A 144,179-nucleotide genomic window follows, 5' to 3' on the forward strand; every position below is an offset into this window, starting at 1 on the left:
TCCAAAAGGAATTGACAACATATCAATGAAGTAAGAAAAAAAAAAAAAAAAGAAGAAAATTGAGGCAATTGAAGCAAAAGAGAAATTTGTAGTGAGTAAGGGATGAGTGGAACTCCCTTAACCTGTCTATGGTGCAGTTAAATTTATTCTAAGGTAAAAGTTTAAAATACATCTGATGGAACAAAGGAAGAAGTGACAACTTCCCTCTGTTGATTAGATGAGATGGCCAAAATCTGTCTTAGGTCTAAGAGTGTAAGATGTAGATTCATAAAATTAAGTTAGAAGAATTTCCCTGTAACTATTTAAAGATCTTTTATTCTTATCCAAAAAGAAAATAAACAAAAAATGTACTTGAAAACTTAAGGAATTAAAATTTCAAATGAATCTACGGGACAAATAACCTATTCTATATTGTTGATCTAGATTTCTCAGAAAATTGAGGTGAGGAACTTAAGAACTTTCAACAGAATATTTGAAGGATAAAATATGATTATGGTGTAAAGTCATAATGGGCAGCACCAGTTACTTACAGTGATCAACTAAGATGACTTCAGTAGGTAGTCACACTGAAAAGATAGTTTTGTTCTCACTTTGTAGCAAGAATTTGGAACACACAGACTTAAAAGGCAAGAGTGTGTAGCTTTTCCTTACAGCCTTATTATTTTATGTTTTTAAAACCTCATTTGGTACTGGCTCTGGAACTGGAAAATAATTTTATTCAATTTCAGTATAATGGCTCAATTAGTCCAACAATGGAAGTACACAGTTCAGAAGATACAAAATAATAATGCAAAGAAAAATAGGAACGGATGATTGAACTAAGAATAATATAGCTATGATAAATAAATATAAGAAAAAGGTATAAAGCATCTGGGGCACACACTGAGTTATCAAATAGGGCTGAAAAGCCATAGAACAATAAAGAGTATGCCAGAATAGCAAATATATAGATGTTGGGGTTTGACCTTTTTTTAAATTTTTAAATTAAAGAAAGAAAATCCTGGAAGAGTTTTAATTTTGCTCATATTCAACTTCCAGAAAAATTCACATCATTATACTGATATTGGGTATCTCCATAGATGACTTATTATTGTCATCACTAATACTCTTACCTTTGTGCAGTCTAGTTTTGAGTTGATGATCACAGGACATCACAGAAAAAAATGGAAAATTAAAGTCATATATGGGGATACTTCCCAGGAAATACTAAGAGAAACATATAACAAAGCCTCATTTACATATGAACTTTCTACCAAAACCATGGGCAATTCAGCTGGTCTACAAGATTTGAAATTGCAAAATAAAACTCCTGCCAGCATTTCCCCTTTCCTCAAACTACCAAACAAATATTCTTTTTAGTTTTTTTTCTTTAGAATGTAAACCTATGGTTTTTCTACTGCTGTATAGTCAAGCATGAAAGCAAAAAATTGATCAAAATTTTCACATTTTTTTTCACATAATCCCTTCTATAATACTGTCTTTGAATATTTCATATCTTCAGTGATCTATTAAATTCAGCAATGGTAAGATTTAGCCTTTGAAATTTAAACATTGAATTTATTAAAGTTTTCAGAATGGAGAACTTTTAAAATAAGGGAACAAATCCTAAGCAATTCTGAAAAATGACACACTTCATATTTTATATACACAAAAAAAGTTCCCTCTTTCATCTCCACCTCTGCCTTATGTAAGTAGGTTGGTCTGAGACACCAGCTCTATTAAAGCACTCTTCCAAGGCCATAGTCATAAAACCATGACAGTGGAATATATGCCCTCTTTCATATTCTTGCTAGATTACTTTCCTTCCACATCCTCATTCCACTTCCAGAATTGATAGTCTCATTTCTTTGACATGGTATGGTATTAGCAAGGGTGTAGAATTGTGGGATAGAGAAGAACTATTCCTTTATTTTTGCTTCTAGACTCTGCATTGTTTAAATTTATTTTTAAACTGCACAGAATAGGTCTGCATAAAAAGACATATGAGATGTAGATATCAGTCCTATGTAGACTCAAAATAATATGAAGATGAGGAGTTATGGCTTGTAAATTTACAAGTAACAGCAAAGCAAAGTGAAGAACATCTTGGCTTTCTCACATTCATGTCATATTTTAAGAAGACAGACACCCTAGATTATTCTGAGAAAGTGAAGTCCCACAGAACACGGTCTATCGGAGTTCTCTGTTTTAAATCCGAATAAAACTCCCAAATAATAATCTTAAATCCTTGCCTCACCACATCCATTTCTTTACTTGTGGGAGAAGGGGAAGAAGAATTGCTTTAAGGGTGCTTTCTTTATGTTTGTAGTCACTCTGATGTCACTGTCACGTCTAAAATGACTCATGCTCGGGAAGCCATCTCTGATGTGATTGTAATTCCACAACATTTTGATTCTCCTGTAGACATAACACAGTAATATTTTCCTGACCATACCTGCTGCACTGTCGGGGGGGAGGAGTGAGGTGGGAGAGAGACACTGCAGGGTTCTTTCTCAATCTCAATGAGAAAGGCCTGAAAACAAATGGCTTAATAAAATAGTTGGTTTAATAAGACAGAATAGGAGGAATACAGATAGTAAATATTTTGTCTTCAGTTCCTGGGAACCTTGCATTCATGCAGCATCAGATGGTGTCCAGATGGATTTTTCCCAAGGTGTGAGGCACAGATTCTGTCCATGGAGAGAGGTTCCTCCGTTTTGTTCATTTAAGCTATTATATACAATTTCTTAAAAAAACACAGCTCTATTCAAAAAGGATGTTCATGTGAGAACTTTTTGCTGCAGCTCCATGCACAAGCAGAAGCTGCCTGCAGGCTCCTCTGGTAAGGTGAGCTGAGTTTATCCTGTGGCCAAGGAGTCTGTGCAGCACAATGCAGCCTGAAGGTCACGCTGGACACACAGCACAATACATGCCTGTGCCTGCTCAGGTTAACTGTTGTGTGGGTCACTGACTTACTGATGTACAGTGGTCTCCTGATAAGGACCACTACATTCCACACCTCCATACACATACAGTTCACCTTTCCTTAAAATATGATAAGCTACAGGTTATATTACTAACATACTGGCTTCTCAAGCCCTGAGTACAAGGCCCAAAAGAGCAGGCATGACCTGTTCAAGATAACTGACTCCTCAAATACAATGTGTTCTGCAAGGCTCCCAATGCACCATATTACTACACTGTACAATTAATGTAGATAGAAAGAATTACTATTCTAAGATACACAGATGTATGTAATACACACACACATAGAAATTCTCCTGATATACAGTAGAAAATATAGCAAAGAAAATGTCCAATCATTACAAAAAAATACATCTGCTAAGATTTATTAATTTTTCCTAAGTTTCCAATCATACCTTCCCAACTTCAGCAGGAGGTACGTTTCTTTTTAACTGTCTGTGAGTTGTGAGCGTATGGTAAAGAATGTCTATCTCTAGCAAGGTAACTTCCTATGCATTCCTCTATTTCTCACTAGTATGGCTTGAGAGTCTTTTTAATTGAAAGTGTTATCCTCCCATAGATTTCTGATATGGACACTATCAATCAGAATAAGTCAGTAATATAAAAATGATACAAGCATCTCAAGGTCAGACCATGCAGAGGGCAGGGCAAGAAGACGTGAGATTCAATCTGTTCTTAGCAGTTGTTTATCCACCAGAATCTCAGAGGCATAAGGACAGTTTTATGCTAGCAGCTAAAACTATACTTATAGGTCAAAACCTCCCTGGGAGCAGGAGAGTTCTTGTGAATCATTTACATGGGATCTCCTGAGTATAAGGTATATAATAAAAGCAAGTTTTTTGTATCTGGGTACAGAGCTCCATGTGAAAGCTGTTCTGTAACTAAAGAGAGAAGCTTGGATATACTCAGATTCAAATAAAGGTTTGAGGCAAGGAGAACTTTGCATAGTCTGAACATGTTTGTCAAGAAATAAGAAGAGCTGTGTAGCATGATCCAGAGTGACAGGAAGAAGGTGAGGTTTTAAGCAGTGCAATGAGGGAGGATAAGAATTGGCTATAAAAGGTGGGGGTTTATTAAGGTTAAACTGAAGTCAGGAACATCTAAAAGGCAATATCTGGGAGAGAGGATAACATACAAGAAGGAACGGAAGAAGATGAGGCAGTACTAGAACCCTTAATTCTTAAAAAGAAAAATATTGTCTTTCCTCAGAAGAAATAAGAATAGTTAAGCTTTTCCTCATTTCAGGTATTAGTTATTAAAATTCAGCAGAACTCTTGCTTCTGAAGCCACTTAGGTTTTCAGCTTGTATTTATCTGCTTGCAATCTGGGCCATTTTTTCTTTTGACATATTTATGCATTTTTCATGACAAGTAAATAATATTTATTTTTATTTAATACTGAAGCAATTATGTAATATGGGATGATAAATTCTAGAAGAATATTAATCAAAACAGGAATGAAAGTTAATAGGTTTGGTTTTGTGTCAGCACAAATTATTTTTTCTCTTTACAGTAAATGTATTTGTCCCAGTCACCTGGGAAATCAGACCCAGCCACACATCAATAGTCTGAATAGCAGTTCTAAGAAAGAAAAACCTCTTTCTCTCTCTCTGATTAATATTTGTCAAACAGAAAATAGATCATTTTGGACAATATTAAAATCTTTCTTTGGAGAAATTAAATATGTGTAGATACTACTTTATCATTTAGAAAAATTGTTTAATAATTCTAGTTTACATCTTAAGCAACATGGATCTTGCTTCTCTTACAAATTCGACTAAACATCATTTGTCACATAAAGATGACAGAAGATCAGACACAGAAATGGATATACCACTTACTTATTTTTCTTAAATTGTGAATCGGCTGATATCAGTTGTAATTTCTGACTGGCCTTGGCAAAATTCTGTGGATTTCTGTAATAACTTCTCTTTTAATTAGGTTTTGAAGTTTTCATATCAACTGATATGAAGACATAGCTGATTTTTACCAGAGTAATTAACTCTGATTTAGGTAGATTAGGAGTAGTGACAAAGTACATGATGCAAGTAAATCAGTCATGAATACTTAATACACAAAGCCACCATGACATTCCATTAAGGCATAAGGAAGAGGTGGAACAGTCTTACTTGCTATGAAGATTTATTTGCCAGATAAGTGCAATAACTGCTATTTAGTAAGCAGATAACATTAAAATATTTTTCTAAACTTGTTTTTAGGGGGAAAAAAACCTGCCAGACAAAACAGCTCTTTCTTTGGTTTTCACAAATCCAAGAGAAAGGACTTAAACTTTGCTGCATTGGAGGACAAAAGAAGCTGATCTCTACCATGCTTTCAGGTTTTCACTCCATTAATTTGCTGTTTCAGGAGTGTGGTAGCATTTAGAAATATTTTCCTTTTTTTAAATTGAAATGCAAAGTACTATCTTATGTACTCTTAGGATTAAAGGGTTCATCATTCCCTCCTGCCTAGCTGGATAATTGTATGTATGTTAATTAGCTGTGTCAGTGTTTGTGTCTTCCGCAGGTTCTGCTTTGTTTACTTGGCTGGGTAGTCTATGTTTTGAGGGTGGACACACTGGTTCACATGAAGTAATCAGTTTTTACTGTAAGCCTGTTTAAAACTATGTCACTTCAACTTCCGAACATTTTCCTCAAATCAGTAATTCCATGCAACTATATATTGTTTTTTGTTTCATTGTTGTATCTATGATGGTATAAGCACTATGAGTTAGTCTGTTAAAGCAGATCACTCTCCCATTTTTAGGGCTTTCTTTTTATATATACTGTTCTTAATGACTTAAGTTTGGACAAAGGCAACTGAAGAGATGAATATAGGAATGGCCTTAATCTCACAATATATCCTTTCTTTAAAAGTAACCATAAACAGGTATAAAAGGAAGGCTAATAAGAAACTGAATATATGCCATAATTTCCCTTTGTATCTCTAGGCTCCATATAGTTTCAGCTTAAAGGAGGTACTGAGCTAGGCTTATTTCAGTTGGCATTGAAATTTAAATTTCAGTGACAACTCAGTATCAGGTTTCAGAATCAGACCAAAACCCAAATACTCATTAAACACACTTCCCATTTTTTTCTAAAGTTGCTGTTTGGATGCCTTATTTTGTATGTACTTAATACATGACCATTTAAAATGCGGGCTGATGACAGAAAGTGCTAAGCAACATGGCCACATTTCTGAAAATAATATGGTAACTCTCTATAAATAAAAATAAGCATATTCTTACTTATCTTTTTATTTGAGAATAGGTTACAGATGGAGTGCATAGAGTTCATCTCTTGAAGGAATTCATTATTTACTACTAAAACAATACAATTTATACCTAGAATTTTAAGGTAAATTTCAGCTAGTTTATGTATTTGTTGTGTTTGATAATACTGAAGGATTTGGTGAGAAAGAAAGAAATTAACCATTGGCAGTTATTTTGTATAGCTTTAGAAATCTCTACTTCAGAAATCGTCCCTCAAAAGACTGGAATCAATGAGGATGAAATACTTCTTGAAAACTAGTCACATACTTCCCATTTGTGCTTTTCCCTATTTGTTTTCCCCATTTTCATTATCTGCTTTTGTCTCCTATTTTTCCCTGAGGTTTTTATTGTTGTATTTCTACTCCATTCAGCTCACTCCCATCCATAACCAGTGCTCAACATTTCTGTTCACTTTCCTACTCTGGTATGGTTGGAGTTATATGTTTCACTTTACCCATGGTGAGCAACCCCTTTGAAGACAATGCTCATAAAATTAAGCATCAGTTTGGATCTATGCAAGCCTTTTGGGATTACAAAAAAATTGCAGGAGACTAGCCTGTCCTTGGCAGGAGATTTATATCTGTTCAGCCTAATCCTACAATTGGGAACATTTTTGTCCTAATGAGAAATTATTTTTCAAGTATTTATAATTACCTGCTATCAGTTGTGCAGGTTGGCAGTGATGAGATTGCAGGGAGAAATCCAAAGGCAATCAAAAGGGACTTCAGGGCACTGGGACAATTAGTGGAAGGATCAGGAGCACAGGCAGTGTTTTCCTCAATCCCTTCAGTGGCAGGGAAATACACTGAAAGGAACAGGAAAACACACCTGGTTAATACGTGGCTCAGAGGCTGGTGCCATCAGTGAAATTTGGGTTTTTTTGATCATGGGGAGGTTTACACGGCACGGAGCTTGCTAGTGACAGATGGTTTCCAGCTCTCTTAATGAGGTAAAAGAATCCTCGCTTGTGAGATGGTGGGGCTCATAGAAAGGGCTTTAAACTAGGTTTGAAGGGGATAAGGGATAAAAGTAGGTGCACCAGAGGTGAGCCTGCGGGCAGCATGCCGATGTTAGGGGTGGATTCCATAGGCCATCTCAAATGCATCTATGCCAATGCACGCAGCATGGGCAATAAACAGGAGGAGCTAGAAGCCATCGTGCAGGAGGACAGATATGACTTAGTCGCCATCACGGAAACATGGTGGGACAACTCCCATGACTGGAGTGCTGCAATGGATGGCTACAAGCTCTTCAGAAGGGACAGGCAAGGTAGAAGAAGTGGTGGGGTGGGTCTCTATGTTAGGGAAAGTTTTGACTCTACAGAGCTACACAGTTCAGATGACAAGGTGGAGTGCTTATGGGTGAGTATGAGAGGGAAAGCCGATAAGGCAGATATTGTGCTGGGAGTCTGTTATAGACTAGCCGACCAGGTTGAAGAGACATATGAATCATTCTACAAGCGGCTGGCAGTAGTCTCAGAATCATGTTCCCTTGTCCTCATGGTGGACTTCAACTTTCCAGACATATGCTTGAAATACAACTGATATGGGTTGACCCTGGCTGAACACCAGGTGCCCACCAAAGCCGCTCTATCACTCCCCCATCCTCAGCTGGACAGGGGAGAAAAAATTATAACAAAAAGCTTTCAGGTTGAGAAAAGGACAGGAGAGATCATTCACTAATTACCGTCATGGGCAAAAAAGACTCAATTTGGGAAAGTTAACTCAATTTATTACAAATCAACCAGAGCAAGGTAATAGGAAATAAAACGAAATCTCAGAACACCTTCCCACCACCCCTCCCTTCTTCCCGGGTACAACTTCACTCCCGGATTTCACCACCAAGCCCTCGCAGCGGCACAGGGGGACAGGGATGGGGTTTATGGTCATCACACATTATTTTCTGCCGCTTCACCTCTTCAGGGCGAGGGCTCATCATACTCTTCCCCTGCTCCAGTGTGGGTCCCACCCACGGGAGACAGTCCTCCACAAACTCCTCCAATGTGGGCCATTCCCACGGGCTGCAGTTCTTCACGAACTGCTCCAGCACGGGTCCTTTCCACGGTGTGCAGTCCTTCAGGAGCACACTGCTCCAGCATGAGTCCCCCATGGGTCACAAGTCCTGCCAGAAAAACTGCTCCAGAGTGGGCTCCTCTCTCCACAGATCCTCAGGTCCTGCCAGGCACCTGCTCCAGCGCAGGATTCCCACGGGGTCACAGCATCCTTCGGGAACCCACCTGCTCCGGCGTGGGGTCCTCCAGGGGCTGCAGGTGGATATCTGCTCCACTGTGGACCTCCCTGGACTGCAGGGGGACAGCCTGCCTCACCAGGGTCTTCCCCACGGGCTGCAGGGGAGTCTCTGCTCTGGCACCTGGAGCATCTCCTCCCCCTCCTTCTTCAGTGACCTTGGTGTCCGCAGGCTTGTTTCTCTTACATGTTCTCACTCCTCACTCCGGCGGCTGTTTCTCCCTGTCCCAACTATTTTCCTTCTTAAAAATGTTATCACAGAGACGTTACCACTATCACTGATTGGCTCGGCCTTGGCCGGTGGCGGGTCCATCTTAGAGCCGGCTGGTATGGGCTCGCTCTCTCTCGAATACAGGGGAAGCTTCCAGCAGCTTCTTACAGAAGCCACCCCTGTAACCTCCCACCCCCACCCCGCTACCAAAACCTTGCCACACAAAACCAATACAACAACACAGCAGTGAGTAAACAATCTAGGAGCTTCCTGGAGTGTGTGGAAGGTAACTTCCTGACACAGCTGGTCGGTGAGCCAACCAGGGGAGGAGCCTTGCTAGATCTATTGTTTACAAACAGAGAAGGACTGCTGGGAGGTGTGATGGTCAGAGGCCATCTTGGGCTTAGCGACCATGAAATGATAGAATTTTCAATTCTTGGTGAAGCAAGGAAGGTGGTCAGCAAAACCACCACTATGGACTTCCAGAGGGCAAACTTTGGCCTGTTCAGGACACTGGTTGAGAGAGTCCCTTGGGAGATGGTCCTGAAGGGCAAAGGGGTCCAGGAGGGATGGACATTCTTTAAGAAGGAAATCTTAATGGCTCAGGACCAGGCTATTCCCATGTGCTGCAAGTTGAACCGCCAAGGAAAATGACCAGCCTGGCAGAACAGGGAGTTTTTACTAGGACTCAAGAAAAAAAGGAGAATTTATTATCTCTGGAAGAAAGGGCAGGCAACTTGGGAGGACTACAGGGATCTTATTATATCATACAGATAGAAAATTAGAAAGGCAAAAGCTCAGCTAGAACTCAATCTGGCCACTACTGTAAGGGACAACAAAAAAATGTTTTTTACAAATATGTTAACAGTAAAAAGAATCCCAAGGAGACGATCTATCCTTTAATGAATACAGAAGGGAATGTAGCCACCAGAGATGAGGAAAAGGGCAAGGTACTTAATGCCTTCTTTGCTTCAGCCTTTAATAGGGACACCAGTTATCCTCAGGGTACTCTGGCCCCTGAGCTGGAAGGCAAGGGCAGAGAGCAAAAAATACCCCCCATAATCCAGGAGGAAATAGTTAGTGACCTACTACGCCATCTGGTCACTCACAAATCTATGGGACCCAATGGGATCCATTCAGGAGTAGTTGCCTGAGGAGCTTGCCAAGTCACTCTCCATCATTTATCATCAGTCCTGGTCAACAGGGGAGGTCCCAGAGGACTGGAGGCTTGCCAATGTGACTCTCATTTACAAGAAGGGTCAGAGGGAGGATCCAGGGAACAACAGGCTTGTCCGCTTGACCTGGTTTCAGGGGAAGATTATGGAACGGTTCTTCTCATCTCACACTCATGTGAGTGCGCTCACATTGTGTGTGCAGGACAAGCAAGTGATTGGGTCCAGTCAGCACAAGTTCATTAAAGTCAGGTCCTGCTTGACCAAGCTGATCTCCTTCTATGACCAGCTGACCTACCTAATGGATGTGGGAAAGGTTGTGGATGTTGTCTTCCTTGACTTCAGCAAGGCCTTTGACACTTTCTGTCACAGCATACTCCTTGAGAAGCTGGTTTCTCATGGCTTAGACACGTGTACTCTTTGCTGGGTGAAAAAGTGGCTGGCTGGCTGAGCCCAGAGGGTAGTGGTGAATGGAGTTAAATCCAGTTGGTGGTGGGTCACAAGTCATGTTCCCCAGGGCTCAGTATTGGCACCAGGTCTGTTTAATGTCTTTATTAATGATCTGGATGAGGGGATCTAGTGCACCCTTAGCAAATCTGAAGCCATCACCAACTTGGGTGGGAGTGTTGACCAGCTTGAAGATAGGAAGGCTCTACAGAGGCATCTGGACTGGCTGGATCGTTGGGCTGAGGCTAACTGTAAGACGTTCAACAAGGCAAGTGCCGTGTCCTGCACTTGCGTCACAACAACCCCATGCATCGTTACAGGCTTGGGGAAGAGTGGCTGGAAAGCTGCCCTGCAGAAAAAGACCTGAACATGGTGGTTGACAGCTGGCTGAATATGAGCCTGCAGTGTGCCCATGTGGCCAAGAAGGCCAATGGCATCCTGGCCTGCATCAGAAATAGTGTGGCCAGCAGGAGCAGGGAAGTGATTGTCTCCCTGTACTTGGCAGTGTGTTCAGTTTTGGGTCCCTCACTACAGGGCAGACATTGAGGTGCTGGAGCATGTCCAGAGAAGGGCAACAAAGCTGGTGAAGGGCCTGGAGCACAAGTATTAGGAGAAGCGGCTGAGTGAACTGGGGCTGTTTAGTCTGGAGAAGAGGAGGCTGAGGGAAGACCTTATTGCTGTCTACAACTACCTGAAAGGAGGTTATATTGAGGTGGGGGTTGTAGTGAGGTGGATGCTGGTGTCTTCTGTCAGGTGGCTGGAGATAGGATGGGAGGAAATGGCTTCAAGTTGAGGCAGGGAAGGTTTAGATTGGGTATGAGGAAAAAATTCTTTACTGAAAGGGTTGTCAGGCATTGGAACAGGCTGTCTAGAGAAGTGGTTGAGTCACCATCCCTGGAGGTATTCAAAAAGCGTGTAGACAAGGCACTTCAGGACATGGTTTAGTGGGCATGGTTGATGGTTGGACTCTATGATCTTGAAGGTCTTTTCCAACCTAAATGGTTCTATGATTCTCCTTACAAGTAACTCAAAAGAAAAGAAAACAAAGCAACTTATAAAAAGGATGATTAAAACTATATTAATTCACATACGCATAACTTGAATTCAGAATGGAACTGTTCTTTACCTAGTGTAGTTTAGTTAATTCAGGAATGAACAATGATACTAGTACTAAATCATTTCTCCTTGAAGAGGCAGAAAGTCTGAGTTATTCCAACCCTACTCCAAATTCACATGAATTACTACTGTTAGAAACAGTCACTATTGGTCAGTCAGTTGGACTAGATGATTCTTGTAGGTCCCTTCCAACTGAAATAGTCTATTCTAAACTGTGTTGTCACATTAGTGTGATATTATGACTGAGCCTTTTCTATCTGTCCCACCTCTGACTAATTCAACATGTAGAGAAAAGAACTTAAAATATTCTAAAAAGTAAAGGACAGTGAAGGTTTTCCAATGGCGTGAGTATATATGGCATTTATATTCATGGTGTCAAAAAGGAAAGACATTTATAAATAAAGTGCAGGGAAAACACAAAACAGCATTAAGGTGTTGGAATCTAATAGTAATACCCACTCAAATGTTACCTATAGCTTTATTCATTTGAATCAAATAACAGCTTGATGAAACAGGCCAACTTCAGTATGTAGTATTGAAATGCTATACAGCTGAAGAGAAAAATTCATAAGCAGGGGGACTTCTATTTGCCAAAACCCTAAAATATTTCTTGAAGAGCATAATAAGTAGGACTACTAAGGACAGAGGTATACACTATTCACAACAGCAAGATCAAAATTTCTCACTGAAAATGAAAAACGTCTTATTTTTATCAGTATATGTGAAAAAAAGCAACCAAAATATGAAGAACAGCTGAAAGGTGCTGATTTGTTTTGTTACAAGTGCTAACCTCATCAAAATAGTTGTCTGACCAGAGGAAAGCAGTTGCTTTCAGTTATTCTGTCTCACAGATCTACTGAGGAGAGGGAAATTTCATCAAAATAGTTTTCTTTGGCAGAAGGATTCTATGGTATAGAAACACACAAGGTGCACAATGTAGCTTCAGTTTCACTGCTGTAAACGAGGATGTAAATTAGAAGGCTGAAGAGCTGATGATGACGAAGCAATGGCAGCACAGAGCTCAGTCCAGGAAGCCAGCTTGCCCTGGTTGTTTTTGCAGCCTACAAGAAACCTGTATTCTATGACTACACACTTATCTCTACACAAGCTGGCTTAAAGCTTATACACATGTATGTACTGCAGCCATAGTGCATGGAAAGCAGTCTTTACACTTAAATGAGATAATTACTGGGGAAAGACCGGTTTGCTGTGGTCAGTTTATCAAATGTTTAAAATCACACATACATATATTCACACAGCTTAGTATATTAGTAATACTTTATTTAGAAAGACAAGAATATCAAAGTAAATGTATTCAAATATTTAAAGGAGGAATTTATTTGAGTCAGGATTAAAAGAGTTTTCCTTTCACTTTCTACATTAATGTCTGAATTGACTTTTGAAGAATTGGTTCTTACTCCATGTCCTGAACAAGACAAGACGACCTTTGGAAAAGACAGTCAGTGTATACTGCAGCATTACATGATAAATGGTATGATGTATGGGCTGGGGCCACTGAGGCCTGCTAGTGTCCGCAGGGCCCTGGCAGCATGATGTATCAGTGAATTTCCCATGTGCTTACTTTAATGTGCTGGCTTAGTGCTAAAAGACAGTTGGACAGTTTAAAAATAGTATTTTCAATTACTCATTGGTTCCTTTCAGATACAGTCCTAATCCTGTTTAATTTTTGTAGTTTACTAACTATATCTCCAAGCAATTTTTCTAATCTGAACATTAAATTTCTCACACGTACAGTTACAGACATGCAGGTCTCAACAGGATCAAAGCCCATGGCTAATTCATGAAATAGAGCTATATTTCAAGAAGATTTCTTATTTTGGCTTCTTCTTTGACAAAATTGCTTTCACCTTGAATTCTACAAACAAAAGTGCTTAATGAGTGTATACAAATGCATCCATTACTTGTATTAGTTTGTTATATTAAAAGTTCACATTGGATTCCTATCTCTCTCTAACATTCTAGTTTTTTTAATTACTAGTGTCTTTTCAGTCTTTCCCTCTCTTACCTGTCTATATTGTTTCTAGCTAGACTGGCATCAGTTTTATTTAAGATAAATGGAGAGAGGTTTAACCCTCCCTTCCGAAGGGTAGTCTCTGTATATATTGTAAAAACTAGACAGTGGCTGAAGAAAGCAAAATTGGAAAAGTACACCACTTCACTTAGCTTAATGTTATCTCTCTATAAAATTGAACTTATGTCAAAATAAGATATCGAAGAGAATGAATGTGACAAAGAAAGGATTATAAAAAAAAATGAAAACAACAACAAAGCAAAAATGTTGCCATTGAAACACTAATGCCTGAATTTGACTACTTGTGAGTATATTGCCAGCATATGATGATTATATTATATGTACATAACAATAATAGCTTAATTCACACACACATTCTTCTGCAAACATGTCCATTCATACCAGAAATGATACGAATCATTGCCAAAGTTCAGTAGTTGCATCTTAAGTGTAGTGATTCACATGAAGGATCACTTTATTTTCCTTTGCTTCATAAAACTGTCAATCACATCTAAATTAAGCTTCCACATGTATAAATTAGATTGTGCTCAAACTTTTTCAACTCTTTTACCAGTGCTTTATATCACAATAAAATCTGACAACACAGTTTATGGTGATAAATGGTAAAGGAAATTCTTCTAACTCTATTTGGCAGAAAAATTCCTGGAATAAGACAGAAGCAGAGGTAGCCACAAGAACTGTGTTGCCTCCTCACAGAAAAACAGCATGGAAACAAGTTTGAAATGCACTTTATTTTTTACATTACTGGAATTTTTTGCAACATTTTCTAAAGTTCCCAATGTTATTCACACTTTCCCTGAAGACTGCAATACAAACATATAACCTTGCAACTTACAGCCTTGTAATAAATAGAAAATAAGAAAGAAAAATGGAATAGGTCTAAAACCATAAGACCCTGATGAGAGGAAAAGGAGAAGAAGCACGAAAGGAAGGAAAGGTAGATCTAACAGAAATGTACTATTTTTTAAGGTGAGGAGTGTAGTATGAATAACATTATGCCCCAAAAAGAAAGAAAAAGATAGATAAATGAAAATAAACCTGTGAAGGTGATTTAACTTGAATGATTTGTCAATCAAAGAAGTATGAAAAGGATAGAAACAATGCATTAAACAAGCAAGCTACACACAAAAGCTGGAACCAATGAAATAGGCTTCTAATTTGCTTTATCATGTCTGAAGAAATAACACATGATCTAAAGGAAATTACTTATTCCATAGCAAACCAAATCATAACAGACATTAATATGAATTTTTTTCATCCAGTTCCATGTTTTGCTTTCACTTATGTTTTGTACAGAAGCTAAATATATTTCTCTTATTCAGAATAATAATCGATCACTTTCTTAGTATCCATATAAGAAATATTAATAATAATAATAGATCACTTTTTAGTATTAATATAAAATTTTTAATTCTATAAAATTATAATTTGTGGTCAAGAAATTAACAGATTAATAATGCTTACTGTAATAATCCTTTTTGAATTTTTAGTGTCTTGATTTTTAGTTTTACTAAGGATCGTCTTGGATCTTCTTGTTCTACAGGTGAGAAAGGCTACTAGGAGTAAGCAAATGAAATACACTATACTCTTCTGAGCACCAGCCATTTGCCATCTCATTCTTTCATGGCATTATTTTTTTTACAAAAAGCTAAATAACTTTGTCAGAGTATTTTCCATGCTTCACACACACACTCCCCAATGTTAATTGCCTGAATCAGTTCCAATACTATTTGTTTTGGAAAGGGTCATTTAGAATTCAGATAGCATTATGTAATAGAATTTTTTTATTTTTTTTTTCTGTAACAATATAACAGTATTTCTTCCTTCTTCTTCTTCACTGAAGAGAAACTAGCAACTTCACTCTTTGATCATGAACAACCTACTGAATTAAGAACAATCCTGTTTTTATAGAACAACCTATTATGCCACTGAGTGCTTTTTCCTGAGCAGTTACTGTTAATTTACATTCAATATGTTGTATGAGTTGTTGAAATTGTCTTGCAGTGTGGATTACCTTGTACTTGACTAGTACTGAATTTCATCTGCCTTCATGTTGACAAATAATAAGTAATGCAAGTAAATATGTCTCAGAGTACACAAAGAGATTTACAGTGTAAGAATACGGCATGAGTACAGCCACTTTTCTGGTAATAACCATACTCTAAAGACTACTTTACAAGTGTTTGCATCTATTGAGCTATAAATGCATTGTAGAAAACTGTAATATTTTAAAATTATTATTGGCCACATAAGTGAAAATTCATTGGAATTGAAAGACAAGAAAAGTAAACAACTGTTTGTAAGAATGAACTGTCTGACTAAGCACATAAAACTCTTCTGTTTTCCTAGAATCAATGGTATTTTTTTATTCAGAAAGTTTTGCTTATCTAAGTAATAGCAATACACACACATGCACAAACACCTATTAGTATATAATGCATGAGATTCATGTATACTCTTACAGATGTATCTAGATATATGTTGCTGGGAGAGGCAGAATTAGGATGAGTACCACCTGAGACATCTGGGCAGAATCTCTTTATCTATTTGTAGAGAAGTGTAATTATTTTAGACAAAATTGCATATGATCTGCATTTCTGAACTGAAAGATGACACTAGTAGAGGTAAGTACCATTTATATGCTGTAACATTTTAGAAGCTCATAAAACTAATGTACTTTTTTTTCAGATGAAGAGAAAAAGCAATTTTTGCCTTTACAGTTAAAAAGACAAATATTCTCAATAGGCAGAAAAAGCTTTAATACCAATTAATAGCAATTTGTTTTGAGCATCTGGATTCCATGGAAATAGAGCTAATGGACTTACAACATGCAAGTTTATTGATAAGTTTCTAAAAGTCAAGAGCTGCTTTTGTGTTTATGTCTGTGCTGCAAACGGATGTTAGACTCCTCCTGAATAGAAATAACTATTAATCATCAATATCATCTTACAGAATGTACATTTTCTAGTCCAAAAGTAATGGTTCAGTGTCATGTAATTCAAGCAAAACTGAATAGCATACTGTCATAGCATACCACTGACAGGTGTTCTCTTTGCTTATCCCATTTACTTGATATATTTATAAATCTCTATCTTAGTCATCTAGGCAACTTGGCAAGAGATTAAATATGTCTTTTTCTTATAGGAACAGTAACCCATTATAAAGTATTTAGAGATAAAATTATACTTATTTGATACAGACTCATAACAAGTAAGAAAATTGGCTACCAACACCAGCTATGTTTAGTCTAGAACAGAACAGAACAGAACAGAATAGAGTAGTTCAGCTGAAAGGGACCTACAACAATCATCTAGTTCAAATGCTTGACCACTTCAGGGATGGCCAAAAGTTAAAGCATGTTATCAAGGGCATTGTTCAAATGCCTCTTAAACACTGGCAGGCATGGGGCATCGACCACCTCTCTAGGAAGCCTGTTCCAGGCTGCAATTATTTCCTCTACAGTTGATAGTATTTCTTTAAGTTATTAAATACAGTAATAGTGTACTTCATATAGAATCACATCCTTATGTTAGAAAGTAATGTTCAGTAGTTTGCAAAATATAATTATTAAGAAGTACATTTTCTCCAAATACATGGATCTGCATTTTGTTTTAGTTTGTATGCCTGTCTGAAAAATGTGGATACACATATTATGAAGCTGTTTGTTTAAATACAACGAAGTAAAAAAAAACAAACCACCATAATTTTTCAATGACCTTCTAATTACCTACTTTGAATATACAACATGATCATTTAAGCCATACTATAGTGATAGGACAGAGAAATTATTGAAGCTATTGAACATGAATGTCCATTATGTGTCATGTCTGTTCACTTACAGGGTCATACTAGATTGTCTTAAGAAACATTTCATTCAAAGAGAGTGCATTGTCTATGAGCAAAAAAGAAAATCATGACACATCTAAACTATAATTTACTGCATAAGTATGATGGCATCACAATGACTTTCCTGAATCAAAATGTGTGTTTTCAAAGTATACAGGTTTGAATTTCCATTTTCCATTTGATGAAAACTATTGTTTGTGTTTGCTTGTTTTCTTGAGGTCTGCTATGGAAGCCCCAGCCCATTAATTCTGATCAGCTATAGCTAGACCTAAAGACCAGATCCTCAAATTATAATGATGAACGTACCTGAGTGCATGCAAATCATTAATTATCAGAGTTTTTCCCTACCAAAACATCTCTGAGAATAATCTCCTAATTACTTCTCAAACCTTATACCATGCATTTTCCCCTTAAGCTCTATTTACAGTTAGATAACAACTTTTGAAGCTTCAGTTAGAGCTGAAGTGTGTACAATAATGATTTCCAGAGCTAATTCTTTAGTTAAACAAGTAACTCAGATGTGAAAATTATAGAATTTTAGTCCTACTCTACCTCAGGCATTATTTGGCTTCATAACTTACTGAAGCTTTCTGGTTAAAAAAGTCAAGCTGCCACTGAAGCAATCTATCATCACAGAGAACTACATATAGAAAGAGTGATGAATACAGAAATTACTACATGATTGACATGTTAATCTGAATGTTTTAAGGACTAAAATTATTTTTAAAAGCTGAACTGTTGTTATAAGACAAGAAAATAAAAATATTATATATTTCTATAAATTTCTAATAGATTGGTATATGTTTCCAAGGGAAATAAGGAGGCCCAGTGACTCACTTGGGCTGAAAAATTTGGGGTGTGATCTTATGCTACATGGGATAATTCCAGCTTTACAACAAAAGGATATGTGCATAGATTTTTAAAAAATATGTTTCTGGAATGCAAGAGTTGACTGTAGGTTTTTTTGAATCAAGGCCTCAGTATTTTTTTTTTATTTTCTTCCTCCAAGCATTTTTTAATGAAACGATATGTTTTGATTACAGAGAGTGGATACAGAAGTAACAACTGTCATTAGTTATTAACTCAGTACTGAGGAATTTGCCATCTATTCTTTGCCTGAATTATACCTGGAACAACTAAAGAACCACATTCAGCACACATTGTAGAATTTTTCTTTAGACTGTATGAATATCCTGCAGACCTAGTGTAAGGGACACAGTGCAGCAACTCTGAGTGCATCAGAAAGAGGCCTGGATTGTTCACTGAAATTAACAGAGAAGACTAAGGAACTACAGGGGGTGGTGAAGGTAAGCCAAAAGATGAGACAGTGCAACTAACAGTTTGAACTGGGGGAGCATTCCTTCTCCACAGTCTACCTGGTGATATTTTTATGCCCCATGAGAATTACCAGGTTCTCACCAGCTGAGCACCTAGGAGAGTTACATCCTATAGCTGAGCCGAATTTTCAGTGCTTCAGAGGATAATGATTGCTCTCCCACCCTCCTTCCTCTTGAAGTTATATATCAAGAAGGAAGAAGAAACTTTCTGAAGCATAGAACTGGTATAATATAGGTATGATGCAAATGAGTATGATTAACAAACACAGATAGATAGAAGGTTTTTCATTAATTGCAGGATCACAGTCAAATGGATCATGGTACAGGGAAATTCAGTAAAAAACTTTTGTATTAAAATTATCCTCCTTTGCTGTGTTTATATTCAAGTACATTTTACTGGTGTTGCAGAGAATCTGGTTACCACACAGAATGATATTCACCTATGATTTCTATAGCCACAATGAACACCTTAGTGCAATGTCATTCTTTCTCTAAATCACCATTAATTCAGAAAATCTTATTAATTTTTCCTGCCTAGAAATAGTATCTTATGCAAAAAAAGTAAGCAAGAGTTTACAAAATTCCTTAAGGAATATACATTTTTGATCATACACATATTTTACAATGCGTATGTTTTACAAAATAAGAGTGTCTAGCAAATTATATACTCAATAATAACTGTCAAATGGCCCTAGTTCTTATTTAAAGGCTAAAGGGACATACTGATGTTAAATGTGCTTTTTCTTCTGAGCAAATCATTCCTCTCTTCTGACAGAGTAATACTATTAGAGTAATATGCCCCTGATGCCTAAGCTGCATCTAACTGAATGCTGCTTATTACTGTCAAGCAAAGCAGAAGTCAAATATATTTGTTTCAGCTCTGCCATCTAGCAGAGTATGGAATACAAAGTTAGCGTCTAATGTGGAAAATGTAAATCAGACTATAAATAACTTTTAAAAAAGCAAGTGTAATAAAAGTAATTTATGTATTGAACAAGTACAGAACTTGCATTAATAACACAGTACTGTTGAGCAAATAAAAGAGAATCTGATTACATGGAAATATACCATTTGCACATAGCTTTCGCCAGCTTTTTTATCTGAAGTTTGTAAAGGGACATAGAAAGCTGACATAGACACTTTATGTGTCACCTTGCCATTATCTGTTTGTGTGTTGGTACAATCATCAAAGTCCTAGCATCAAAAAAATACAAATCACATTTCCATTGATTTTCTTTGAGGTAAGATTCCGCCTGTGAAAATTCATTCTATCTGAACACAGTTATTATATAAACTATTCCTGAAGAGGAAACCTGGCTTATGTAGTTACTGGTTTATCACCTGTGGTTACAGGCTTTTCACAGAGTCACAGAATGTTTGAGGTTGGAAGGGACCTCTGGAGGTCTTCTGGTACAAGTCCCCTGCTGAAGCAGGACCACTGACAGCCAGTTGCCTAGGACCATGTCTAGAGAGTTTTTGAATACCTCTAAGAAGGGAGAGTCTGCAACCTCCTTGGGCAAGCTGTGCCAGTGTTCAGTCACCCTCACAGTGAAAAAATATTTTATGATATTCAGATGGAAACTCTCATGCTTCAGTTTGTGCCCATTCCCCTTGTCACTGAGCACCACTGAAAAGACCCTGGCTGTGTTCTCTTTGGACCATCCCTTCAGGTGTTTATATACATCTATAAGATCCCCTCTGAGCCTTCTCTTCTCCAGGCTGAACAGTCCAAGCTCTGTCAGCCTTTCATCACAAGTGAGATTCTCTAGCTCCTTCATCATCTCAATGGCCCTTAGTTGGATTGTTGCCAGTATGTCCATGTTTGTCTTGTACTGGGAAGCCCAGAACTGGACACAGCACACCAGATGTGGGCTCACTGGAGCAGAGCAGAGGGGAAGAACCACCTCCCTCCACCTGCTGGCACTACTCTTAATGCAGCCCAGAATGCCATTAGCCTTCTTTGCAGCAAGGGCACATCACTGGCTCATGCTCAACCTGGTGTCCACCAGGACACCCAGGTCCTTTTCTATCAAGCTGCTTTCTATCTGGGTGACCCTAGCATGAGGTGCGTGAACCTCTTCAGTTCTGTCAGAGAAAGTATTAGCTAACCTGGCCATAGCCTGCAGATCTGAAACTATCAGGATCAAAAGAGACAGCAGTTGCAGTGATGAGGAAATGAACGCCTTTTTCCAACTCCTGAGGACTGAAGAACATGACTGGAAATCCTTAGAGTTGGAGAAGACCCTGGGGGAAGAGAAGCCACATCTGCAGCACAGGGCCATGAGCTCCTCAACACTTACTTTGAGATAAAAGTACCTACCTGGCCTTTAGGTATTCTGTAATGTCTGCTTTAAAAACCTGGAGAGTGTGGGGCTGCCATACAGGTTCTCAGGTGTCCAGGTTGGAAGCCAGACTTTAGTCCCAAAGTAGCCAGATTGCAAGCTAGCCTTAGTAATAAAGTTCCAGTGTACACCCAGTTTTAGACTGCAGATGCTCTGAGTCCCTGCCAATCAATGAAAGTTCACCGGCCCTTTGGAAAACTGATGTGTTTCTATGAATGATTTCAGCTTTTGTTTTGTCACAGTATTCTTGACCAGCTCCCATTATTCTTGTAAAATTTGCCCATCCGCTGTTGACATTTAAACAAGTTTGATATTCAACTTTAAATACTAGCTTCTGAATATTCACACACTATACATTTAAGAAGTTTAATAGATATTCCATTATGACATGACCCATCACAGTTATTGCATTACACTTTCTAATTATGTCTTATAAATATGATTGCATGTATTTACACTAATTACACAATTACAGATAATTTCATGAATTATGGAAACAGACAAAGAGTGACTAAGCTTTACTGAAAGAAAAGAAATAAGTAAATCTGCAAAATAAAACTGGCCTTAAGAAAGCATTGAGAAAGTGAAAGGATTCTACCCAAAGTTTCTCAAATTAAGCATTTGTTTCCAAAGTACCTTAGTATAAGCCAAACATTATATTAGCTGAATTCATGGTTAATTTGCTAAACATGAAACTACTACACTTACTACTACTCTACAGCAAGTTCTTCTAGACAGAGTCTTTTTCCAGTCATATGCTCTGTTATGAAGATATATAAATTTATGGTCAGGCACACTGTTTAATTCTGTAAAAATTTCATTGAAACTCATAATGTATCAATGTTCTAAGCACATATACAGTGATACTAAGTATGGAAATCTACTACTTCAAACCTTTAAAAGGAACTGAATATATAGTTGGAAAGCATAGAGCTTATTATCACATAATGCAAATTCTCTATCCACTTGCATCTCCTGTAGTCAATTGAATCTTTTCTGCCGTGCTTTCCCGTCACGACAATCTAGGAGAAACAACACATCACCAGGGACTTGCCCTGGGTAGAAACGGACCAACATAGATACTGTGGATCAAGCGATTTCTCCGTTTATTTGCTGCGTAACACTCGGTTATATACCATAACCATGTGCAAGCCATCTACTGATTGGTTAACATGCGCTGTTCACGCTCCTAAAGCAACAGTTTGATTGGATAAGGTCTCTGATCACGCGAATGATTCCTCCTGTCTTTGTCTTGCCTGGTGTCCTGCTTTCAGTCACGTAGGCCCATCTTGTTCAGCTTCTTGTGCTTATTTCATCAAACTTTGTAGCAACAGTTAGCCTTCACTGCGTCCTTGTGGCCTGCTGCTTGCAGAGGCCTCTGGCTCACAGATTGAACAGTCCCATTGTGTCTCTCATTCAGTATGTGTCTATTCTTCTAATTATCCCACACTTTTCATAACAAACCAGAAGAGGGTGAAAAATATGACCAAAATTATCATGGTAATATATCCTATACAGTAAAAGTGACAGCAATGTCTATAGGTATGTCCGGGTTTCAGCTGGGATAGAGCTAACTGTCTTCCTAGTAGCTGGTACAGTGCTATGTTTTGAGTTCAGTATGTGAAGAATGTTGATAACACACTGATGTTTTCAGTTGTTGCTCAGTAGTGTTTACAATAAAGTCAAGGATTTTTCAGCTTCTCATGCCCAGCCAGCGAGAAAGCTGGAGGGGCACAAGAAGTTGGCACAGGACACAGCCAGGGCACCTGACCCAAACTGGCCAACAGTGTATTCCATACCATGGGATGTCCCATCTGGTATAGGAACTGGGGGGAATGGGGGCAAGGGATCACCACTCGGGGACTAGCTGGGTGTTGGTGGGCGGGTGGTGAGCAACTGCGCTGCACATCATTTGTACATTCCCATTCTTCTATTACTACTGTTGTCATTTTATTAGTGTTATCATTATCATTATTAGTTTCTTCTTTTCTGTTCTATTAAACCATTCTTATCTCAACCCACGAGTTTTACTTCTTTTCCCGATTTTCTCCCCCATCCCACTGGGTGGAGGGGGAGTGAGTGAGCAGCTGTGTCGTGCTTGGTTGCTGGCTGGGGTTAAACCATGACAAGGTACAAATACTGTCATGAAAGTTTTTAAATTGGAAAAGAATGTGTTCATTGTAAGAACAAGAAAACACCAAATAATCAAGTCATTGGTTTCTTTTCTGAAACTGATTAAGAAAATAGCATGATGAATATTAGAGAACACCCTTCTCTGAATTTCCAGTATTTCTTGTCATGTACTCATCTTACACCAAGAAATGAGTTGATTAAAGCTAAAAGACCACATCATGGCAAAAGTATAGTATATTTACTTACTGTCCTCCAAATGTATTTAAGTAAATTGAGCCCAAGTTTTGCAAATATTTATGAATATGCCTAATGTTTATTTCTTGATATTTATATTATTGTATTTATACTGCGAGATGTCCAAGAGATATGCTTAAATCTACTCCTGATAATATAGTCTTCTTTTTATGATATTGTAACATTAATTTCTGTAAGTTTATTTAATAATACAGATTTCTCACGTAAGTGTAACATAAATCATTAGGTTTTCCACACTTTGCAAATGGGTTAAGTAAGCATGAACATAGACATTACAGAAGCTTAGCAGATAGATAATAATTAATGAAGCTATTAGAGATAGTTCATATTTGATAATGTGCTCAGCCTCTAACTGCATCAAAAGAAGGTGGTTTAATTTCATATTTAAGTTTTATGTGCCGCACTTGCAATGACTTTGATAGGGAGCAAATGTAGAGTAACAGACTAGTGAGCCAGATTCTATGTGTATAACATACATTTTTTATATAACTAATGGATTTTTATGGTGATGCAAAGCCAAAACAATAATAACAACATACTCCATATGCATGGGGCTACACAGTGTGCAGAAAACAAAATTTTGAATACTTTTAAAGATATTAGAGCACTGGGTGGTATGCTTACAGAAAAACAAACAATTGAAAACTTGTCTTTTAGCATTTTAACAAGTTGTCACCACACTTCACTGCTTTCTGCATAGGAGAAGCAAGGACAGGTCAGGAAAAGTATTACAGATGTATTGAAAAGCATACAAATAACACCTGTAGGGAGTAGTACAAATGGTGCCGTGAAAGATTTGAAACTGCAAGAAAGAAAAAAAGTCATCATTGAAGCAACAAGGAAACTTACAAGTGATGCAATATATTAGCAAAGAAAAAATCCAATGTGCAACAAGAGTGAATAGAAATTCATTGAAAGAAATTGTCCAGAGACACTAATCCAGAAACAGAAAAGTTTTTTGGTGCTGCCAGTTCATCTGCTAATGCATATCAAGTCTACTAATGAATAGTCTTGAAGGACTCACAAGTAATTAGCTGTACCAAATAATCAAGTCACCAAGCATGACATCAACTTCTATTCCTTCACTCTATGCAATATTGCAGTTCTTTAAGATCACAGCTTTGTAGCTTAATTTAAATTGCCACTGCAGTCCCCCCACGCTGATTTATCATTTCAAGAACCCTTGTTTCTCTGTGATTCATTAACAACTTCAGTCAATTCAGTAGTAAGACTTAAGCAAAATACATATATGGCCTACTTTAAATAAGTCAACTTAATGGATTATGTCAAATGGTTGGCAATAATTGCCTTCTAAAGAAATGTTTATTTAATTGTTAGAGATTAATAATAGTCTTTAATTCATATCTGATCTTTGATTTGTATCTTCCCTGTATTGTCTTGAGTCAGAGGACTACAAAATGTGACCCTGCAATAGGAGTCCAAGAAGGCATAGCATAAGATTACTCTGTAAGGCTTTAGACATATTACAGTTAGTCAGTGGAAAGCATAATTTCCTTATCTCATACTGAAATAAACAGGAATCTTGCTATCAACGATCAAGTAAGGTTAATCAGACTTATAATTTCTGTGGCCAACAGAGTCTAGCTGTGAAGAAGAATCCAACTCATTCAGTATTGAAAAATAACAGATAGAAGTTTCCATATGTGCTGAGCCAGTAGGAATTTACAAATAGAGGCTAAGGAGATGAAGGTGGTGAACAAACAGAAAGGCATTACAAAAGGGTTTAAGATCATCACAGGCAACAGGCTCTAGTTGGCTCTCAGAAGAGGTTGTGCAGAAGCAGAATACTGTGTTCATCACCAGAATATCATGGCATTCTCTTCAAGTGGAAATGTCCTACTGCAGAAAACAGAAAAATAAAATATCGCTCAGTTCAAATTTAGCCTAACTTTAATAAATCATGAACATTTTTGGCTGGGAATTCTCTAATGAAACAGTTTTATCCCTTAAAGTGCCTCTATTCTCTAAAGAAGTCTTTCACTATAATGTATTGGCTTAAATTATCTTCTGTCAGAGCAAAGAGCATTTTGAGACAACACTGCTTATTAGATTTCTGCCCCAAACACTCTTGCTTACCTCCCAGCTCCCATCCCTGACACTTCTGCCTATATGACTGCTCCTGAATTAGGATCCCTGGGTCTTCACAAGTCCATGACTTGAGTCAACCACATACTGAAGTCAGCTCTAGGCCAACAGTCATATATAGGCTCTTGACTGATACATAGATAAATAAATAAAGTCCAGTTCAACAGTCACCCCAGGGGTATAGTGGGACTGCCTCAGGGTTGCCCTTGTTTCACTTCAGCTAATGAGCTAATTGTGACTGTTCATAAGTCTTTTCAGTACTAGGCAGCAATGGGAGGGTAGAACCAAACAAGTCTCCATAGAAGCCACTAAGTAGTCCTAGAGAGAATATTTCATTTTGGAAGTGCTCAAAATACTGTATAGGTTCAGCTGACAAAGATTTAAGATTTTGCTGTTCCTTCCCATATTCAGTAAAAAAGAAAGTTTGAAAACATTAAAAATACTGTGCAATAGACTCTTAGTTTCCTGGAAATGTCTAAGTGTTATTCCAGTGTAATAGATGAAACACACAGACAAAAAAAAAGATAGCAAAGAATATCCAACTACCCACCACCCCACCATACATAAACAGGATTCCAAGCCTGAAATACAAATAGAAAATGTAGCCAAGTCTTAATATCACACTGAAATGCGAGCACTGGGGAAAGGAACTAGAAATAATACTGCCAGACTCCAAAACCAGCAAAAACATGTGCTTAAGACTAGTCATTTTTCAATTACCAGGACATTGATAGCTAAAATGTCTAGACCACTCCTGCTACAGAATAGAGATCCTCACTGAGTTGGGAATTTGGTTACCTACCACCACAAGTTTCAAAATACTACTACCTGAATAAAGAAGCTCAACACAAAGAATGAACACCTTTGCTCCTAGTGATTCTCTTGCTAAATATTCCATGCTTCAGGTACAGAAATGTAAACTGTCTAATGTTGCATTCATGTTATGTTTGCAGTCAGCTAACTACTGTTGCAACTTACAATCTTTTTAAGAAAATGCCTTTTGAAAGAGTTCATTCATGTGTACAAGAAGGGAGGACTGATAAAATGCCTTCACTTCCCTAGTATAAATGGGGAACAGATAGCATTTAGCATTACTCCTTTGTAAAGACACAAACAAATGAATCATAGTGTTTTACTAGAATAACATGATAGGGCTGGAGGACCAACTAATGTTGTGATATAAGGCTTGCTGGATGAAGAACTGACTGAAGGGCAGAGCTCAAAGGGTTGTAGTGAATGGGGCTACATTTGGCTGGCAACTGGTCACCAGTGGTGTTCCTCAGAGCTCAATTCTAGGGCCAGTTCTGTTCAATACATTTATCAACGATGTGGATGCAGGAGTTGAATGCATCAATAGCAAGTTTGTTGATGATACCTGTTGGGAAGTGGCTTGCTGAAAAAGGACATGGGCCTGTGGAAAAGTTGTGCGAGCAGAGTTCTGTGTGAAAGAATGTCAGTTTGAGCAACAAGACTAGGCCTTGGCTGAAAATAGCTGGCTTTACTGATATTGGGAGAAAAACAACAGCTGGTCTCGCTGTTATCAGGAGAAAGACAGGGACGGTGTGACCTTGGCATAACTTCACAAGTAACTTTTGAAGAAGTTCTCATGAGAAAGTTACTGAACACGCGTAGCTGCCAACCACAAGTGGGTGTGTTTTAGTAATGAATAAACATTAGCAATGTACCAATCATATTAGGACTAGTAGGCATAATTATCGCAAACTGTATAAATATGAGCTATCCGTGCAAATAAAGTTGAATCACTTCTATCACTCATATTGGGTCGACTTATGTGCATTCCTCCGCCGCTCCAACAGATACCAAACTGGGAGGTGCTGTTGTCTCTCTCGAGGGAAAAGAGGCCTTGCAGAGGGATCTAAATAGATAGGAGCATTGGGCTACAAATTTAACAGGTCCAAATTGCCGGATTCTGCTCCTAGCACGGAGTAACGCTGGGCACAAGTAGAAATTGGCAGAGGAGTGGCTGGAGAGCTGCCCTGCAGAAAGGGATCTGGGGTGCTGGTCGACAGCCAGCTCAACAGGAGGCAGCAGAGTGCCCTGACAGCAAAGAGGGCAAACTGCATCCTGGGGTGCATCAAACCCCGAAAAATCAGCCAGGCAAAACAGGTGATTTTTCTGCTGTTTTCAGCGTTGGTGCAGACTCACCTTGAAGACTGTGTGCAGTTCTGAGTCCTGCAATTTAAGAAGGTTGTCAAGGTCCTTGAATGTGTCCAGAGGAGGGCAACAAAGCTGGTGAAAGGGCTGAAAGGCATGTCCTATGAGAAGCAGCTAAGGACTTTGGGCTTGTCTAGTTCCGAGAAAAGAAGGCTGAGGGGTGACTGCATTGCTCTCTACAGCTTCCTGAGGAGGGGAAGTGGAGAGGGAGGTGCTGACCCCTTCTCCGTGGTATCCAGTGACAGGATGCCTGGGAATGGTTCAAAACTGTGCCAGAAGAGGTTTAGACTGGACATTAGGAATCATTTCTTTACCAAAAGAGTGGTCAAACGCTGGAACAGGCTTCCTGGAGAGGTGGTCAATGCCCTAAGCCTGTCAGTGTTTAAGAGGAAATGATTGTCCCCCTGTACTTGGCACTGGTGGGGCTGCACCTCTAATACTATGTTCAGTTCTTGGCCCCTGACTACAACACAGACATTGAGGTGCTGGACTATGTGCAAAGAAGAGGTGAAGGGTCTAGAGCACAAGTCCTATGAGGAGCAGCTAAGGGAACTGGGGTTGTTTAGCCTGAAGAAAAGAAGGCTGAGGGGAGACCTTATTGCTCTCTACAACTACCTGAAAGGAGGTTGTAGCGAGGTGGGTGTCAGTCTCTTCTCCCAAGTAACAAGTGATAGGACAAGAGGAAATGGCCTCAGGTTGCACCAGGGACGGTTTAGATTGTATATTAGGAAAAATTTCTTCACCAAAAGGGTTGTCAAGCATTGGAACAGGCTGCCCAGGGAAGTGGTTGAGTCACCATCCCTGGAGGTATTTAAAAGATGTGTAGATATGATGCTTAGGGACATGGTTTAGTGGTGGATTTGGCAGTGTTAGGTTAACAGTTGCACTCGATGATCTTAAAAGTCTTTACCAACCTAAATTATTCTATGATTCTCTGAATAAGAAATTGAATGAAAGTTCAAATATAAAATTTTAATCAGGAAGGAGATTACCAATAAATGGCTATTTCTCCCCTTTAATTTAAAGTATTATTTCTCAGTGTTTTTATTCCAGCTGAATGAAAGATTGGTAATTCTGAAAATACTCTCACTATATATTTTAATGCTTTCTAGTGCTAAAAGAATGGAGGATTAATGACCTGATTACTGTTTAATCCCCAGTGTCTCTATCAAGAAAGTTATTTGATGCTGCTAAATGTAGCAGGTATACATGAACATAACAAGGATTTAGCATAAGAATTAAAGAGGAGAAGATAAGAAGAGTATTTCTTAATAATGCCATATTTTCAGAGGGTCAACTCCTGAATTCTGGGGCAGGTTGGTATCATATAGTACACATTATAGAACCCTGACACAAAAGGCACAGGTCAGGGAAATAATCTGGCTAAAGCATAGGTGTGGGATCACTGGTAGTTAATGGAAAATCAGTCCTTTTGTCCTTTCTATTACAAGAAAGACAACAACATATAAAATGAAACTGGATACACCTGAAGCAGTACATCCTAAATATAAAAAGCAGGTCACAACATACACCAGAGAATTGAAAATATGATCCTCACCATCTTAACCTTTTCCTACTAACAGTAAAAGATTAGAGGAGTGAATGAAAGATATTCCTCCATCTAATATCCACTGACAGAAACAAGAACAAAACACTGCTCAGCTGTGAAGTATGATTTGTAGCAAACACAAAAAGAAGGGAAAAAAAGGTATGTGAAAGGCTTGGCTACAGATATTAGTAATGTTACAGATTATATTGCAGTAAACTAGGATAGCATTGCTTTGGCCATGACAGTCTAGCACCACAGGCAAGACAAGCTTTATCGGAAGAGGTAATAGCTTTTATTAGACCAGCTGGTATAACTGCAAAAAAAAAGCATACAGGCCTGAGAAGTTCTGTGCTCTTTATAGTTATACCAGTTGGAGTCTGATGAAAGAACCCGTCTCTCTCTCTAGTCTTTTCTTGGGAAACTATTAGTCCACCAACTACAGACACATGGAGAATTGTTTCTGAAACCTATCTCCTCCCATATGATCTTAGAGCTTGAGCTTATTTAAAAAATATTCCTGGTAGTTATTGAATTACCATGTACCTGTATAGATCTGAAGCATGATAACCAGCTTTTTAGAAATGGGATTCCAGTATCTTTTGACACAGGTTCTAAAAGTACAAAGTATATAAACAATGCATTTTTGATGAAAGCATGCATGAGGCAGGTTTTATCTGAATGTACAGGTAGAAGTTCTCTCTGCTCTTTGCAAAGATCTTCAAACTCAAATGGAGAACAAATTTTGCTGCTGACCTGCTTTAACTGTTTTATCACACATATTCAGAAGCAAGCATATTTAATACCAGAGGTATTTGCTGCCACAGAAGCATAAGAGGTCCTTGAAGCTGCTCTGAAGCAGAAGCTGTAGAAAATATTAGTAGATAAAGCAGCTAAATGAAGCCTCAAGAAATAATCTCAAGTTATGCAAATTAGTAGTGAAATTACTTTTAAAACCTGATTGCATGCTCTGGAACTATGCAAAAGTGATTATATACTATTTTACAGGTTGAAAAAAATAAAATAAAAATGCATATATAATCCTAATAATAGTCAGCTATGGGCCATAAACAGTATTTATGTAATATTAACTGAAGGAGAACTAGGTCACTAAATTAAAAATTATCGAGCAAGCACAGAAATGGTTGCCTTGAAACAGACATCATGTAAAAGCAGACTGTCAGGAGACAAATCTATGATAGCATTTAGGGACATGGCAATGAAGTGATAGCATAGCCAAAGTTCACTTATAATTGCCAAATTGAATTATTCAATTATTGATGCAACGACGGTCACTGTCAGCTTATTTTTCCCTCAGCTGTCACTCTCTTAACAGAAGTAAGGACAGGGGAGATTGACCTCTGCTATCTTTTTGACTCTTCATGTGGCAGGAAGACATTAGCAAAGAACAATTACAATGCTTTGCATAAATCACTGAAGTAAGGAATCAAATATTCCTGTTTGTTCTCCATAGAAAAAGATACATACAGGAGAAGAAGATTGCCAAGGAATTCCAGCACCTTTCCTTATTGAGACAGAAAATAATGTTGTAACTGAAAACTTTTTACTATATTTTTCTGTTTTCTGAAATCCAGTCATTGGTTAAGTGTGGACACATATTTAGCTAAAAGTCGCAAGAGTATTCCAGACGCCTTTAGAAGGCCTTGAACAGAATAAACAATACAAAAAAAGAAAGATGCCAATTAGAAGAACACAGGTGCACATTCCACAATAAAGGGAACTTGGCACAAAGAACCTGAATTCGGGAGTTTATCTTGACCAATTAGACTGAGACAAGTTTCACATGTTTTAGTATAACCAATTATGTGTTATGTTTATGTGTGTGTACAGTTTTGATATAACCAATCATTAAGTGTAACTAGGCACATGGACAGCATATGAATAATGTGTGTAACCAATAGTAAAATAGCTAAACGCATGTACAGATGTAACCAATGTATAAAATTATGTCCAATGCTCTAGTAAAGGGTCTTCAACTATGATCATATTGATATGTCGTTGAGTCCATGATTATGCTCCCGCAGTTAAGTATTTTCAGTGTTGTTTATATATTGTTTATGTCCAGTATTTATATATTGTTTATGGTATCAGTGCCATAAAATATATATTGAACATCAATCACATATATATTTCTGTAAACTTCAATTTGAAATGCCAGCTTCATGTTAAGTGTGCATAAAAAAAATCACTTGATCAGAAATCTAGTGTTTATCACTTTATTTTTATCACTGTGGTAGCTGTATTTCAGATATTCAAGGGAAATAGGGGGGGGGGGGGGGTTGTCCACTTACTTAGAGTAGGTATCTACCTCATTCTCTATAATTCCTCATTTTAATCAATACTTAAATATTTTCACATGTTGTTCAAATAATGTTAATTAATCAAATTCTGTCCCATTCAGGCAAACTTATCTTTGCATGATTAAGACATGAAAGTCAGGCCCATTGTTACCGAAAATTTACATACACTTATGACTTGGACATTGTCTCATAAAGCTTTTGAAATTAATTGAAGATTTAAAAGATGAAACACTGATTCCAATGAATTATGTTCAGAACGGTACTGATCAATGACCCAATCAGTGTAGAAAGGTGTCGCACCTTCCCGTCGTGACAATCTAGGAGAAGCAACGCATCACCAGGGACTCACCCTGGGGAGAAACGGACTGACACAGATACTGTGGATCAAGCGATTTCTCTGTTTAATTGCTACGTAACACTTGGTTATATACCATAGCCATGCGCAAGCCATCTACTGATTGGTGAGCATGTGCTGTTCACACACCTAAAGCAATAGTTTGATTGGATAAGGCCTTCTGATCATGCGAATGGTTCCTCCTGTCTTTGTCTTGCCTGGTGTCCTGCTTTCAGTCACGTAGACCCATCTTGTTCAGCTTCTTGTGCATATTTCATCAAACTTTGTAGCAACAGTTAGCCTTCACTGCGTCCTTGTGGCCTGCTGCTTGCAGGTGCCTCTGGGTCAGATTGAACAGCCCTATTGTGTCTCTAGTTCAGTTTGTGTCTATTCTAATAATCCCACAGAAAGGATTCAGCAGAAAGGAACCAGTGCCTAAGATATTCATTGCCTTGCTGGATCAATATCTGAACTGTCCATTAAAGTTCAGTACTGGTAGGTAGAAATTGCAAGTTATTATAATCTGAAGCCTGATGAATGATATGGTGCTGATAGAAAATATCAATGCCCAGTAGCTGTGTTACAAGTATCTGTGTAACAAAAGTCATCATCACAATTGCCATTTCTATGGATATTCCAAAACAGACATTAGCTAGGAATGAAATACACTGATGCTGGAGGCTTTTAGCTGCAGCAGATAGTTTTTCCTTTAAAATTCCCATGTCACTGTGATTAACATGGCTTCATCCCCAATCAATCTAGTATAAAATAATTGATGCTACATCAGCTACTAAAATGTCTATATCTACTTGTTCTTAATACTTTACTCTCACAAGGTGATCTTTATGTGAACAAAAAGAAAAATCAATCAGCATGGAAAATCACTAGTCATTTCTATCCATGGTGTAACTTCCTAGGGAGACACAAACCCAATAATTTTCAGTCATTTCTGAACATGAAATTCACTCACACAAGCTATATAATGCTTTCTTATGAAGAGTCTTCAAAAGCACATATGGAACCGACACTAACATCAACTATTGACTATCAGATTCTAGAACGTGCATCAGGTTTGTAACTTAAAAATATTTATTCCATGTGATTTTATTACACAGTGAATCATTGCCTGATTTCCACAAAGTTAAAATATTGCAGCACAAAAGCATTCATGCTTTTCCCTACAAATTCAGGGAAAGGATAACAGTGATGGCAGCCAACATGGCCAACACCATATGAATATTATTTACCTAGACTGAAGACTGTATGAATTTCAGCTGTTTGATGTTTAGTACATTAAAAATTTATGAGAATGTATGTGTGATTATATAGTCCATCAGAAACTATTTCATCCATGACCTGTGGTAGCTTATACTGTCTTCTGACGCTCAGGTTTTCTGAAAACTGAAAATACCAAAAGCAGTTGCAGAAAGATTAGTTGTGCATTAGCTGATGGAATAGGTTTCAAGTCACCATAGGAAAACATGATGCTTTTACACTGGGGTACAAAGATTATAGCTGTGTACAATTAAAAAAAAAAAAAAACAAAATAAAAAAAAAACAAAATAAAAAAAAATAAAGAAGTGGTAAGGGTATTTAAAAAACACTGTATACGTTGTGCATTTCATACAAATCTGCTTTTTTAGTAGTTAAGAAAGGAGGGGAAATAAAGTGGAACTAGAGCACCTTGCACTCAGAAAAAAACTTCACCAGAATTTGGATAACAATAAGATATCTGTAGATTTTAACAGTTAAATAGTTAACAGTAGGCCATGTAATACAGATTGTATGAGGAATTTTGATAAAAAATGTACAGATATATGGAACACACATTTGTCTTTTGTTTTTATGAGATTAGGTGGATGGGAGGGTGCAACACAGTCCAGGTAATACCAAAATATACAACTAAACTGAGAATACAAAATAAGATAACACAGAAGAAAAGACTTTGAATTATAGAAGACTGAAGATATATGGACATCTAATATATTGCCAGGCACTAGAAGTGTCAGATGTGGTGATTCAACAGCCTGTATGGTTATTGCACATTTTTGGAGAGGTGTTCCTTAATATTTTATATTTCAAAAGGTAACACGATTCATGTATGATCTTATTAAACCACGTAGTTCTAGTATAACTTCTACCCTTAAAAAGGAAATCACAAAGGAAAAGCTCCCTTTTGTCATTGTAAATCTCAGGCACACTGAGCATATCAATCCAGAATTACTCAACTAGAGGCTCTGCTGAGAACTTAAAAAAAATATAAAAGTTTTCAGATCATAGAATCATAGAATCATTTAGGTTGGAAAAGACCTTCAGGATCATCGAGTCCAACCATCAAGCATGCCCGCTAAACCATGTTCTGGAGTGCCTTGTCTACACGCTTTTTGAATACCTCCAGGGATGGTGACTCAACCACTTCTCTGGGCAGCATATTGCAATGTCTGACAACCCTCTCAGTAAAAAATTTTTTCCTAATATCTAACCTAAATCTCCCTTGCCACAGCTTGAGGCCATTTCCTCTCGCCCTATCTCCAGCCACCTGACAGAAGACACCAGCACCCACCTCACTACAACCCAACTTCAGGTGGTCGTAGAGAGCTATGAGGTCTCCCTTCAGCCTCCTCTTCTCCAGACTAAAAAGACTCAGCTCCTTCAGCCATCCTGATAAGACTTGTGCTCCAGGCCCTTCACCAGCTTTGTTGCCCTTCTCTGGACACGTTCCAGCACCTCAATGTCTGTCCTGTAGTGAGGGACCCAAAACTGAACACATTATTCAAGGTGTGGCCTCGCCACTGCCAAGTACAGGGGAACAATCACTTCCCTGCTCCTGCTGGCCACACTATTTCTGATGCAGGCCAGGATGCCATTGGCCTGGGCACACTGCTGGCTCATATTCAGCCAGCTGTCAACCACCATGTTCAGGTCTTTCTCTGGCAGGCAGCTTTCCAGCCACTCTTCCCCAAGCCTGTAACGATGCATGGGGTTGTTGTGACGCAAGTGCAGGACACGGCACTTGCCTTGTTGAACTTCATACAATTGCCCTCAGCCCATCGATCCAGCCTGTCCAGATCTCTTTGTAGAGCCTCCCTGCCCTCAAGCAGATCGACCCTGCCTCCCAACTTGGTGTCGCCTGCAAACTTGCTGAGGGTGCGCTGAATCTCCTCGTCCAAATCATTGATAAAACTATTAAACAGAATGGGGCCCAACACCTAGCCCTGGGGAACACCACTTGTGACCCGCCGCCAACTGGATTTCACCCCATTCACCATAACCCTCTGGACTTGTCCATCCAGCAAGTTTTTCAACCAGCAAAGAGTACATTTGTCCAAGCCATGAGACTCCAGCTTCTCAAGGAGTATGCTGTGACAGAAAGTGTCAAAGGCCTTGCTGAAGTGAAGGAAGATAACATCCACAGCTTTTCCTTTATCCATTAGGCGGGTTACTTGGTCATAGAAGGACATCAGGTTGGTCAAGCAGGACCTGCCTTTTGTAAACCCATGCTGACCAGGCCTGATCCCCTCCTTATCCTGGACTTTCCATGTGAGTGCTCTCAAGACAAACTGTTCCATAATCTTCCTCCAAACCGAGGTCAAGCTGACAAGCCTGTTGTTCCCCAAATCCTCCCTCCAACCCTACTTGTAAATATGAGTCACATTGGCAAGCCTCCAGTCCTCTGGGACCTCCCCTGTTGACCAGGATCACTGACAGATGATAGAGAGTGGCATGGAAAGGACCTCTGCCAGTTCCCTCAGTACACTTGGATGGATCCCATCAGGTCCCATAGATTTGTGAGTGACTAGATGGCGTAGTAGGTCACTAACTATTTCCTCCTGGATTATGGGGGGTATTTTTTGCTCTCTGCCCTTGCCTTCCAGCTCAGGGGCCAGAGTACCCTGAGGATAACCGGTGTCCCTATTAAAGACTGAAGCAAAGAAGGCATTAAGTACCTTGCCCTTTTCCTCATCTCTGGTGGCTACATTCCCTTCTGTATCCATTAAAGGATAGATCGTCTCCTTGGGATTCTTTTTACTGTTAACATATTTGTAAAAACATTTTTTTGTTGTCCCTTACAGTAGTGGCCAGATTGAGTTCTAGCTGAGCTTTTGCCTTTCTAATTTTCTCTCTGTATGATATAATAAGATCCCTGTAGTCCTCCCAAGTTGCCTGCCCTTTCTTCCAGAGATAATAAATTCTCCTTTTTTTCTTGAGTCCTAGTAAAAACTCCCTGTTCTGCCAGGCTGGTCATTTTCCTTGGCGGTTCAACTTGCAGCACATGGGAATAGCCTGGTCCTGAGCCATTAAGATTTCCTTCTTAAAGAATGTCCATCCCTCCTGGACCCCTTTGCCCTTCAGGACCATCTCCCAAGGGACTCTCTCAACCAGTGTCCTGAACAGGCCAAAGTTTGCCCTCTGGAAGTCCATAGTGGTGGTTTTGCTGACCACCTTCCTTGCTTCACCAAGAATTGAAAATTCTATCATTTCATGGTCGCTAAGCCCAAGATGGCCTCCGACCATCACACCTCCCAGCAGTCCTTCTCTGTTTGTAAACAATAGATCTAGCAAGGCTCCTCCCCTGGTTGGCTCACCGACCAGCTGTGTCGGGAAGTTACCTTCCACACACTCCAGGAAGCTCCTAGATTGTTTACTCACTGCTGTGTTGTATTTCGAGCAGATGTCTGGAAAGTTAAAGTCCCCCATGAGAACAAGGGAACATGATTCTGAGACTACTGCCAGCCTCTTGTAGAATGATTCCTCTGTCACTTCAACCTGGTCGGCTGGTCTATAACAGACTCCCAGCACAATATCTGCCTTATCGGCTTTCCCTCTCATCCTCACCCATAAGCACTCCACCTTGTCATCTGAACTGTGTAGCTCTGTAGAGTCAAAACTTACCCTAACATAGAGAGCCACCCCACCACTTCTTCTACCTTGCCTGTCCCTTCTGAAGAGCTTGTAGCCATCCATTGCAGCACTCCAGTCATGGGAGTCGTCCCACCAAGTTTCCGTGATGGCGACTAGGTCATATCTGTCCTGCTGCACGATGGCTTCTAGCTCCTCCTGTTTATTGTCCATGCTGCGTGCATTGGCATAGATGCATTTGAGCTGGGTTATCGAATCCATCCCTAACATCGGCATGCTGCCCGCAGGCTCACCTCTGGTGCACCTAGTTTTATCCCTTACTTCCTTCAAACCTAGTTTAAAGCCCTCTCTGTGAGCCCCACCATCTCACGAGCGAGGATTCTTTTACCCCTTTGAGATAGCTGGAAACCATCTGTCACTAGCAAGCTCCGTGCCGTGTAAACGTCCCCATGATCAAAAAAACCAAATTTCACTGATGGCACCAGCCTCTGAGCCACGTATTAACCAGGTGTGTTTTCCTGTTCCTTTCAGTGTATTTCCCTGCCACTGAAGGGATTGAGGAAAACACTACCTGTGCTCCCGATCCTTCCACTAATTGTCCCAGTGCCCTGAAGTCCCTTTTGATTGCCTTTGGATTTCTCCCTGCAATCTCATCACTGACAACCTGCACAACTAGCAATCGGTAATAATCAGAGGTCCAAACCAGACCAGGGAGTTCCCTGGTAATGTCTTTTACCCGGGCCCCAGGGAGGCAGCAGACTTCCCTGTGGGATGGGTCAGGCCTGCATATTGGGCCCTCTGTCCCCCTCAAAAGGGAGTTGCCTGCGATAATTACCCTCCTTTTTCTTTTTTCAGAGGATGTGAGAATGCATGGGGCTGCCCAACTGAGCCTAGGCACCTCCCTAGGTAGGACTTCATCTACACCCTGATCTTCACTGACCTGGTCCTTAAGTTCCAGAGCCCCATACCTGTTGTGTAGGGGCAACTGGGAAGGTGAGGGAGCCTGGGAGTGGATTCGCGTGCCTCCCTGAGCAGGGACCTTTATCCATTCCCCTCCATCTCCTAGGTCCCCTCTTGCCTCGTGTCAAGAGGGCAGGAGAACCTCCGCTTCTTGCGGAGCCTCCATCTGCTGCCTCTGCCTCAGGGATGGCAGGGTGTGTGCCCACCAATCTATTTCCCTCTCACACTCCCTGATACTCCTCAACCTTTCCACTTCCTCCTTCAGCTCTGCCACCAGGCTGAGCAGGTCATTCACCTGGTCACACCTTATACAAGAGGAGTCCCCGCTGCCATCCGTCATCAGTGATAGACTCAGGCACTCCCCACAGCCAGAGACCTGGACAGCTGCATGTTTACACGGGAACTCTGTCTGCATTGCCACATTTTTCCTAACAATGGCTTTCACCTGAGTGGCCACCATACCTGGATCGCCCTCTGGGCTGACACCTACCACTTGAGTAGCCTTCTCAAGCTTGGAAGAGGAAGAGGGGTGCTGCGCCCTACCTGCACGCCTGTCGCGGTAGAGACCGACACGACAAGTAATAGATCACGCAAAATGGCTACTTTATTGTTCTAACACACCTTTTTATCCCCTTCTTCAGAGTATGTGTTAGTATATGATTGGTTTAGTTAGTAACTAACAATTCATGATTGGAGAGTTTGTCAGGACGGTTCTTATCACTATCTTGTTTTCGTACTGGTCTTCTCGGATCTTTCCAGACTTCTCAAGGATATACTACAAGCTGCTCAAGGTAGCGCTGTTCTCGAACTGTCAGGAATTCTGTAGACTTGTTGCATCCCCCGACAATTCCCCCTTTTTGTATTTGTGCTAAAAATATCATCCCGGCTGCCCTCTTCAGGGCCCTTTGCAGAAGGCTGAAAAGACAGGGCAACATTAGAAGCATAGTTATCACAATCAAGATCACTACCCCCACAGTCTTGAGCAGAGATATCAACCATCCAGACAATCCCCAACCCTCAAATATCTTTGTCCTTGTGCTAAAAGCAAGAAATCAATTGCAGCTCTATTTTATAGCATAGCATGTCTGACACTATCAATGTCTAGCAGTAAATCTGATAATACTACACCAGTCTGTATTCAGGGACCCCAGAATTTGTGATTCCTGGGGTAGCAATGAGGGTTAATGCCTGATCCGTGAAAACCAGGCATTCCCATCCATTGAGTCCATGACCTGCTGCACAGGGGTCTCCATCAATAAGTTCTTAAACTTTGTTGATGTCAGTGTAACCCCCTATTAAACTTGTGAAAAAGGGATTGCTTGCTGTTGCTGTACTAGGGTATAAGAAATCTTGTCTGGTCACGTCAGCCAGGGTCATCCAGATGTTTTCTTTGGCTTGCGGTGGTAACCATGGCTACGTCCATCCGAGGACTGTGAGGTAGATGAACCATCTGTACATTCTTGTGCTGTCTTGCTCCTCAAATTCAGCCCAGCAATCGGTAGGTGCCAGCTTTATGTGGGCATCCCCACGGAGGCAACGATGGCCTTGCCGTACAACAGTCCGATGCTCTTCGGAAAATCCCGGTATTTATACATTTGTAGAGGAACGGATTTCAGCACAAGTGGCCAGCGGGTGCCAAAAATCCGCCTCATTTGCAACCTATGACGCATGCGCTCGCTGGCCAGGCGCACTGCATGAGTCATAGTCATCCTGTCTATTGGTTCATGGACTTTGTGATGCGGTTGCAATGCACAGAGAATCTTGACCTGTTATATTGGTCAAGGTGACCTACACTTATTTTTTGGTTGAGGTGGTATTCATATTGCTGCACCCTCTGGGATGTTCCAGATGATGATGGTCGTACAAATCAAGCAGGAGTCCATTGTGGGCCTGTATCTGTAGAAACACAAGCATAACCTCGCCCCCAGGTTAATAGCTCACATGGTGCACTCCACTGACCAGTAACTAAATCTTTAACATGTACTTTGATGCCTCTTTGTAAATTCTGTGTTGAAAAAAGAGAAGTGTTGAAAAAAGGAGGTAGAGAAGAATTATCCCCATAATGGAGAAAGCTAAAAACATAAACCATGTTATCTAAACATGCCTGTGGTGGCTCCCCAATCATTCCCCCTTTTTGTTTTTGAAGCTGCTGCTTCTGTGTGCCATGTGCATGCAGCTCTACTATTTGTGGAGAACCATTTTGATACACTACTTTGCTGTTCCAGTTGTTGTTTTCATACCATACTACTGCTGCTTTACCTGTTTTTCCAGAACCATCTGTGAAGACAGTAGGGCCTTTCACAGGTTCCGGCTGGCTTAAGCTTTTCTGACCAAATGGTATTTCTCAAGCAAATTTCAGGAGCGGGTGCGACAGTAGATGATACGAGATCTGTCCTTGAAAACCCGCCATAGCCACTTGCAGCTTGTAATTGTTTGCCAGACACCATTCAAAGTACCAATTTTGAACAGGTAAAACAATCGTAGCTGGATCACGTCCTGTTAGTTCTACACATCGTTTTCTGGCTTTTATGATTACATCAGTAATAAGTTCAAACAAGCCAGGAGCAGTTTTTCGTGGCCAGAAATGACAAAAACATCCATTCTAAAATATGTAATGGGTCATCCCACTCAGAATTCCACTGCACCAAAGCACTAAATGGCACAGTTTTGTCAATTATTACAAAGAATTGTACCAATTGAGACAGTTCAATTTGAGAAACAAATTTCTTGTGTATACATTGTTCCACCCTGTGAATTACATTTAACGCTTCCTTATTCAATATTCTGGGTTCTGTTGGATCATTGGAATTTTTTAATAAGTCCAATAGAGGTTGTAACTGCAAATTGGTCAGTTCAAGATAGGGCCTGATCCAGTTCAAGGATCCCATTAATTTCTGTACATCACTGAGTGTCTTAACTGCAGGGTTAAGTTTCACAGGTTGGAGCACAACCTGCTTATTTGTAATTGTCATTCCCAAATATTTCCAGGATGCTATTTTTTGCTCTTTTTCAGGGGCAATAACTAACTCATATTGTTGTAGCAAATTTGTGGCCAAATTTTTCGTGCCATTCAACTGCTCCTTGTTGTCTGATGCTAACAGAATGTCATCCATATAGTGATAACTATAACTAGTAAGGAATTTTTCCCTTACAGGTGACAGAGCTTGTGCAACAAAGGATTGACAAGTGGTTGGTGAATTTTTCATGCCCTGTGGCAGAACTCTCCATTGATATCTTTTTGCTGTTTCTGCATGATTGACAGAAGGCACAGAGAATACAAAAATTATTTTTTTTTTTTTTTTTTTTTTTTTTTTTTTTTTGTCTTGGGAAGCTAATGGAATTGTAAAAAAACCCCCAATCCTTAAGGTCCATGACAATGATTTCCCAAACTTGAGGGATCATGTCAGGTGAAGGCATGCCTGGTTGCAGAGCTCCCATCGTGGCCATGACAGCATTGACTTGCCACAGGTCATGCAAAAATCACCATTTTCCTGATTTTTTTTTTTTTTTTTTTTTTTCCCACAAACACTGGAGTATTCCACAGACTGTGAGATGGTTCAATGTGTCTGGCAGCTAGTTGTTCTGCTACCAATTCTTGCAGGGCCTTTAATTTTTTCAATTGGTAGGGGCCACTGATCCACCCACAGAGGGTTATTTGTTAACCAAGTTAAAACAAGCATGGGCTGTCTAACACCCTGCAGCACAGTGGCCCCCGTTAAAAATCTGTGATAATTCTCACCCCCCATTGCGACAAGCAATCCTTCCCCCCTAAATTGAGGGGACCTGCCATCACATATGGTTTAATAACTGCTTGTTGGCCCTCAGGATTGGCAATCGGAACTGGAGTGGCTGCCATCTTTGCTCGTGTGGATCCTCCCAGCCCCACCACTCCCATACCACCCTCCTCTGTTGGCCAGGTAGATAGCTACAGATAATCGGCAATAATAGTCACATCAGCTCCGGTGTCCAGAAGCCCTGCAAGCCTTACTGTAGTCAGAGAGCTTCCGTGATTTGACAGTGTGCACGTCATATGTGGTCAGGATGATGAGACAGTCTGAGACCAGCAGACCTGAGGGGGTCCCGTGGAGCCGAAGCCTCCATCGCATCGCAGTCGCTGTTTTGCTTTTGAAATAGAACTCGAAAAAGGAACAAGTTGAGCAATGCAAGTACCTTTAGGGATTGTTACTGGTGGGTAGGGGGTCGAAATCATTGTGCAAATTTGACCTGTAAAATCAGCATCAATAACTCCCACATGCACGATTATTCCATTCAACGTGCTAACTGATCTTTCCGGTAGCAATGAACTCAGTCCCCGTCCTATAGGACCCCTTGCATTAAGAGGGACCTTAACAATGTCTTTCGTGACTAGAGTTACTGTGTCGGTGGTGGATACATCCAACCCTGCTGAGCCAGCTGTTGCAGCTGACAATTGTTCACAGAGAGGAATTGGCCGGCTGTTGGGAGGGGATTTGTTCTCCTCGCGTGCCCTCTCGCACTCTTTTTGTGGTTTCCCTGTAATGGCTGTCCATTAGCATGAAATTTGGAATGACATTGTTTTGCAAAATGTCCTAATTTTCCACATTTCTTGCAAGTAATCTCCGGTGAGTGGTGCACCGGTTGTTTACCCGGTGATGTTTTGTGTGGAGAAGTTACTGTGATGTGCCCTTCACTGCCACACCCAAAGCACTTTCCAGAATTTCTCATAGCATTAGCTAGGGTGGCCACCGTGTGTTCCAGTGTCCCAACTTTAGAACACGCAGCTACCATGTCGGGAACAGAAGGATCCCCTGGTAAAGCCTGTATGATCTTTTGACAGTCCTCATTAGCATTATCTTTTGCTAACTGTTTGCATAGCATTTGTCTTAAGACCTCATCTTCTACCTGTTTTTCCAGGGCAGCAGATATTTTTTCTACAAATTGTAAAAAGGGTTCTGTGGGGCCTTGGTGGATAGTGATGTATTTTTGCTTCGGAGCTGCCATATCCATGGTTCGCTTTATTGCCATAAGGCCTATATTTTGTGCTTGTTCGAGAGCCAGCGGAGGCCATGCAGCCTGTAGCTGAGGGTTACTATACTGCCCTTCACCAAGAAAAGCATCCTCTCCAAGGCCTAATCTCGGGTCACCCTGTGGCAGTCGTGAATTATGCAGTGCCGCCGCGCGTGCCATCTGCCTCCAGGTGGATTGAAATACTTGCAATTGTACGGGCTGAAACAGCACTTGTGCTAGATGCATAATATCATATGGACGCAGCAGATCTGTGCTAATTATACGAATAAGTTGCATTACCTCGGGAGAATTGATTCCAAATTTTTGTACTTTATTCTGCAAATCCTGCACTACTCTCCAGCCTATGGGATTGTGCTCATCGTGCCAGTTTGTGCCTGCAGCAGCTTTGAAAACAGGAAATGTAACAGGAGCCTCTGCTGCGTTATCTAGAGGCTTTAGAAATGCAGGTGTTAGAGAGCACGGGCTGAGGCGTTCTACTAGATCCCAGTTGCCAGAGTTGGCAGCATATCTTCTAACTCACTCCCAAAATTGATCAGGGGATCTCGGGACCACAGTTACTGTGGACGGAGGGAGAGTCCATGGTCAGGGGTTCTTTTGGTATGGTTTTATCTGCGAGCTGCAGAGATCGCATAGCGTCAGTTAGAGCTTTTTCTGCCTCAGTTTCATTTTGGCTCTCACTTTCCATTCGGCCCTCATATTCAGTTTGACTCTCACCGTCCTTTCGGCCCTCAATTTCATTACGGCCCGCACTTTCTGGCTCGGTGTTAGTCACCACATTTTTCTCCTCGCGGGGGGGCTGATGGACTCACCCCTTCTGCTGTCGCACCAGTAGGTGAGGAGGGCCCCTCTGGATTTCTTTTGCCGGTTATGTCACTACAAGAAATTGATTCTGCTAATTAACTTTCAAATGTCTTTAAAAGATGCAAATACTGAGTTTGAAAGCAATAGTGTGTGCTGCAACAACAAATGCAATTACAGGATATATAAATAGGACTGCAAAAAAAGGAGAATGCTTTTGAAGTTCGAGGTAATGCAACATATAAAGCACTATGTATGCTAGCATGCATACATATACACACACTGAATTTTTAGACACTCAGTTTACTTAAAATTCCTTTTTCTCTAAAACTGAGGCTGTCAGGGAGAATAATTATAAAATTCCCTCCAGAGCATATGGTGTCTTGGTGTTGTTGCTATCAGTCACTGAATGGGACCACTGAGATAAACTATCTTTTGAAATTACTCTCTATACAGTGAAACCAAATCAAAGTTTCATTTTCCAACTATTGTCAATGAATTTGTATATATGCTATAAGAATCTCAGATTTCATTGTGTAATGATTGTAGAAAAATGCTAGTTTTATCCCCACTTCAAGACTATGTGCTTTAAGGTATGAATTTTCAATAGAGTGGTACTTCTTTCTTAAGTTTAGCTGCCAAGAATTATTGCTGTTGTACTAGCTTCTGCAGTAGAAATCACATTAAATTTTAAACAAAGATTAAGCTGGATGACAAGGATATTTGAATTTGCATTGGCTTTAATGTTACGATCACATATGCTCAGCAGTTGTCAGTGGAAAAAAATAAAATCATAAATAGAAAAATTATCTCTAGCAAAAGTGTCTCCAGCAAAATTAATCAAAAAGTTTCCATTAACGGGTAATGATAGTAATTCTTAATTAGACAGTTTGGCCTTATTTAGATAGCATCTTATAAAGCATGTAACATAGTTTCTTCCAATTCAATAAAAAGTTAAATGTGATTTCATTATTGTTATAATTATTATTATATTATTATAGTTATCAAATGGGGAGTTTTAATGAAAATCTTGTAAAATCTCTCTTTTATTTATAAATAAAATATATAAATTTCTCCTTTTTATACCTGAGGACACTGCTCCTAGACCCTTTGTTGAAGACTGTAATGGTTTGAAAACTGAAATTACGATTGTAGTCCAGAAAAGAAAGACCAACTATTTCAGTGTCGAAAAGAGCTTGTAGATAGAGAAAAATAAAGTACTTGTCCACACAGAGGAACTCTGCTTTAAGAAAAAGGGACATGACTTCTGACTACCTTGAAAATATGTACACAGTCCAACAAGAATTGCTTTCATGTAAAAAAAAATAAAATTATCATCTGTAGACTTTTCTTGGAAAACCTAACACAGTTACACTAAACCCAGACAAATTACTAAACAGTAATGTACAGGACATTTTCATCTGAAGATAAACTAATGACATACTTTGGAACTCACTTTTTTTAATCATTCCGAAAGCAAGTATTTCACTGACTACCAATTTTTTTTTTTTTTTTTTTTTTTTAGGGTGGTAGATATTGTATGTTCCTTTATAATTTAATTTGAAAGAAACACTTCCCTAATGAAGAACAGACTTTTATACAGTATTTTGTTTACTTACTGTTTAACATTAATTCCACTCTTTTTCTTCTATTTCCTTTCTTCTAATTAATTTTGTAAAGAAATATGCAAAATACTGTTATCTTGCTCCTAGAAAATTGTGTTGGGTTTGTGTGGTGGTGTTTTGGTAGTGGGGGAGGGGCTGCAGCGGTGGCTTCTGTGAGAAGCTGCTAGAAGCTTCCCTGGATGCAAGTCAGACTCACCTCTGGCCAAGGCCAAGCCCATCAGTGATGGTGGTAGGGCCTCTGGGAGAACAGATTTAAGAGGTGAAACCTGAAGCAGGGGAGGAGATTGGAATGTGAGAGAAACCCCTATGCAGATACCGAGGTCAGTGAAGAAGGTGGGGGAGGAGGTGCGCTGGAGGAGGGGATGCCCCTGCAGCCCGTGGTGAGACGGCAGGCTGTCTGGCCCCAGCCCATGGAGGTGAACGGTGGAGCGGAGGCCCCCGAAGATGGCCGTGACTCCATGAGAAAGCGCACGCTGGAGCAGTCTGTGCCTGAAGGACTGCAGCCCACAGAAGGGACCCACACTGGAGCACTTTGTGGAGAACTGTCTCCTGTGGGAGGGACCCTACACTGGAGCAGGGGAAGAGTGTAAGGAGTCCTCCCTGTGAGGAGGAAGGAGCGGCAGGGACAATGTGTCATGAACTGATTGTAACCCCCATTCCCTGTTCCCCTGTACCACTGGGGGGAGGAGGTAGAAACAAACAGGGGGAGAGAAGAAGGTCCAAGGAGATGTCAGGGTGAGAAGGGATGGCTGTGCCCCACACCAGGCATCCCCCAAGTACCTAGGACGATGCTCCCTGGGCTGGGGTCTCTCGCTGCTGGAAAAGAAAATCCTCCAAGAAAGGGAGCAAGTGGAGACTTAGTGCTGCCTTGTGCTGCCTTGCAGAGCCATGCCCATTGCCACTCTGGGCCAGGTTGGAGGGCCAGGTGGGCAGAAAACCATTGCTGTCACCTGCAGGCTTAGTCCCTGCAATGGTCTGCTGACGGGGCAGGGCTTGGCACTGCTCGCTAATTTGTGACCAGTCTCTGCCTGACTTCTTCCTCTATAATCAGATAATTCTTCCTCTATAATAAAAAAAAAAAAGGGGGGGGGGGAAGGGCGTGGGTGTGTTACAGAAGGAAATCATGGCTAAAGTGGAAGTTGTGAAGAGAAGCCCAAGCTGAGTTTTCCTCAGTTCTCCTACAGCAAATTATGTAGCTTTTTCAAGGCAGCACTTCCTTTCAGTGCTGCACAACATATACTGAAATGCAAAACTGCTCAAGCAATTTATTTTACTTTCCAACAAAAACCCACCGAGTCTAAGAATGAACATATTATTTTGGCAACTTCAGTGTCTTTTTCCCTGGAGTGAAACAAGAGAGCATTTTTAAATGCACTGAACTCAGGTTAGCTGATTTTTAATTTCATGGAGCACAGAAAAAGTAATTCTATGTCAGAGTTGTGTTTCTGACATATCAGGCAATAATACAAACCAGGTGATAATATTCCTTTAACAACATAATTCAAATAATTCTAAATAAGGTGAAGTTGTAGTAAAACTACATATTACAAGTAAATACTAGCTTTTTCTACATCACTTTGCCACCAAGATTGCTTAAGTGTAGAATTATTTTAAAGAGATGAATTAAGTCAGGCAAACTTACATTGGTTTGAAATTTCTTTTCAAATTATTTACAAATGTCTAACAACTACAGGTTAAAGTTATGCTAGTATAATTTCTATCTTATTCATGCAGAAGACAATTATTATTAATGACTTCCATTTTCGTAGTTAAAATGCATAAAGTCAATCTTATTTATGAATTTGAAAGTACTCATTTTCCAGGTTTAAGTTATCACCTATAAAAGTGAAGGGATGATTTAAAATTTGTTAAGAGAAATATGTTTAAGAGTATTAATATTTAAAATTGCAGGAGGATTATAATATTGCAGAGACAACAGATGCTTTCTAAACCCCTGTTTATTAGATTTTTATTGTTATCTCATTAATCCAAACATGGGAGCAGTGTTAAAAATTTATTTTACAATAGATGTTTGGTTACTCTATGTGATCTTTCCTAGTTTTTCATCTTGAACATTATGTCCATCACCTGAAGCATGTGTTTCCATACTTCATCAGAAGCTTCAACATCACATATTCAACCATCACTCTAACAGCACCTGATCAAAGTATTTTTTTCCAAAACAGCGGAAAACTGTATATAGCTTTCTCAATTTAACTCCATCCAGTTTAAGTGAAGCTTTCAAATCTGAAAGAAGACAACCTTGCCGAGTTTCTGAAGTCAATAAGCCTTTTTTGTTCTCCCAATATCTCACAAAGAGAATTGATTTTGCTCTGTATTTGTCTGTAACTGATTTTAACGTTGACTTTAATGGGTCAATACTTTTTCTGAAAAACTTTTGGATTCTTGGATCATTGAACTCTGAATCATTGAACTTTGGGCCCCAATGTCTAGCTCATGCTAGATTACATATACCTAGAAATGGTGCAAAATGAACACAAACAATCTGAGGTGTTTTCTTTAGTAGCTCTGTCATTTAGGTATTTCAATAAATTTTGCAGGAAGAAGAATTGACACATTTCTACACAACTGTGAAAACTGAAATCAAAGTGGACACTGAGAAAGGCTTTTTTTCTCATTAAAGAGACTGATTTTTAAGAAAACATGTATGCATATATGGACTTTCCTAAGTTTAACTCAATGGCTATTGTTTCGTGTAGTCAATTAAAATCATACATAACTCATATCTCATGGCTCCTAAAAAAACCTGAAGAAAAATAAAAGGAAGACTTTTAACTGAATCTACTTTCAGAAAGAAATGTTGCTAAGTTTAGTTTTGATTGTCCCAGGGTGGCTAAATTCATTGCTATCAAATGGACAACTTTTAATTCCAGTGTTTAAAGTAAATTCAGTCCTCTGTGTGGAACATGCCAAATACATAGCAGGGGTTTTTATATAACTGTTCTTCCTTCTAAGTATGACCTTTCAGTATTAAGCATATATGACTGGTTTTTAAGTTTACTTTCAGAAAATATTATTTTCAAGAATGATCTATGTGAACCTTATTCATATACTTAAAATTGGCACTTAGCCTTATTTAGTGTTGAACACCAAATAATCTGAGAGATATGTGACTTTGGAGCTTGGTTCTCCATTTATTGCCCATTTGAAACTGCTTTCCTCACTCTGAAAAATCAGGACAGCATAGTGGCAAATACTGCACATAACATTTGACTTTCTACATTGTTATTGAACCGTCTGCCATGTGTTTTGCAGACAGAAAGAACTGCTTTTACAGAGAAGATCCTGGAGTAGAGGTTCAGACCTTGAAAAAATTTCTTTGTGTGAATCCTTTAGCATCTTTTCCTCTCATTTGCAAATAATCATGTCTGGTTCCATGCTTAAAGAGAAAAATAAAAATGAAGTTGTTGTCTTAAAAGAGCTAATAACTTTAAATATTATATAGCTACTTACTAATAAATAAAAGAATGGTAGAGTCAAATATGTTGCATAAATTATGATTTTGAGGAATGCTTTTAATTAAAAACTGTATTACATGCATTTTACTGCTGTTCTTGTTCTTCAAGGTTATTTGAAAATGACTAGTTGCCATAGCAACTCAACTGTCATAAACTCTGGCCTAAGTTTCCATTATAAGTATTAAGAGCCTAGCAAGGAATCAGGGCAAACTAAGAGCAGTATCAGGGAATGACTGAGGTTCAACATTTCCAAACACAAAGGTCTGAATTCTCAGCAAACCTTTGAATTTTACGAAATTCAAAATGTGAGCTAAAGATAGGATTGCATTGTCTTTCATTTGACTTTGGTATTATCACAGGCTGTTCTGAGTCTTATTTCAGGAAGTCTTGTTTTTTCTGCAACTAAAAATGCTGAATCAAGAACCCAAACCTTAAACGGAAAGAAGGAACATTTACAAATCAAAGAAGGCTTTATCCAAGCAAAACTTGCATGTGTTTAACATGTAAGGGGACTAAAACAGACACCACAGCACTGAAAACTTACAGAGGAAGCCACAGCTGGTTATTATACCAAGTGTTGTCATAACCCTGACTACATATCAGTACCTTTCTTCAGAGAAAATAAAAATCCAAAATCTTAGAAAATGCCTTTTCTACTGCCCGCAACTTCTCCCTCTATTTTTAATGGCATAAGGCCACTTTTAAAGGAAATTTTGTTATGTAGCTATTTCATTGTTTGGACTTTATAAAGTAGCACCTTTTCAACATAGGAACAGAGAGTTGCTTCTGATAAAAGATGGAATTTTGCTTTCCCATAATACACTGTTATTTCTCTGAAAATGTAACTTGGTCTCAATTTTCTTCATCTATATAATTTTCATCAACAATTTACTTATTTCCCTCTGTTTTAGGGTGTTTTCGAGGATTCCTGAGAAGGTAAACACACACACACTGACTATAAGGGAAAAAGCAAGCATTTTGTTAACTACACACATGCGTTATGCTAAGGGTATTTTACAAAGCAAAAAAACCTATTAACATACAGACCCAAGGACTGTGAAGAAGAAGATGAACCATCCATACATTCCATACATTCTTGTGCCATCTTGCGCACCCAGTCCAGCAGTCGGTAGGTGCCAGGTTTATGTGGGCATCCCCACGGAGGCAACAGTGACCTTGCCATATACATTTGTGGAGAAACAGGTGTCAGTACTCACGGCCAATGAGTGCTGAAACACGCCTCGATTGCAACCTAGAAAGCCTATGGCACATGCGCCCACTGGTCAGGTGCGCTGCACATGCCATAGACATCCGTTCTATTGGTTCATGGGCTCTGTGTATGCGGCAAATTACCATAATCCATCAGTCACGTCCACTATGCTCTAACCAATAGCAAGACTTTTGCAAGGTAAGCAAAATTATGTGTGGTGCCTTGTATTCCTCCATTACTGCACGTACTATCTCCCTTAACCTTGCTCTGCTTTCTTATCCCTATGGTCAGCATTTCAAACAATAGACAACAAACTATCTGTTCCCTGTGCTGACTATGTTTTTAGTTATATATTTCTCACTCAGTGTTCATCCATGGACCAAAATTCCATATTTTAACCCTTCTGTACACACCGTCATTTACATTCACTCCTTTGTGCTAGCCAGCAAGATTGTTGGGTGAATTCTTCTTAAATGAGCAGTTGTTTGATTTTACATTTGAGCATTTTGCTGCAATTTTCCTGCTCCAAAGCAGATTCAGGCGAGCTATATATCTTGTAAGTTCAACTCAAAACAACAGAGAAAAAAAATATTTAGATCAATATTGTAATAGGTAATATCATGCTGCGTTAAACTAAAAGAAACCTTAGAAACAATTAATGAAAGTCACAAGATTAAGTGCACAAAGAATCATAAGTTTGTTTACATGTTGCTTATTTTTATGAGAAGCACTGCATGAGTGGTTGCATTGTACAACTGGTATCATAACTGGAAAAGGTATCATAACAGGGATCCCAGGAAAGAGTGATTGTCACTCTGCTCGCCAGCCCACCCATCCAGACAACATCTTCTGAAAATGGACAGCTGAGAGAGTGGTAGGGCAAAAAGCAGTCTCTGTCTCTGGTTATGCTTCCACCACATTCATTTGAAACAGTGTGAGAGGCTCCAACAAGTGGTAAGATTTTAACATTCTCTTGATGATTTATAATGAAACACTGACATCTTTCCTATCTAAACAAAAGCTCTGAATTGCTGTATACTTTTTTAAACAAGCCTCTGAGATAATCCTTTATGAGAAAAAAATTGACTCCAAATCACTGGATAACTGAAGTGAAGGCACCACTTCAGTTACCTTATGTCTACTACGCTGTCAGTTGCTTTTTCTTTGGATCAGCACAAAAAACAGGGCTTTGACAAGAACTGAGTAAACATTTCAATTAATTTCATATTAGTAAAAAAAATATTGCTGTATTTTAGGTGCCTGGTAAATTACTAAAGGCAAAAAAACCCCCAGAGGTATTACATGTGCTGGGATAAATACACTGGTTTTGATGAACAGCCAAATTTAGAAAACCATGTGTTCTGGTGCACAGAACTGAACTCTACCAGTTTTTAAATTTAAAAGTCAAACACTTAAATAAACAGCGTATTGCATGTGATCCAAAATCTACAGTAACATAATCTAGGTAGGACTCTTCTGCTTAAATTAAGCTTACCTGTAATATTCCTGGAGTTGACAAACAGCGCACATTCCCAAATACTGTAATATGTGTGGGTTTCCTTCTGAGTGTGTAAGGGCCATCCATTATAAGACAAGGCAACAATAAACATGGGAATAGCCAATGGCCCTTAGTGACCTTAGGAGCAAGGTACTCAGGTGAGCATATACCTTGTCCTTAACTAGATGTATTCCTTGAGTAATACAGCTACATGGAAACATTACTTATTTATTGCAGAATGTAACTACAAGGCAATAAGGTGATATAGAGAAGCAAGAAGACAAAAGATGGCAAAGAGACAAACTTTTAAGGTAAGCTTTAAAGAGAGCACATCAGCTCATCAGGAGGGAAGAATTTTGGATAGATCAGGGACATCAGATGAAGGGATCAAAATATATTAAAAATATAAAGACAGAAAAAAATTATATTTCCAAACTTTTTTCCAGTCAGGTGTTTTCAGAGACAGAGTTCTTTCCAAACAAGACAAGTTAAATGCCTGAATTAAACAATCGCATAATGTACATAGCAAATTAGAAATATAAATTTTTAAAACACTTCTGATAAGCCACAACTCTCAAGCCAGGATCTCAAATCTATACATTTAATTATATTTTCAGAAACTTCAAAGAGAAGCTTGAATGTTAGGAGTGTTGAAATATAGACACAGCAGTAGAATTTAGCAAATGCATTTTAGGAAACAGACCCATCAAATATTATGCTAAACACCTACCAGTACAAAACACTTGCATAAACTATTGAACAAATACAATTGTATAACAAACAATTCATTAAAAATAACAGACTTGTCTGCAACTAAAATGTTGAATGTATAACATTTGAGTACCTCTTTTTAGAAAATTACTGTGAAAATCATTAACTTCCTTAAGCAACAACATCTGTTGATTGAATGATGGCATATGGAACAGTTAATATGTTAAGTATGTGTATTGGGTTTGTGTGGCAAGGTTTTAGTAGCTGGGAGGCTACAGGGGTGGCTTCTGTGAGAAGCTGCTAGAAGCTTCCCCTATATCCAACAGAGCTCCAAGACGGACCTGTCACTGGTCAAGGCAGAGCCCATCAGTGACAGTGATAGCGCCTCTGGGAGAACAGATTTAAGAAGGGGGAAGAAAACCCTGCACAACAGAAACTGCAGCTGGAGAGAGGAATGAGAATATGTGAGAGAAACAACCCTGCAGACACCCAGGTCAGTGCAGAAGAAGGGGGAGGAGATGCTCCAGGCTCTGAAGCACAGATTCCCTGCAGCCCGTGGGGAAGACCCTGGTGAGGCAGGCTGTCCCCCTGCAGCCCATGGAGGTCCACGGTGGAGCAGATATCCACCTGCAGCCCATGGAGGACCCCACTCCGGAGCAGGTGGATGCCCAAGGGAGGCTGTGACCCCATGGGAACTCCGTGCTGGAGCAGGCTCCTGGCAGGACCTGTGGACCCCTGGAGAGAGGAGCCCATGCTGGAGAAGGTTTGCTGGCAGGACTTGTGACCCCATGGGGGAGTGACACTGGAGCAGTTCATTCCTGAAGGACTGCACCCCATGGAAGGACCTACACTGGAGCAGTTCGTGAAGAACTGCAGCCCATGGGAAGGACTTAGAGAAGTTTGTGGAGGACTGTCTCCCATGGGAGGGACCCTACACTGGAGCAGGGGAAGAGTGTGAGGAGTCCTTCCTGTCCTGATCCAATGTCAGGGAGGTTTTCGATATGATCCCAAGAGCAAGATTAAGACACAAACGAGGTCAAATGCCATATACCCAAAAGAGCTTTTATTATCAAAAGTAGAAAATAGTAGCAATAGGATAGAATGGAAGAAAAAGGTAGATATCAAGCAAGCAGTCAGGATAGAGTTGCAAGGAAGTCACCACCATGGATCCAGCAGCGTCCCGTTGGTCCTCAGCCTTCAATTCTTTGGTGATGGGTGCACACCACAGCTTGTCTCCACGTTTTTTAATAGGGCATAGTCCAATGATGCATGCACACACATACTGTTCAGTGTCTCACACTCCCCCAAGGAGGAAGGAGCGGCAGAAACATGTGATGAACTGACCATAACCCCCATTCCCCATCCCCCTGCACTGCTGAAGGGGGAGAAAGTAGAAAAATTGGGAGTGAAGTTGAGCCCAGGAAGAAGGGACAGGTGGGGGGAATGTTTTTTATAATTTAGTTTTTATTTCCCATTACCCTACTCTGATTTGATTAGTAATAAATTATATTAATTTCCCCAATTCAAGTCTATCTTGCCCATGATGGTAATTGCTGAGTGTTCTTTCCCTGTCCTTATCTCAACCTACAACCCTTTCCTTATATTTTCTCTCCCCTGTCCAGCTGAGGAGGTGAGTGATAGAGCGGCTTTGGTGGGCACCTGACCTCTATCCAGGGTTAACCCACCACAATATGTAACAAAGTAAACATAATAATGATTCATAGAAAGAAAATTAAACAAAATTTCCCAGATTATATTAAAAAAAAATTGAAAATATCACTTGACTATGTACTTGCTGGGAATATTTCACATGGATTTCCTTGGACTAACAAATTAATACTCTCCAGCACTGCAGTTTGGGGTTTTTTTTCCATTTAGGAACAGATAATTTTTGGCAATGACCTGATATATGATCTTATTATATAATACATAGAATAAGCATATATTAATTTTCAAAACATTGGACTAATGTAAAACTAGGATTGGATTAATATTAAATTAATGTTTTTCCCTCAATCTTTTTCTCTAAGTCTTTTTGACAAGTTAGGTAGTTCAGATTGCTGTAGATTTGAACACTTATTCAGATGTTCATTCATCACTGACGTGATATATTTCCACCCAATATTCTCCCAGTGACAAGTGGATAAAAAAATGTTTATGAGTATCTTTATGTTCAATCAACTAAACATAAGGAGTGTAATCTTATTCCCAAGAACTTCACTGACTCCAGGTTTGACATTTCACAATGCAACTATTGTACTCATGAATTCAGCATGCTCATGCATGTGTGTAGCTATTTAATCCTGAAGTTAGGCCGAATGTACTTGTGCAGCTTTATATTCTTTTATGTTGCACTAAGATAGCATTTACACTCACTTTTCTTAGTTATCCTAACATTTTCTCATCATTTCTTAAAAAGGCTGCCACCCCATCCCTCCTTTTTTTTTTTTTTTTTTTTTTTTTGATAATACATCAATGTACCATATTGTATTTTTCATTTACTGGAATGGCTATATGGAAATATTGGGAAGCAAAACAGAGGGTTTTAAATTGGCACAGCAAAGCAAAGAACAAGCTGTTAGATATTCCCTCATATTCATGGAAGAAAAAGACAGATCCCTTGGTACATCCAGTCTAAATGTGAGAACTCATTAAATCTTCAATGAGCAATTGTTATGGTAAGAACTTTGCATCAGTAATTAAATCAATTTGTGATTTAAGAGAAAAAAAGCAACTGAATTAATGTATTGTGTATATATTTAACAACAGCTAATGGAGACAGATGTTAGTAGATAACATAACAGATGCTAAATGATTCTCTTTTTTTATAAGACATTTATAAGAGACAAACAAAATTAAGTGTCAAAATGATAGAGATACTCTCAGTTCAGAGATACAAGCCTCCCTAAACTCATTAAACTGGAAACAACAGCCAGAACAGGTGTTCATATAAGTGGGATTTAAGTTTACATTATTGGAAAAAATAGTACTTTTTCACATACTCAGATATTCCAGTATGTCTGTTGTTTTCATCTTAAAACTCCAATGTGTATTACATTCCATGGGATATTTATACTAGACCATTTAGCTCAATCTGTAAGTAGTTGCAGTTCCAGCTTCTTATCCACCTTTTATCTAGACACCAAGTTCAAAATTATAAATGTGCCATCAGTAATAACACCATCCTCACCCCAATGGTGGGTAAGAAAATTATAAATAATATTGAGGAGAGAAAACTAAAGTAATGCAGCTACAGTTACTCCTGATCTATATATTAGTACTGTAATCATACTGATTGCATAGGTTGAACACAAATATGTCTAGGGTAGACAAATTAGAAACTAAGTAATTAAAAAGGTGGGGGAAGACCAAATAATTAATGGTAAGACTAACTTGTTTTATAATGTTTTTTGTTGTTGTTTTGTGGTGGGGTTTTTTTCCCACTACAAGAGAGTTAGAAGTATGGTGTCATCATAGATTCAGATAGGTCTTCAGTTTCTGCTCTGTTCCATAGATCTCATTCTGTAGTTTTAGGCCCAAATATCTGATAACATCAAAGAACTCTAGGCTAGGGAATACATCAAAGCATCATCTGCCCCTACATTGAGCCACAGACAGATGTAACTTGGTAACTGATTAACTTCTGTTTATAGCAAAGGAAAATCTTCTTAATAGTATGTGGATTATATATGTCAACAGCTCAGCTGGATCTAACACCAAAAGATTTATTTTTTATTAAATAAAACATTTTTTTAAATTACTCATGACAAGTTAAGATTAGAACACAAAATAGGTATTTTAGTGCATGAGAACTAAAAAAGAACAGTGTAATAAGCAAAAGATGAACTGAAAAAGTTGATTACACAAAAGAGTTTATATTTACTCTAGCTAATAAATATATATTGACAATTCAATTTTTAGTTGATTAATAGTATAACAGTTTAAATTTGCCTTAAGTTAAATAAAATAAGGAAAAATCTTTAAAACCTTTATTGGCTGCTTGAAACTATGAAATTTTGTTTACACATTACAGTAAACCCCCTGCAATTTCTGGTTCACAAAACTTAATATTTTTCCTGACCAAAAGTGTAGTTTTGATCAGAAATATTTTTCAGGTGTCATATAAAATTTCAGAAGAGAAAAAGTCTTTCTGTTATCTAGACAGTTATGACAAGCACCTATACTTACCAAAGTAATTTTAAAAATTATATTTTGAAAATATTTTTTAAAATATTAAGTCATATTTCCCATATCCCAGTAAGCCATCAGATGAACACTTGGGAGTAAGCTTCTCTTTTATTCTTGAACTGTTCTATTTTGTTGAAATAATGTAATATTAACTGGTCCTTAGATTGGGCAGTTCACAATGTGATTTAAAATTCATTTGTAATAGAGGAAACTTGATTTCAAGATATGGCTTTAATGAGTCTCTCCCACACATACATACAGAGCATATACTCACCCACTGAACAGTCTTATGCTCTTCCTTGTACAAAACAAGATTTCCTTAACCTACTATATTGTTTAAAAAAACCCTTCTCTACAGCTTGTTTTCTATAAAGTCTAAGCGTTCATTTGAACAATGATGGATCCATTTATAATACTTACCTTTAGGGTGAAGGTTGTAAGTTAGAGTACAGAAATCTGTAAATCTGTTATTAATACTTGTATGGTATGTGGATAAAACAGAGGACCGTAAGTTCAAATTTTCAAAAGCTCTCAAAGCACTTAAATGTCTGTGCTGGGTTTAAGGTTCATGGGACTTGGAACTTTGAAAAATGGGAGACCACTTATGTCTTTGAAGAATGTATGGTCAATAAAGAGACCTGTTGTGTGAATACAGGCCAAGGACAATAGATTTTGAATTTTTCCACTCAGAACTCATTGCTCACTTAGCACCTAGAAGAATTTATTTCAGTTTTGAAGACCAAGTCAAGGCTCTTCAACTCGTGATACAAGGATTTTGAGCAGAGCTACAGGAACCTTATGTAAATGATACAAGATCAGACAAAGAAAGCTATCGAACGATTAATAAACACTTCAGTACATATCATAAAGCCACTGACTATATATAGTAAAATAGAAAGCAATTAATATGAGCTAAAACACATCTTAAATAAATCAATTATGTATTTAAGAACAGTTGAAGACATATTATAAAATGCATGTGAAAAGTGTCAAGCTGACTGCCTGACCACTCGTTTAAAAATCTCTAGAAAGGAAGATGTGTGTATGGAGAAGGTAGTGAAATACTGTTTCCTTTAAAATTTTGCTTTTCAGAAGGCATAAAAGTATTTCAATTCCCTTGATTTTTTTATTCCCTCCTCTTTCATTGTAAATGGTTTTAAAGTTTAACACTCCACAACAGTAAGAATTATACACTAGACTGAGGAAATGTGTAAATAAAAAAATATTTACAAGTGTGCTGCTTTAAAATGCTGCTTCTTGTGATTTTGAGATTGGAGTGGTTTTTTTGGTCATAGCCTTTTTTTCAAAATCAAAAATTGCTAACAAAATGAGAACAAGCAAGGTCAAATATTCAATACCTCTTTTTTTTTTTATGGACAGAAAGAAAATATCACAACCTTTTTTACAGGCTTGGCAGGAAGCCACAACACTCAGAAATACACTTAACTATTTTAAAGCTTTTAGGTTAAACCTGCTTGAGTGAATTAAACCATTCCCCTCCACACCTTTTTTTCCTTTGTACATGTGCATGTGTGTCAATAGAAGCCAAAATGTCATCTGTGAAGCTACATATATTCCAAGACAAAGGATATGCCATTTGTCTCAGACACTAAGACTGTGGCATAAGACATTTTCCTATTACCTTCCAAATAATGCACTTCCTTTTTTTGTGACTTCTCTTTCTTTGATCTTTCCTTTTAATACTAAGCTCCTTTAGGAAAGGGTATGTGACTCCCACTGCAGTTTGTACAGGGATCCCAGCTCAGTCAGATCTGGCTAATAGTCAGGCATTTTATGATGATAAATAACAATTTTAAAACTCTGGTATTCCAAAAGAATTTATAGTGTAATCAGTAATTTTAATTACTTTTACTCAGCTGACAGTCTGTGTTCTTGCATGAGTGCAAAGGATATATGGAGCTCATTCCCGTCCATCTGCAAATTGCAAAGAAACCACATTAAAAGATCGGTCAAAATAGTAGCCAACTGGGCAAGTGGATCATTCCATCTATGATTCTTCTGAAAAATTAGTAATTTGTGGAATAGTTTTATTTTTTATTCTTCAAGTCATGAAATACTGGGCCACAGCCTTGACCTTCCACCAATCTTTCAGTTTTGGTAACACAACTGAAGTACTGTATGGGAAAGAGAGTAGTGAACGGATCTAGCCTAAAAGACTCCTACTTTTTTGCATTTTTACTCTGGATTAGTTCAGTGATAGAGTTACCACATGACCTTGCAAACAGGAGTGGCCAGAAATACTTGTGTCTGCCTCTGTGGACATGGAGAGAGCAGTAGTTACTGACTAGCTGTGGATGAGGAATGTACAGTTCATATGACATACCTTGAATTTAGTAAGGCTTCATGTCCTGTAGTGTTCTCCTTTGGACTATGAAGAAGTACAGACTAGCAGTTGCACTAGAATCCAGCTGGACCCCTGGGCTCAATAGTCTTAACCAAAACCTTAACGTTCATCTTGCAGATGGCAATGAGCAGAGGATGATACTGGGACCCACCTTGCTCAATATCTTCATCAATGACCTGGATGATGGCAGTGCACCCTGAGACACTAAATTATGGGGAATGATTGAGAATAAACAGCTGAACTTCAATTCACAAGGACCTTGGTAAATTTGAGGACTGAACTAATATGATGAAGCTCAGTAGTGAGAAGTGCAAAAGGCTACACTTGGGACAGAATAACCCAGTGCCTGGGAACTGACTGGATGAGCAGCAGCCCTGATAAAAGGGACCTGGAGATTACAGTGAATGCTAGGCTGAATATGAGCCAGCTGTGTGCTCCTGTCACAAGTAGAGCAGGCTGAATCCTGGGCTACACTACACCACCAGTAGATCTAGGGAAAATATTATTGTGTTCTACTAGGTACTGGTGAATCTGCATCTAGAATACTGCTTTGGGTCAACACCAGTTCAAAATGAATGTTGAGAAACTAACAGGGGTCCTTCAAAGGACTATTGGGATTGCCAGAAGGATTCAGTACATATCCTACTGAGAAAGCTGGGCTTGGACTAAGGGGCAATTTAGTAGCAGCCTACTGCTACTGGTATTACAAAGAAAATGGAGACGAACTCTTCTCAGCAGCAAAAAATAATACAACAAGGAGAAATGGCCACAAGTTGTTGCTGGAGAGGTTCAGACTGGAAATTAGGAAAAACATCTATAATGGAAGAGATAAGTGTAATCCTGGAAGAGGGTACCATGTTGTAGTATGGATGATAGTCCTGCTTCAGGCAGGAGGCAGGACTGGATAGTCTCCAGAAATTCCTTCCAACCAACATTTCTCTGATTCAACAGGTCTAGAATCTTGATCGTTGTTACAGCTTCAAACTTTAATGACTCATAATTTGTTCATTTTGTATGCCTTCTCTCAAGGAAACTTATAGAAAATGTCCAATACTGAAGGAAATGCTCAGCGTTCGTGTGGGAACAAGAGCAAATCTAAAATATCTGCATTGTAAATGTAGTTCCTTGAATGATTCAAACACCAAAGCTTATAAAGCAAAAAAGTAGTTAAGAAAAATGAGAAAGGAAAAGCATTGCCCACAGAGACCATTTCCATTACAAAATGACCAATCATTATTTGGATATATGCTTTAACAAAGACTTTTACTTATATAGCTAACCTAGGATGCTGTAAATATGTAATAGCATTCTCATTCACACACCGCTTTTGTATTTTTCTGAATGTATACGAGATTATGATTTTAGTAATACAATTATCATAAAGAAAAGGAAAGTATGCTACACATTAGTAAGGTTTCAAGATAGACAACTGCACACTTTAGGAGTGTGTACTGACAATTACTTAATAATTGCTGTTGCTTGCTTAATATTTTCTAATTAACTGTATGAACCATTTGTTAAAAGCATAATGTACTAATAGAAATTTAAATCTGAATTTATCACTTATTTAAAATTGAGCTAAGGGTTGAGCAACTATATTAATCTATCACCTGCTTACCTCAGCAAGCGCTCACTAGTACATATGCAGAGTGTGATATTAAACCAAAATAATTGCTTTCTTATACAGTGTAACATTTACCAGATTTATAGAGATATATATACACTGGAAATTTGAAAACTTAGTCACAGGCTATAATTTCCTCATTCATTCTTAGTTTCAGAGTGCCACCAAAGAAGTAAAATGATGCAACATTAAAAATGGTTGCCAAGCTCAAGTTTCGTTATAAGTTCTGTATATATTTTCTCAGATCTTTAAAACATTTCTTTTAGCTAATTAATCCAGTTAAGGATGAGTTACCAACCTTATATAGAGTGCACAGTATTTCAGCAAAATTCAGACAAATCTTTAATAAAACTTTATAGATACACATCTTGATTAATACTTAAAAAAATCATCTAAAATGGAAATAAACACTCCACAAAAACCAAATGCATTTTGTTCATGTGACAACAGATCAAAGGTGTAGAGATTTGTGTCCCTAAACACACAGAAAGCCATGGATAGAATAGTTGCCCACATGGTATAACTAACACATACTCACGGACTCACACTTTCTATTAAACTGTTGTTCCCATTTTGAAGTACCAACAAAGAGGAAAGTGTATGCATTTTGAGAAGTAGAGAACTTATGATATCTCTATTAAAAGCAGTTTACACAGTTTCCATCCTGCATAGGGCCTTCACCTTAAATGTACAAATTATCCTGCCTGCAGGGATTGAAGGAAGACCAGATCCCCTGAGGGGACTGCTGCCCTCCTGCCCTGTCACTGAACCCAGGAGTGAAGAGGAGGATCCCAGCACCCTCACTCACCAGTTACCCCTCCTCATGGGAGCCAGGGTGAACAGCGAGGTTTGGGGGCTCACTGCCTGAGTAATACCATTATGGCTCCCTTATCAACTTCTTAGCTATCTTGGCCCAATGAAACTCCTGTACTTTTCTCTGGTACAGCTTTAACAAAACACACTGGGATTGTCTCACAGCTATCCAGCTGCCAAGGGAGCAATCTAGTCACCCTGTTTTGCATTTCTTCCAATATTAGTTTGGTACAACTAAAAACTGTTAAGTTTTTTTTCTTAATATAGCACAGCACACCTACTTGTGAGAACCTGTTGGTGTGCACCTTCCTCAGAAAGTTTTTTGTAGCCTATGGGGCTCTGTCCCTTGAAAAAAGCACAAGGAACTTGAAGTGGAAGATTGTAGGTGCTGTTCTCCCAGAGGATATTTCTTAGAACTTCAACTCTAAAAAGAATGTAACATTTCCAGCTCACTTTTAGAACAGTTTTAGGTCTTTCACTGTGAAAGATGACAACTCCCACCTTAAGGCACCCAGCAATCCTCATGATTTAAGGGCACCATGGAGAAAGGAATTGCTTGGCCCAAGGCCCCTTTATTGGCCCTAATTCTTTGACCCAGTTAGACCAAATGAACACTTGAGGAAATGCAGGACAGCCCTTTCTGGAACCATGAGCTTTGTACACATTATCAAAGGCTTCTAAATCACTGAGGGTTTTTTTTAAATCACCACCATTCAGAAAGACTTGGCTATACACTTCTTTCTTTCTTTCTTTCTTTCAAAAGTATCATGAAAACACATAGGGGAAGTTACAATTGAAAGCAAATTGTTGAACTGGAATGAGATAATTGTAGATGGTTTAAAACTTCTTTTCATTTTTTATTGAGACTTAAAGTATTTCTTCATGGTTTAAAACAGAAAATTGAGATTTGGCATTGACATAGTCCACAGTGACAGACACTTTCATATAATCTTTAAGACAGAAATCCTGCCAGTCAAAAATCTAAATAAATGATCATGTTATCAAATGCTTATGAGCAACGGAACTATATGAACACCTAATTTTGGATTCAGTGTCTGATTCAGAAAAGAGATATAAGAGTTTCAATTCATGAAAATGGAATATTTTGACATGAAAAGGAATATTTTTCTAGGTCTTGTTTCTAATACATTTAATTTTCATTTTTGTATTTGAATTTCAAAGACCAAATATTATTCTGAAATTAAAAGCCCACGTATTCATTTATGAAACAGTAAAATTCAAAAAGAAATCTTTTCCTTTTTTTTTTTTTTTGTGTCAGACAATACCAGATGGATTTGAACTTGACATATTTTGTTCTATTAAAAATATTTTTTAGAATATAAATTATTGAATATTTTATTTATACTTGCCTAATAATATATAAATGTCATTTAAATCACAAAAGTCTTAATCCTTTACTGTAAACTCAGTACTTTTAAAAGTTACTTCTTTGAAGTGACAGAAATAAATATTTATCTGTAGGAATTCTTCAAATATTTACATGCATATTTTAAAGTATTTATGTATATCCACTTTTGTATACTTTCTTTGAGTTTTAGTTTTGGAGGAAGACCTGGGGGCTGTGTTGGGGTGGGGGGGGAAGCACTCTAAGATTATAATAACCTTAATCTCTCAGTCAGGCAAACTCTCTGTAGAAATACTTCAATGTGTTCAACTGCTATGCCCTCAAATCACTCCTATTTTTGTAAAGAAGTCTTCTCAAAAAATAAGCAAAGCTTCAATATTATTTTAGCACTTAAAATAGATTCAGAGATAAAAAGCTCTGCAGTATCAAGGCAATAAAAAGCAACAAAAGAACAATCAATTCTTGAAGCCTGGCATTTTACCACAAAACACAGACAATGCTTTATTCAAAACCAGAAAGATAACAGTGATAGATAAAAAACTGTTTTAGCATACAGAATATTCAGGCTGATTTTCACTGTGATCCTACTTAGAAAGAAAGCCTGAACTCCAACAGGATGCAAATCATGTTACACCATAAATACATTTATTGGAATTGCATAACAGCTGATTTTTTTTTCTAATTATTTTATCAGGCTTATGCTGGGTTAATTATACAGTTTACAGTGTCTCTGCAGTTATGCATTTTTGAAATATTGTAGAAAGTGTAATAGTTGGTCCATACTGCTTATTTAAAATATCTCACCATCAACACAACTTTGTGTTTTTAAGTGGATCATATTTCGGAACATTTTATTTTTTCTTACTAGTTTTGCTCTATTCTTATCTATTAGTTACATAACTTTTCCATTTCCTGTGTGATTTAATTTGCTATATTATCAGAAACAAAGCACAAGAAAGAAAACTGTACTATTTATGATAAGATTTCTCTCCTAAATACCTCAGAAACTAGAAGTATCACTCCTTATATTAGACAAATGAGAATGAGAAAGATATTTTATTCTTCTAATTGTTATAGAGAATGACTTATACTATTTCATACTTTCTCTCTGTCTTCACTCCACTGAACTCACTCCTAGTTTATGGTAGTTATATTTCTAGTTGCAGCACAAGTCCATTTTGTTATAGAAAGTGAAGTTCTGACCCATAAATGAAACTCTCAATCTTCCAGAATTAAGGGATTTTTTTACATTTGCAGCTCTTATAAATGGCATTCCAACACAATGAACACGGTGGAAATAAACATAAATCTCCAAATGTGGCAAAAGATTCAGAAGAGACATTTGGTTTGTATGATGCTAATCTTCCCACCCACCCCCCCACCCCCCCGCCCCACTATTTTATCTTTGTTACATAACCACAATTACTTTAGAACCATATATTCATCAAATTGCTTAAATGCTTCTGAGATGCTTTAGTTTCCCATTCTGGTCAACAACAGCTAAAAGCATACCTTTTCCAAAGAATATAACTATTACTGCATTTAGATTAAGTTCAAACAAAATTTATTCTGTCTTTTTGATTCTTCCATTGTAGTCTGTCTTTGAAGTGCATAGCATGAGGCATAGGGAGCTTACATCACAAAGATTTAAACCTGTATTTTTGCACTTTGCCAACAGGCTAACTGTTGCAATTGAAAAACACACTCTGAAGCTCGTTGCAAATGAAGACCCTTTATTGAGTCCTTATATCTGCTAGCTGTGTCCAACGCAGCAGCCAGCAATCATGGGCAGATGCTTTCCAAAATTTTCCACTCAGCAGCAGCTTGCGGAGAGTTTCGAGCAGGGAAGACACAGAACACTCAATATGAGATCCTGCAAGCGTCTTCAATCTTTATTTCTAACAGGGTTCTTTTATATGATTTCTGTAACATATGCCTACTAGCCATTCTCTTATTGGTTACATGATAAAAAGGCTACACTTACATACTGCACGTACTCGCAGTCATCAGCTACTTATTTTTACATTTCTTTAACCACAACTTCTCTTCACCAAGTTCCTTACTTTCGTCGCCGTCTTGTCTCAGCAGAAATCTTCTTGCTTGCACAGCACCTACACAGACTTGTGACCCTGTTCCATTAACCATTCCTCAACAATTCCCCCTTTTTCTTTTTGTTGAACAATCCAAACTTGCTTCACAACCGATTCTAAACCCTTCTTCATACAAGAAAAAGCACAACAAATGATAACAAATACAATAATGATGATAACAAAAAACCGAATGCCTTCCTTCATCAAGGTTTTTAACCAACCAGTAATTCCCCATTTCTCAAACCAGTCATCAACAGGATTTGCAACTACAATAAGCTTTTTCATGTTATCTTGCAACTGAGAAAGTTTCTTATGAATAGATTCAGAGTGATCAGAAAGATTCATACAACACATTCCTTCAAACTCTTCACAACCGTGTCCCTGTGCTAACAACAAAAAATCAATGGCAGCTCGATTTTGCAACAAGGTATGCCGTATACTATCAACATCAGTAATGAGTTCATCTATTATTCTAGAGGTAATATTAATTTGTTTTCCTGTCCAACAAGCTAGCCGCTTTAATTGGGTTAGTGCTTTGGCAGAGGCAACTTGATGTGTAAAAAGAGATGCTAAAATAACAGTCGGACGTTCCCACAATTCCACATTATCTTTACATTCAGGTCCCAATTGATATATATCACGTCTGACACATCTAGATTTGTGACTTATATTACTCATATCTAACAATTGATGAATGCTGGGGGCAAACAACGTTAATTTGCCAAGATAACATGGTCCCCCTTGTGCTTTTGCAGGTATGGCTGGCCAAGCACGATCCCCACAAATAAGAAATATCCCTGGTGGTAACATTTTTGCCCTTTTCACTTTGTCATACCCGGTTACGGGCCAGTTCCAACTATTACAATAACCAGTAATGTTATAATACCAAAAAGATTTAGGGGTAATCCATACACTATCATTTCTCGGCTTTTCAGGTTTAAAGTTTTTGATTTTAACCAAGTCTTTACCTTGATAATTTCTGAAAGTTAAACAATATTCTCCAGGTATAGACCCCAAAATATCAAGTTTCTGAGGTTCTATACCAGTAACATTCAATTTTTTAATAATGCTATGTGTCTGGGCTCCTAAAGGATTTATGGAGATATTTAATATGTCACACCAATTGTATCTGATTAATCCAGACCAAATGGTACAGAAATCAGTCTTTGCTTGATTTAGATCATCATAAATTTTGGTTGTCGTTCAAGGCTCAAATCCTTTCATGCTTTTTAAAGGGACCCCAATTAAACACGTACGAAACGGATCAGACGGGGTACCTAATGATAGACAAAATGAATCCTGTCCTGTCTCGTTAGCCCAAGTAATCCACATATTCTGTCGAAGGTCAATCTTGTGAAGGTTTCCCAATCCCTTTCCTAAGACAACAGACAGTATGATTAAAATCTTCATCCCGGTTATAATTCTATCCATTTTCTGTTATAAACAAGTGGAGATTCAAAATTGTTAGTAATGATTAGACAGTCTATAGTTCTATTTACAAACCAGGCGTCTCAGTAGAAATGTCGTTTACAGCTGGTCTAGTCCACCTGGACGGAATCCACTGTAACCCTGTTGGGGTAAGTACACACATGTGACCTCTTCCCTGATAAACAACTTCAGCTGGTTCTTGCCAAATCCCAGTCTTCAAATCTCTATATTTAACCTTAATTTTTGGCAACTCAGCAGACTTTGTTTTTGGTTTTATATCATGAACCCAGGCTGCAGGCTGATCTTGCCCAAAAATGCAAAGATGATTCAAAATAAACAATGTACGAGCTAGGCGTTCTTGTATATCCACAATATCATCATTCTTTTCTAAGTATCGTTTTAATACTTGATGTGTTCTTTCTATAATAGCCTGACCAGTGGGCGAGTGTGGTATACCTGTTACATGTTTCACCCCCCACATTTGCACAAATTTTTGAACTTTCGTACTGGTATATGCTGGACCATTATCAGTTTTAATTTCTTGAGGCACCCCCATAACAGCAAAACACGTAGTAAGATGTCTAACCACATGGAGTGCCTTTTCTCCAGCCTGAGCTGTGGCCCATACATATTTACTGTAGGTGTCAATGGTTACATGGACATATTTTAAACGCCCAAATCCATTTACATGTGTTACATCCATCTGCCATAGTTCATTTGGACCAAGACCCCTGGGGTTTACTCCTATTCCCAAACCTGGACCAAAATGGCTACATTTTGGACAGCTTCGTACAATACCTTTAGCCTCATCTATGGTAATTCTGAATTGTTTGAACAGTCCCTTGGCATTTTGGTGAAAGGCTTCATGTGCCCCACGAGCCTTCACAAACTCACTTAGAGGTACAGTCAAAGATACCAATTGATCAGCCTTCTGATTACCTTCACCTAAACCTTCTGACCATTTATGACTTCTAATATGAATCATGCAATACGGTTCTGACCGTTGATGCACGGCAGATTGAAGTCGCCGTAATAGTTCAAACAATCTAGGATTGTTAACCTCTTTTATCCTTGCTCCTTCTATTCGGTATACTATTCCAGCCACATATAATGAATCAGAAACAGCATTAATTGGTTCATTTATCCACTTAACAAAGGTCCATACGACTGCTGACAATTCTAACAATTGCAGCGAATCTCCTTTTTCTGCTGCGATTATCTGATGACTCCACTGTCCATTCACTTCCCAGGTGACAGCTGCTGTCTGTGATTTTTTACCCGCATCTGTATAAACAGTTAATGCATTTTTGATAGGAGCTTCACTTCTCTTTGGTTTTTCAATCCATTCTGTTCCAGACATCCATTTTAGTACTGGACTTTTTAAAGGGCTCAAATTGATAGGCACACCTTGGGTTAATAAACTTAATTGTAACGTTTCCGAATGTTGTAACCACCAGTCCAAATCTTCTTGCCGAATTGGGAGATAAATTGTTCCTGGTTCTTTACCCAAAATCTGTAACAATCGCATTCTACCTTTACGACTTAACTCTGCCAAATTTTCTTCTTTTTGTTGTATCGTCTTTTTTGGTTGCAAAGACGTAAAGAGCCACTCTAAGACCCGAGGCTCCCTCTTTTTCTTTTTACATTGGGTTAATGTACCTATGAACTGATTTTTGGAGTGTAAGATAGTGAGATCGACAGGTAAATCTGGATCAAAGCGGTCCACCATACGAGATGTAATAACAGTGGAGATGTTTTTTATTGTCTCTTCTTGCAGACTTGATAATTTCACTGGTAAGGACGGATCAGTTCCCTTTAACAAAGGTCATAAAATTTGTAACTCCTCATTGGTAATTCCCACTATTGGTCTCAGCCACTGTAAGTCTCCTAGCAGCTTTTGTGCATCGTTCAAGGTTTTGACATCAGTCTGTATTTCTAGTTTTTGTGTCCGTATCTGGGAATCTGTAATAAGCCATCCCAAATATTTCCACACTGGTTGACGTTGTATCTTTTCTGTTGCAATTTTTAGGTCATGCTTATATAATATTTCTTCAAGATATTGTTCCTGGTTTGTAGAAAATGGTTGTTGTTGGGCCAACAAAATATCATCCATATAGTGATATATTATTGTCTTGTCCCAGGTTGATCGGATTTCTTTCAGGGCATTGTCCACAAAAAGTTGACATAAAGTAGGACTGTTTTTCATGCCTTGTGGAAGTACAATCCATTCAAATCTGTGAGCTGGGGCAGCTCAATTAACCGATGGTAACGTAAAAGCAAAGAGCTCAGTGTCTCTGGGATGTAAGAAGATGGTGAAAAAACAGTCTTTTAAGTCAATTATTAATAAGTGCCAGCCTATCGGTAACATAGCTGGGCTAGGCATTCCCGGTTGAAGTGCTCCCATGGCTTGCATCTGATCATTGACTGCTCTGAGATCATGTAATAGCCGATATTTGCCTGATTTCTTCTTGATAACAAAAATGGGTGTATTCCACGGGCTAGTTGAAGGCTTAATATGTCCCAATGCTAATTGTTCATCTACCAACATTTCTGCTTGTTCCAGACTTTCCTTCTTTAGCGGCCACTGTTCGATCCAGACAGGTTCATCATTTGTCCAAACTAAAGGAATCGGGAAAGTCCAATCAGTGACCGCTCCTAAAAAGGTGACTCAGTTGTCAATCTTACTCCTAACTGGAGAAGAATATCTCGCCCAATCAGGGCTGAAACTCCATGAGGCAAGGGCATTACAGTAATTGTGGCATTGGTTTTTCTTCCATCCAGATAAACTACAATCCTATCCTGACTTTGTTGAATACTAACTGTTCCTCCAACTCCTTCCACGCCTCCAGCAACAGTCCTTGTTGGCCATGATTCTGGCCAAGAATGTCTGCTGACGATAGAAATATCAGCTCCAGTGTCCAACAAAGCTTGTAAAATAACTCTCTCCCCTTTATTTTCCAGAGTGACTGTTGTTATTGGTCTTTCTGTGAGAGGCATGGATAACATCACTAATCCTCCTGTCGAGCCGAATCCTCTGTCACCTCTAGTTTGTTGATTTCCAGTTGTCATTCCCTTAGTTAATTGTAACAATGGCACCAACTGTGCTATCTTGCTTCCCTTCGGTATAACAATTGGAGGAAACAAAGTTTGTGCTACAATATAGATTTCACCTTCAAAGTCACTGTCTACTACTCCAGGTAGCACAAATATTCCTTTTATTCCACTTGATGAACGTCCCAACAGCAATGCCCCTTGTCTTTCACCATTTATAATTATTGGTCCGCATACTCCTGTAGCAATCCTTTGTGGTTTAGTGTCAATAAGTGCAACATCTACTGCTGTTGCCAAGTCCAATCCGAGGCTGCCATGTGTTGCTGGGGATAGTTGTCCTGCTGAGATGAGTTGAGATGTGGCTCTGGAGCTGGTGTAGGGTGGTCCCTCAATGATGCTGGAGCCGCGATTGGTGTCCTCGCGCTGCGACCCCTCGCGCTCGACGTCCCGTTTCCCGATCGACGGCACGCAGTGGTACTGTGGGTGTCTTGCCGGCAGTTCTGGCACCAAACTCCTGGCTCCCTACACTGTTGTCTCTTATGACCCAGCTTCCCACATCTATAACACTTAAACTTTCCACCCCTACTATCACTAAAGCCTCTATTGCCCCCTAATGGTTTTAAAGGTGCAAGGGCGGCTGCAAAGGCTTGCTGTTGTTGTTGCTGACCTTCAATTAACTTTCCCCCTAGTTTCTCTAATGATTCCACTAACATTGCCTGTGGACCTACAGGGACCTTGCTCATACGGTCTAACATTAGTTCAATTGGTGCATCAGCTGGCAAGGTAACCAATACAGCTCTGGTGGCAGCGTTACAGTTTTCCAAGGCACATTGTCGCAACAGTGCAGCTTTTAGAGCCGGAGGCATATTTGCCTTATTCAAGGCTGCTGTGAGCCTATCCACAAAGGCTGCAAAGGGCTCCTGGGTTCCCTGTTTGATTGACATATATGATGGAGTGGCTGGAGCTTCCCTTACGTTTGACAGGGCTTCCCGAGCCAAACGCATGGACTCCAGACATTTCTCGGGACCCATTTCCATCTGCATTGTCACATGTGCAAAGGCTCCTGTGCCCATCAATTGATCCACTGTAACGTCAGCCAACGGGTCCCCGTGTGCCCGTGCTGTCTGAGCCGAGATGTCACACAACCTTTGCCAGTGTGCATGCCACAACAAGAACTGTGAGGGGGTTAATGCCATACAAAATACCCCTTTAACATCTTCTGGTGTTAATACATGTGTATTCCAAATGTAATTTAACAATTGTTGGACTGGTTCACTTTGTACCCCTGATTCATTGACTGTTGCTCGTAACTGCATTAACAGTTTCCAGTCTAAAGCATGATAGGCAGCTTGCTGACCTCCTGGTACAGGTGTAAAAATAACTGGCAAAGCCTGCATACCAGTGGCAGCAGCAACTACTTCAAAATTTCCTTCAGCTGCAGCATGAGTAGCTAATGAGCTCCAGTCTATTCTTGATAGCTGTTTTTTGGCAGCCGCTTTCCCGCTAGAAGATATAGATAACTTTTCTAACTGTGTCATGGGTGGAGGATCAGGAAACTCCATCTCCTCCTCCTCCTCCTCCTCCTCTGCAGCCTCCTCATCACTTAACAAAGGTGCAGCAGGTTCTGGAGGAGTAGGAGACGGTGATCTCACTGGCCCCTTCACCGTAACTGATGCACAGGTATTAGGAATTGCATCATATCTATAATCCATTGTAATTTTCCCAGGTTCTCTATCTGTTACCCCCTTGCTGGGCATTTCTTCCTTTAGGGTTTTTGTTGCCACAGCAGCTACTTTCTTTTCACAATGATATCTCTTTAAAGCATTTACGGTTTCTCTCCATGGTTTCAATAATTTCTTATATTCCTTACTTTCCTTCTTTTCATCTATAATAGCATCCCATAACATATCTCCATATTTTCTCCATTCATCTACAGAAAACAATTGCCCGGGATCCCCAAAGAATCCTTTGGCTGTGCCTAGTGCTACCAGCCCTGCCAACTGTTTAACACAATTGGCTCCTTTCTTTTCTAAAATTCTTTGTAATAATTGTAAAGCTACCTCTTTTTCCATATTTTCTTTCTCCTTTGATGTATGCTGGCCAGCGTTTTCAATGCAGCACTTCCGAAGAGGAGGTAGCGGACGGACGGCGAAGAATTCTTAGAATCTCCAGACGCGGCTTCTCTGTGCCCGCACAAACAAGCTTTCGTCCCCTGCTGGCTGCACGGCAGGACTTTTCCGTCGATCTGCTCCTCTCCGCTGGTTTCCACAGGGAAGGTGTAAGTCCTTGTTGGTCTCTGGTGTTTCTGAGTCCTTGTGGGTCCCTGTTGGTTCCTGCTGTCCCTGTTCGGGCGCCACTTTGCGGAGAGTTTCGAGCAGGGAAGACACAGAACACTCAATATGAGATCCTGCAAGCGTCTTCAATCTTTATTTCTAACAGGGTTCTTTTATATGATTTCTGTAACATATGTCTACTAGCCATTCTCTTATTGGTTACATGATAAAAAGGGTACACTTACATACTGCACGTACTCGCAGTCATCAGCTACTTATTTTTACATTTCTTTAACCACAACTTCTCTTCACCAAGTTCCTTACTTTCGTCACCGTCTTGTCTCAGCAGAAATCTTCTTGCTTGCACAGCACCTACACAGACTTGTGACCCTGTTCCATTAACCATTCCTCAACAGCAGCTATCTTATCTCTCCACTATTCTTGGCTCCCTGTCCTTCCAGCATGATTACTTCGCTGGGAACTTTACTGTTCCCATGGCTTTCTGCCAACCAGAGCAATAATATAATTGTTTCCACAGGTGGTCACTCAGTCAAGTGCTCCCACATCTCCCCCTTCTTTATTTATAATTAACACAGTCTTACTTGATCTATCAATTAATTTTTAAACACATTGCAACATACAAGGCACAAAAAATACATAAAAACTCTCCAAGACAAATCAAAACTGTCTTAACTAATGATTTAAGAGCAACTCTTTTTTGTAAGGTTGCATGTCTAATACTATCTACACCTAACAGTAAATCAGATAATGCTACACCAATCTGTATTCAGGGACCTCAGAATTTGTGATTCCTGGGGTGGCAATGAGGGTGAATGCGCTATCTGTGGAGACCAGGCATTCCCGTCTGTTGAGTTCATGACCTGCTGCACAGGGGTCTCCATCAATAGGTTCTTAAACTTCGTTGATGCCGGCGGAACCCCCTATTAAACCTGTGGAATAGGGATTGTTCAGTGTTGCTGTACTGAGGCATAAGCAATCTTGTCCGGTCGTGTCAGCCAGGGTCATCCAGATGTTTTCTTTGGCTTGTGGTGGTATCCATGACTACGTCCATCCGAGGACTATGAGGATGATGGCCCATCCATACATTCTTGTGCCGTCTTGCTCCGCGAACTCACCCCAGCAATCGGTAGGTGCCAGCTTTGTGTGGGTGTCCCCACAGAGGCAACAGTGGCCTTGCCATACACCAGCCTGATGCTTTTCGGAAAGTCCCAGTATTTATACATTTGCAGAGGAACAGATTTCAGCACACGTGGCCAGTGGGTGCCAAAACCTGCCTCAGTTGCAACATGGGGAGCCTATGACGCATGTGCTCGTTGGCCAGGCGTGCTGCACAAGTCATAGCCATCCTGTCTATTGGTTCATGGGCTTTGTGATGTGGCTGTAATGCACAGAGAATCTTGACCTGTCAGGTTGGCCAAGGTGACCCACACGTTAGTTTTTGGCTGGGTTGGTATCCATATTGCTGCACCATCTAGGATGTTCCAGATGATGATGGACGTACAAATCTAGCGGGAGTCCATCATGGGCCTGTATCTGTGGAAACACAAGCATAACCTAGCCCCCAGGTTATTAATGGAAACAGAGCTTCCCATTGCCCTGTTTCTAGATTCTTAACTAAAACCATGGCCTTACCCCTAATTTCCAGCCACTCCTGATATATGGATAAAAAGTGTCTAAATATTGGTGGACTGCCTGCATCAGACCAGCGATTTAGAAAATTTAAAAAATAAGTGGCAGCTTTAGCTAACTTTTCTTGTGGAAAGAGATTCCCTACTCTCCCTTTTTGTTTTAATAACATCACTTTTAGCGAACCATGAGCACATTCTACAATCGCTTGACCAGTGGGAGAGTGAGGGATACCAGTGCTATGCCGAATACCCCATAGTTGAAAAAATTCTTGTGGTTTTTGTGATACATAACCTGGACCATTGTCCGTTTTTAGTTGCTGTGGAACACCCAAGTTTGCAAAAGCGAGTAAGAGATCCTTACACACATCACAGGATTTTTCACCTGTGTGGGCGGTGGCCACAAGTGCTCCTGAAAAAGTATCAATAGATACATGAACATATTTTAATCTACCAGATTCTGTAATGTGAATAATATCAGTCTGCCAAATCTCTAAAGCTTGCAAGTCTCTTGGATTGAGTCCATATGATAAAGACGGAGTCATCTGTTGGCAATCCGGACAAGCTCTCACAATTTGACGGGTTTGATTCAAAGTGAGTTGAAATGTTTTTTGCAATGCCTTTGCATTTTGGTGAGAAAAGGAGCGTCAAAATCATGCTTGCTCGAATGCATCAGGAAGGACGGTGAGTCCAGCTAACCAATCTGCCATACTATTACCTGCTGTTAATGGTCCAGGCAGTGAAGTGTGTGATCGCACATGCATAATAAAATATTGGTTTTTTCTATGATTTAATGAGGCCAAAAGAGTTTGAAATAACATGAATAACGGTTTATGATCTATTTCTTTCAAATAAGAGGTTTCAAGACGTCTCACAACTCCTGCAACATAAGCAGAGTCAGTTACAATATTAATAGGACAGTCCTACTTCTGAAAGACCCTAACAACTGCAGATAGTTCAACAATTTGTGGTGAACCTTTTACTAACTCAATTTCTGATTGCCATTTGTTCTGATCATTTTTCCAAACTATAACAGCTTGACCCGTTCTTTCTGATCCATCTGTAAAAACTGTCAATGTGTGTAAAGGAACAGAACTACATTTGGGAAGTTCCTGTACATTAAACTGTAACTGTAACAAATTGTGACTTGGTGGATGAATTGAAATGGTTCCAGAAAAATCTTCCAGTGCAGTTTGAAACAAAAAAGAGTTTTGGTACATCCATTGCAACATCTGCATAGAGACAGGCAATATGAGAATTGAAGGTTCCTGGCCACTCAAAGATAGCAGCCTGTGTCGTCCTTTCAAAATCAGAGACACAATCATTTCAATTTTTGTTGTTATTGTTTTGCAGAATTGATGCGACAAAAAAATCCATTCAATTATCAACAGATGATCTCTTTGGTTTTTGTCCTGTTGAAAAATGAGACCATATGGTTCAAAATCAGGATTTAAAATTATCAGTTGAAATGGACAATCAGGATCACACCTCTGAGCCTGTCTCTCAGGCATTGCTCTGGCCACCTTTTGAAGTGTTAACATTGCCTGCTGAGTTAAAGTTCTTTTTGAATTCAATGCTGGATCTCCCTTTAAAAGCTGAAAGAGAGGATGCAGCTCTTCATTTGTTATGCCTAATAACAGTCTGACCCAATTTATTGTTCCAAGTAATTTTTTCATATCATTTAATGTTTGAACCTCTCTGATAATTTTCAACTTCTAAGGCATTATGTGCTGATAAGTTATTCGCCACCCTAAATAATTCCAAGGTGTTGTTTTTTGAACCTTCTCTGGAGCTACCTCCAAATGATGAAGTTTAATGTTGTCTAACACGACAGACATTGCTATTTGCATCTCTGATTCTGTCCGTGTTGCTACAAGAATATCACCCATATAATGATAAATGAGAGCATTAGGCAATTTCTCTCAAGCAGGAAAAAGAGCCCTTGCTACAAACCATTGGCAAATGACAGGGCTGTTTTTCATACCCTGTGGAAACACTGTCCACTGACACTGTTCATTCGGTTCAGAAGCATTCACAGAAGGAATAAAAAAAGCAAATTTGGGGGCATCACGTGGATCTGGAGGAATCGTAAAAAAACAATCCTTCAAATCAATTACTGTTAAACACCAATCTTTTGGAATCATAGTGGGAGATGGGAGTCCTGGTTGTAAAGGACCCATGTCTTCTCATACAGCATTAATACATCTCAAATCATGTAACAATCTCCACTTTCCACTCTTTTTCTGTATCACAAACACAGGCAAATTCCAAGGACTAGTTGTAGGTACAATATGCTTTGCCTTTAACTATTCATCCACCAATGATCGTAAATGTTGCAGCTTTTCAAGTGTCAAGGGCCACTGATCCACCCATACTGGATTCCCAGTTTTCCATGTTAATTTCAGGGTGTGCTGCACCTCAGTGACCACTACAATAAATTTGACACAATGCTTAATCCCCATTGCGCAAGACAGTCCCATCCTCATAAAGTTAGGGGAGTTGGGAGGATAAAAGGACGAATGGTAGCTCTTTTACCCTTAGGACCTATCACTTGCACCAAATACACACTTTGCAATGGAATGGTGTGACCTTTTATGCCTATAATTGCCATGAATACTTTGGAAATTGGCCAATGAGAGGGCCACATGGAGTGCGATATAACTGTCACATCCACCCCGATATCAATAATGCCAGACAACTTAATTGTTTGGTGAGGATTTCCCCATCCCAATCTACAGCTGAGAGTTGGTCTGGAATTAGAGACCCTCTAAGCCCAAAAAATATGTGGAACCCCTGTAGAGCCAAATCCATCAGAGCCCCCTGTTTTTGCTGCTGCCAAGGATAGCTGACTGTTAAAAATAACCAATTGTGCAATACGAGAACCAGCCAGCACAAAACAAGGAGGCATAGGTGTCCACACCATAATTTTGATTTCCCCTTGATAATCAGCCACAATTACACCTGGCAACACAAAAATGTGGTAGATGCAATGTGGTAGATGACCGTCCTATTAACAATGCACTTTTATTGCCCCCTAACGGTCCCCACACACCCATGGCTACCACTTTTACTTCAGGTGTTTCTAAGGTTACTGATTCTGCTGTGGCCAGATCAATTCCAGCACTGCCACTTGTTCTTGCATATAGACTTGAGACTGGGGCCCTGCTTGTTGAATGGGTGCTGCTTGTGTCTGCACGCAGCCCCTCTTCGTGCTCCACTTCCCATTTCCCTGAATTGGCTGTCCTTCCTTATTAAAATGAGATTTGCATTGATTAGCAAAATGTCAACCCTTTCTGCACTTGGGACACGCTCCTGGACTTTTGGTGTGCCCTTGTTTTTCACCTTTATTTCTATTTGGACATTCATGGCGTACATGTCCCTTCTTCCCACAAGAAAAACATGTTTGGGAACTGACATGCATAGCTGCAAATGCTTCAGTCATGAGTTTGATAATAGAAAACTGCAGACCCTCCCATCGGGCTGGTGATTGGCTTCATAGATGACTGGAAAAGCTCGCAGGTTTTGTAAAATGTCAGTATCCCTTTCCTTAGCAGCCTGTTGTTTAATTTTTCCCCATATATCACAGGGGTCAGGAGGATATAAGTCTGGTGCAGCTTCAGGATCAACAGGTTCAGGGTCGAAAGGATCATCATCCTCATGATTACCCTTTTCTGCCCCCCAACTGCTCTTACCAACGGTGGAGCCGAAGGTTCCAATATCGGAGCAGAAACTCCAGGGACTGCAGGACCTGGAGTTTCTGCAGCAGCAGATCTCTGTTCCGGACCAGTCCCAACATGTTTCTTTAAGCATTCAAAAACAATTCTCCAAGCCCCTAATAGGGATTAAGCAATTTTGTCATCTCGAGTTGCTGCTTCCCAGAGTTTAACTTGTATCGTGACCCACTATTCAGGATCAAAGATAGCTATGAAGTCAAGATCAGGGCACTTTGCCTTTGTCCATTTAAGCAGCATTTTCAAATTATGCTCAGCTATATGGGCTTGATATTTTTGCAGGTGCTGCTGCATCATACTATATGTGGCTTTCTCTTCCCGGGACATTTCGCTCCCCATTGTTCCCAGCTGCTCACCTGTTGTCCAGTGAGAGGTGATTGGCTGTGCTGTCTTCTGCTTCCTTTCAGCAGTTTGAGAATTTCAGCTGGGCTTGCAACCGGTGCAGTCGAACCCATTGCGTCTTAGACCCTAGGATGCTCAGCTTGTTCAGGCACCATTTTCTGAAAAACACATTCCAAAGCTGGTTGCAAATGAAGAAGACCCTGTATTGAACAAAACGAGTCCTTATATCTGCTAGCTGTGTCCGACGCAGCAGCCAGCAATCATGGGCAGAAGCTTTCCAAAATTTTCCACTCAGCAGCAACTATCTTATCTCTACACTATTCTTAGCTCCCTGTCCTTCCAGCATGATTACTTCGCTGGGAACTTCACTGTTCCCATGGCTTTCTGCCAACCAGAGCAATAATATCATTGTTTCCACAGATGGTCACTGAGTCAAGTGCTCCCACAGGTAACAAGCTTTTACGTTTACAATTTCTTGCTCCTGCACAATATCACTTGATGGGAGTCTTACTTAGAACTTGTCATATTTTTAATTTTCAACTATTGCATACTTAGATAGTGAAGGGATTTTAGAGGAGATGTTTTTAGATCTTTAACTCCATATCCAAACATACTAGAAAATAGTATGAAATCATCTAATGAAAGCTTTTTGTGTAAAATTAATTTAAATAGGCATTTGAAAATAAGAATTATATATTTAACCAAATGATTAGCATATTGACAATATTAAGGAATATTATAAAATTTAAACAAGTACTTACATTTTAATGGTTAATTAAATGTTCAAAGCATCTATTAGTTTATTTCAAAATAGCATCTAGTATGTTTGGATACAGAGTTAAACAGGTGGAAAGGTTCATTTTTAATATTGCTACAGTTAATTTAAGATTACTACTGTTGTCTTTGTTCTCTCAGCAGCTAAAAATGCTCTCTAAGGACACTAAAAATGCTCTATAGAGGTATGAAATGAACACTAACAAACATTTTTATCTGCAAAATTTACAAGAATGACTTTTTTATTCCAGCTCGTGGACAAAGATTGTCTTGTTTTGTATTAAAAAAAAAAATATTTTCAAAGGGGAAAATAAATCATTTTATTCTAGGTACTAATTACCTCAAACTTGCAGGAAGGTTGTAAACCTCTTTATTTTAAATTAATACTAATCCCACTGAAGGAATCTGAAATGCAAACAGAATAATAAGACAAATTTTCAAGAATTTTATTTTCATTCTCCACAGCTTGATCAACTCTTTTATTTTACATCAAAGATTTTTCATATTACCTAGCAATCATAAAGCAGGGTTACTTCTTTGTTAAGATATTGAGATAAATAATTCCTTTAAATATCTGGGTTTGGCATATTTGTAGAAAGAAGCACAGTCAATTGTCATTAAAAAATATTCTCCAGTAAGAAATCATTGTATTTTTGTTATATACCCTGAATATGGTATCCTGGTTGTCTAGAAGGACCCTTTTATGGGGAATCTGACTGAAATCAGTTACCCTGACCAGGTGGGATAAGAAGATGCATTTCACAGGTGTGGCAGAAGCCATGCAAAGGAAGATGGCATGTTCAGCACAGACCATCTTCTAAAACAGAAGGCACCCCAGAGTCCCAGCAGCATGACAGAAGGTTGGTGCTGGGGAGGGTATGGGCCTGTGCACCTGCAAGCTTGCAGGTTGGCTGCTGCCAAGCATAATCCATGACTGTGTTTTGCCAGTCCTCAGTTTCCACTGTTCACATAAGCCTTGTTTCCTTAGGAAGAAAAAGGATAGTGGTTTTAGTTGGTGTCTCATCATGCCACTTAATGATTTTTCCATGAGTCCTAGGAGACAGACTCCTTCTGCTTCTGCAAACTGGTAAACCAGGCAGGGGGTCACAGTAAGACAATGTGACAAGTAAGACAATTTCTCTTCAGGATACCATTGAAATTAATTTACCAAAGCTCAGAAGGCAGATGGTTACAGACTTCAGTATGGAGAAGAAAAATAGCTCTATTTCAGTGGTGATTCTCCTGTTACTCTTCCAGTGTGTGAGCAGGAACATATGCTGCTTTAAACCCTGCTATCTTTGGATCCATACTATGGCTGCCTCCAAGCAGAAGTCAGGAGGAAGTAGAAAGTTTAAAACAATAGCAGCATTTCTGAATCTCCTCTCCCAATGAGAAGGTATATGGAATATTGAATAATGAGTTTTAATGAGGATTAATTCAGCAAGGGGAAGGTCAATATCCTGCACCTGGGAAGGAACAACCTCATATACCAACATATGCTGGGGGCCATCCATCTGGAAAGCAGCTTGCCAGAGAAGGCCCTGGGGGTCCTGGTGGACCAGGGCATCATGGGTTGCACTAGGAGGAGTGTTGCCAGCAGGTCGAGGCAGGTGATCCTCCTCATCTACTCAGCACTGTTGAGCCCACACCTGGAGTGCTGTGTCCAGTTCTGGGTTCCTCATTGCAAAAGAGACATGGGCATACTGGAGAGAATCCAATGAAGGGCCACGAAAATAAGGGACTGGAGTATCTCTATTGTGAGGAAAGGCTGAGAGAGCTGGGACTCCTTAGCATTGAGTAGAGAAGGCTTGAGAGTGGAGGGTGGTGTGTGGATCTTACCAAGGTATATAAATACCTGAAGGGTGGGTGCAAAAAGAATGCAACCAGGCATTTTCAGTGGTGCCCAGTGGCAGGACAAAAGGCAATGAGCACAAACTGAAGCATGGGAGTTTCCATTTGAACATAGGAAACACTTTTACTGTATGGGTGACTGAACACTGGGACAGGTTGCTCAGGGAGTTTGCAGTGTCTCCATCCCTGAATATATTCAAAAGCCATTTCAATGGTCCTGGGAAACTAGCTGTAGGTGGTGTTGCTTCAGCAGGGGGCTTGTACTAGAAGACCTCCAGAGCTTCCTTCCAACCTCAACCATTCCATGACTCTTCACAGCTGGGCAGTGTTTCGCCCTTTCTTACACAGGCATGTGTGGCTGTGGGGCTCAGCTGTGCCCTGCGGTGGGTCGGTTGGAGCCGGCTGGAACCGGCTGTGTCCAGCTCGGGGCAGCCCCAGCCTCTCCTCACAAAGGCTGCCCTGCAGCACCCCCTGCCAGCACCTGGAATGGTTACGGATTTTTCTTCTACTGTTTGAAATTTTAAAGTATGGATTTATTACCATTTTTTCCTCATCTATTTTCATTAATGAAAAGATTCAGAGTAATTTTTTCTAGATAGAAAATATGGTACAAAGTATTTTGGGAAGTTCTCTATATTATAAATAGTGCTAGCTGAAGAGGAGCTGCTGCTCAAGCTAGTAATCCCATCACAGCCTATCTTTCTTATAACTTTTCCACTTAACAACTTTTCCCTTCACAGCTTCCTGCAAGTCGCTCAACCCTCAGATTTGTTTAACTACAGTAAAGCCACTGGTTCCAAGGTTCTCAAGCTCATCTCTGTATCTATACTTGTAGCAGCCAAATACAAATCACTAGAGATTTAGCAATGAATTCTGCTTTTACACAAGTAAAATTAGATAATTTTCCTAGCAACAAAACCAGCAGGTTCTCATACAGCTGGGTGAAAATTCCATGTTCCCTAAATCTTTCAATCTCCACTTTCTGTGAAGAGAGAAACTCTGGTTACTTGCCCACTTCAGCTTATCTAGGCTGAAGGCTTTCTCAAGAAGAAAAGTGACTGGAAATGGGTTTTTTTCTCTCTAAAGACCTTCTGCAAGCATAGAGTAGCAAAAGATAGTAAAATTTTCATTTTCACAACATCTGTAAGAATATTGACACCTCATTCAGAGACAGAAAACTCAAATTAAAGTCTCTCATTTCATAGGAATTTTTTTTTCAATATTCTGTGTATGAAATTTTTGTGAAAGAAGAAATTTTTCTTACATATCAAACCATGCTTTTAACTTCCAAACATAGGTAGAAGCATATTTACAAAAAAATCTCTGTCTCAGAAAAGATCAGTTATAAATTTAAATACATACCTGTGTATAAAAATCTGTTCACGGTTTTTGTGCAAGACAACTTCACATTGAGGCACAAATTATGTCAGTGATCAAGCTATTGAGGATTTTTTGCAGAGGTGCACACATAATGGCAAGAACATGATTTAAGATATAGACATTTCTATCTAGAGAAAGAGACACCTAAACTTCTCTTTTCTTTGGTCCTAAGGGAATGAAAATTTTTCACTCTCTTAGGAGATGCAAGACAAATACTAAATCCCTTCACTATTACGGGGATCAATAGCAAAGCTGCTAGCATGGATAAAGAAATAGAGGCCACGTATTCAGGCAGTCCCGAATTGGCTCAGTAGCCTGCCTGATGGATTGGGTGCCAGGTCTACTAAATGACCTCAGCAGCACTAAATGAAAATAGAATACAGTTCACCCATTCTGCTGTTCACCCAGTGGTGCCTTTATGTAAGATAAGTATTTCAGAATTAAGATAGTCAGACTCACTAGCTTTCCCTCTTACCATGGTAGCCAGCTTTGGTGGAAATGACAAAGTCCACAGAGAAAGAGGAAGAGCTAGCTTATTGGCTAATTAAGGTTACCATTTTGTTAGGATACCTAGCTCAGTTGCAGTAACTGCCAGTTAGTTTTAGCAGCTGTGTGTACTAGTAATATATTTCAGCCATCTCTCCACTACACAAAGATTAAGATCTATAATTAACATAAATCAGCACTGACATTAAAGGAATAGAATTTATCCATGCAGATAGAGAGAGGCAATAATAAAAACAAACAAAACCCCACAAAACTTTGTGGAATATTATTCAGTCCTCTGAAAGAGTACAGGAAAAAAAATAGATTTTCATTTCACATTCTGAGAACTATGGAAAAAATGATGAATATTTTTATAATTTCATGTCCTATATGGATTTGAATCTTAAATGTAATTGTGATTATAGATGTATTTTTCTTTCAATGCACATCAATATTAATACCCTAGATATACAGAGTGTAAAGTGAGAGGATAATTTGCCCCTTAAATGTGCAAATCCTATTACAATAAACATTGTAAAGGTTGGATTAATATTGAGTTGGTGCTTTTGCCAGCTCGTCATAATTTTATCAGTGCATATACTTGAACTACAAGAATGCAAATGACTCACACAGCAGGCGCTACATGTTATAATGGAGTCCAATTACTTTTGACTATTCAAATATGTTGCAAATTTCAAAGACAGTTCCCATCTGACTACTTTTTCAAGAAAATGACAAGTTACTAAGTCTTCATCTACTTAAAAAGGAAGGTTTTTAAAATACTAAGTAGTAAATCACATTACGTCATTTCATTTGTACCTAACTGGACAACAATCATTATTCTTTAATTTTTTACATCATCCAATTTTCTAAATAAATTTCTTATGGAGAAGGATCCAAAACACCTGTTGTTTATTTTGATAATGCATTCCATATTTTCACCTTTGCTCCATAGTCAATCTTACAAAGGATTAAAAAAGAGATTTCTTATCAAGATACTTTTCTGAAAAGATTCAGGGTATTTGTTAGCACTGACCTACATGTGGTTCTTCTTAAATGACGATATCATAAGTTCACCTTCATCTATTTACATGTTTCAAGAAGTTATCTGTCTATCATGTTTCCTAGAGCAGGTAACAAGTCTGATACCTGTTTTGTGACAGTATCAGATGGCTCAAGAGCTGACAGAGACTCTTAAAGACTCATCCAGTCTGTGGATTTAAATTATCAAATGTAATCCAAGCCTGCAGCTACAAAACTAATGATCATCTATGTCTAGAAGTAAAAAACGATAGGGTTTTTTTCTGATAAAGGTGAGGACAGAGAGGATATGAAAAGTTTAATTCTGGTAACATTTGTGGCCATCTTGACAAAATTGGTGCTATATATGAAATATCAAGGACAAGATTAGCCCAACGTACTTAGAGTTTCAAAACAATAATTTTAGTGAAAAAAATCATAATCAATAGGTGGAGCTAATTCATGTTTCTGAAATTCCCACTTAGTGTAAACAGATTTATTAATGAAAATAGCCCTGATCTACATACACTACCTAAAAGCATCTAAGCATGTAACCCTTTATTTCCTTACTCACACTAGCAATAAAGTTCTGGAATCAGTTTTTAAAACAAAAACTCTTCAATATAGCAGAGCTATATTTTTGGAGATTAGATCTTACATGGTGCTGAATGCTTCTGCATTCTCATTTCTAATGAGCTTGACTTCCTTTGGGAACTTTATTTACTATGTTCCACATATCAGTCAGTGATGCTTAGTTCCTTAATAGTTCTGACACTATTCACCTGAGTAAGGACTATTGATATAGCCCATTTTCTTGAATCTATAAGCCTTCTACAGCCTTGGCTAGTGATTTAGGACCATACTAATCACAACATATCAGATGAATCTGAAGCAAGTTTTTATAACCCCCTACTTAAAAATTCAGCATCCCTTTGTAATAGTTCCTCTGGCAAGTTTCTCAGAGCTTTATTTCTTCATCTCCTCACACTAAAATTGTCACTAACTGACCAGTCTTCTGATATAATTATGATGGGACCAATCCAAGTTTAAAATATTGCTCACTGAACAAAATACTAAAGATGTTATTTTGTATGAGATACATTCAATTTCACTGTAATTTATTTGGAAAAAAAAAGATATCATCTGGCACTGTCAATAATGCAAAAATCCTGGAAGGCAGGGCAGAGGTAGTCCTGGTGCTGGGCAAGCACAGCCATAACAATACAGTACTGTATATGAGCAACTGATCTCAGTCCTTGGACTGAAATTTACAATAGCCTGTAGCAGTATCTTCACTACATTACACTGTACCTCACGACACATATTGAACTACCATTAGTTTAGCTGTATTTTTAAAAAGCTCAGTGGTGTGACACAGAGATGCCTTAGATACTGCATGCCATTTCAATAAACTCAGATGTTTCTAAGCCCCTTTAAGTGTCAAGGTTATATAAGCATCTAGGCATGCCTACACAGGACACAATCACCTGAATCACTTTAACAAGTCTGACACGGTTACTCAAACTGTTGCAGTGTTATACCTATTTGCATCACTTGATGACAAAGCCAAAAAGGCTCACATCTCTTGTCCTAATTCAGTCTGGATGTATAGATAACTGTCCTTCAAGCATTCTCCAATTAACAACTCATTACTAAGCCAGATGGGTCTGCATTGGCTGTTAACTCCCATCTGCTGGAAAGGCTCTTTCGTGTCAATTGTGCCACAGTTTCATATCTTTGTCAGAGTGTGATTGGCATGTAGACAAATTATTCTGAAATATATTCTGAGGGAATATATTTCTTCCCTCACTTTTTATCTTGCCATGTTCAAGATAAGAAATTCTGAACATTATCCTGCAGTATTTTGGACTTGTATATAAAAAAGTTACACAAAAATGACATCCAGATTTTGAAGTCAAGCATTTCAAAACTACGAAGCATCAAGATTAGGATCAGTTTTCCAATTTGATTTCATCTTCTATTTGTTAACATATTGATGTCATCTTTGACTATGTGCATACTACTTTTTGTTGGGTTTTTTTTTTTTCCTCTAAGTGAAATGTATTCTTGACACAGTGCAGGCAGAGGGCCACCCTATGCTCTGACTCAGCTGAAACAACCCTCAGCCTTATGCCTGCTACCTTGCCTTCCACTCCAGCCTCCTCTGTGTCCTTGTCTTCCTTGTACAATCCTGTCAGCCTCATAAGTACGACTTCCTTTCCTGCCAGGATCACTGCTTCTTCCTTTTCAGAGAAGAAATTAGAAATCCAGAAATACAAACAAAATCCTGCATCTATCATCACATGATATACACACAATATATTTTGAACCTGAACACAGACCTACGATTAACCCCAAATTTGCTCTAAATCTAACAGCAGCAAGAGTCATACCTGTGCTTAGGTGACCTGGTAAGTGGTCAACTATCACAGAGAAGGTCTCTATAGGTATATGAGGAAAGGTTGGAGCTTTTTTTGTTTGGTGGTAGTGGTTTTTTGGAGGACAGTTAGTTTGGTTAGATACTCATTGCTGTGTAGGAATGCAAAGAAGTTGCTAAATGGGAGGAATCAGAGTAGATGTATCACAGACTGGAGCGCATGTTGTCTCTCTATACTTCTGGTATTCCTGTTAGTATGCTGTGTTCAACATCTCAGAAAAGAGCCATTAAAATTACTAGGGAAGTGGAATGATCACTATGAGGGAAGTTTCTGAATAGTTATTTTTACTGAGAGGTAGAAGAAATGATAGTATCTGCAAATATTAAGAGGACTTTAATACTGATATGTAAACCAAACACTTCTTCAGTTAAAAAAAAAAAAAAAAAAAAAAAAATCATAATAAAAAGGGAATATCTTTCTATAATTAAAGAATGTAAAAAAAAAAAAAACTGAAACAAAAAGCCCAAACCCCCAACAAATAAAAAAATAACCCCCACTATCAAAACTGGAAAATGTCCTATGGAATGCACCATTTTGGCTCTTTCAGCGAGCCTGACACTATCACTAAAGGCTGAGGATCTCCATGCAAAGTTCATCTTGTTGCTGACTGTGAATCTCTAGCTCCCTATGGCAAGTGGCATGGGAGCACTGCTGAAGCCTCAGGTGGGTCTGCTGCCAATGTCAAGGTCTGCTGGAGCAGAAGGGAAACCAAATTGCACATTGGACTCTACACACAGCTACTCAGGGTAAAGAAGGCCTCTACCAAGAGAAAAAGAGACCATGGTAGCAAGCATGGGGCTGAAGCCCTCCCTACATTTACTTGCAGGGGATCAGATCCTTTCAGGTCCTGCACTATGTTGCCAGACCCGAGAATTAGGTTCTATTAGTCCCATGTTCAGTTTGAAAGGTTAATTATAATTTGATTGGACTGTTTAAGGACTAAATGGATGATCTGAGTGATGAATGAGGATATATTTCTAAAATTAGCTAGGGAAAAATACCCAGAGAAACAGTTCCTTAGTTACACACATATTAGACTGATTAAAATTCTAGTCTGTGAAAAATGAAATCCTAGCATACTTAGATCTGCTTTGTTATTTCTGACAGTATAGAGGATTTCATCTGCCCTTCCCATTTTCCATGTAGAATATAAGCAATGAAATCTTTGGAGACATGAGATGTGATCATTTCCATATTAGATCTGAGTATTAATTCTCTAAAATAGGATTTCAATATCTATTTCCCATCTAAGTAACTGACTGTGTAATTAAAGTATGCCAAATAAACTTCGTACTTTTAAATATCAACTTAATATAAATTTCATTTACTGGCTCTCTACTGAGAAGACTTCCCCCCCCCCCCCCCCCCCAACGCTATTTCAGTTCTTTCTATTACTTTCTCTGGCTTATATTTTCAGTAGTCTTATCAAAGGCAGCCGAAACCAGTGGAGATCTATTCTCTGACTTCAGCATTTTTAGATTATAGAGAAAACCATTTGCTTGTTTACACTATGTAAAAATTAAATGAGAGCAAGGAAATATTAGTCACTGCAATCCTCTGTATCTACTTTCCTTTATAGTGTGCTGAAGTTAGCAGCACTGATGTTTAAAATGTTTTCTCTAGGGATGTCAAAGAACTATGTGCATTAAATAGACATGATACAAATTTAATAAGCATCACAGTGGTAAAATTGGCCTATCTCAGTTCTGTGTTTCTGAAGTTTAAAAAAGAATTAAGAAGATTCAAATCTAACTTATTTACCAATCTAACTATACTGAGATGGGAAGAGAAAACAAGCCTAACTGCACATGCACAGAATTAAGCATGAAGTTATTGCCAGCTATTGATCCATTACTGTTAGCCTTTGTAACTATGTTAAGCAATTATTAATTTAATACTTCAATAATTTCACCAACCTCTGCCATCCTGTCTCCCAACTCATCCTTCAGAGTTCTAATTTCCTCTCTGATTAATTCTTTGCTTTGATAATAATGAAAAATCTTTTGAGTTACAGTTTCCATTTCTATCTATAACGATTCACATTCTTCCTTCTACTTACCTCATGTACCCTTTGATTATGTTCATAGGCAACTTCTAATTCTTAATCATGTTTACTTACTGTTTCAAAGTTGACATTAATTGCTTTTTTCAGATCTATTCCTTATTTATATAGATTATAAATGTAAGTAAGTGCTCAGCTAGGATTTCTACTTTTACTCCCCAAACATTTCCATTTATACAGAAAAATGCATATATGAATTACTGGCATAAAACTATAAATAGATGCACATTTGGCTCTGATTTATATTAAGGGGACAGCATGTTACCATATAGTATTGCAAAAATATCAACAGGTCTTCTTTCACTTTCTAAAGACATTTAAAAATCCAGTTCTTAGTTTTTAACTTGGTACTAAAAACTTCAGGCTAAAGGCTATTCAAGTATAAATTTCTATTTTGAGGCACCCACCTGAATAAATGTGTCAAGTTTTGATTCTTTTATTCATTTTATATAGTAAGGCTTATATTGCATCAGAGTACAAAAGAGTTGGGATTTTTCTTGTTTTGTTCTGCCCCACCCAGGAAGGTTGTTTTTAATAAAAATCAGATTAACGAAGCTATGATTTCAGTGGAAAAGCAGTGACTGACACATTTTTAATGTTTTCACTAAAAACAATTTGCTGCTACCTTTGCTATCTCTACCTCTAAATTCTTGCAATGATCTTACTTTACAGAACATTGTGTAAAATGTAATACTAGAGAGGTAGTAAAGGCGAAACAGATGAAAACATTAATACAGAACTCATCTCACTAAACATATTTTGAACAATAAATCAAATGCTATACAATTGTCAAAACAGATCTTTCTCCTCAGGCAGAGACATCTTTCTGTATCAAAAAGTTATAATATCTGATGATATCATTACAGTTCTGGGCAATTGTGAGACATGCTTGGAAGAAAAGGAATACAAGATCAGTGATTTTATCTTTGGGTTTGGACACTGTTTACAACTCTGGCTCTCCAATTTTTCTTAGCACATTAGCTAGTACAGATACATTAATTGTTTTGAACTACTTGAAGTAGTAACATTATAAAATGAGACTACTTATTTGCCGCAACTTTTTTTTTTTCCATATTTTGTCTCTGGGTAAAGGATTTGAGAATGCTCTGTATATACTTTGACACTTGTATTTGCAGCAATTAGCCCTTCGCTCACTCTAAACTTCTCATGTTAGTTTTTTCTTCATTTTCCTGCTTTTTACATGGCAAGCCCACCTCTCATCCACACATGATGGAAACCAGCTTTGTACAGATTTGTGATTCTTGATTCTAACTCAAGCTCTGATTGAAACTTTTTGCATTATTGGTGCATTTATAAATGCACTTATCCATCTGTGTTCTGACTCTAATAGGAGACGTCCACTTGTCAAAACTTTCAGAGGGAACACCTAAAGGGGTTCCTTCCTCTGCCTGGCTACCTGTTCTCATAAAATGTAGAGGAAATAAGTTATCTCCAAGATTCCTAGCCCTTAGATGTATCTGAAAGAAACTGATCAAAAAGCTACTAGGAGGAGAAGTAGGACAGTGGGGAAGACATGTGTGACCACATGTACTTTATTCCCTAAAAATATAAAAAAATACCAGTAGTGAGAGAAGAAAACGCCTACACATCTGATGCCTCAATTAAGTGTTTTGATTATACTATGTTGAACTTAGTTCAATATGAATGAAGTAATAAATCTTATGTGTGGACTGTATATTAGATATTTTCAGCTTTGCATTTTTTAAAGTAACTACTATAAGACTGGCAGAAATTGCATTTTTTTGTAGTTTTTATTTTCCAGAAGTCCAAAGAATATATTTTGAACAACTTTAGTCCATCTCTAAATGCAGAATTTTTTCCAAAATGTTCTGTTCCATTTGCAAAGAAACTTAATCTGACACCAGAAACAGAGAATAAACTAGATGATTATAAGCAAGCAATCATTACGACATATGTTTTAGCTTTTGAAATATCATCTGGTTAGTGTTCTTGGTAAACATTGCTGAAAAATAATTTATTACACTGTAATAAATGAAATGACCATTGCTTTTCTTAGCAAGACAGATTACTTATGGAGCAGTGACAAGTCCTGGCATATGAAATTACTATAAATTGTAGTGTCTATTGTAGTGGTCAGTAGCCAACAGAACTATTAATAGCTGTAAATCATCCAACACAGCTACCAATACCTACTAACTGCAACAGTCATTTTTTCTTACAGGTCCTTTTTTTGAAACCACATTATACTGCTCAAAGTCAAAGTTCAAAGAAGTATTTTACATAAAATGGTTCAGAAAGATGAGTACAGCCATATTAATGAACTGACCTCTCTGTTTGTACTCTTCACTATGGGTGCAGGACTGGTTCTACTTCTGTCTTCTTTTTTATCTCCCTGAATGCAGAAAAACACGTTGGAAGATTTCTTCCAACTTATATGAGGACTTGAATGCCATTCTCCAGGCCATCCTCCCTGCACAAAATTCTTTGCTTTTTCTGATGAAGCTTTAGCTACATTACCCCTCCTTTCAGGAAAAAGTGTCTAATGACAATGCTCTTTAACATACAATAAGCATAGCATGCAGTTAATTTTAATTTAACAACAGGGGAATACTACTTTCAATTAAAAAGTTCAAAATTTATAAGCATGCTAGGTTTCTTCAAGTAGTTTTCCCACAAAAAAGAAAAAAAAAAAAAAAAAAAAAAGATTTTTTTTTGTTCTCTTCTCACACCTTGGCAGAGAAAACTTACATTTTTAGGATCTAAGGAGCTTAAAATCTATCTTAGCCTATTTTGGTTAGAGATTATTTTACCTTTCCAGAAGTCCTATTGCTCAATGGTCTTACCAAGCTTAACCAAGCAGAAATTCATCTACTGCCTTGTCCAATCCTTCAAACGAGAACCCTTGAGAAATTGTTTCAGTGGTAAACTCATTCAATCCTATTTATCAGGTTCATAACCAGTCTGAGACTGAGCTTGCCAGCTGGGACAGCTTGCTGGAGTTTGCTTCCCTCCCATTGATCAGCTTAAGCTGCAGCAAAATACCCCTTAAACTGAGCTTCTGCAGTCTTGCCCTTTAACTTTGGCATGTGTTCTTGTCCCTCTTACCTCCTGCTGTGCGATGGTCTTGCTCGCATCTACAATGTGACTACAACATGTCTTTCAGTAAAGCTCTTTTATACAAAATGTTAAGATTTGGAGTGAAGTTTTGTATTTCTAGAACAAACAATGTTTACTTATGAAGGGGGAATTTCTAGGAAGAATTGTTTACTTCTGTTTCAGACATGTCAGGAATGCCCCTGCAGTACCTAAATACCACTAAAGCTACCAGTTTTCATTCCTGTATTTTTGCGCCCTTCTCTACTAAGAAAAGGAAGGAGAAATAAGCTCACTGATAGTTATTATCTTGATTAGGAAGACAGTATGCTAGCCTTCCTGTTTTACTCCTATCCATTCTTACTTTACCTTGAGCTTGTCTAAGCTCCACTGATACATTTTAAGGTGAAAATAACCTCCATAAAAAACTCAATAGCATAGTATGCTTCTAATGAATAGAATAATTATAATGCTATCCTTTTGTTACAGGTGCAAGGGCAAATTAGCAACACATTTAAAACCAAATATGACCTTTTCAACATCAGCTTGCCAGGATATGCACTCTGGAACAGTTGTTCCCTTTGTGCTTTAAAGCTTGAGTGCTGAGTGCCCTTTCCCCACGACTTCAAGGGTATGTTTGGACTGCCAGGTAAGGTAAGAAACACCAAAGCCATTTCAGTGAGCTCCAGATACCAAAACTTCTTCTAGTACCTGAGTTAGCTTGTTTGTCATTGTCTCGGGGTTCTTCACCTTGTTACAGAGCCAGCAGTATAGGCAAATCCCTAGTCTCAACTTCTGGGAAGCATATTGTCATCTTGGCATCTGTTTTTATAATAGCCTTTTGTTGTTGTTGTAGTTGTTAAGAACATTATCAAATATATCTTTCTATATATAATACACTATTATATCCCATTGACTGCTTTCTGGGAACCTCAAATGCATCACTTTATATGTAGAGTATAATTTGGTAATTTACTTCAATTAGAACATTCAATAAAATATTCATGAAAGTGGCCTCTTGTTGAGATAGACCGTCCATTTACTTAAAGATAGGACTGCAGCACTCACAGGTATAACCCATTAGGGAAGCTAATTGACATTTTGACCAATATATTTTTCACAACCTCTCCCCATGAATCTTGACAAAGGCTACCGGTCAAAGTATCAATTCTCACACCTACTGCGTGACAACTACAAGTAAATTAAATGTATTTTTAATAGAACACTCTGTCTAAGTGACCCTATCTCAATGAGTAGATGCTGCCATGAATAAATATTTTAGTACTGCCTTTAATGGAACCCACTACTGAGGGACACTTACATTACAAAGAAGTCAAGCCCTATTAATTACTCAAAACCACCACTTATAATAGATTGCTAGGAAAAATAATTTTTCCTACAGTTTAGCGGATTTTTACCTACCACCTGATGATTTATTGCTATTAGTAAAATGAACTACATGCCAATTTTTGTGGTACAAATATAAATTACAGGTATGGCAAATTTATTATCTGAAATTAGATCTTGATTCAGCAAACTTTTCGTCCTGGGCATATCTTTATGCATATGCAGCCTCTGAAACATCATACATGAAAATAGGATAATGTCTATACAGGTGTATAATTGACTGGGGACTTGAACTAGAAAGTACAAATTCTCATTTATATACTTTGGCTGTGCTTTCCTAGGTACTATAAAACAATCCATATATTCAATTAGAGGGACAGTCACCAACATCTAATAGAGTGGATAATCTTACAAAGTAAATTCTGTTAGTCCGAACTGTCTATAGTACCTGTCTTTCTTTGCCAAGAATATGAAGATATCATTATTTCTGGACGTATCTGAGAAAGAGATTGCTGAAATTGTAGTGGCATCTTTTCCTTATTGCTACATATGCCTTCTATACCCAGTCACTCCCTTCATCAAATGCTTATAGGGAATCTGGATAATTCTCCAGGGAATATTCTACAGGAAACTCTCTTGACCTAAATAGAAAACTAACGATTAACTTAAGATTTCTTCCCATAACTTTTTTTTTTTTTTTTAAATGTGGATAGAAGTAAGAGCAAGCATAAAAGAATAGTCTTTCTTAATCCTAAAATACTGGGGGTTGTGCAGTTCTTCAACACTCAGCATCATTGTTCATTTGAAATTATGCTGAAAATATACACTTCCTTGAATTTATACTGACTACTGAAATATTACTACTGCTAGTGCATGCTTTATCAAGACTATCAGAATGTGTCTTTCTACACAGCATTTCATGTCTCTAATTACAGTATATTGATGGTATTTCCACTGGAGATTTATTTCATGTCCATTTAGTTGATATAACGGGGGGTGGGGGGGGTGGGGGGTGGGGGGGGTGTGCGTGCCATTCAAGAAGTGTTTACTTTCCAGAAACAGAAAGAATAAATATGTATGTTATATGCATGGAACAATACTTTTTCCTGTGTTCAATTACATGGACCAACTTCATGTTCAATTACATCAACTATTGAACTACTAATACTACTCCATATTAAGGATAATTTTTTTTTACTTTGATCTCATTTTATTAAGGAACCGTTTAAAACAAACCCAAACAGATCAGCAACCTGAATTTCACTTACATAATGAGATTCTCAAGCATGTGGTAGAAGCATATGCTGGAAACACTACAGCTCCCTTTCCCATGTTACTAAGTGGGAGGGCAAAAAGGGAATGCAGCTCTGAAGGAAGAAGACTCAGAAGTTAGAAAAGGGGTTCACAGCTGGGAAAGGAAGAAAAGCTCTAAATTGCAGGAATGAATAAAGAAGAAAGAAGTTTCTGGGATGCAACAAAAAGGGTTTGAGGGCTCTAGAGAGAAGAGATAAGAGAAAAGTAGACGTAGCTGGAGGAAAAAAAAATGGAGTCCAGTTGATACTAATAGTAATGGAATGATCTCATAGGATCTGTGTAAAAAGCAGCATTTCAGGGAAGACAGGACCAAAAAAAATGTGACCCAGTTATTTGTGTTTTCAAAGCTTATAAAGGTTTTAGGTGTATAGCAAAAGTTTGGGGGATGGGAGGGAAGGGATTTCAACCGTCTTCCAGTATCCTGGGGTTTTGGAAAGAAACTATAGTTGAGCCCTAAGAAAAAACAGTCTTAAAACGTCACAAAATAGTTGATCAAACTTCACAAAAAAGTTAATCATTTGTATGGAGAAATGCAGTCCTAGAATCCTAGATAACATCATCTCCAAAGAGAATGCCAAGATGATGGTATTCTGACAGTCTTTTTGAAAACAAGGTGGGTGCTAATTTACTTGCACACACCAGCTGTGAAACACAGCTGTCAGATGGCAGTGATGAAAGAATAATTTTTGCCTGGCTGCTCTGTGGCTTTCAAAACTACCCACTCAATAGAAAATATTGATTATAAAGCATGTCTTTGGGTCAGCCACTGAAATTTAAAGGATGTTTAAGTCTTTGTATTGCATTACACTGAAGATCCAGAGACAGATTTTTATGTGATTGAAGCCATCTATGGATCCTTCTATCCTGATCACACACTAGCAAATTATTTTGGCAATGAAGCATACTCAGTATTTCACAACTAGACTTGACAGGAAAAGCAAACCAAAAACTTTTCTGATCATAAACTGCAAAAATCTTAAATGTGCAAGTCACTGCTCACTTAAATTCATCTATAATACTTTTGAAGAGACGATGAATATTTGCAAATATGTCTTGATAAAAAGCAGAGGTTAAGGCATACATTCTTTTTTATAGACAACAGCAGTGCATTTTAACTAATTTAAACTTAAAAAGGTATGTAACCTAAACTTTTTTGTCAAGAAAGGTATTAAAGGTAATGCTGTAGAGGAAAGGAAAAACAGAATTTCCAAATTTCAGAAAATTTCATCAACTATTTCCCACTCGCACATTAATGCTAAAATACATTAAACAGCCGGATCCAAGAAGACACCACACTACAGAAGGCAGTCTAGTCAAAGACTGAATTTTATTTAAGATGTGGGACATAACACATAAAAGAATCTTCAGAACTGTCTTCAGAATTCATCTTGTTGAACTGGCTCAGAACAGAAAAGTTTTGTTCAGTCCACTAACCACAAACAGTATGTAGAGTTCAACACAGATCAAATACTTAGTTTTGTTTTTTTCTGTGGAAAATCAAAAAGTGGTAAAATCTTATCTTGTCTTATAAAAAAATCCCATTTTCTATGATCCTTGTTTAACCAAAAAATAATTTTGATGGAAAATTTCTACATAAGAAGTTCAATGTGGGGTGTTTTATATTTCAAAGAAAAATGCTGCTTGTGACAGAAAAAAAAAGGGGGGGTTGTTTTTTATAAAGTGCAAATTGTTTGATTAATTTCAGCTGAGGTGCAGTTGTTTCTGAAGCTTTCACAGCTCTTCAGATAATTTTCAAAAAATTGAAAATAATTTTAAACCCCCAAATTTATAGGACAAATATTTCTCAATACACCGGTATCACATAGACATTTTGGCTAAAGTAGTTAGTCCTTTCCAAGACTAATGAAATATAGCATACACTTTCTCAATTTGTGAGGCATTTAACTGTTCCATTTTCCCATTTACTGCAGATATTTCATGGCGTTTCTCACCTCTTATTGCTGAGACTCTGTCACCATTAAGTTTCAACTGGTGTCTAAGTTCTCCTTGAACAGTATTACTGATCTAATTCTCCACCCAGCACTGCTATTGCCAGCTGGCTCAAATGAGGCTTTTTTAAAAGTATCCCAAAGAGAGACATATCAACAAAGGACAGTCCTAAGTGTTTTTTGCTTATCTTGTCTTTTGTGTGAAGAAAGATCTGCCACTTATCAAATGGGTATATAAGTCAAGTTAGTAGAACTAGATTATGAAGCAAATAGGATTCTAGCAATAGAAGTATTAAAGTGTATGTGAAACTATATAATTAGGATAAAAGGCACCACTCCCATTATTACCTGTCTAGTTTATATGCTTACATACCTTTCATGGCATCTGACTTTGTATTTACATAGGACTTTTTTTTTTTTTTTTTTTTTTGGTAAGGTATCAGCTTATCCTAATAGCTTAAACAGTATGCAGTACAGCTCCCAAATAATGGGATCCTAAAATGCAGATTGTTTAGCTATCTTTTAAAACAGTTTAAAATGCAAACCATCAAAGTGACAGTTCAAATGACAAAACCTTTTCAGAGTATTTTTCACAAGATAACCTTATCTATCCACTTTTAAAAGAAATTTACATGTAAAAAGAATGAAATTGATAAACAGTATGACTCTTATAAAGATAGGAAAATAAGACCAGAATAAAGTATTAATTAACAGAATAGGGTAATGTCTGTGGAAGCATATATGAAGTCCAACATTAATATTACATTAGTTCATCATGACTAACTTTGTTCCACTGGACTCTAGACAGTAATCATCCTCTAAGAGTGAAACCACTTTTAACATTCATGATATTTTAAAACACATATTGAATTTCTGATTACTGTTTTTCCACTCTAACTCTGTAACTGCTGCAGAATAAGGACTTGTTCTCATCAGTTCAGAGTGTAGGTGGGTGCCTATTTTTTTGATGCTGGATCAAGTGGGGATCAGGTATTTCAGCCTGAAAAAAACAACTCCTGCCACTTAATTGCCCAGCCTTCAGCTTCTGACTGTGTTCTGTAGAAGAATTAGGCTTAGGGTAGTTGCAATCACTGCTGCAGTCAACTGCATGTCCTAGTAGCACTTGCCTAAACAATTTCAAAACAGTTTTGTGATCCAAAGACTGTGTCACATTTTTAGGGGACTTTGTTTCCCTGCCCAAAATTTCAAAGAAGAGGTAGTATCATTAATGTTTAGAGATATACACTTTATTTGGGACTGGCCTTTGATTAAATCTGTCCTTTCAAACACTCATTGGAGTCACAACTGTAATGCTTCAGGTATGAGATGAAAATGTTAGTTAACAGAAGTGCTAGCCAGTGGAGTAGCTAGGCATACTTTTGCACCTCTGGCATTAGACTGGAAAACAAGACATTTAATGTATCTATCATTCACAGTAAAAATCACAGATGAAAATCTGTCAAGAGACAAGGACTGTAGACTTCAGTTAGCTCTGTGGATGTGTCAAGTCAGTTGTACGTTAACGAATCTAAATTAGTCATCAGATCTTGTCTTCCCCTTTGCTTTTTTCATTTTAGTCTAATGAGAATGCTTTCACAGTTACTTGTAAGATATTTTAGCTGCTGTTCTTTCATTGTGCAATGCAATGAAGTAACAGCTCATGATGGGATCTTCCATACACTACTGTACTAGAATGGCTGGAATTTATAATCTCAACACATAGATGCTGCAGTAAAAGGAATATTTCATTAGGACTATACATGTCTAATTAGGAATGCAAGATTAAAGTATTCAACTGACACTGATTTCCTTTAAAACAAACAGGGCATCTTCTCTCAGCTGAACTGAAAAGGAGTTTTTTTACAAATTTGTCACTTCATGTCTTTCTTTTTCTAATCTTTTCATATAGTTGATGTTATTTTAGGGCTTTGAAAATGTTAGGATGTTTGGAGAAAAGTTTACCATCATAAATATAGTTTTTAAAATTTAAAAGTTAGGTTTAATTTAAGCTTAAAATTCAAAAGTTAGGCCAATTTTCATATTTGTGTAGAATACTTCTGAAATATTACAAAATATTTTTCAGATTAACAGCAAACAGGAGGTTTCAAGGTGGTGGAGAGTGAAACTTTTCAGAAGAATTCCTGGGATAGGAAAGCTTTTTGTGATCTTAAAAAGAAGGCAAAATATTCTTCTAAATATATAATACACTTTATCATTTCTATATTAAAAAGAAAAAGGCATCTAAGAACATTTTTTAGGAATCAAATGTTTTCCCTTTTAGTAGACACAAAGCATGTGGATAGTAGCCCCTATTGGTATTTGTGTAAATAAATCAACAATTAAATGTAATGATTTTAAATTTTCCTTTTCATTAGATTTAATTATCACTTGCTTTACTAGCATTTTCTATTAAAGTACAATGAAGGCTGTCAAAAATGTATTTTCTGAGACATCCTAAAGATTATTTCAATGAAATTTGCATAATAACAAATGCCTAATATACATTCCAAGTAGACTTATAACATATACCACTTTTATTCTAGAAGCCCAGTATAATTCTGTAGCCAAAAATATATTTAAATGACAAAATTAATTATTATATCTGAATGTTTAAAGATACTTCCAGAAAAATTTACTTTAAAAAAAATCAAGCACTTATTGCTTTAATAAGTACAAAGATTTTAAACACGGTGTGACAACTTTTAGAAAGTATACTTGTCATTAACTTTGAAGATGTGTGTGCTCTAAATACAGTAGATAAAAGTCCATTTTACATTTTTGCTCAAGCATTCTTTCGAAATATGGAGGTTTTTAGTGTCCTAACCTTTTTGCACATTATACCCTGAGATTCCATTGTTTTGGAATTCTTCTTCTGTACTGAATTTGCCTTCTTTTAATGTATAGTCTATTCCTATTGAGTGACAGCTCTGGAAATAGAGTACACATAGAAACACCCATAGTGAGCATATTGAAAAAAACTCTGAAACAATGACAAAACATAAAGCAAGAAAGATCCAAAACTTTACCATATAATTGGAAAAGCATATAAAGAATAGTAGTGAGAAATTATCATCATTACTGTGAACCAGGAGCAAGTTATCTGTCCAAGATCCCATGCAAAATTTGTCTAGAGCCAGAAGTTTAAAAGCCTGATCTTCTGGAGCCTGAGTTCCATAATTAATCATCATTGTCCCTGCAGGGAAAACAAATCACATGACTTGCCAGAGCTATGAAGGCAGTCTAGCAAAGAGCTTGAGACAGCTCAAATTTTCTAAGCCCCAACATGACTCTACCTGTCTTACAGTACTTGGAGAGAAAGCAGAGCTCTCGGATGAAGAACAATACAGTAGGCCTGCACAGTACATGCTGCAGCATCTAAACCCCTAAACTGATTGGAACAGGAGTTTCTATTTCTTGAAAAGATGACTTGCAAGGACTGAATTTTTTGTGTTTAACACCCAGTGAAGCTCTTTGTTCATTCCTAAAGTTACAGTGGCGTTCCAGTCAAGCCTTGAGTCATTCCTTGTTGTTGGAAGTATTATTCTATCCCTTCTCTACCCACCTTTCATCTTGCTCTTTCTGACCTTTCTCAGCATATTATGCAAGTCACACAGCCTTCGTAGATCTAACATTAAATCTTTCTGGCAAGACAGGTTAGTACTTAACCTATTTCAAAAGACAGTAAGGCATACAGTAGCATATGTGATTTGTTCGAGGTGACACAGGAAACCTCAAGGCCAAGATATGAACTGACATTTTCCGAGTACCGAAACATGAGCTTATGTGGAAGATGGTCTTCTTTCAGAAAAACTGCTCAAACTCCAGCAACCCTCAAAAAAGCCTTTACACAACTCATACTAAAAGAAAAAAAAAAAAAAAGAAGAAAATCTGAAGAAGCTAGGAGAAGGTAAGAACCCAATTCCTGGTTTTTAGGAGTTAAATATCTGGAGACAAATTCAGGGAGATTTACATCTACAAGATTTAACATAGTATTTTGGCATCGAATTCATAAAAGCTTTTTATTTATTTATTTATTTATTTTCTCTCTTAAATTTCATTCAAAAAACATTCTTTGCTCCTTTTGCAGTCAATGGAAACTAAATAGATCAGCAGTTCCTCACAAGATATAAATGCTTGGTCCACAGGAACATTTTCCTTTCTTTTCAGGTTTTCCCTATACTTTTCCTTCTTTTCCATGCTCTATCCCTTTTCCATTTCTTCTAGCAAGTCTGAAGAGAAAAATAAAACAAAACAGAAGTCATACCTACTAAGCATTTAAAACACTCATGAAAATAAAGCAATTACAGTATTCTTATAAGAAATATCTGTTTGTCTGGGTTTTTTGATATGAACTGAAGTAAATGAATGTTGGGCATTGAAATTCTGTTGCGGTGTATTGAAATCATCTGAACACATAGGTGCTTAAAAGCAGTTTCCAGGCCTTCATTGTGGTAGATGTTAAAAAAGTAGAAGAGGAAGATAAATTCTGCCTCCAGATATTTAGAGTTTAATTATTTCTGGCATCTATGTTAGTCTCAAGACAGCCACAGTTTTACTGGGGGACACAGTGAGTTTCTCTCTGATCTTTCCCTGCACTGCCCAATGCAGTATGTTGGAGATCATGGAACAGCTGTGTGGTTGTTCTGTCTTTTTATCCATATGCTTTGGGTCCAACCCCTGCAGTCCAGATAATTACAACTTTGATCTCTATAGTACAGAAAATAGCTTAAATTTCTGTGGAACTGAATACAGTTTTACCGCTGAAGAGCACCTTTCTCTTTTTTACATGCAAAAAAATACAAAGCCCAGGAAGAAATACCCTGACTGCTCCTCTTTTCTGGACACATTATCCACGTCCACTAGTTTCAGGGAGCTGTGTGATGGCTAAGATGATGACTGCCTGAGGCAGGACTGTAAGAACACTTTCCACATCAATTGTGTTTTACAGCCTGCTTTTACTCGAGGAAGCAATAGATGTGAAGGAATAAGCTCTGCACAGGAGAACATTGCCAGGATTACTTACTTTGTCATCTCTGAAATGATGGTATTTATATACTCAGGCGCAGCTCTAGATAACACACATACATTCTACTGGAAAACCTCTGTGCTTCCTGCAAAACAAAAAGGAACAGCAAAGATGGATTGAAACACAAAGTGATCTCATTTTGCTTGTAGAGACAGTCTCCACATCTTTTCCAAGGAGAGTAAAAAACAGTTGCAGCCAGACTGCAATGGAGAGGTGCCTTAAAGCATATGCAATCACAAAGCAAATGGTCTATGGATCACATCCTAAGCTGCTTTTGTAAAAGGTAATAGTGCAGAAAGATTTCTGCTTCACGTTGAAATGTACTTAGCCACAGCAGTTTTGTTATATGTGAAAAGGACCACCAACAGAAGAAAAAACAGATGAAGAACAAAGACAATTTGATTGGGAAAATAATTAAGCTATTCAACAAACATAGATTCCCTTTCTCCTAAAACCTTCAAAGTGGGGCATTTCTGGACAGTATGCCTTCAACTAAAATTCAGCTTGCTGTTGGAATAGAATAAAGATTTTTATTAAAAAAACAAAACCCCAAAACAACAACAACAACAAAAAAGCAAAACTACCCAGATAATCAAAAGCTCTCTGTTTACATGAGGAGAAGACATTAAAAACTTAACAATAAAGAAGCTATTTAAAAACTTTTCTATAAACTGAACTACCCAGATTTATTCTTTAAAATTTCAGAAAGCTGGAAAGAGATCAAGTCAAACTCCTTGGAAAACCTATATAGAAGCAGTTGCATATACACAGTAGGTACGGGTAGTTGAAAGCTTAATTACAGTTTTGAATCTGATGCAGATTCATGCTCCTCCCTCAGGACTCTCTCACTTGCCCAAACTCAAGAGCAAGAACAGGGACTTCTGGTCTCTGGTTCAGAGCTACCTGTGTGCTAGTAAGCTGGTGTGCTGGCTTGTACCTCAAGAACAGAACTGGAAAGGTGTTGAGGTGCCCTGCCTTTCACAGGTATGTTATAGTCTAATAGTCTCCCAGCCTGGATGAACGCTCTATCTCTGAGACAAACTTTTTGACAAAGAAGAGACAACTAGCCAGCAAGATCAGCTTACGGCTTTTCTGTAGGTGACATACTGTCATAAACAAATCATAACATAATAAACCAATTTTACCCTGTAACAACTAAGCTACCTTTGATTATTTTTTTCCATTTCAGCTCCAGAAAGCTTTGAAAAATTAAGATGCAGACTGATAAAATAATTGTTAATCTAAGTTTAGAATTTAGCTACATTTAATGATGTCAGAAACTTTAGTTGTCCTGATAAGCATAAAAAAAATCCACTCCCCCTCCCCCCAAAAAATTACCAGCAAACCAGGAAGAGGCTGTAGAAGTCTGAAATTTAGAGGAACACAAAAATACTATATTTATTTACTTTATATATTTACTCACATACTATGTGCATTGGAATTGTTAGGAGAAACACTTTAGTACTTAGGTCCAGTTTTTTGCCTACTCCTAATGAAAAGTAGATTGCTGACATTGTCTATGATGTCAGTTTTCAGACCATAACCATTCAGTAAACTAGATCATTCTTTCAAGCTCAATCAGACTGGTCATTATTATCAATAATATTATTGCTGCCCAGTTAAAAAGCAATACTTTTGAAAACAAATTTTTTTTGTGTGTCACCACAAATTTCATTTTTCTCTTGAATAGTGAAATTAAGCAATGTTCTAGATTTTGATGCACAGACATCCCCATGTTTCTTTACAAATGAATGTTTTTCAAGTATGTCAGTACTACATGAGCTTCTCATCTCACAAGTTACACTTTGAGGTTACCCTGAAGTGAATCCTGTGCATTGATATGCTCTGTACTTCCTCTGTTTCTTGAATTATTTGCATTTGCTGAGACAGCAAGGCTGAGCAGGAGTGCTGCTTTCCAAGGAAGTCTCTGAAAAATAACCAAGGATAATTTTTTTCATGGTTTTGAGTCCTGGAAGTGGCACACTGAGAACTGCAACTGCTATGGTTGGCAGGTCTCTAACATGATTTTTGCCACAAATAGGATTCAAATAAATTTAAATACATCATTCAGGCTAACTCATGGCTTTTCAAAACAAACACCACTGCCTACTGCAGAACTACCAAAACACTTAATGGTTTGACCCAGGACCCTTTGGAGTTGATGGAAACATCCAAAGTAGTGTCAACCAGTGGAAGACCAGGACCATTGATTCACTGTAAAACATTTCAAAATGTTCTAGAGAGATTCAACAGGGAACAGCTTTAAAAGCATACTTTTGTTAATTTATGTGTCCAATTAATCTTGAAAAATCCCACTATTTGAGGAAAAAAGCCCCAACAAGAACTCAGTAAAAAAAAAGTAAAAGTGTTCTTAGGAGGCTCCTTATCATTTCATGCAAATGAAATACTTGACTGAATTCTTTATAGCATGGATACAAATTGTGGAACAGAAGATTGCAACATAAAAATTTCTCACTTAAATTGAATGAGAAATAAACTGGATACAACCACATCATAGCTGGCTCAGACCACAACAGGTTCAACAAAATTAATAATACTACACTTTCCAGATTTGCCATGTATATGTTGATTGATGACCCCTGCATGGCATCATGCAGTTGGCAACTACGCAGATCAATCAAAGCACTGCTCATAAGGCAATACAACTGATGTTGTATTTGACAGCAAACTACACTGCTGACTGTTTCTAGTTCCTGGAGATGCAAAATGCTGTATGTGCCACAGGGCATAGGGCAGATGGGTTCTGGGATGTTGCAGGCTATACATAGTGGAACTGACATACTTCAGCTCTTGAGTAATTTTCCCTTTGACAATTGCGTTTGGACAAAACCAAAAATCTAATGAAAAATACTGGACCACCAGGAAAAAAAAAGAAAAGAAAAAAAAAGGCAAGTAGGTGGCTGAAGAATTTTTCCAATGTAAGAGACTGAATTGTTATCTCGAGCTGTTTGTCTCAAAGATTGTTACCTGTGAGAGACTAGACTGTCATCTCAAGCCATTCATCTCAAGGATTGTTTGATGTGAGAGGCTGAACTGTGAACTATTTATGTCAAGCCATTTGTCTCTGGGATGGCCTGTATAAGCAGAACATTCCTCTGTCCATAAGGAAAATTACCAGGCCACTGAGGCATCCAGGGGAGGAAACGGGCTGGAGCCAATGAAGCATGCAGGAAGGTGAAGACTACCATTGTCATGGAAACTGTAGTCTTTGAGAGAAGATACTGGTTTCTGGTGTTGATCAAGCGAAGGTCATGTGATAGACAAAACCTGTGGTGTGTGAACAGTGCATGAACAGCATGTGTGTGCATGCATCATTGAACAATACCCTATAAAAAGTGTGGAGACAAGCCGTGGTGTGCACTTACCACTGAAGAATTGAAGACTGAGGACCAATGGGATGCTGCTGGATCCATGGTGGTGACTATCCTTGCAACTCTATCCTGACTGCTTGCTTGATTTCTGCCTTTTCTTCCATTCTATCCTATCGCTACTATTTTCTACTTTTGATACTTTTGATAATAAAAGGTCATTGGGGTATACGGCATTTGACCTCTTTGTGCCTTAATCTCACTCTTGTGATCATACAGAAACCTTCCCCAACATTGGATTGGGACATCCAAATAGAGTAAAAATTATCTGGGCAAGAATTACAGCTGGTAAAAATATTCAAATACAGGGTAATATATGACCTAAATAATCGTTGCAATTTTAAGAGACCAGTATTTCAGCATGGGAATTGGTTTTGATATTGTCTAGATTTATAGGTTGCATGAAGAAAAGATTTCTAATTTACAAGGTCAATATCCGTAGAGAGGCTTAAATAGCTTTTAAAGTGTGTCATTATTATTTTTCTGTATCATTATTTGTTATTCATATAGCATCTCACCATCTGCCAGAAGGATCGTAGGCATATAATAAACCAAAGGAAGCGAGGCTAACTGGTACCCTTGTTGACAGGTTCAGCAATAACACAATAGGATGAAGGAATGAAGATACTGAACTATAATTCTATTCTTTTAATTAGTGGAATACCAAAAGCACACCTTTATCAGGAATTATAGCTTTTTAAAGAAATTAATATCATACAAGACTTTTCCTCTTACAAAGCAAAAGAAATAAAAAAAAGAAGTAATACTCCATCATGTGTATAAAACAGTGCAGTAAGAAAGAGTCTTTATTATACAGAAGTTACTTAATCCAAATGAATATTATTCTAATTGTCAACCCTGCATTTTTAAGATCTTTTAAAGCATTATGCAATTATATAGGCTGTGTTAAAAGCTGGACAGTAAAGAATTGGAAAATACTCTTGGCTTGCAAAGATGAGAGGTGAAGATGAAAATTGAAATCGAAGTAACAAAGCAGAGAAAGACAGAGGCTTTTAACAAAGGCAAAATTTTGTTACAATTTTTCGTGAAACATGCAACCTCTCAAAGACTAGTTTTTTGAATCAGAAGTCTTATTTTCCCTGCAAGGAAGTTTGCTTTTCATAAAGAAAATTGTAGTAAGTTATTTCAAATTAGTTGTATGGATTGTTAAACTGTGTTCCTACCTGTATATTGCAAACTCCCACACCCTATACCCATTCCTAAATGCCAATAAATTGTTTGTTATGGAAAGGAATGTAGGCTTGGTTTTGCATTTGTAATAAATAGGATCTCAAAAAATCTCATTAAAACATCACCCCCTAAATCTTCCCTGAAATGTAGTTTATATTTGAAGTTCAGGTCTTGGATTCATTCATGTACCAGATCTATCTTTAGCTGTATCCTTCAGTAAGTGCAGAAAACGCACACACACACATATCCACCACCACCACCACCAGTCTTTCATCTGTTTGGGTTTGTTTGTTTGTTTGTTGAGCTCTTAAGCAAGACATTAACTTGTTTTCTTTCCAAAACTACTTTGTGTTGGTGCTGTGCTTTTTTTCTTACACTACTGATTTGGCTTGATGTATACTCAAAATTATGCTTTATTGAACACTCTTTGGTACACAACTGAAGGATAATTTTGAAATTGACACTGAAATTCATTATACTTGATCTCAGTGCTACAAACATGGATATCAGTTGTTCCACAAAGTTCATTGATCCATTTATTAAATAGTTAAAACATGTAAAGTATTTCCAATAAATAATAATTTAGTTAAAATCCTACCTTTATGTATTCTAACAAAATGCTTGCCTGTAATATACTTTTACTAGAATGCAGGCACTGCTTCATAGACTGCCTTTCTAAGAAGGCTCCTTCACAGGCTTTTGAGCATACAGCTACCAGTACCATTAGTTTTGGGAGACCCCTGAATTTACAGTCTCTCTAGGATTTCAAAGAGTTCAGCAGCTGATCTAGAAAACTCAAAGTCCTGGCCAGACAGCTGCATGATGTTGCTCCTGAGAATTAGAACTGGTTGCATAAGAAATATCAGATAATTTGTAGATTTCAAAAGTGTGAAAACATACTTTGTGAATACTATCAAAACTACATGTACAAAGAAATGTATATGTTTTGAACTAGCACACAAGTTAAAATCAAAGTTTAAAAAAAAGCCGTTGTACATATTGAAAATGTGTTTGTCATGGTTTAACCCCAGCCAGCAACTAAGCACCACACAGCCACTCACGCACTCCCCCCCACCCGCCCAGTGGGATGTGGGAGAAAATCAGGAAAAGAAGTAAAACTCGTGGGTTGAGATAAGAATGGTTTAATAGAATAGAAAAGAAGAAACTAATAATGATAATGATAACGCTAATAAAATGACAACAGTAGTAATAAAAGGATTGGAATGTACAAATGATGCGCAGGGCAATTGCTCACCACCCGCCAATCAACACCCAGCCAGTCCCCAAGCAGCGATTCCCCGCCCCACTTCCCAGTTCTTATACCAGATGGGACGTCCCATGGTATGGAATACACTGTTGGCCAGTTTGGGTCAGGTGCCCTGGCTGTGTCCTGTGCCAGCTTCTTGTGCCCCTCCAGCTTTCTTGCTGGGTCGGCTTGAGAAGCTGAAAAATCCTTGACTTTAGTGTAAACACTACTGAGCAACAACTGAAAACATCAGTGTTATCAACATTCTTCACATACTGAACTCAAAACACAGCACTGTACCAGCTACTAGGAAGACAGTTAACTCTATCCCAGCTGAAACCAGGACAGTGTTGTTTTATTTCTGTAGTTATTACTTAGTTGTAACTGTTTAAGACTTTTTTTTATATTTCTACTCCAGTAAGTGTATTTCGCTTTGTTTCATAAAAAGTAATGAAGCCTAGACATATAAAACCTCATTATAGATCTTTTCCATTAAAAGTTTGCTGAGATGCTAGAAGAAAACAGCCATTTCTGAGTGCAGATTATGATGTCAATGGATAAGACAATGGATAATGGTTTCATTGGATACACCTAAAAAACACTCCCCAGTTGCATCATTTATGCTGAGGAAAAAGATGAAGCTGAAACACTTCAAGAGAAAAAAGGCTAATACCAACAACAGAATATTTTGGTTTTACAGTTTTCTCTTGAAATTCGCCATTATCTTTTGTTTCAGTGGAGTTGTTTTCCTTCCTCCTCCTTTTTCTTTTGGTGTTTAGGATGCTTCTATGGAAGCTTTTAATCCTAATGAATACTTTAAGTATATGTTTTGCTTTAGCAAACATTTATTCATCAGGCAACTTCTCCTATGTGCAGACAGTCTTTTTGTTCTATAAACTTTGTTTGGCTTCTTGAAACAAAAAACCTTCAATAAATTGCTATATTTGCCCGTATCAGAGGCTTAGAGATAGAGGCACTTTGTGGTTTTTAATCTTAAATAATCTTTTAGCTCTAACACCTCTTATGCCCTTTTATCACCCAACATCCCTATTATGGAAATTTAATTTTTAATATGAGACTATGCAATATTAAAAAGAATCACACATTTTCTACTAGTCATTATTACTCAGGATATATAGACACAGTTTGAACAAACATCAATTTGAATGGAACCATACCTAATTAAACTAGAGATGAAGACGATAATACAGTCCTGTTTCTAAGAAACAAGGAAAAAAATCAGAAGCAGTTCTCACCGAAGCTCAGTTTACTTCCCTATGATTATGATAATCTTTAAATACTTATTTTTAATCATTCACATTTATAGAGGAATATAAAATTTTTTTTCTACAACAGAGGGTGCATTACAAGTGCAACTTTTACTTCATTATAGGATGACATTTTGGCATTAGCAATGCCTTCATACCTCATTATGCCTGAAGTGTTTAATTTCTAACAGTTAACTCACAAAGGTTGAACTCCTTATTTTAGAATAGGGCAATGAAAATGCTCTATTGCTCCTACAGCACTATTTCGAAATCATTCAGACTGTAGTGAAGAATTTTAACACATGTTAATCTACCACAGTGTCTTCAAGTAATTGCCAATCAGGTGTTTGGGGTTTTTGTTTCATTAAAGGGCATTTTCTGATCAGAAAGTACAGAAACATCCTTTCAACGCATAATTCTAAATTTTTTTTAGTGTTTGTTTTCCTGATTTTTCTTTCTTTTTGATATATCATAAGAACTTCTTTTTTTTTTTTTTTCTTTTTTTTTTTAAATTCATATTTGGTTGATATAATGCATCTGAATAAGGCAGAAGATCACTTCATAAGAGGTATGAAATAAGTAATCTTTTGCCCTACTTATGCTTCTGAATAGAATCACAATTTTCACTTTTGGTTTCTTTTCTGCTGTAGACCAGGATAACTAAAGCAGAAGTAAGAAGTATTGCTTATCACAAGGAAATTAGTCTGGATGGAAAACCTCATCTACAGATGTGAGTTGTGGAAAAATTGATATTATTTAAGAATTATATTTTTGAACTATAATTACAGTTTAAAATTATATGATTTCATTGTAACATGGGAAAGTTCCATTTTTTGTGTTCTCATGCTCTTTCAAGTTAAGTTTGAGTATTTATTTGTGAGAATTATTAGTCCGAAGCTCTGGAGAGTTAAGACTGTCCTTATCTACACAACTGGCTTAATAGACGTAGCACAAATAATGGCAGTATCACTTTTTCTTTCTGGGTCCTGGAATGGTCTTCTGACTATTTTTCAGAAAATTCAGATTAAAAGACCACCCACACTCTAGTACCCATTTTCTAGTGTGGGCAACGGACCAAATTACATGATGTGATGTTGATCCTGGACTGAAATCCAGTCAAATAAACAAAGGGTATTAACAAACCAACCAACCAACCCTAGTTCAATAGTAATTACTAAGATAATAACTTTTGACCGTAGAATTCAGATACCCCCCCAAAATGCAATTGATATACTAGCTGGCAGATACTGCACATTTTCCTGAAATGGCTTTATGGCTAGTGGCAATTTTTCTCCAGCATTTCCTCATTTCCCTGCTCCAGCTGCTATGTATGTTGTCTACTGCTTAAAGTCAGTCAGTCAAGTTCTTTTAGAATTGAAAAAATAGTTTTATTTTCTTCTCTCTTATAAAACAGCACTCCCGGATTTCCAAGTAGAAACAGCTGAAACTGAAATACTAAGAAACTAATACAAAAACAATAAAATAAAAATCAGAAATCAGTATTTTTCAGGAGATACACACATTTTATGGGCATAAAGCTAAAACATTCAGCTTGAATAAAAATCATCAGCCCATGACTGTTTCATCTTCATCTTTTCTTTTGGTTTTCTTTATAATTAATATGATTTAACACATAACAAACCATAAAATGCACTGAATTACTATTTAACCGTTGTTTTATATCATCATATAAGAGAACTGTTGCTGAATCATCTTACCACCTTCTAAATCAGACACGTTTAATTAACAATTTTGTCATTAACAAACCTTTGAATTTAAGTTATACTTCCGTACTCAATTTTAACTTTGTTCCCTTAGTAATGCAGCTTATAATATAAACTACTAGGAATGCAGACCTCTGTGGGAAACAAGTCTGTTTACAACCATATAGGACACTGTTTTTTCTGACCATAGGTGGACATAATTTCATTTTTCTGTATTATTTGTAAGATTTTGTCTTTTTCTGTAAATGGAGGGGGAAAAAATGTAAACCTGCTACATGTGGTGCTAACAAAATTGTGAAGGGCTAGGTTATCAAAGCGAGTGTCTAATGTGTCAGGAACTAGATGGATGTGACTTGATTTTACTTTGTAAGCTTCTGCAAAGGTGGTTCTGAATGACAGATCAGTCTATATCTCTTGTACTTTATACTTCAATTGTATGTACTAGACACAAGCTTTCCAAAAGGATACAAAACATGAAGGTACATGAGAACAAAGCAAAGGAAATGTTTGACATTTCTGCTGATAATTAACTGCATTTTAAAAGCAGCTGCAAGCATGAAAACATCAACTTTCCATAAGAAATTAAGATTCAGACTTTGTAGCAATCATTTAAAATTTGAAATTTAAAGAAATAATGAAATTAGAGCTTTTCAATAAAGACTCTTTCAAAACTTTCATTTAAGATGTAATCATCATGATATTAAATCCAACAAGTATTTATCACTATCAACTTTTAGAAAAAAACCTTCATTCGTATTATCCATCATAATAGAAGATGTCATGTGCTTAACAAATCAAATCAGAGACCAGTAAATATGACTGGAATGAGAAAGTATTTAACTTCCTGATGCATTCTGAAGGTGCTGTCTTCAAATACTGCTCTGAATAATCCACTACTGATCAGCCTTTGCCTAAAAAACAAACCTACTCTATGACTCTAAATATTGCCTATCTTTTGAGTATACTTGATTGCCATGAGTAACACTTTACTCAATTGCACCTGGACACTTAAAGGGTTTAAAAAAAAGAAAAAAATACCTATCAAATTTGAGGCAAGGGTTCATTGTAGAGAACTTAGAAATATGGCTTTTTTTTTTTTTTTTCAAAATGTAACTTCTTTCTAATCCTTTTCCTGTTTCTGTTTGTGTCACTCTATCTTCTCCCATCTGTTTACTTGTTTTTTGCTGTTCCAGGAAAATTTGCCCTCAAAGACTACTATCTAACAGAAGAATTCCCAATTACCAGTGTAGAGTTACAAATATAGCACAAAAATAGGGGATGCTGCCAGAAAAAAGGATTTGGGTTCCTCTTCTTTTCCCTGAAGAAATCAGTGTGATTTCTCCTCTGGCAGAAGCAATTTAGGATCAACAACTAGATTATTTTTTCCTTGTGAGCTCTGTTTTTGCAAAGAGATGTCAAATAGTAAAGCCTAGCTTTACATGTTATTTGGGAAACACATGGGTAAACCAAACAAAAACAAGCAAGCAAGCAAAAGCCCTAAACAACACAGAAACAAAGCGCCAGCAGCAGTGACAAGATTCACCATGCCTCTGGTGGTTATAATCCTTATTGGTAGGTTCACATCACTAGTCCAGTTCTTCTTCTCATCTATGGCAGTTTTAACTATCTTCCCCAGTGTGTTCTCTCCACCACTTTTCTAAAAGTGCTAATCAAAACAACACAGTAACCCCAGTCTGAATCCTCACACTGCCTTTTTGTAATTTAGCTCCACCTGACTGTTTGAAATAGGACTTAAGGCTGCAGGTGGGCATCTGTTCCCCCACTCACCTCCATGGGCTGGGAGGGACAGCCTGCTGTCTCACCACGGGCTGCAGGGGCATCACCTCCTCCGTTGCACTTCCTCCCCCTCGTTCTTCAACTGACCTTGGTATCTGTACAGGGGTTTCTCTCACATTCCACTCTCCTCCCCCACTGCAGGTTTCCCCTCTTAAATCTGTTCTTCCAGAGACGCTACCACCATCACTGATTGGGTCGGCCTTGGCCAAATATGGGTCCATATTGAAGCTGGGGAATCTTCTAGCAGCTTCTTACAGGAGCCACCGCTGCAGCCCCTCCCCCACTACCAAAACCCTGCAACACAAACCCAAAACACCAGTCATGCCCCCATTGCTTAGTGTTTCCTGAAATGTCGTTAATTTTTCTGAATTTCGTTTCCAAGAATGGTAATTCTTGAAAAAAGATTTTTTAAAAGAGAGACAGTAGTAAATTGCTGAATATCCTGTAGTTATGGGGCTTTGAATATCTCCCTCTCAGAGTACAAAATCAGTTCATCTAAATGTGAAGGAGAGAGAACTTGGGATGAATTTTCCCATACAAGCCATTGAGCTTCATGTCCTAAGACACCAATGGACAGTGTTCTGCTATTGTAGGAATAAAGAAAAAACATTAATTTAGACTGACAGGAAGCCTGTCATCATATATCTAAATGATCCTGTTATATTTATAGTGTTCATAGGAGAAAGTTAAATCACAATGTATGTAGCAAATATCAAATTAAACTATATAAATGAAGATGTCTGCTCCCTAACAGATTCTATATTACATAGCATATCACAACTTCAACACATAAAGAGGTAAAATTTCACCTATACATACACACAATATATTGACAAAACAATAACTTCTGAAAAGAAATTATGAAAACCTTCAATCTTCACTTAGATAACTGTTTAAGAAAAAGAGACACAAATACAAACCAGCTCTGAAACATTCTATTTTATTCTATTCTATTCTATTCTGTTCTAGAAATTGAACAGTGCTGAGTCCATAGTGCCAGGTTACTTTACAGAAGAATTAATTTTTTAGTTATATTTCTAAATTATACAAGGGGAAACAAATAATGCTAAAAGTGACACATTAGCATTGCAATTTAAAACTCATAAGACATGGCTAGACACAAATTAACAGAAGGAAGCAGTATCATGATAAGAACATGTCATGGTTTAACCCCAGCCAGCAACAAAGCACCACACAGCCGCTCACTCACTCCCCCCCCCATCCAGTGGGATGGGGGAGAAAATCGGGGAAAAAAAAGTAAAACTCCTGGGTTGAGATAAGAATGGTTTAATAGAACAGAAAAGAAGAAACTAATAATGATAATGATAACACTAATAAAATGGCAACAGTAATAATTAAAGGATTGGAATGTACAAATGATGCGCAGGGCAATTGCTCACCACCCGCCAACCAACACCCTGCCAGTCCCCGAGCAGTGATTCCCTGCCCCCCACACTTCCCAGTTCCTAAACTAGATGGGACATCCCATGGTATGGAATACACCGTTGGCCAGTTTGGGTCAGGTGCCCTGGCTGTGTCCTGTGCCAACTTCTTGTGCCCTGGCTGGGCATGAGAACCTGAAAAATCCTTGACTATAGTCTAAACACTACTGAGCAACAACTGAAAACATCAGTGCTATCAACATTCTTCACATACTGAACTCAAAACACAGCACTGTACCAGCTAATAGGAAGACAGTTAACTCTATCCCAGCTGAAACCAGGACTTTGTTATCACTTGGAACTGAAGAATTAAAAAGAGATTTGAACATTATCATGGGCTGCCTAGACAGTTGACTGAATGCTGGAAGTCTGCCCATCACATGGTTCTGAGATAAGTGGAGCTCTTTCTCCCCCTGCAATGTAAAAATACATGTATGGGTCTCAGCTGGCATTATAAACTCCTCCTACATCATGAAACACAAAATGCCTACCTACAAAAGCCAAGTTAATACAGTGAAAAACTAGTGAAAAATGGGTCTACAGAATGTGCAACATGGTGTGGTGGGTTGACCTTGGTGCCCACCAAGGTACTGTATCACTCCCCCTCCTCAACAGGACAGAAGGAGAAAATACAATGAAAAGCTCGTTTGTCAATGTAAGAACAAGAAGGTCACTTACCAATTAATATGATGGGCAAAATGGACTTGACTTGGGGAAATTGACTTAATTTATTGCCAATTAGTAACAGAGTAAGATAGTAAGAAATAAAAACAAAACTAAAAACACCTTCCAGGCTCAACTGCAGTCATAACTCTTCTACCTCCTTCCAGTGAGCAGTGCAGGTAGATGGGGAATGGAGGTTGCGGTCAGTTCATAACACATCATCTCTGCTGCTCCTTCCTCCCCATGCTCTTCCCCTGCTTCAGAGTGGGATTCTTCCCACAGGAGACAATCCTGCATGAACTGCTCCAGCATGGGTCCTTTCCAGGGAGGTAAGTCCTTCAGGAATGGACTGCTCCTGCATGTGTTCCCCACAGGCCACAGTTCCTGCCAGAAAACCTGCCCCTGTGTGGGCTCCTCTCCATGGGCCACAGCTCCTGCCAGGAGCCTGCTCCAGCGCAGGCTCTCCACAGGCTGCAGCTTCCTTCAGGGCATGTCCACCTGCTCCAGCATGGGGTCCTCCACAGGCTGCAGGTGGATATCTGCTCCACCGTGGACCTCCCTGGGCTGCAGGGGGACAGCCTGCCTCACCATGGTCTTGCCCACAGCCTGCAGGGGAATCTCTGCTCTGGCACCTGGAGCATCTCCTCCCCCTCTTTCTTCACTGACCTGGGGGTCTGCAGAGTTGTTTCTCTCACATATTCTTACTCCTCTCTCACAGCTGCTGCACAGCATTTTTTACCCTTTCCTAAATATGTTACTGCAGATGTGCCACCAGTGCTGCTGAAGGGCTCAGTCTTGGCCAGTGGTGGGTCTGCCCATATTGTGACTAGCTTTCAGAGTTTAACAGATACCTATTTAAAGCAAGTAAAATCTCCTCTTCCTCATAAATTATTGTTATCTACCCCTGTGTAACCCTACGGTTTTCATGTGCGTATGTATGTATATATATGCAGATATATGAGCGTGTAAATCCCAGTTGTATATGACCTCCACTACTACATCTAGAAAATAGTTTCCACCTTGAAACATAAAAAGGCTCTACTTGAGTAACTCCCATAAAATCAAAGGCTGAACCTTTGGCGTTGTCCCATTAGACTTCTAATCCAAGTGAAGTCATGCATCATGTTTCAGTGATTGAAATGGAAATAAGTCTAATATGTGAACTTTTGGTCCTATAACCATTAGGTGAAAATGCCTATATACAAATTTTATGGTCTTTTAAGTGTGAGACAACAGTCCATTTTATCTCCTAAGCTATAGACTTTTGTCAGATGATTGCTCTTAACCATTAAGCTATGGATTTCTGAATTTGATTCTCTCTAGTATGGTGTATTACTTGCCCAGTGGCCTCTCGCAAAAAGTTAGCTAGTTTTCTGTCAAAGTGAAAGTCACAGTGCCAAAGAAAGTGGAAAATAAATGTTGCTTACTTAAAATCTTTAGTTAAGCCATTTAACTAAGTGACATTTTCTCCAAATTTCTTTTTCCCCTTAAATTAATCTAACATTAAATTCCTAGGAGTCTATGCAGCTATTCATGTGATGATGTATTAGTAATGTTAAAAGTCTTCAAAAAATTAGACTCTATTACTCTATTTACTACTGGTAAGGGCAAGCAGCAAGCAAGATGACATGAAGTTTCAGACCAAAATAGCTTCAAACAGATAAACAACCAATGCGCTTGAATAGTTAACACTTTTATAAAACTCCAATACATTTCCCTGTTGTTTTAGAAGCTCAATGGATCATAGTCCTATTCATTAATCATCATGCCTGTTGAGGATTTGTAAATTCATCAACAGCCTGTAAGAGACTGTGTTGGACTATGTCTCGACATTGCTGCTGCACAGTTACCATTTGCTAGCCTCAACGTACTGTTGCTGTGGGGGAGTATGCGCTGAAGGAGACAAAATGTCCCTGAAGAAACCATCATATCTGCCTGAAGCTAGCAGTGCCTACCAAGCTGTGCTTGCCCACGAGCAAGGTGAAGAAAACCAAATACCACCGTGAACACCTGGGCATGCGCCCATGGAGGAACACAGGGCGGCATGTATGATAATGAGCTCCATGGAAATGGGTGGACTCTTTGGAGAAATCGTGGGGACTGGGACAATAAAAGAACTGCGTACTCCTCTCTCGAAAAAGGGAACTGAAAGGAACTGAAAGGAACTGAAAGGGACTGAAAAGGAACTGAAAGGAACTGAAAGGGATTGAAATCAGCGCTTGGAACTGGGACTTTGGTCATCGTCTGTCTGGTGGAACCTGGAACTTGGACCTCCATCACCTGCACCAAGACCGAGCCAAAGGGACGTTGCTGGCTTCGTGGTGGTGGTAACTAGTCTTGCTGCATCTCTCCCGTTTTCTTGCTTAGGACTGCCTCTTTTTCCATTTTTCTTCCCCCTGTCTTGTTGCTATTATCAGTTGTTATAGGAAATAAAACTTGTAAGGTTGTACGGCATCTGACCTTGTTTGTTTCTTAATCTTGCTCTTGGGATCATTTAAGAACCCTCCCCGATATTGGATCGGGACACAGCCAAAATAAATTTCAAGTATTTTGTATCAAGTTAAACAAGGGGAAAAAGCAAACAATCCTTTACATATATCCTGACACTCAATATTTTACTGAAATTAGTAAAATTGTTTAACATGTACATGGTCCATCATATTTGATCAACACTTTCAGTTCATTCAAAGAAAAGTTTTAGTGGTAAATTGTTATTTTTTTAGCAATTTTTTTTAACAAGATGTGATAAGAATTTAAAATGTAAGCAAGACAGATGGCTATAACTGCACTACTCAGTAATACCACAAAAGTGAGAGGTACATATTCATATACAGGTTTGTCATTTTTTCTTACCTCATTTGAGTGTTTTGATAAGCCAGGGTTTTGACTACTAGGGGATGAATTTATCATTCTTGAATACATTTAGAATTTTTCAAACCCTCAGATATTTTATTTTCTCTTTTTAGAATAAAATTAATTAAAATTAAATTATCTCGTATTTAATTAGCAGCAATTTAGAATGTAAAATAACATTCCTGTTTGCATTAGAAAAAATATTGTTACGTATTCTCAATAAAAAAGATAAATTAGTGTACCAGGGAATCAAAGCTATTAAAGCACGTCAGGATTGTTACATACAGACAACTGATCAATTGAAAGTAGAAGATAATCAGTTATGGTCATATAGGAGTAACTTTTCCTTTTCAGTTTTTTCTTGCAAGGAGCATGAATCTTGATTTGGTTTTTTATGGTCCATTTCCTTGGTGTTACAAATATCATGATCATGACTACTTAATGCCAAGTCTATACAACAATAGGGGGCATATATTGATATATTTACTACAGGGACATTGGCAAGATGTACATTGAATTTCTAAATATCAATAGCATTTTATCTGGTCATTCGGTTATTTACTTTGTGTAATTCTCTCATAATTTATCACTACCACAATATCATTTATGTTTGTAGCATGACACCTTACCAAAAAATTCTGTTGCCATGTACAGGCAGATAGTAAATGCATAGCAGACTAATTACTGAACTGATATTCCTAATGAGGTTGGAAATGATCATAATTAGTTTTCATTAGTCTAATCGACATTGCTTTAGGTTGGAATTTAATCACATACACTATCATTTTAAACAAAGAATAAGTTACTGACAGAACAATTAAATTTTATTTTTTAAGATCCTGTACTCCATATTGGTTAAGAGTAAAATCATTCATTTTACACACATACACTATTTTCCTATAATTTGTAAAATAGAATACTTACAAGATATATGAGGAGCACACTCAATCTGTACTGTATATGTTGATGCAGACACTAAAAGGGATAATATATGAATTACAAGCAAAGTAAGAAACCTCTGGTATCCATTAGGATATGACTTAGTTCATATTGTCTAAAGTATGATAGTATAATATATTTATGAAGCAAATGTGCTCAGAAATCATTATAATGTTGGATAAAACCTTGATAAAACAATTGACATTTCCAGAGTTTATTTTAACATGGCATGACAACTTAAGCTTATTTAAAAAAATAAATCTATTACTTATTATTATTTTTCTATTTTCAAATGTCATTTATCAGTGGAATTTGAGTATAGAGAAATATGAAGGAAAACATAAACTCACAGAACAACCACTTAAGCTAGACTGCTATTCAATTTTCCACATCATTTTTTGAACAATTTTGGTTACTACAAGGTTATATTCACCAGCTATGTGTTCCAAAGCCTTTTTTATAATGAAAAGTAACAAGTTTTTATGTTGTTTCTTTCAGCATTTCTTGGAATTGTTCTAGAAAGATGATTCCAACTGTATTCATTCAGGAACTGAGTGGGTTCCATATTACATGATCACTAAACCTAAATTACAGACTTAATTTTTTTATATCTATTTTACTGACTTTGGGCGCACCTCATAACTTACAGGCTTCACTGAAAGCTAGCAAATAAACAGGCAGAAAAGCATTGGAATGATTGTGTTATACAGTGCACTATGGAGAATATTAAAATAATTCCCACTGATGCAGTTAAAAGTTTATTAATTCTCTTAGAATACACAAAGTAGTTAGTAAGATGAAAAATAAATTTCTCTTCTGGGTAAGAAAATGTCCAAATGAAAGACAGCAGATATTTTTAAAAATAAATAATACAAGAAAATACAAAATGAAAGAATAAACACAGTGTCATTGTTCTTTGTCCAGATTAAAGTGATTTTGAACAGCAGGTTGCTATATGATGGTTGCGTGAAACCACCACCCTCTGGTCTAGGTTTGCCTGAAAACATCTGTGCTTCAAGAAAAGTCAGGAATAGAATTCCTCCTCCTGACCTCCCTACTCATCTGATTGTTACTGGGACAGTGTCACTCTCCAATTCCTCCATGGGCCTAATAACCTCCCACAGCTGAGACTCAGATGCACAACTTTAGAAATTTAAGCCACACTGAGAACAGGGGACTTCTTCAGTGGCAGCATTCCTGTGCCAACAGAATCCATCTCAGCGGAGCCTGATGATTTCAAGAGGTCTGTTTCACTGCATTCAGAATCTTCCTTAAGGCATAATAAACATTCATTAACAGAGCTGTGCACTATACCAGAGTACTGCAGTGAAATGAGTTCTCTGTTTATGCTGAACCTTGTAAGGAAGGGATGACCAAATAACAACTGCCCTAGACCCTGATAAAAATGGATCCCCATCAACATCCTGGGTTTGTGTTTCCAGTATACAAAAATAGTTACTAATATTGGAATTACAGTATTCTAACTTTTAAGGTATCAAGGTATTTTTGAAGTATTAATATATTTTATTTCTTTTCTTTTCAGAAAAGAGATAACTGTACCTCAAATCTACAAGATTTGTGGTGAATGGAGTTAAATTCAGTTGGTGGCTGGTCACAAGTGGTGTTCCCCAGGAGTCAGTTTTGGGGCCAGCTCTGTTTAATATCTTTTTCAATGATTTGGATGAGGGGATCGAGTGCACCCTCAGCAAGTTTGAAGACAACACCAAGTTGAGTGGGAGGGTTGATCTGCCTGAGGGTAGGAAGGGATCTGGACAGGCTGGATCAATGGGCCGAGGCCAACTGTATGAAGTTCAACAAGGCCAAGTGCTGGGTCCTGCATTTGGGTCACAACAACCCCATGCAGTGCTACAGGCTTGGGGAAGAGTGGCTGGAAAGCTGCCCGGCAGAAAAAGACCTGAACATGGTGGTTGACAGCTGGCTGAATGTGAGCCAACAGTGTGTCCAGGTGGCCAAGAAGGCCAACAGCATCCTGGCCTGTATCAGAAACAGTGTGGCCAGCAGGAGCAGGGAGGTGATTGTTCCCCTGTACGTGGCACTGGTGAGGCCACACCTTGATTACTGTGTTCAGTTTTGGGTTCCTCACTACAGGAAAGACATTGAGGTGCTGGAGTGTGTCCAGAGAAGGGTAACCAAATTGGTGAGGGGCCCGGAGCACAAATCTTATAAGGAGTGGCTGAGGGAACTGAGGTTGTTTAGTCTGGAGAAAAGAAGGCTGAGGGGAGAACATATAGCTCTCTACCTTACTCAGCTTACTACCTGAAAGGAGGTTGTAGTGAGGTAGGTGCTGGTCTCTTCTGTCAGGTGGCTGGAGGAGATAGGGCGAGAGGAAATGGCCTCAAGTTGCTCCAGGGGAGGTTTAGATTGTGTATGAGGAAAAATTTCTTTACTGAAAGGGTTGTCAGACATTGGAACAGGCTGCCCAGGAAAGTGGTTGAGTCACCATCCCTGGAGGCATTCAAAAAGCAAGTGGACAAGGCACTTCAAAACATGTTTTAGTGGGCATGGTAGATGGTTGGACTCAATGATCTTGAAGGTCTTTTCCAACCTAAATGATTCTATGATTCTAAGATTGTAAATGAAAAGGAACAAATACTAAAATCTTCAAATCCGCATTTCATTCACCAGGTTCATCAGCTAATTCAATATGTTTGGAAACATAGTTCTCTGTACAAGTGAACTAAAATAGAGATAAGAAGCTGAACTTCAAAGAAGAGAACTAACACCAGGTAAACACAACTGAAAACTAAAATAAAAACCCCTTTCTCTTCTATACTATGTACAGAAAACTTAAATTAGTCATTCATGCTACTTTGTTTTTCAATTCAGTAATTATTCCGAGACCTTCCATTCTTCTATAATAAGTTTCACTTCACTAAATTTCCTTATAAGCAGGATCAGCTGTATTTCTACTGAGTCTTCATTCTGACAAAAGCTAATCTTCAATAACAGGACTTGTACTGAGTCAAAATATATTAGCAGGAATGCTGGCTGTAGGCCAAGTGCACTATTTTTAGATACGCATATTTTTAAAATTCTTCTGTATTATAAATTAATTTTGTGCAGTCTACAAGAAAATGCATTATTTGGGTATAGAATTATATGGGTATAGAATTGTCTTAGCCAATAAGCCAATTTATCTGTAACTATTCACAATGCAAATCCATGTACTCTAGCTGAAGGTTATTATCAGCCAAAATGCATGCATTTATATAAGCATTATATGATCATTAAACACTGATTATGCCATTTGTTATGTTCTGATTGGCCATTGCTCTCAGAACTCCCCACCGATAAGCTCCAAAGTTGTCTCTCTCAGTCCCTGTTACTACCGTATAATCACACTAAAGTCAAGAGGCTAAACAAAACAATATAAATAGACAAGTGCCCATGCATCTTAATACAATTTCCCACCAGTTTTTATTAGAATATCCTGTTTTCAGTGCTAACAACGGTGCCAAACTTAAAATACTAACAGTTTTATATGATAAACTTTCAGCTGGGGTTGAAAATTTTTTACGCTAAATGTTTACTATTTCTAAAGGAAATAATAAAAAAAATTTCTATTTCACATTTGTAGAGGTAGGCAGTGCAAAAATTCACCATTAATGTTTCAAACAAAGTGCCTGCACTGGCTATACATCAGCTGAAATTGAGAGGAACAGAACTTCATGGTCAGTTGTTGTATTGAGTTTGCATGGCAAGGTTTTGGAAGCAGGGGGGCTACAGTGGTGGCTTCTGTGAGAAGCTGCTAGAAGCTTCCCCCATGTCCAACAGAGCCAATGCCAGCCGGCTCAAAGATGGCCTCACTGCCAGCCAAGGCCAAGCCCATCAACAATGGTGGTAGTGCCTCTGGGAGAACATATTTAAGAAGGGGAAACAGTTGTTGTGCAATAGAAACTGCAGCTGGAAAAAGGAGAGAGAATATGTGAGCAAAACAACTCTGCAGACCCCAAGGCCAATGAAGAAGGAGGTGGAGGAGGTGGTCCAGACACCAGAGCAGACACTCCCCTGCAGCCCGTGGAGGACCCCGTGCTGCAGCATGTGGGTGCCCAAAGGAGGCTGTGACCCCATGGGAAGCCCACGCTGGAGCAGGCTCCTGGCAGGTCCTGTGGTCCCATGGAGAGAGGAGTCCATGGTGGAGCAGGTTTTCCGGCAGGACTTGTGACCCCGCAGGGGACCCACGCTGGAGCAGTCTGTGACTGGAGGACTGCACACCATGGAAGGGACCCATAATGGAGCAGTTCATGGATGACTGTCTCCCGTGGAAATGATGAGATGACGTCATCAAGAGTAGAAACAGATTATGAAATGGAGGAAGACGGAAACAGAGGCATAATGAGAAAGTCTGATAAGGACATACTGGATTGAGACTAGGAGCTAGTAGAGAGGAAGAGCTGGGTCTAGTCAAATGTTGTCCCGATCCAATATCGGAGAGGGTTCTTAGATGATCCCAAGAACGAGATTAAGAAACAAACGAGGTCAGATGCCGTACAACCTTACAAGTTTTATTTCCTATAACAACTGATAATAGCAACAAGACAGGGGGAAGAAAAATGGAAAAAGAGGCAGTCCTAAGCAAGAAAACGGGAGAGATGCAGCAAGACTAGTTACCACCACCACGAAGCCAGCAACGTCCCTTTGGCTCGGTCTTGGTGCAGGTGATGGAGGTCCAAGTTCCAGGTTCCACCAGACAGACGATGACCAAAGTCCCAGTTCCAAGCGCTGATTTCAATCCCTTTCAGTTCCTTTCAGTTCCTTTTCAGTCCCTTTCAGTTCCTTTCAGTTCCCTTTTTCGAGAGAGGAGTACGCAGTTCTTTTATTGTCCCAGTCCCCATGATTTCTCCAAAGAGTCCACCCATTTCCACGGAGCTCATTATCATACATGCCGCCCCGTGTTCCTCCATGGGTGCATGCCCAGGTGTTCATGGTGTTATTTGGTTTTCTTCACCTTGCTCGTGGGCAAGCACAGCTTGGTAGGCACTGATAGCTTCAGGCGGATATGGTGGTTTCTTCAGGGACATTTTGTCTCCTTCAGCGCATACTCCCCCACAGCAACAGTACGTTGAGGCTAGCAAATGGTAACTGTGCAGCAGCAATGTCGAGACAAGCATAGTCCAACACAGTGTCTTACAAATGGGAATGGCAAAGAGTGCAAGGACTAGGAGAAAGAGGCACAGTCTGCATTTGCTGGAGCACATACCCTCAGGAACCAAGCCTGGGCCCAGATCCTTTGCCCTCAGCAAGCCACGTCCTGCCAGTGGGGCAGACCTCTATGAGAGCATCCAGAGCCACTGCATGATGATCCACTATAGCGTTACCTTATTGAATTATATCCCCTTCTGGGAATCATTAAAAAACTAAGATGAATTTTCAGTTTTTCAATTTTACTTTTAATTTACACTCAATTACCTAGCAAGGAACTGCATTCATAACCTAATTAATGATTTTATTAGGACTGTTCAATTCCACTCTTAGCTTTCAGCTATGATTGCAATGTGTTCTGTATCAGTCACCTGCTTGCTGCTCTTCCAACAAGCCTCCTCCTACAAAGAATTACAGGAAATGAATGGAAAGTAACAGCTTGTGACAGTGTAATTACTAGGAGAAGGCAGTGTCATGGTTATAGAGACACATTCTAGATAGAGATCAATGGATAATGAAAAAGCTGGATTTTATAGCAGCTAGAAGAATACAGAGAATGCATATTAGAACAGAATAAAATTAATGGGTTCTTCTAACAATTGTGAAACAGATTTATTCCTTTTTATAATTTGAATTGAAAAAAATTATGCAATTTATTTGTTGTGGTTTAACCCCAGCTGGCAACTACACACCACCCAGACGCTCGCTGACTCCCCCACGGTGGGATGGTGGAGAGAATCAGAAGGCTCAAAGGGAGAAAACTCATGAGTAGAGATAAAGACAGTTTAATAGGTAAAGCAAAAGTTGTGCACACAAGCAAAGCAAAACAAGGAATTCATTCACTACTTCCCATCAGCAGGCAGGTGTTCAGCCATCTCCAGGAAAGCAGGACTCCATCACATGTAATGGTTACTTGGGAAGACAAATGCCATCACTCTGAATGTCCTCCCCCACCTTTCCCCTTCTTCCCCCAGCTTTATATGCTGAGAACGACATCATATGGTCTGGAATATGCCTTTGGTCAGTTGGGGTCAGCTGTCCCAGCTGTGTCCCATCCCAGCTTCTTGTGCACCCCCAGCCTACTTGCTAGTGGGGGTGGGGTGAGAAGCAGAAAAGGCCTTGGCTCTGTGTAAGCACTCCTCAGCAATAATGAAAACATCCCTGTGTTATCAACACTGTTTCCAGCACAAATCCCAAACATAACCCCATACTATCTAGTATGAAGAAAATTAACTCTATCCCAGCCAAAACCAGCACAGAAGGCTAAGAAAATCAGGATTTGTCAGAAATCAAAGTGGAATAAAGGCAAATATCCAAAAAGCTTTTTGTTGTGGTTAAGAAAGAAAAAAAATAAAATAATGAATTTTGGAGAGGTACTGAAGCTTGAAGATGCTTTGAAAAGTACAGATAACATTCAGTTCAACAAAATCTGAACTTTATTCAGTATGCTTAGCTAGTTTGCTAGGTTAGAGAAATGGTAATGGTAAGTAGAGGAAGCTACCAGAAATCAAGAGAGGGATAGGGGAAAAGATAAACGAACAAAAAATCATAATCAAATCAACCAGAAAACATTACCTATTTTCATTTCCATGAATCACATGTTATGTTCCTAGAAACATCAAACATACTTGGAAAGGCTTATATTTCTAGCACTATTGGTCACAGCATGAAAACAAAACACCCCAAACAAAAGTGGATCTGAACTACCATTATAGTCAGAATGAATCACTTCAGAATAAATGATTAGCACTAAGCTTGAGAGGGACAGAGCTTTTCATGATTCGAGATGGGGTATATGGAGGGATGGGAGGCAGAGGGCACCAAACTTGATCACCTGAATACTAATTATTTGCAGGTTTCGACAAAGATGATTTACAGATTCGTCTCCTGAAAATGCAGACCCTAAGTACAGATTTCCAGTAAAATTGATTATGAGTTATTTCTTGGATATGCTATTTCTACACCATCATGTAACTGATGTTATAAAAAAATGTAAGTGTCCTATTTCACTTCCTGTAGAATTCAGGAATTTTGCAAGATATTAATACTCATCTAAATTTTTGAGTGAATTCATGCTTAAAGGCATTTCTCATCTTTTCAAATGTCAGTGTCCTAGTCTGAAAAAAAGTACAGTGCTAAGCTTCCACTTAAACACTGCAAAATGCATTGAAGGATAATAATATCCATAGGCAGCATGTGTATGCATATGCAGAAATCCACTAAAGATTATGCCAAAGCATTACAGTACTACTAAGCAGAAACACTGCATATATTAGGAAATTTGTCAAATCAGTCTGAAAACCAAATTTCACTGGTTTCCTACAGTTCACAGGTATATGTAATTATTTAATATACATTACTCTTTCAGTAAACAGAAAAGCAAATAAAAAAATCCTCAGAAGCAGTCATGAAAAAAAATAAAAACACAAAAGATACTGATATTTTCAGATAGAACACTTTTTTTCCCCAATTCAGTCTTATAAATTATTACTTTTCTTAGTTATTTTTTTAAAAATAACTTTTTAATTTGGATAATGATAATTTAGAAACTTCTTTCACCATTTTTGAGATATGAAATTAGCTGAAATTGATTCTTCCCCATGAAGAGTTTCAATGAATCAGAAAATTCCAGTAAGAACTATTAATTCCTTATCAGCTCTCCTGCAAAATATTAACAGTAATTTTTACACTTCCTTTTAAACTATTGATTCCCCTGCATTGAAAGGTTGGTAATGACCACTATAATTATGAAGAAAGAATATCCTAGTTTTTTTGCCAGAAGGAAACATAATAATGGACTTTTAGAGAATAAACTGTCTTCTGTACAAATAATCACTATATTTGTATGTATTCAGAATAATAAATATCTGAAGGTATAACTAATGATGTTTACATTGCAAGAATAGGCCAACTTTTAATTAAACATTACAAACTGTATGTATAATTTTCATTATCTTACTCATTTGAAGATAATTATGCATTCACATACCACACAGGAACTGAAAGGAAGTATCTTATGTTTGTTCAGTTGGTATGGCTGAAGGATATTTTGGGGGAATTTTAAATTTCTTTGGGACAGCAGAATGCAATGCACTATATCATGGGTACAAAAAGACAAATGAACATCAACAGCTCAGTTAGATGACCCTCCGACTCTGAATTAGTAACATAGACACCGATGTCATTAACACTTATGGCCAAGACCCAGTTCTGAGTGGTAATCAGTGGAAAACCAATAGACACTGATTTTGGCTAAGAACCAGCCAGGGTAAATAGGTTTCTGGAATAGGAAGCTTTAAGACTTAAAAAAAGACACTTACAAATTAAGATTAATCTGGTCTCCCTCTAATTAAACCAATAGGATTCTGAATCCTATTGGTAGCAAAGGGAATTAGGTGCAAGTTCTAAAATCCAGCATAGGATACAGATCATACCTGGGGACAAAAAACAAAACAAAACATAGCTTCACCAAAAGCATATCTTGCCACTCAAATTTAGTCCTTTTACTGATTGCCAAAGTCAAATCTTGTTTGTGCATTTTCCCCTTAATAAAATATGTACTTAAATCAGAAGATACAGAAATAAAAAAATGGTATCCATCAGCTTCAGTACCTTTGAGTAAGACCTATACACAATGCATTCTTATTTTGTTATTTCACAAAATTTTCAGTGGAATACAGGGTTGTGTTTTTGTTTTTTTCTTTTTCAGAAAAAGAAAGAATATTATTGTGAAGAGAACACATGAGAGAAAGACAATGACTACAATATACTGTCAAAGGTTTTTTACTGTTGCTGAACAAAAATGTTACAATTGTGGGACTTAGTAAACAGAAACTCAGGTACTAAGAGGTAGTACATATTCTTTTTGATGTAGATATTTTATGCATTTTTATACTCTGTGGATATTTTTGTGCATTTTTTTCTCTCTGTAATACATTTTATAAACTTGTGTTCATAAATATTATTTCAATAGCATTTAGCTTCATGGAAAGCAAGGTGGATGAAAACGTTTAAAAAACATTAACTTGTTTTATGCTTAAAGTAAGGGAAGACCAGAAGATCTTTTGCAAAAAACACTAAGATTCTTTAGATTAAAAAAAGCTTATATAGGTTGTTCATTACAAATTCCCTGAATTTGAAGAGTAAAACATTTATTCAGCATTTTAAGAAATGAAAATCATTATGCAAATTTTCTGCTAATACCTGTTCAGAATCTTATTATTACTTGAAACTCACTATTGCTCTCAGAAGAAAAATAGCAATCAGCAAGAGACAGACTGCCAAAGAAGGAAAAGTACATATAGACATGCTGAGTGTGTATCAAACAGATAAGAAGGGTGCTAATTAAAGTTAGGAGTACTTTTATTTTATTTTATTTTGAAAAAAATGTGAAAAGATTAAGCAGCAGTATGTTCTGAATTTCTGGTGGGGAACAGAGGAGGACAGGAAAATCACCACAATAAGGTGAAGTGGTTTGAGTGAAGGAGTTCAAACACTGACATTTCACTTAGAATAGTTTTGTCAAGCTGGTATTTCCCTTCTTTCATAGCAAAACTATCAGCATTTGAAATAATAAAGGAAATTCAAATATCAGTAAGATGTCAGAAATGCCTATTGTGAGTTGAAGAGTACTATGGATTTCATTCAACAATGGCTCTTGAGGAGACTGAGCTGTTCTGTGACTTTGCTATAAGCAAGATGTACAAAACAGAAGATCTTAGCAATTACAACAATGAAATTAAAAATAATTTTTAAAAGAATACAAAATTTGACCAAACAAGGACCAACTTTAAATAAGTCTCTAAGTTGCTTAGGATGTTATACTACTTATTTCACAAAAAATACTTCAGTGAATAATTTCTCTACAGTGTCTTAGAGTATAATTTGATCTTTTGTTGTTGAAATATGAAAACTCTTATTCACAGTCATCAAATGAAAGCTTATGGAAAAATGAACTAAATGTAAAAAAAAATCCAGTGTACAAGAAGATAGAAGCATTTTAAACACATTTGAAAAATTAGAATGTTGTTTGGGCACCAATTGGCAGCAAAGACGCAAGTGTTTTCAATGCATTAGTGTTCTGGTTTTGGCTGGGATAGAGTTAATTGTCTTCCTAGTAGCTGGTACGGTGCTATGTTTTGAGTTCAGTATTCAAAGAATGTTGATAACACACTCATGTTTTCAACAACTCAGTTGTTGCTAAGTAATGTTTAGTCTAAAGTCAAGGATTTTTCAGGTTCTCATGCCCAGCCAGTGAGAAAGCTGGAGGGACACAAGAAGCTGGCACAGGACATAACCAGGGCACCTGACCCAAACTGGCCAACAGGGTATGGAATACCATGGGACGCCACATCTAGTGTATAAACTGGGGGAAGTGGGGGTGGGGGAATTGCTGCTCAGGGACTTACTGGATGTCGGTTGGTGGGTGGTGAGAAATTGCATTGTGCATCACTTGCATATTCCTATCCTTTTATTATTACTGCTGTCACTTTATTAGTGTTATCATTATCATTATTAGTTTCTTCTTTTCTATTCTAGTAAACCCTTCTTATCTCAACCCATGAGTTTTACTTCTTTTCCTGATTTTCTCCCACATCCCACTGGGGGGGGGGGGGGTGGGGTGGCGGAGTGAGTGAGTGGCTGCATGGTGCTTAGTTGCTGGCTGGGGTTAAACCACAGAAGTTAGAAACCATGGAAGTTCCCGAGAACAGTCACATAGGAATTAGGGTTTCTCCCCCCATAAAGGTGGCAGGATCAGTAGCCCAACTGAAGTGCATCTACACCAGTGCATGCAGCATGGGCAACAAACGGGAGGAGTTGGAAGCCATTGTGCAGCTGGAAAACTATGACACAGTTGCAATCATGGAAACATGGTGGGATGACTCACACAACTAGAGTGCTGCAGTGGATGGCTATAAACTCTTCAGAATGGATAGGCAAGGAAGAGGAGGCGGTGCATGTTAGGGAGTATTTTGACTGTGTAGAGCTAGACAATGGTGATGAAAGGGTCGAGGGTTTGTGGGTAAGAATCAGGGGAAAGGCCAACAAGGCAGTTATCATGGTGGGAGTCTGTTATGGACCACTCAATCAGGATGAGGAGACAGCTGAAATATTCTATAAGTAGCTGGGAGAAGTCTCACTATTGCTAGCCCTTGTTCTCCTGGGGAAGTTCAACTTACCAGATGTCTGCTGGAAATAAAATACAGCAGAGAGAAAACAGTCTAGGAGGTTCTTGGAGTGAATGGAAAATAACTTCTGACACAGCTGGTGAGTGAGCCAACCAGGGAATGCAGCCTGCTGGACCTGATGTTTGCAAACAGAGGGAGTTGTGGGTGATATGATGGGTGCAGGTTGTCTTGGGCACAGCGATCATGAAATGAGAGTTTTCCATTCTCAGAGGAATAAGGAGGGGGCTTAGAAGAACTTCTACCTTGGACTTCCGGAGGGTAGACATTGCCCTGTTTAGAGACCTGGTTGACAGAGTCCCTTGGGAGGCAGTCCTGAAGGGCAAAGAAGTCCAGGAAGGCTGGACATTCTACAAGAAGGAAATCTTCAAGGTGCAGGAGAATGGTTGTTCATGGCTTGGATGGGTGTACTCTTTGCTGGATGAAAAACTGGCAGAATGGCTGGGCCCAAAGAGTTGTGGTGAATGCAGTTAAATCCAGTCAGCATCTGGTCACCGGTGGTGTTCTCCAGGGCTCAATATTGGGGCCAGTTCTGTTTAACATCTTTATCAACGATCTGGATGAGGTGATCAAGGACATGCTCAGTAAATCTGAAGCCAACACCAAGTTGGGTGGGAGCATTGACCAGCTTGAGGGCAGGAAGGCTCTACACAGGCATCTGGACAGGCTGGATCGATGGGCTGAGACCAATTGTATGATGTTCAACAAGGAAGTGCCGAGGCCTGCACTTTGGTCACAACAACCTCATGCAGTACTACAGGCTTGGGGAAGAGCGGCTGGAAAGTTGCCCGGCAGAAAAGGACCTGGGGGTGTTGGTCGACAGCCAGCTGAATATGAGCCAGCAGTGTGCCCAGGTGGCCAAGAAGGCCAATAGCATCTTGGCTTGTATCAGAAACAGTGTGGCCAGCAGGAGCAGGGAAGTGATTGTCCCCCTATACTCAGCAATGGTGAGGCCACACCTTGAGTACTGTGCTCAGGTTTGAGCGCCTCACTACAAGACAGATATTGAGGTGCTGGAGCGTGTCCAGAGAAGGGCAACAAAGCTGGTGAAGGGCCTGGAGCACAAGTCTTATGAGGAACAGCTGAGGGAACTGGGGTGGTTTAGCCAGGAGAAAAGGAGGCTGAGGGGAGACCTTATCACTCTCTACAGCTACCTGAAAGGAGGTTGTAGCGAGGTGGGTGTCAGTCTCTTCCCCCAAGTAACAAGGACAAGAGGAAATGGCCTGAAGTTGTGCCAGGGGAGGTTTAGATTGGGTACTAGGAAAACTTTTGTCACTCAAAGGTTTATCAAGCAGTGGAACAGGCTGCCCAGTGAAGTGTTTGAGTCACCATTCCTGAAGGTATTTAAAAGACATGTAGACATGATGCTTAGGGACATGGTTTAGTGGTGGACTTGGCAGTGTTAGGTTAATGGTTGGACTCAATGACCTTAAGGGTCTTTTCCAACCTAAATGATTCTATGAATAAGAAACAAAACTACATTCTCTTGTTTATATATAGATCTATATCTATAACTCTCCAAGATACCAAAGAAAGTTAAAGAGAGATTTGAATGGAAGCTATGCTGAACAAAGCAGAATTCCAAGGAAAAAAATATTTTTTTCCAAGGCATAGAAATTCCTGGTGCAGTAGTTTGCAAATGATATAGCAAAAAAACCCACAAAGCCCGAAACCCATCACAGCATGAGAAAGACATTCCAGATGACAGTGCAAATAGAAACAAAAATTGTGAGTAAAAGATGGCCACAGTTTTTTTTGTTTTAGCAATGTCCCAATGGAGATTTTACTTCAAGCAGAAGGTTCATGGCAGCAGGCTTCAGGGTTTAATACCCCAGTGTCAATAGGAGAAAAGAAGTTAACCTTTCCTCAGCAATAAAAGCTGGACTAAAATAATGTGCAGGTGCAACTTATTTGTAGATTTAAGATTTTTGTTTTCTGATAGAAAATATCAATAGAATCTTATTCTAGAGCCCAAAACAAAAGGAGGCAAGTACTAGTACTGCATTTCAGATTATCAGCATCTATGCCTTAATATTTTATGTCTGAAAATCAGTCCATTCTTTTCTACCCCGAAAACAGTGCAACAAACCCTTACAGATGGTTACTATACTCTATTCCACAAACCTCCAAAAGCTGTTTTGAAGTCTCTTTACAGGACAGTATCAGATCACAACTGATGAGAAGAAAACAGAATTGCAGAACTCCTTCAGTCTCAGCTTGTTAGTGTTAACACAGCAAGATTATCTTGAACAAAATTGCACAATGTATTATATACTTTCTATTTTAATTGTCAACTACCCTGAAATATTCCTAATAAATAAATCCAGTTATAAACAGCTGCAATTAAAATATGGATGTTACATGTTGTTCGTAGTTTGACATGCAATATTGATAGAGTCAAAGGTATTTTTATTTTATTTGTCATCAAGCAAAGGATAATAGAATCTACAGCCAACAAAACTGGTCGTAAATTCTAGTTCTTTACATTCCAGTTTGTTCAGCTACATAGTATTCAACTTAGTGTGTACAAAAGCTGACATCTTGAAATCTGTTTGAAAGTTTTAACTACTGAATCCTTCATAACTTATGCACTTTTTTTAGATGTGGAAGAAGAACAGTACTGCAATGATTTTTATAAGGCTCAGACCCAGTTTGTAACACACCAGAACTCACTTATGTGGATCCAGATTTCATTTTGGAACTCACAGCAGATGACCTCAACATTAAATTGATTCAGTTAAATGGATGTATGAGATAACGTCATTATGATTGTATCTATACTTTTCAAATTAGTTTTGAGTATATACATTTGGGATTACCATTTCCTGCAGGCTTCCTTATTTTGCACAGTAAACTTCACCTACATAACAATTAATCGTATACAGTAACAATGACAAAACAATATGTAGTTTGGAAAATAATTATAAGAAACAAAAAATGCTAATTCGAGGGAGTACAAGACACCACCTTTTAGGGTTTTTTTTTCCCTATCATTCTCATTCTTTATCTGTCAGATATTGTGTCCCAGACCTAGCCTTTGGCAGGTTGAGAGGAATCCCTAATATTCTTGGGAAAAGGTCAAGGAGGAAAGAAATGTTTTGCAGACAGCATATTCACACTGATATCTGTCAGCCAAATTTCTATAAAATGCTCTCTGTCTACTACAACTGAAATTGTACATATCTACTTCACATTTAGTACCTGGATGAGGCTATCACCAGAAAATATGAAGAGAAAAAAACCCACTATATAAATCTTGACAAAAGAATGAAAAACTTGTTTAATATACCCCCCCCCCCCCCCTTAAAATCAACTCCATAGTTCTAGGAATGCTGGGAAATCTTTAGTCGTTCAAGGAGCTATTGTATTAATGTTTCAAAATTTAATATCCTGGCCAGACTAAATAATTTATTTCAAGTTCTACTTGTCACTGTACTAATTATTTCCTTTAAATCATGAAGAGCAAAAAGTATACAGCTATAAACGTATCTGCATTAAAAAAAAACAACAATGAATGTAATTGAAATCATAAAAACTTTAAAAAAAGGAAGGAAATGCCTGACCTTCCATCTCTTATTTTTTGATAATATAATTCAATTTGTTATCATTACAGCACTTTTCAGCTTCAGTTACAGCAAGGAGTTGAAGACCATGTAACATCTTCAACTTAAGTATAGGACAGGGAAAACCAGTAAATTTTGCACATCCTTTCTTTTTGAGCAAGTTGCTTAAAAAGTAGTGAAATTAGAAGACAAAGAAAAAAGAAGTTAAAGTAGTTGAAAGCACACAGCATCCTAGATTTCAACCTTGTTTAAAAATCTTCACAAAATGTTGTAGTTAAAGGAAAAGGCATTACTGTGTAATTAATGAATTTTTAATTTCTTAGTTAGCAAGAAATCAATCATTTAAAAACAAAAATGTGGTGTTTCAAAAATGTTTCAAGAAAAGCACACTAATGTATTAATCCATAATAGATTTATCTTCTCTGTTAAAAAAATAAACCAACAAGCACCCCCCAACCCATCCTTGGAAAGCTATGATCTCTCTTTCTCTTGAAATCATGACACACAAACTACCCTGAAATCTTATTTTAAATCGGGCTAATTATGTTCTCATGGACATAACATCCTGCCAGAGATTGCCTTCAGAAAGGTGTGTGAGGAGGGCAGTAAAAAAAGGCACACTGAAGGCAACCTATGGCTCATTAAAATACCCATCTTCAGCAACTCATAGGATTGAGGTGACGTACCTTTAATCTGCTGTTAAAACTACAGCCAGTTCAAGACCTTTATCATGTATTTATGTCCTGGTTTCAGCTGGGATAGAGTTAACTCTCTTCCTAGTAGCTGGTACAGTGCTATGTTTTGAATTCAGTATGTGAAGAATGTTGATAACACTGATGTTTTCAGTTGTTGCTCAGTAGTGTTTAGACTATAGTCAAGGATGTTTCAGCTTCTCATGCCCAGCCAGGGCACAAGAAGTTGGCACAGGACACAGCCAGGGCACCTGACCCAAACTGGCCAACGGTGTATTGCATACCATGGGACGTCCCATCTAGTTTAGGAACTGGGAGTGGGGGCGGGGAATCGCCGCTCGGGGACTGGCTGGGTGTCGGTCGGCGGGTGGTGAGCAATTGCCCTGCGCATCATTTGTACATTCCAATCCTTTTATTATTGCTGTTGTCATTTTATTAGTGTTATCATTATCACTATTAGTTTCTTCTTTTCTGTTCTATTAAACCATTCTTATCTCAACCCAGGAGTTTTACTTTTTTTTCCCCCCGATTTTCTCCCCCATCCCACTGGATGGGGGGGAGTGAGTGAGCGGCTGCGTGGTGCTTAGTTGCTGGCTGGGGTTAAACCACGACAACTTATGAAAAGCAGGAGCCAATACTGTGATTTATAAGCATACGTTATGTCATAGGCAAAAAAATATGAAAATAAAAATATTTATCAGAGTCCTGGGAAGATTTTTAATATTTGTAACTATTTTAATATTTCAAGCATTAACATTTCTGTGGTGCTTTAATTAACAATTTAGCTTTATTGTCTGTGATTAAGGTCCATTTTCTGCTTTACAAGGGGTGTCTGCTGGTTATTTCATTAAATATTTTCAAATTGCTTTGTGATTTTTATATGACAAGTGTGATTTTTGTGTAATGCAATCAAATTAATTACATTAGATTTACCTCTGTTCTACCCTCAAGCAGAAATATTTGGAAATGCATTTTTGTTTGCCTTTCATCATCATTTTCCGAGGTAAAGGTTTTCAGGATTGTGAGTATCGGGTGGGCATACAGCAACTGCACAATGTCATAACAGAACACAAAAGCAATGTATTTTTCCAGTTGCTGTCTATTGACAACAGGGTTTATCTAGATCCATATACATATCTATATCAATAACATATCTTTGCCTCAGTCTTACTTCAAGTGTCTTTGTAACAGTTTCTTCCATGTTCATTTAATGATCATTTTGTGTGCAACAAATGAATAGAAAAGGTAGAATTCTGAACTTTCTTCATTCTGCTGTTAACAAACTTGATAGACGTATCCTTAATACTTTGGCATTCAACCAGTGTTTAAATTCTGAATTTATCTTAGGCAAGGACAAATGCAGAATGTGTTAAATAGTTAATAACATGTTTTTAATTCCTTAATATTCAGCCTTCTTCAAAATTTTAGGCTTATTTCACTCTTTTTGCCACTGTGGACAGATTATTTTCCAGTTTTATTCACAAAAATAGAAATTATAAAATTCTTCAAATTAGGCTCATATACAGAAGCAAAGTTAAGATCAGCTTGGATATCAGGCCTAAAAAGCCAAGAATTTTTCTTAAGGAATTCATGGAATAAAAAAAACCAGTAATAATTTTGTAGCTTCATTTCAAAATAACAAATGCAGAATATTGCTAAAACAGTACTTTTCCATTTTAGTTGCACAGTGTATGAAACCAAATAATATGAACAGAAACTACAAAAACCCACCAAGCATAAAGTAAGTACAATCAAAGAATTAAATTACTATAACCAAAGGCCTTATGACTAAGTAAAAGAACACTTTTATTTCCCAAAGCATTCAGAACTGATCACCTGCAGGAATAGCATATCTCTTCTTGTACTTGATCTTGTGTATGCTCAGCATAGGGAGATATCAAATGCCAGTGCTTTAGAATGTTATTCCAAATATGATTAATTATTTAAAAAAAAATGTTTCCCTTTATCGGATCACATTATCTCCTTTCCTGATTTCTTTAATGAGCACTACAGTAACTAAGGATGTTGACATGCGCAGGGTAAGTATCAATCAAAAAACTTGGGGTAGTCTGTATCTCTCAGAAATTTTGCTTTAGGATACATAGACTTAAGGAAAAAGGTTTTTGCTGTGCAGTCTTACTATGAAGAGCCATTTCACACCTATGAAGATCTAAAATGTAACCGCAGTTGCAACAGAAGATATCAGACCATTTAAAGAACAGAGGCCAATCTCTCTCTTCATTGCCTTTGGCAGACTGCTGCCACAGCCCTGACAATTGTGCCAGGCTTTATAAAAGGCTTGTTCAGGCAATAGTCAATAAGATGTGGAGTTTCTCACTTCAGCTCATTGCTTCCCAATGCATTCACATTATTGCTACATAAAATTCACGTCCTACTAAACGTGAGGACTTTTCTGGTAGCTCACATGAACAGGCTTGATAAACTGTCTCCTGTTTGAAGTAAGCCACAGCCTACACCTGGTATTTCTGTGAGCAGCAGAGGAAGAAAAGGCTGAAAATTACAGCAGGGCTTTTTCCCACAGTTGGAACAGACTGACAGACTTTTGTGCCACCACTTTCTGTGCTACTGCTTTTCAGTGAAAATGTGTTCGTATTGTGGAGCCACTTTCCCCAAGCACTGAATTTAATCAAAATTGTTTCGAGAAATAGGCAGAGAAGGAAAGGAAACAGACTTATAAAATGAAAGCAAGAAAAAAGAAGTCACTTTTAAATACTTTTTTCCCTTCCTCAATTCCTTTCCTTTGTTTTTCATTAATAAGTTATTTAATTAAACTTGTTCTTTGTTCTCTACACAGCTATTTTCTTCCTAGGGCTGTTCTATGATTAACATTTACTTTGGACAAGAGGCTAATGAGGCTGGCAGCAATATTAGAAGTCTGTGTGGAAATAAGAGAACACATCACTTCTACCATCGACCGAGTGGACCAAATTTCAATGCTTTTTTACACAATCATTTGCATTAAGCACTGGAGAAACTTGGTTCCCTATGTCCATATGAACAAACCTCATCTTCCTGGATATGGAGTAACTCAGTACTCCCCAAAGAAGAGCTGCCAGGTTCATCCATCCCCTGCTGAATTAAAATGCTCAGAGAACAGGCACAAAGTATTAATATAAGGAAGGAAGAACTTTAGGATGTGATTTTGGTAGGAGGGAGGAAGAAAGGGAGAAACCTGTCCCTGTCTTATATGATTTCAGGCAGAAATAGAGAAAACCACTCAGGGTATAGAAATATGTCAGTCATATAGGCCCAGACTTAACAAACATCCCTATCATAAAAGGCCAATAAAACAAGTACTTAACTTGAAGTCAGCTGGGACTTAGAGCCTTTGAAGTAAAAGATGTGCTTAATTCCCTTATTTCCTTCAAAACTCTGATGGTATTTTTTTAGTTTGCTTGCTTTATAAAGGGTGACACTACAGCAGCATGGACAGACAGCTCCTCAAGTGTGAGACTATCAGTGCTGATTCATATATTGAATTCCTGCAAAGCTATTTTATTGATACTAATATGCTTAATACATTCCATAAAGCAGTAGTATTAGGCTTAATTTTTACCATTTTACCATTTTCAACCTAAGATACTGTGTCATAGATTTAATCTTTGAACATTACAAAAATCAATCATCTATGTAGTATGTTAAAGGTTACATGTTTTTCCCTGGGTCAGTACAATCCAGTGCTGACAACAATTAAGTAACCACAATATCTATTTTTTCATTGCCTGTTATTTTTACTAAGTAGCATATTCAGAGGGCGTTTATTACATTTAAATTCATTGGCTCAAAATACTCTCTAGAGACTGATCTTTAAAATAATATGCATAGTAACCATGCACAGTTGTAAAGAAACACTGCCCTCTTCTGTCAAAATAGAATGTATGTCTGTAGAGGCAGGCTTTTATTTTGGAAAACCAAACTGGATTAGAACAGATTTAAAAATATTATTTTATATAGAAATAAAAGATTATGTGCTGTGTTCAAACAACATATTTGAAAATGTTAATTTTCTTTTTTTTTTTTGTTCTTTCTACTCAGTCAGTACAGTTTCTCTTTTCCCCAATTCAAAGAGACATTTCAGAGCACTCACAAACATGGAGACATACTGCAACAGTTTTGTTTAATAAACAAACACACCAAATTCTTCAGTTATTTTCTTGTGTGAGTAGCTTTACATATGGCAACAATTTCACAAATCCAAGTTCTAATTTTTTTATTCTTTAGAGATTTATGTATTACGATCTCTTATTAATATAGGCATGTTATATTTTGACACCTTTATCCATTTCCCTATATGTTTTAATATTTGGTTTTCTCAGGGCACAGAAGGAGGAATACTTAAAATATTGTGAAAACCTGACAGCTTCATCAACATTCAAAAATGGAGTAGTAACAATTTTTCAATTAAAAAAGCAATATTTCATTTTCAAAACTTGCATCATTATCTTTCATCTATCTTGCCTTGAATATCCACTGTCTAAACTGTGCCACTAATATCAGCAGGTGCTTATATTTAAGACTAAGTGATCTGTTAAGATAGTGATAATACCCTTTTTTAAAAACAAAAAGAAAAACATAGATCCAATTCCATAGAAACATATGCAGCGGCACATACCATGAGAAAGGTGTATACAGCTAATGTAATTGGACAGTCTTACTCTTTAAAACCTACCATTCTAGTCTTTTTTTTACTGGTGGAATTGCCATATGATCACACAAAAAAACAGCAGTTCTTCACTACTGCTCTGCTTTCTGAAAGAAGAAACCAAAAATACCACTGGTATACTTTCTGAGTTTTCAGCGTATTTTTGGTGCGTTGTTTTCTGCAACTCTTAAGAAAATTCTCTCTGTAACAGTAAGAATTGCCTTCACTATTAGAACACCAGTGAGAATTACCCAGTCACAATTTTGTCTTTATTTAAAAAGACAAAGCAACACCCTCACCCCCCAAAAAAAATCCTACACAAAAAACCCGCCAGAACAACTAACACCATGAGCCTATTAGTTCATTTCAGTAACAGTTATCATCACAGTGGTCAACACAAGTAGAAAAAACATTCTCCCTGCTTTTGTTGAGGAAAATAAATAACAAAAATTAGCTATACACATAAAAAATCTGTACCTAAGATGCCTCTTAAAAATTATGGGAAAGCCAAGACAATAAGGAAAAATCTAATGAGGTTTCACAAGCATGTATAAACTAAAAGCTAAATCCATTCCAGGGTATTTTGACATATAAATTTATAATTTTCCATAAGGTAACTTCCCTACATTATTGCATTAAGATATTTTTGATGCAGTTTCTATTCCATTCCTTCAAAGACTTTGTATTTAACTTTATTTAGTAATATCTTTGAGGCATACCTCTTTGGTTCAAGACATTCTAAAAAAGCACCTCGCTTTCTCCAAAAGGGTTGTTTTTATAACCTGTACCTTTCTGCGGATGGGCATAAGTATTACTTGCCAACTTCAGGATCAAATTTTGGAACTTTAAACAGCAGATTGTCACAAACACAAAGTTCTGTACCAAAACACATTTACAAATTATATAAAGATATTGTAATTAAAATTTCACAATAAAAATGTTTGATCAAATTTTCAGTAAAGGTCAATATTCATGCCACCATCATGAATTTAGACACTTTTCCAAACAAAGGTAAGCAAATGAGTATCCATTTAAGCAGGTCATTTCAGGCTGGTCTAACATCAACACAGGGAAAAGCCATTTCGAACGCCTTTGTCTTTTAGTATGTCTTTTTATTTCCAGAAGTTTTCAACCTACCTGAAGTACATGAATAAAGCGACAGAATTTTCCTCTTACATTTTTTTTTCTCCATATAACTGTACAAAGCTTTTGGTTGCTCACAAGCCCCCTGTGAATCACAGATTACAGACTTTCAGAGAACTCTACAGAGAATAAATATAGGACAAAGGATGTCTTATTTTTCTGGTCTTTCTCTTGCTGTTCTCAGCAGGTAGTGGGACTGTATTTTACCTCTTATAGTTTCATACTGGCATTCATTGCTGGATCTATACACCCCTTCCCTCCCACTGCATCATAGGACTATAATGTTACAGAGCTGTATGAAGAGGCCATGGAAACTAATTCAGGGCAACATATTATATTAGAACTTCTAAAATTTGTCTCCCATTAATCATATCCATTAACATAAAAGCTTCATTAACCTGATACTCTAGCAGGACATTTCCTGTTAGCGGCCAGTGAACAAATTATGACTGACACCTGAATAAGGGTAAAAGCAGTTATTATCCATAAGTATACTTTCCACACTGGGCAGAATAGCAGATGATTGTTGAAAGTTATGTCTGAAATGTGCAAGTAAAACAAAAGCAGAAGCATAGCCTTATGTTTCACCTTTAACACACTGATAAATCACCCAAATAGGGCAGGAGACTGGCTACCATTTCCAAGTCACTGGCTTTGACAGTTTTACCCCCAGTGCTCCTCCCTCCATTATCTCTCATCAGAGGTACAGTTCAAAGCAAACCAGCAACGTCCTACTGTAACCTCACCAAGAGACCTTCAACCCTTCTACAAAATAGTCTATTGCTTTTAAAGAGAAGAGGCTGGTGTGAAGCCAATTTTAATGCTGAAAATAATTGCATGTGATGTCTCAAGGTTTCTGAAGTAGAAAACCATGAGTATTCCAATCAAAATTCCTGGGGAACAAGTGCCATCTTTCACATGGTGCGCTTCAGCATTTATAAGCTGTAAAACATTCTAGAATGTTATTTTTATGAAAAGCTACTCTTTACAACATATTCCTTGAAGAATATATTTGAACCCAGAAGAACAAAAGAAGAAAAACAAAAAATAAAGACTGGGAAAGCATATCAGGGAAAGAAAAAATATATGTATTTTGTTAACGCAAAATTTTTTAGACAAACTTTTATGGATAAGGACTGTAGAATTTTAATACATGCTAATACTAAGTAATAGAAGAAATGGATTTGAAACAGCCAGAATAACTATGTATATGGTCAGAGAAATAAGGAAAACTAATATTGAAACAGTGAGACAGAAGAGACGGCTGCATTTAAAGTCACAAAAGCCTCAGACTCCAAGCTGAGAAATTATTTGGATATTTGAGGGGCTAGAGAGCACAAAGACTGTCTACGGATATATTTTTTTTTAAAATGTGTTTTGCTTTCAGGTTAAGAAAGCAAGCAAACCAGGGTGTATCGAACTCTGACCACTTAACCAAATGCTATCCATTGTAGGAAGGCCAATAGGGGAAAAAAAAAAAGTGCATAAAAGGTAAGTAACAATAAAACCAACAGTAAAAGAGATCATGCCCTTGTCAGATTTAATATAATGCCTGCTACAACTTTCAGTAAAGTCACTCCCCAGTGTGATAAGGTTTAAGACAAGACTGAAGTTTTTGTTGTTTCCCTACTCTTAAAAGTCAGACTAAGGCAACAGAGAGACCCATTTCTAACAAGGAAACTGTAAGGTAGACAATTAACCAGCAATGTAACAAGGAAGAATTTGCAATTGCAGCCCTTTCTCATAAATAGCATGCCTTTACATTGCACACCATACAGCACAATGGTGGCACACAAAGGTAAAGTCACTACTTTTAATAGGTCTCATAAAATTACTGTATCATAAAGATCAGCCTTTTGGAGCCTATTAAATATTAACTTATAAAGCTAACTGAACTATTCACATAAGTTTTCTTACCATCTTGATTGAAGATATCAATACTGATTATCTTTTATAATTATGGATGTTATTCAATTACACCACTTTTTCTAGATTGTCTTAGGACTGCATATTGTTTTCCTCCATTAGAATTTTTAATCCAGAACTACGTTTTCACAAATGTATACAGCTTTTTATTTGGTTAAGGCTCCTAAGCATTAACCAGAACACAAACAATGAGGCATTTCTTGAGAATAATCTATGAAAATAGTTCTTGGCCTGAAGGTTGTACAAAGTATTTAGTAATTTTAAAACGTCCATTTGTCTTGATTTGACCAATGTCTCTTTCTGTTGCTGAAATGCTTAAAGATGTTCCTTCTAGTTAATTTTCCAGTTATATCTCTTCAAAGTGTAAATTATCAATATTTTCTCAGAAAAAAATTAGGGAATGGAAAGCCTCTCTGTGGGATACCTCAAATGTGATCAAAATATTCATCATTAAAACGCTTGCATATCCCATTCAAACTATTTCTACAGTATTGAACATACAATACTGAATCTTTTTAAAGAATGTGTTTTTATTTTAGAGCATTTCCTTTGGTTTTGCTGTCTTACTTCACTACCCTCTCTTGCCCTCACTTTGTGTTTCAAAATCAATTTTGTAGTAACAGCAAGCTAAAGAGAACACAACATGTGTCTTGTTTGATTTTGTGCTCAGACAAAATAAAAGTAATCTTCGTTTTCTTCACAGTTTGCTGAGAGGCTGTGGTATATAATCCTTATCCTTAGGGAAAGGTGATGAAACAGTTAACTAGAATAATTGCAAAAAAATAAGCAGTGCATGCACTGCAAGTACATATGCAAAATACCTGAGTTTTTTCCACAAGAAGAAAGCACTTATTACTCATAGACAATGGCTAAAATTTTCAAATTCCAAATCTAAACTTCAAGCTCCCGCTGAGATAGAAAGGTAGGAAGAAAGCATGTTCCTGACAAGAATGCTTTAAATAAGTTGTTGCTATTTTCTTCATCTCTTCTTCATAGATTAAAATTATTTTTATGGTTTATAGAAGCAGAGGCAATCTGAATATGATGTCTTACCATCCACATAGCCAATCAGTAGCAAACCACAGTCTGCATAATTCATGCAATGTTTTCTTGCTTACAGTGTGTTCTTGTAGTAGTTCCACAGAGACAAAATGTAGGTTTGGGGATCTGCTTTATTTATTACTCAAGTACCTTAGAAAAACATGTCCAGTGCTGTATGAGACTAGAACATCACTTACGCTGAGACTTACTACAGTTAGGCCTAAATTTCAATTTGAAATGTTCCTGACCAAGAGCTTAGCTGAACAATCATGGCCAATCAGACTTAGCATTTATTAAATACTTTCTATCAGGTAAATTCTTCAAAGGACTGCCCCTGCCTTTGGTGATTAGGGCTTTCCTTCTCAGAGAACTTGCACAGATCTCCACAGAGTATAGGACCATAGCAGCAGGGCACAATGTCCTTGATGCTCCCACCTGGAAGTGGGCTTTTCCTGGTGACCCAATGAAACTGTGTTATTCAAACAGCAAGAAAACTTCCTGGACTACAACTGCATAACTAAACAGTCAGCTTGGGAATAGGAAGAGCACCTTTCCTCCTCTTGTGTCATGAAGGATTGGCTGTAAAGGCTGTCTACTGTATTCAAAGCATCCTCTTGTCAAAGGATGATGAATGATGATAAAAAGAAAAAAAGTAAGCCTTGACTAAGGTATGACTATGTGCCCTCTATTTCCCTTGTCAAGGGGGTTTAGTTCTCACCAAGCTGCCTTTTAGACTATCACAATTAGGTTTTGAAGCAATTTGTATGCATAAGTTGAAAATATTACTTCAAATTAACTTCCAGAGGCACTGTGGTGCAATCAACAGGGTGCTAGATTGGGACACAGGGACCAGTTTAATCCTGGTTTTGCTATTGGCCTGATGGGTAACCTTGAGCAAGACACTTCGCATCTGTGTGCTCCTATTAATCTTTTAATCTATTTAAATTGTAAGGTCTTGGGGAAGGCATTGTCTCTTGCCTCGAGTTTGCATAGTATTTAGCACAGTAGGACCTGCTATAATATGCTGATGCTGTAATTCATAAAACTAAAGAGCTAATACAAAAAAGCAAATAGGTCTAAGAGACCATACGGAGTTTCACAATTACTAAGGACAGAACCAGACCCAAAGGATTATTAGGTTTTATTATGCAATGAGATTCAGACCAGACATTTTATAGGCAGTTAAGCCCACCTGCAAATTAATTTACAAACATGCAGCCGTCTTCTTTTTACCATATTATTAAAAAAAAAATCCCCAACAAAACCCTAGAAAGCAGTGTGATGTCTGTCCCATCCCCTTTTATTTTCTAAGCTAACAAACCAAAAGATTCACTCTTCCTCCTGGCTCAGCCATTAGCCTTGAAAATTCAAACCAAGACTTGAAAATCAAATTAGATTCTTTCTGTCTAAAACATGATCAATACAAGTAATGACTGCACTTTCAGCACACTGAAAATAAATTGGGGATCCTACCACAACCCTGTACAACTCATAGCAAAAATTGATACCAGAACTGATGGATTGGACCCAATTATTCCTTTGCATACACACAGTGCTATCTCTGCAAGGGTATCCAAGGAGAGCTGTTGGCCCATATGACAGAAATATATTGACAGTGAGAGGCTGCCAATTTTTATATATAGGCAAGTCACTTTTCTCAGATATCCACAGTTAAAATTAGCATGCGCAACGCCATATAACATAGGTTGAATGTAAATGATTGTACAGAAGCCCCTCAGGTTAGGCTTGCTTTAAGCAGGAAGTATGCAAATCATTCTCAACATACTTTCACGTCTAACTGCCTAATAGCAAGTATGAAACCACACTATGAAATAGAGTAGCAAAGAGAAGCTGTAAAACTGTATAAATGGACTTATAAACAACAGATTTTCTACTTTGATATTATTTCATCAGTGTACTGAAATGTTGCTGACTCATTCGATGCTGCAGTCTTATCTAGAATATCTGTTTTTAGCAAAACAATGGGTATTTATGCTCTATTTGTAACAAAACCAAAGATAAGCTTATCTGAATAAATTGAATGGCAGTGCTAAATGAAAAAGTACTTACTGAAAAAAAAAGCACAGAAAGGATAAAAAGTAACACATTCCAGGAATACAAAATCAATTTCTGGCAATCTCAGTCTTAAATTGCTAACAAAACAAATTTTACGCATATATTCTTTCTGAAGTGATGCCATAAATCATTATCTGCAAGTCAAACAGGTTGGTCCCTGACACTGTTTATTAAATAGATACAACTTTTTTTTTAAATGCAAAGTTAGTTGGAGGTCTATTTAAATTACTACCTTTTTAAATGCTAAAGAATAAATTTCTCATACTCTTCTGAATCTGTTCGTAGGAAGAGAGGTTTTCAAACTTTCTAGGGAGGGTCATATGGACTCATACAGGCAGTTTCTAGATACTGCGGCAACATCTGTCAGCTCAGTTTTGCTCTGTGCTAGTCTGATATTCTGAATCCTACTTGGGTGAACCAAGTTCTGTGAAGATGGAGAGGCAGGGAACTAAAGTGACCAACAAAATAACAGAGAAATACTTCGTCATGCAAACACTGAGTATGGAAGCAAAGTCCTCTGAGAATCTGCAGGATGATGCTACTGTCCTCGAATCTTCTGTTAGAATTTGTCCCTTACTTCAGCGTTTGAATATAGTTTTCCTAAGGTTTAAATATTTAATTTTATCTTCAGGGGTCCCTTTGATTTCCATAAAGGATGAGTAAAACTCAACAGATGGCTACTTTGTCTCATATGATGTAATAAAAAAAATTCTTTTTCCATATTTGAGTACTTAGATGCAATTTTTTGCTAAATTTCTCTGCTTTTACTATTCTCTTTTCCAAATGCTACTGTGCTACTAACCCCAAAGGTACAGCAGGAATCATTTAACTTTAATAAAGCACCATGTCCATGACAACACACCACTCTATTACCCACCTTTTAAAGGCTGTTAGACAGCTCAGCATAAAAACTACAGCTATGTCACGTTTTCTTTCTAGTTAGACATAGAATAGACATAGAAAGGTTAAGGTTGGAAGGGACCTCTGGAGGTCGTCTGGTCCAAGCACCCTGCTCAAGCAGGGCTACCTAGTGCCTGGAGTTGCCCAAGACAACATCCAGATGGCTTTTAAATATCTCCAGGGAAAGAGACTGCACAACCTCCCTGGGCAACCTGTCCCGGTGCTTAGTCACCCTCACAGTAAAAAAAGAGTTTGCTGATGTTCAGAGAAAACCTCCTGCATTTCTGTTTGTGCCCATTGACTCATCCTGTCACTGGGCACCACTGAAAAGAGCCTGGCTCCATCCTCTTTGCAACCTCCCTTTAAGTATTTATATATATTGATAAGATATCCCCCCAAAGTGTTCCCTTCTCTAAGCTAAACAGTTCCAACTCTCTCAACCTTTCCTCATAGGTGAGATGCTCCAGTCCCTTAATCACCTCAGTGGCCCATCACTGAACTCCTTCCAGTATGTCTATGTCTGTCTTGTACTGGGGAGCCCATAACTGGACACAGCATTCCAGATGTAGCCTCAGCAGTGCAGAGCAGAGGGGAAGGAACACCTCCCTCGACCTTCTGACAACACTCCTCCTAATGCAGCCTGGGATACCATTA

This window comes from Accipiter gentilis, chromosome 21 (genome assembly GCF_929443795.1).
Source record: "Accipiter gentilis chromosome 21, bAccGen1.1, whole genome shotgun sequence".
Classification (NCBI taxonomy): domain Eukaryota; kingdom Metazoa; phylum Chordata; class Aves; order Accipitriformes; family Accipitridae; genus Astur; species Astur gentilis.